We start from the raw sequence: 144,179 nt of genomic DNA, 5'->3' as shown, positions 1-144,179 counted from the left end.
TCTTTTAGGAAAGACTAGGCTACTACCACGACTAGAGTGTTATCTGGCCCTCTGGTAAGAAATGCCTCATAAAAGAAAAGTCATCTTGTGGTATTCCAGCAACACATGAGCTGCATGAAATGATGTTCAAGATGTTAAAAATGAACAGTGAAAGCAGTCTTACATGTTTGAGAGAGAGAGAGAGAGAGAGAGAGAGAGAAGTAATGGCTCAACCACACACGTTGAAACCTATACACTGTAGGCAGTTTTTACAATTGAATTTCTCACTGCTGGACCATTCTTGGGGACTCCTCAGAGCCCACCATTTACTTGACAGACCCAATTAGCAAGTTACAAGGTGTGAATGATAATGTGTATGTGCTTGTGTGTGTGCGTGTGGAAAGAGAGAGAAAGAGAGAGAGAGAGAGAGAGAGAGAGAGAGAGAGAGAGAGAGAGAGAGAGAGAGAGAGAGAGAGGCATCCAATCTGCTGACTGCTCAAGTTTTCCCCAAACGTCTACTGTGAACTTGGATAAAATGTGTGTGGCCTGTGAAATGCACTGAAATTTTATATCTTCATATATTTCTGTATGTGGCTATTTCACAATGCATGTTGCAAAACACCCGAAGGTCTTACATGTTGCTGGTGACCATAGGAATGATGATAATGATGTCAAAATTGATGTGATGCACATGAACTGGCACAGCTCATACTGATTTGACCTTTGATCTGCCTGTCAGTTCAAATGAGCTCCCAGCTTTGGACAGTTAATTCTTCTTACGCTTGAATCTCTGCATCGCCAAAGAAACGGCCTGCAAGCGGTGATGTCACACCCCTCTTGCCAAGAGAGCACTACGGGGACAATGAATAAATTACAGCACTTGAGCCGGAATCAGGTGTATGGATTAAACGTCGTTGTTGAAGAGTTGCTCCGAAAACCACGTCTGATGGCTGCGGGGAAGTTTGAGGTGAGGACCGTTCTGCATTCAGACCTCCATTTTGCGAGCGTGGGATAAAATGATAATCTTGAAAAAATAAATTTAATAAGAGCAATGCATTAATGTCCCAGCGAGGCTGTTCCCATCGCTGAAGATGAATGGAGAGGCAGATAGGACTTATCTTCGCCCCAGCCGGCCCAGCTCCCCCGCTGATTGGCTCGATTCGGGTCTCATCTCATCGCTATAAATACACCTCCGCCGATCCTCTCTGCTCTCGACCTCGCGCTTGTTTATGGTTTTTTTACACAGTGTTTTTGCTGCGCTTCTCTTTTTCCGCAGAACATTTTTCATTATCGCAGTTACCACTGCGGTGTTCATAAAATTATTATGCCCATGTTTGGATACTGTAATTTTGCATGACAAGGCAGATCTAACTGTACGCTCAGGTCCATGAAAATATTTATATTTTCTTGGTACCCATGCAAAGACATTCTATTCTTCTGTGTAGAATAATGTCTGGGAAACCCATTTTTCCCCACTTAGATGGGAAATTACGCAATTTTCTACACCCTTATGGTAAAACACCTAAAACTAAGGCAAAATACATAAAATATATTTCCTTTGGTTTTTTAATATTCTCTAACCATATGTGATATAGCCTACTGCAAATTTACTGTATGCTGATAAATACATTTTTACAAATGTGCATGAGGTATACTGATGTAAAGAATATATTTAGATTAAATATATTAAATCAAATCTTATATTTTTCCAAGATGTCTGATGCAGTCCGTAGGGCGGATGACTTTCAAACCATGTACAAATCCCCCTGTGATGTTGGGGGTTTTGATTCCCCCACTAGGCTTTTTCTGCACTGTGATTCACCCTCCCTCTGTAACCCTCCCTGCTTTCCCCTGTCTGCATAAAGTAAAAAAAAAAAAATGAAAGGAGAAGGAAGGACTGTCCACTTTCCTATAAACAAATTCCTATTTATTACTTTTTCCACCCTTTTGCATTCTCACATATGTTTCCATCTTGGCGATGGAAGTTTACTTTTCACAGTGACACCCTTGGACACCATCTCACGTAGGCCTTAAGGCCCTGCCAGCTTCATCATAATTTGCAGTGGAACACAGCTGCCAAAACTTCCTGAACCGTGACACAAAATGGATGCTTTCACACGTGCAGAGGGATCGCCGCATCCTGAGGGGACGGAAGTGGGGAGTCATTTGGGGAAAGTGGCGTCGCGTGACAGTCGTTGCCCATGTGCTGTGGGGTTCCAGAGGAGAGGGATGGCAGTCCCTAACAGGCAGCTGGTCTCTTAATTGACAGCTCTTCTGATGTAGCAGGTCTTCCCTGCAGTCAGCCAGCCTCCACACTCATGGGCGGCATCATTAGCCACAGTGGTGTTCACTGTGCAAAGCTTTCGTTTGTTATTTTCAAACATATGGTCTCTGAAATCACGTTACCCTTACAGCCATCCACATGCAATAAAGATTATAATTACTACATACAATATAAATGAAATAAAATACATCTGTTTTCACCCTACCCTGATCAAAGATAAAGTACTACTGTGATGTGAAAATAATTTCAAAGATATACAATGTTTTTGTGTATCTTTGAAAATACAAAAATGCTTCTTTGTGAAGTATCATGATACAAATTACATTGGGGTCTTTCAAAGCACATAAAATAGAAATGATAAAACACTCAAATACATGTAACTGAGATACTGTCTTTCCTTGTCTCTGCATTGGCGTTCTCATTTTAAAAAACATATTGTTAATTATTTTGCTTGCTTCAGCCATTTCCTCCCTCTTATTAAAAAATACTGGTAACTTTTAAAAATTTCTTTAGCTAATATTGCAATGTATTTTATGTAAGATATATTTTACTCTGTAGGTAATTAACATAAATGATTACATTGTCTCTTCAGTGTAGAAATTATTTGTATAACTTTCGTTACGTTGGATCAGTCTTATTAGGAGTACGTGTTTTTAACTTTTATCGGGTTCATCTGAATGACCCTTGACCCTTAATGCCAACCCATGACCATGGCCCTTATCCTCTTCCAGTTCTGAAACCCCTGTAGTCCCAGATCTAACATGTATAATGTAATTACATTTCCTAAGAAATTATCATGACCAAATGATCCTAACTATGCTCTAGTTAAAAAAATATATGCATATTTCTTAAGGGATACAGTCATATTAGGAAAACGGTTTAACTTTTATCGGGTTCATCTGAATGACCCTTGACCCTTAATGCCAACCCATGACCATGGCCCTTATCCTCTTCCAGTTCTGAAACCCCTGTAGTCCCAGATCTAACATGTATAATGTAATTACATTTCCTAAGAAATTATCATGACCAAATGATCCTAACTATGCTATTTAAAAAAAGAATGCAGGTATCTTACAGGGCATCACAGCAAAATTTAGGGAAAAACACCAATTGGGAAGAGCCATAAAACATGACCTGATGGTGCAGACATTGTTGTTATTGACAACTAGAGAGGAATTGTGCACTGGTTCAGCTGTGTCCAGTGCACAAATCTAGGTGACATCACACCATCTGCACTGAGCTGACATATCTTTTTAATTAGAAGTCATTGACCCTTTCATAGATTCTCTCAGTAATTGACTTTGTTGATGAAAGGCCCGAGCGTACAGGCATGGGTGAAGATGAATGATCCAAAGGCTCTTTGTGCTGAAAAAGTAGAAAAGAAATTAGTTATCGTTTTCAAAAAATCGTAGTTCTTCAAAGCGGGTTCTATTGACTGAAGCAATTGATTTCACGAAAACAGGAATGATGGAATATTGGTGTTGCTGATGTGAATTTGTCGGGCATAAGATGAATAGTCATCTGTTCTCCTCCAGGCACTAGTGTTCAATAAAACAAAATATGAAGACTTTCATGTTGATGTAGGTTATTTTCATAATAGGCACACAGCCTCTTTGATGGAGTAGATATCTATGTTAGAGGGCATTCAATTCTGGATTACCATATTGTTGCAGACACATTAGCTTCAAACTAAATTAATTCTCTTGGACAGTTTGCAGTGTCTGTTATGCCCTGATGTGAACTATAGTTACCACAGTGTATATACAATGCCTGACATCAGCTCTGTCAAATTATTTTACATCAGAAGTTTGGAAAATGATGACTTGTTACCTCATAGTTTTTGACACTGGGATTTGAAGACACGATAGCATATCAATCAAAATGATTCACAGCCATTGCACTGGAGCACTGCGCTTCTGAGGGCAAACTGCAGGTAGTATCCAACCTATATTACCCGAAAACCTCCCTCCCTATGTGCCACCAAAGCCAATTAGTCATTGTACCCATAAGACTCCTGGCCACAACTGGCACTGACATCATCCGTAGGCATGTCACCCCATCAAGGGTGCTTAAGGGTGCTGGAAAGCTCAATGGGGACCTCACTGCATCAAGGGCGGTTCTTATACAACTATATACAACTATAACTATCTATATACCTCTAGTTTCCAGGTTACAGTTCATTATGATAAGCATGGACTAAAGATGTATAAAAACATACCGGAAAGCAACTTGGAGAAATGCTTTAGAGACAGAGGCTTTTTTTTTTGCTCAGACGCAACAGTGCATGTTTAAAGGGGAATACAACAAAATTAATGAGTGTAAATTTAGACAAGCTATTACCCCTGCTCTGAATGAGCTATTTATCGTTAGAGAGCAAGCTACAATACAAATGTGTTTGTGAGAGTGCCAAAAAGAGCCTGATCCTGTATACTGTTTTTATCCCAGGACTTGCTTATCGAGCTATGAGTTTTCAGTTATAAAACACCTCACTTTTTCTCCGTTTTCCTGGTTGGCAGATCATTTGGAAAGAATGCTACAGTACATCAGGCAAAATCACATGAATAATTAAATGACTGATTGGCCAATTGATTGTGCTGGAAATGAATGGAGGGATATTATTTCAAATTCCAGCCATCTGACTTTTAAAATGTCAAATGATTTTGACATTATCCACAGTGCACACATATCTAAAAGATGACCTTTAATGTAAGCTGGCTTCCCCCGTGGAATTTACTACAGAGATATGCTGTAATAGATATTTTTTAAAATGATTTGCTGACAAGGCTTACCTTCATGTATGGCAAAAGGTTTACTTGACATTGGACAGCTTCGAATGCATTTCATTTACTGAGTGCTTCTGTCAGCTATGATTTTTGATGAACAAAACACTTCTGTATTTCTTTTATTTTTAAACAGTTCAGCAATACTCAAAAATTATATATATATATATATATATATATATATTTATATATATATAAATATACACACACTGTAAATTATTTATTTTATCTTCATATGGGATCCTTGTTAAAAGGAACTTTTCTTCATTTTCTTTGTGCACAATAAACCACTATCAATAAGACCCGTTGCTAATATTGACTCTTGCGATATTTCAGTCCTGTATGAATATAAAAGCTATTTGGGCATGTGAGATTATGTGTGTACAAGTGAGTGTGTGCATCTTTGCATAAACATGAGTGGATGTACTGTATGCATGTCAAGGTATGGGGCCTTGGTGTCTGTGTAGATGTGTGGGTATCAGCGGGTGGGGTGTGTGTAACTAATCCGGTGATATGAATCATATCTTTCCACTCCAGTCCAGTCTAGCTCTGGCCTGGTCCTGGTAAACAGTACCATGGCCTACTATCTGGATATGGTTTCACTCAAGAGTCCCAGAGCAATAGGAGGCCTTATCAGGGTTTGAACACACCAGTCCTCCCCTCCCTCCTAGTGCACTCCAAAAAAAAAAAAAACCCAAAAAAAAAAACCCTAGTCTGTCTGTCTTCTCTCTGCCCTCAGTCCGAACCTCTCTGGTGAAAACACAGACTTTATTTTCAAGCTAAACAATGGCAGGCCCAAAACAACATTAAAAGATGTAACAAATAATGCAATCTCCCTGGCCTGCTCAGGGCTGCCATTTTCTTTAATGGAGAGAGGAAGGCCTCAGACTGTTCATTAGCCGTGTGTCGGAGGATCGAATGTCTGTCTTTTCCGAGAGATGTTCATTTTTTTAAAAACACACTTTCCCTATTCCGCGACAATGGAGTGGCCATTTTAAAAAGAGAACAAACAAAGCGAAGAGATAAAAAAACATGAAAAACCAGAAAAAAGCTTTAAACACTGAATGCATATGTTTTCCGAACGTGAATGTGCACTTCATATTCCGATACAGTCGCGATGATGGGCAATAACGATAGCCGTTTCTTCAACTCCCAGGATTGGCTCCCTCAGAACGGGAAACCCCGCGTGAACGTGCCACGAGAACAAACCGCCGTCGCCCGGCAGCCGCGGTGCTTTCGGTATCGCCGATTTGTTATGGAAGCCAGACGAAACGTCTTTGTGCAGCCATTTAAAAAAGGGAATTGCTTTCATTATTGTGAAAAATGGCTGCGCGACACGGTAAAGAGGAAAAGCTGGCATGTTAAATTAAACAGAGGGATTTAATTGCTTAGCATGATGACAAGTTGCATTCCATCGAGTTGGAAACGCAACAACAAAGGGGAGAAAAACAGCGCCCTTGACCCCATCATCCATCAGTGTTTCTTATGCCTTGGGGCATCATTTATCAGGCAGAAGGTAAAAACAGAACACTGACAGGCAGAAATGGAGGTTTGGGGGGGGGGGGGGTCTTGATACTTTGAAGTTATTTCTAGAAAATCCCACTTATATTATATTATTATAAGACTCAGGGTTTTAGACAACAGCCGACTGCAATGGTTTATTCAAAAGGAGAGCAGCGCGCTTTGATATTAACCAGGCTGTAGTACAGACAGACTTTGATTTCTTTTCTCGATTAAAAATGAATGGACATCTGAGAGGAGGTACTGCAGCACCGATTGAATTTGTATACAACTAAATAGGTATACTGCATTTATATATGTGGAAGTTTAACCCTGGATAACAGACGCAATATGACAGAATTACTGACTGCATAAAGGTGTCAGGCTTTTTATATTTACGTCCTGCATATAGGAATTTTAATGCACCTGAGCGGTAAAGAGGAATTCCATCAGTTAAGTTCTGAGGCAGTGTATGAATGCAGAATATGCACACACACACACACACACACAAATACACAAAAACACAAGCACACACACACCAACCCGCCCCCCCCCCCCCCACACACACACACACACATCCTCTGTCCATATTTATCCTTCTAATGGTTTGACTTGACCTTACTCCTTGGTCCCAGGGTGGTGCGGAGAGCAAACTTGCCAGCGGGCGTGGAAATGCGGTGTATTTCGAGGCTCTGCTGGGGCCGGCGTGATGGATGGGGCCCACATGGTGAGAAATCGTACGGGCGGGGGTCACGCACGCTAGCGCGTTCTGCTTAGCTCAGCCTTCAGCCACGAGCCGAGCGGCGCAGGCCAACGATCTGACAGCCCGGCTCAAACCGGAGGATACTCTACATATGCGAGGAGCCGATGGCCGAGGGGCCGAACAGAAACGCGTTTCAAATTCAGGCCAAACGTGTCTCTGAGCGACTGGCTCGGCTTGTTTACATTTCCCTTGCATGACTGTCATTTTGTGACACCAGCTTTTGAGGGTAGGACCTTTGTTGTGCTTCCTAAAGCTGAGTTTTTGTGTGAGTAAGTGCTAGCTGTGTGAGTGACACCAAACTGATCTTCATCTTCTACCGGGCACCTCTGCTGACATTCGGGGCCAGTGTTATTGTAAGTACGGATGACTCAGTGGTGGAAAATCGTTAAGGAAATGAAGTTTCTTCTTTTCATCTCATTTCGACGTTCTGTTTATGTAAGAAATCAAAATAGCAGTTTGCAGGAACTGAGGAAACTATTTTCAAAATCGTGCTGTGTTTTTCCCTGGAAAATAATCACCGTTTTTTTCCACGAAGGTGCAATTTTACTTGCCTATCCAGAGTGGCAGGCATTAGAGTAAGGAGCCCGTAGAGATTCTATTGAATAAGCCAGAGCCTCATGCTGTTTGTGTACATTTTCTTTCAGAAATGCAAAACCCTGTTGGCCTAGTTGGTGCCAACCACCAAATTGCAATGGCCCTTTCAACGGGGGGTGAGTTGATTCGATACCCAGCGGTAGCACAGGCACGCTTCTATCACTTGTCGTCATTAAAAGTGAACAGTTGTCTGAAAGAGGTGCTGTGCCGCCCATTATCGCGCGGAGTCGTCGTCTGCGAAGTCGTAAAAAGTCGCTGTTGAAACGGGCGCGCTCCCTCTCGCCCGCAGATGACTTTGACACAGTTTCCGAGACGGCTTCCGTGCCTCCTGTCAGTCGACTTTGCTGCCGGGATAAATATCAATGGGGAGCCCGTATAAGGGGCTTCACGCTAGTGTGCTCCTGTCTGTCCTCGCCGGCGCAAGATGAACAGGCTTTTGCGCGCGCTGCCTTGAATGACACGCACACTCCCGGCGAGCTCTTCATCCGTCCTTGCGTCGGTGTCAGCAGTTTGCTCTTTCACACCCGGCTCCGCGGAATCAATCGCTCTTCCCTGCCACTCCGCTCTCGCTGTCCCACTGTCAGCAACTTGTGCCGGGACCTGGGTTATTCTGGCTCTGGGATTGATCATGTTCCCTCATGGAGGTTTGGACCACAAGGTGTGTCTAGCCTACAGTCCAGACAGGCTTAGAACCCTTCATAGCAAAATACAGTGTCTGTGGTGCAGTGATCCTGAGTTTCATGAAAGAAAACATATTCCCTCTTATACACACACTCATTCTTTCACGTCTTTCTGAGAAGCTATCCCCCCATCAGGACACCCATATTGTGCAGTGCAGACTCCCATAATCCTCTCTTGCTATCTTTTTTAATTTGATGTTTTATTTGACGGATACGCAATCTAATTCTTTGTAATCATTGTGTGTTGCCTGTTCTTCCCGTTTGTGTGTCTATATATGCAGAAAAATGTAAACGAAAACATCTCAGAGAAAACAATGTGATGCCATCGAGAACTGAAGTTCAGTCAAAGACTTTGTGTAAAATATCGAAACAAGAAGGAAACGGTGCACCAGACATGTCAAAGATGCTAATGTGTCACTTGTGGACAAAGAAAATAAATCACACCCTGTTACAGCCTGATTAGAGTTTGTGCAAGTGACAGAGACAAGACACTTGTCAATATGAAAAAACATCACTGCAGGCCTGTGGGGTGGAACAGACTTAGAGTGACAATTACCTATATTGGTGGGTGAATAAGCAGAGTTACAGTATAAAATGAAACATTCCCAGAAGGGAGCTTTCTTTTTTTTGTTTAGGGAAAACTAGGTCATCCGGATTCAAAGCGGCAGCATGAATAGCAATGCATTGCTTTTAGTAACCTGGGAGTACAGGTTTAGCTGTTCTTATGGCTGAGATTTCTTTCAGTGGTTCCGCTTCAGTGGAAAACTGTTTAAAATGGGCTTCCAGACGATGGTGCACTCCAACGTACCGTAGCTTTGAAGTGGTTTACACGTACAGTACCTGCAAGTATGCCACCTTCCCTTCCTAATACTAAATTAAACTGAAGTTATTCTACACAAGTCAGAATTTCAAAGATTTGCAAGAAAGGATCTGTTAAATCGCATAAATCTTTGGACGCTTATCTGATCACTCCTTTGCTCTTAGTGCTACTTTGTGCTTTTTAAAACCTTTTTAAAACTTTTATATATTTATATATTGTATATTTTATATTGTCTGGTTGTGTCAGTGTTGTCTTTTACAGTGATCTGTGTTGCTCAAAAAAAAAATCTAAATGTTACGTGGTTAACAGTGTATCAGTCACTCTGATGACTAATATTTCCTTAAAAAGTTGATTAGAAAAAAATAGACTGAAAAAAGATTTTCTGTGACCTGCAAAATATACATATGAAGACATAAAGTGGTTCGAAACTCAAACAAAAAGGATCTGTTTTCATATGATTATAACAGTTCTTTATTGTGTAGAGTAATAATTGTAATGCTTTTTGTCTGGGAGTTTTGGACAGCTATACATCTTCATATGAGTATACCCCAAGACCAGCACCCCAACCCACCACTTGAGGTAGGGCTAGTAGTGGTGCCAGAAGTCCACTTCAAACTGGAAAATACACATCTTTTTCTGTGCTACAGAAGAAAGAAATTTACCACTGAAAGAGCCCTCAATCCAACTGTCAAAATAATAATAGGGATACACCACTTTTTCTCCAAATCGAACTTCCATGGATTTATTTAGCATTACAACACCAAAGCAATGGATTGGGCCTTCTGCTTGGGGTTCTAGGGTTGAACTATTGGCTGCTGAAGTACCTGTGTTTGCTGAGTGAATTTTATCTTCTGCAACTACCTGTGAGCCAGTGGCTGTTTTACAACAGTAGAGAACTATGACAGTAATGCCTGTAATGTAGTGGCAGTTTGAGGAGAGATGCATTTTCTCTCTCATTAGCCTGGTGGTGGCTGGTGGCTTGTGTGGGCCCTTTTTGAGGAACTAATGTAGCAGTAACCATCTTAAACCAACTTTGGGATGAAACCCCTGCTACTATGTACAGTATGCCCAATCATTGTCAGCCAATGACATAGCCAGAAATGAGGCTCAGGCCAAACCTATGCTCGTGCAGAGTGGTTTGATCACCTGGAACCAAACCTGGGTCAAATACATATTTGTTTTGGATTCAAATACTTTTCTGTGCTCTATCGATTTTGCCTGGTGTAATTGATGCTGCCAATACAACCAGAAGGCAGGGTTTGCACTTTTTGAGAGTATTTCATTGGTTCCAATACACCAGACAAGATCAGTAAAATATAAAAAAGTATTTGAATTCAAAACAAATTTGTATTTGACCCAGGTCTGCCTGGAACACCAAGAGCATTCTCTCCTTCTTTCCTACAGGATCATACCGCTATCGTGAGCGTACTCTATGAAAGAGCACTATTACTTCAGGTAAAACGGCACATTACATATGTAGTACAACTCAATTAAAATGCTTTGTTTCCATTGAACTGTGAGAAGAAGAGCTTGTGCACTTTGTCTGAAGCCAAAACCAGGCCACCTTTCTTGGTGGCATGTATCTGAAATTCACTGCAACTGCACTGCATGCAATGTTTACACTTGAATGAGAATTACCCTGAAAAGAGAGTATACGAATGTACTGTAAATGAGTTGGACTGAAATAGAAGCCCAGTAGACAAGTTGCTTTTGTAATAAAGAAACAATGAAATTTCTCTGGTTGACCCTGGCCTTTGTACACACCTATCTCTGCTACTGCAGCAACTAATGCAATTAATTCTAAGCATCAGCAGAGCACTTAAAAAAAAAAAAAACTAATCAAAAATCAAGGCACACTTGCATTAGATCTGTGAATTATTTACTTCCTGGCTTTCTCTAGAGGGTGCTCCATCATGACCTGGTGTTCCAAAACAACCAGCTCAGAATGAAAACAAACAAAAGAACCCTTGCAATGTTGTTGATTAGGCTTCAGGTGATGTGTGATGGTTGGTAATTAACTGTCTGGAAGAACCCTTCTCTCTGTTGACTGAGAAAATGGAAACTGAATATGCATGTTAATTTTGTTTTCTGACCAGGAAGTACATACCTCAGCGTCCCTTTTGTAGTTTTGTAACAGGTACTCGGGTAAGCAGATATGTGTCTGTAGCACTGCAAAATTTCACCCTCCAGAAGCTGACACTGCAAATACTCTTGATGGGGAGGTTAAAAGCCTACTTGCAAGGTACTGTAGTGGTAAGAGTAATGTATCCAGTATACACCTAGCTAGGCTAGTCCAGAACTAGAGCCACAAAAACAGCTGGGAATCTGTAATAAAACAATGCTGAGTGGCATTTGTGGCCGCAGTCATTCTGTTTGTGAGCTTCAGACGAGCCAGTTACACTCAGAGGTGAGATGCTAAAATGGGCTCATTCCCGACATACACATTTTCTAAAGCACAAAGTACTGTGTTTGGTGTGATTCACAAACTTTGTGAAGTACATTCTTTTTTATTTCTTGCTCAGGGTGACAGAGGTCAGAATAAAAAAGAAAAAAAGAAGGAAAATAGTTCAGAATTGTAATACTTTTAGAGTGAACAAATACCTCTTATTATAGTTCCTCCTCTTTTATGAAAACTTTATGACCACTGGTTGTTCTATTATACATTACAACACTGCAGTTTTTTTTATTAAGTGTGAAAATGACAGGAGTTGTTAATGATGTTACTATTGCTGTATGCTTTGTGCTGCTCTTTGCTCTGTGTTTATGAATGTTCTGTACGTTGTCCTAGTTAAGAAAGTGTGTCTGCTGAAGAAATGATACCATTTTTTGAAGACAGTTTTGACAGTCAAGCCCCACGTTGATGTGGAATAATTGCTCTCTGCATGCCGCTAATGTTCTGGATGACATTTTCTGAATTTAATGAAATTTATTTTCAATTATAACTAGAATTCCAACTGCACTAATTTAGTGTAAATGGACCTCTAACAGAAAGCACAATCTGTCCAAAGCAATTAATGAATGCACAGACCTCTTTAGGTTGTTACTACAGTTTGTTGGCTATTCATGTATAAGGCTGGTTGATTTGTCTAGTAGAGGGACACATGGTAAAACAGTGGTCCCGAACCTTCTAAGCTCATGACCCACTTAATAAGTAAATGAATTTAATGTGACCCCTCCCCTTGTTACAATTCCATTGACATACGTTCAAATATGGCATTAAAACAAATAAATAATGCCAAAACAAATATATATGTGAATTACAACTATTGAGGTGCATGTAACAAGTCTTGTTTTCAATTTGAGTGACTGACAGAGGACTTCCATGTCACTCAAATTACATGCAATGTTTTTTCATGTGTATCCCATGATGCACCTCAACCCCTCCCACAACTCACCAACTGGAAGATCCCTGGAGCTCTGCTGCTGGCTCCATGTTAGGCCAGGTACTATATTCCTGTCATAGGGGACACTTTTTGAACATGGCATGTTTAGGAATGTTTAAGGATGCGAGAACTCTGCTTAGATTGATCAAATTTATCAAATTAAAATCCTTTTTTCTACTAAGTTCTGAGCTTAGTCAGTAAAATATGAAGACGGAATTATTGTATGAAACTCTGTGTCATACCCAGACTGATCATGGTTTGGCAACAATCATCACATTTCTGAATCACATTTCTGTAGCCTGTGGATATGGCCATTGTTGAAGGGCAGCGATTTTACTCTTTCTCTTTAGACTTGGTGAGGTTCCCCCGGCAACAGCAATGTTGAAATATTCAAGAAGTTCAAATGCAGGTTTCTAAGCAGCCCTCCCTCCTACCCCTGGGTCCCTAAAATTTGCAACAGATGTGCCAAATGGAAAAAAAACAAAAAAGACAGTTGCAAAAATAAATAATTTAAAGTAAGCGTTTCAAATGCAGGCATGTAGTTTGACTGAGAACATTTTAGTTAAATTCAGCTCAAAGGATTTCAGGTACATTCATTCATTCTTCTTTTGATCAATATTTCACTGACATTAAAACCTTAAATAAAAAACAGCACTTACTCCCCCCTCACTGGCATCTGGTCCCAGTGCCTTAACCTTGGCTCCTAACACTTTGGCCGGATTCCTTAACTCCCACCAGGAGTTTCCTTCAGCGTGGCCCCCCTGACCTCTCCTGCTGTTCCTGGATGTCCCCCTCATCTTCTTTTACCTCCAGACCAACTTCTGGGCCAACATCTGCGGTTGGGTTTTTACATGCATACTGACCCCCTTATCTGAATGGGTTTGTATCCTTTCTTCATTCCCATTATAATAACTCTTTAATGCAGTATGTACATTTTCAAACTGATGATGTCACCCACGGAGTGTGCACTTCATATTCTGCTGTCTATTACTATATACTAAATAATGGACTAAATGGTCACTACGATGTCATAGACATGCAACTCCCGATAACAGAGAGTTTCCCAGTCCAGAAAAACAGCACCTGTGTTGGAAGTGGTTAGGAGTCGCGAAACACTGTTCTATTATGGGGTGATGATGATGGGGGCAAAAAATTCTACATGCAACATTGTTAGTTTTCTACAGTGGAGAGATAACCATTTCCCTTGGCCTTCATACGTTTGGCACAGGATTATCAAGGCTACAACAAATTGCTTGAAGACACATGTATCCTGAAAAAAAAAAAAAAAACCTTCACACCTCTACTGCTCCCAGGCCAAACTACCAAGCCTTGGCGCTGGTGTTACAATGGTAAATGGTAAATGGACTGCATTTATATAGCGCTTTTATCCAAAGCGCTTTACAATTGATGCCTCTCATTCGCCAGAGCAGTTAGGGGTTAGGGGTTAGGTGTCTTGCTCAAGGACACTTCGACATGCCCAGGGCGGGGTTTGAACCGGCAACCCTCCGACTGCCAGACAATCGGTCATACCTCCTGAGCTATGTCGCCCCTACAATGAGTAAGAAGTAATTCAAATATTTTTCAGAAAGCCATGGGGACTTACAGCTCAGCTCAAATCCAGACTTGCAGCACTGCCTTTAAGTTTAAGCATAGCATCGTGATCAAGTTTTTAGCATCAAGTCCCTGTGATGCCCACAATAACATCCATTAATGGGAAGGACATAGGGAGCTGTAAATGATTGATTTCCTTTCCCTGCACCACTCATATAGTTGATGTTTATAGCTTTTTGTGTTTGTGGCACAGCCCTGAGATCCCACCACTCCGAGTGTGGCTTTCAGTCAAAGTGAAATGGCTGAGAGAAGGGTGGTAAGGTTATATGGTTTTTACAGATTAGAGATGGCAACCTGAATATCAAGCCGAATGAAAGCCTATAAAATATCAATACGAATGCTTATTTGTGCGGAATAAGCTTTTATAATTAATCTCTATCCTTCTCCTATGCTCATCAAAACCATGATGTGTCAGCACTCTTGATGGAGATATTGTTACATTGATATTCCAGCATAATAAAGTAACTTTCTTGAATAATAATTAGAATATTCTTTCAAGATCATGGCCTTAAATGAGTGTGAGTGGATCAGAGTGATGCAAATGTATGTATCATTTCTCTGCTTCCCATGAAATTGTCTGTGTTGCTGCAGCCCAAAATATTTGCAAACAATTATCTATATTCAGTATGAAAGATAAATTAACACATTTCTTTTGACAAATGTTTCAGAAAGACATGTATAATTTAAGAAGCCACGGGGAAGTTAATTTATTTTTTGTATAATTCATTCGATAGTGGGGTTGGAGCGTAATTTAATTTAATCATAATTTGAATCAGGCAGTCATGAATTCAGAAACTGTAATACAATCTGGGTAACATAGCAATGACAGCCACAACAAATTACCTAGGAAATGTCTTCTGTCTTCATCAAACTGCCATTAGCATGTAACAGTAGCCATTTTCTTGGTTACGTGCGTGCACTGTATAAAGCGTTCTATATATTATGATAAAATGATAGACAGGGTATGTATTAACTTGAGAATGAGAACTTGTTTGAGAAAAATAAGTCAGTGCTTTTTCATTATTTATAAGGCTTTGTGTAAGTACAGCAGTTTTACCAATAGTGGAATGAAGTTACAACAGTTACTTGCATTATATGTCAAAATTTACCTTCCTTTGATAATTTTTTTTCCCCAGCAATGGACTTCATTAACCATCATCCCCCCAACCAATCCACCCTCCCCCTCCCACGCACACAAACACACAAAATGGGCCAGTCCCAGGGTTTCAGTATTTTCATTCTGAAATGAGGTTAGCCTCTCCTTCCACAAGATGTTTGTGTTTGTGCACACGTGAATGTGTGTGTGTGCAAGTAGATATTTACAATACAATACAATACAATACTTTATTGTTCCCTCAGGGGAAGTTTGTTTTCACAATTTTTGCCTTGCATAAATACATAGATAATACAGTACAGTATATACATATAACACACATATAATGAATATATAGATACATACAGTAATAAATACCTAGATACATACATATAATACACCTGACAGAGTGCAACACTGTGTCGTCGCAGCAGAGCATGAGCCGTAGCCTTCCTCACCTCTGTGTGGCGGCATATATTTGCGTATATTTGTGGATGTGTGTAAGTTTGCGTGTGTATGAGTGAACATTTGTGTGCATGCGTGTGTGTGTGCATGCGTGTGTACATGCTTGTGTGTGCACATCTGTGTGTGTGCGTGTGTACGTGTGTGTGCGCGCATATGTGTGTGTGCGTGTGTGTGTGCGTGTGGACGGTGGCTCCATCTGTCAAAGTCGATAGGATTTTAGGCATCCCCTGCCTCTGTGGGGAGCCATTTCTGTTATTAACTGTGCCGCCTCAGTAGCCCCATGAAAGAGGCTGTCTGCTTTTTTAGGCCTCATCAAGTGGCCAGCAACCCGCAGACAGGTGACAGTAGCACAGGGAGGTCAGGCACTCTCTGTGGGGTGGAAGGAGGGGGCGGAGAATTGTTGGGGGCGAAGAAAGTGAGTGTGTGTGTGTGTGTGTGTGTGTGTGTGTGCTTGTGCGTGTATGTGTGTGTACGCACACACAATGTAGGCTATCCACATTAGTTTAAACAGAGAGAGAAATGTTTCTGGGTTAGCACCCTTCAGCCAGCTTGCATGGTGATTGGTGGAGGAAAAAAGCCTTTGGCAACAGTTGTCACAGTGGAATAAAATCCAATGTATTACAGTAATGGTGGAAACTGAAAAGAGGGAAACAGAGGTGCATTAGCAGGGGTGGCTGTGTGGTGTATCCACCCGCATAACACCATCATTTCAGTTTTAGTCTAATGTACTGGAGGTGCCAGGGGAAGTAGTGCTCTTTCTCGACATGACGATGCCCCTTTGGAGCAGAAAGCCACCGCTATATTTCCACAGGCAGATTATGCTGCGGCACCATGGGTATGAATGCTGATGCATTGGCATGGAATAGCCTTTGCGGGCACTCCGCTAAATGATTGCTTGTGACTCCTTGGGAAACCTTGCCCTAGAAGTGATTTATGGGTTTGGGGTTGGGGGTGAGGGAGAGAGAAAGGGATTGACAAACCCATAATGGGGATGTTGCTGTGACTGTGTGATGATGCTAATGAGGTATCAGAAGTACAGAGTGGGGCGATGAGCACTCAGCGGTGGCTGGGTAGCTGCTCTGCTGGGCTGAGCTGAGTAAAAAAAATATGAAAATTATTTATTGATTTCTGGGAACAGCACATTCTGTAAGAGAGGTGAAGTGGCACTAAAGGAGAATTCTGCCAAATATGGACTTAATTTTAAGTGGGGGGGGGGGGGCATTTTGTGACATTTTGTTCTAGGACATATCGTTGTGCTTTCACAACTCATTTGGACTGGCCATGTGCTCCTTTCCCAAGGAAATTCAATCAAAATCTGAAGGAAGATTAAGCCTGCCAATTAAATCTGATTGGCTGACAAGCCTTTACCTCAGTCCGGTGCTGTATTAGGACACATGGGTAGATGAGATCTCATAGCACCGCTGATTATGTAAAGTTCAGGTGAAACTTTGACAACTTTGTTAAGGCAAAATGTCTAAAAATTTTGATGAGTTCGTAATTCTTTCATCTCCTCCTCGTTAAAGCACAGAGGTGTCCAATTTTTATATTGCGAGAGAGATTTGACCGAAATCTTTTCTCTTGTCTTCTCTTGGTTATTGACACCGAAGAATATCATGTGTGGCATAACTGCTAGCTGGATGTCTATGTATGTGTGCCTGCATGCGTGTATTTATGCACATGTTACCAATCTTGTGTGTGTATAGTATATGCTTAAGTAGTTGTGTGCCTCCAGATATTATTCTTTCTTTTTAAAAATACACCCTATATTCACTAGATCAACCATACTAGAGATGTCTAAGGCTCCTGCTGTAACAATGTCAGGTAAAGGTATGATCAGGAAGGCTTTAGGAAGCCTAGGTACTTCTAAGCTATCACTCAACTGCCATCCAAAATAAATGTTTAAAATAAATCTAACAAAGAAGTAAAATAAACAATGACATCTGCCTCCTGTTTAGCACCATGTCTGACCCTTAATTATGAACCAGTCTGCATTTTTCCAACTGTACAAATATTTAATTCGCATGTCCGACCATGCATGAACAAAGAATAAATTAGCGGTTAAAGTGAGCATGTTTGGGAATTAGCAAAGAAATGGATCAGGATCCATTCATGTTAACACAAGATAGGACAGTGTACAAATGTCCTTGTTATGATATTAGAGCATTCAGCACAATGCTACAACAATGACAAGCCTTATACAGGAATAGATTGCTGAAGGCGTTGCTCACCGAGACCCATAAATCCCTTTGAATGACTAATGACTCGTTTAATCATGGTGAATGATGATGCCCTGGTCAAATTCTGAAAAAGGACTCTCTAAATCTGGCTCACTAATCATTTCTAATTCATTTAATACCCACATTGATGCCCCAGGTTGTAAATGTATATCACTGATAAATACACTGTAAGATTTGAATTTCAGTACATGGGCGCACACTGTAAACCCTAATCCACCCACATCATAAATACTCAGTGTGTACTCTGCACAAATATTCGACTGTCAAATTAACATGAAAACGTTACGTTCAATTGAAATACTCATCCCTTGTCAGGTTAGCATTGTTTTCAAGTCAACAAATTTAGATTTTTGAGTTAATGCCACTTAAACTCTTAATATCAATGTAACATAATTTTAATGTTCAATGAACAAAACACACATCATGCACTTAACACATATTTTGTACTCGGATATAAGATAATACATATACAAATTTTTTCATGTTCAAATGACTGCTTCCCCATTACTAGTTATAGATTATATGTAGTTATATATACATATGTTATGTTCAGTTAACATAATTAAAGAGCATAATTACAACTAGAGATGTAGGTATGTTGAACATAAAACATTTATCCTGAAATTTGTAATATTTTCATTGTCTTTATTGACTCATTATTTTTGTGTACACATGATTTTGAAGGTTTAAAATTCATTATGAATTACAGTGAATTTTCCTATATCACTGAAACTATTCATTTTTCAGACAGTAAGGCTGGCATACAGGCACTCACTCTTATTCCAATAAACCAACAAATCCCAATACACTTTTACATGCCAAAAGCTGCCACCCCCCCTCCCAACTTACACTCTCCAATTAACCTAACCTGCATGTCTTCGGACTATAGGAGGAAACCAGAGGAAACCCACGCAGATGAGGGAAGAACATGCAAACTCCACACAGAAAGACCCTGGTCAGGATTTAAACCCGGGTCCTTTTTGCTGTGAAGCAGCAGCAGTGCTACCCACAGCACCACCCACACAAGGCAGATATGACAAAAAGAAAAAAGAAATGCTTGCCTTATTGTACTTATATTGTCCAACTTACACACCCGAGACAAAAGGCATGAAAAATATAGTTTTTAAACACAGAATGATGCATTGTTAGAGAATGTTTTTAAAGGCAAACCACTTGTAACTTTTAAAAAGGCTTATTAGAAATATTATAAATAGTCAAAGCCTGTGCCTCAACAATGAGCAAATCAAATACTCTCACTGGTTACACTCATGTAAGTAATTTTAATTGTGGTAATTGTGTTAATTGTCCATTAACACAATTAACACAATACCACATCTACATTTAGACCGTTAATTTGTATTTGTAAACTTGTAAACTGAGCCTATGAAGCCCTGCATACCTAGGGAACCTAGGTAACCTAGGTATGCAAAGCTGCATAAGCTCAAAAGCCATGCGCTGTGGCGAGATTGCCTATAATGGATAACAAAATGGCTCAAATTTAAGACAGGGAATTTTTTTAAAAATTTGCTTGTTTATGAATAAACACAAATAAGCATGAAAACTACCATTATTTCAGTATGTGAATAATATGCATGAATGAATTTATTAAACCATAATAAAAAGGAGGTTTCTATTACGAACAAATTTGATTTCAGATGTTATAGAGGGAAATCATTATTTTTTAATATAAGCACTGACGTTTGGGAAACAGTAACTCGGATAATATGATATATAAATTCATTTCACTAATCTACAAAAATGTTTCTGAATTAGTCTATTTCAGAGGCAATGAACTGGCAATAGAATGAAGGCTATCACAGTATAGTTATAGTATATGAGATTAATTAGTGCTCTGTATGTTCAGACATCAGCAAATTGGGATTCTTATCAGTCTTACTGGAGCACAGATGGGTCTGCGATTGGTCACGTGGCTTGTTCTTCCGAGGAAACTCTGATCTCTGGATCTCCGATGCACTGTGTGTATAAAAACCGATCTCCATCCTGGGTTTTCTCGTTGAGCCCTCTACCCTTTTGGGAAGTCGTTGCTGGAACTGCGCTGGCTCACTGAAGCAAAGAAAGAAATCCTGCATAGCATGCCTTTAAATGAGCGGACTAAGTGTAATATCTGCGATTGGTTATAAGGGTATTTGTGGGCTAAAATAGTGAAATCAGCTGGCTGTGTTCATGGGTGGAAGAAACACAGGCTTTTATTTTCTGACACCTGGACGTTCCATCACTGAGATACTGCCTGGGTGGCCCTTTTACTTCCACGCATAGGCCATTTCCTATGTCTATATAGAATATTTACATGTATGGATGTACTGTATGAAACCAATGCAACTGGCTGTACTGGTGACCACAGCAGCTGTACCTGATGCAATACCATGGCACTGACAAGCTATTCTCTCAGTAACTGTGAGTTACTGTTGCTTACAGATTTCTGTTGTCGGTTTTACAGGAATATGCATAAATATCATGTCACTGAGAAAATGAAAATTGTTTTTTGAATTGTAGAAATTCTTTTTAAAAAGGCTAGTCCATTATCTGAAACTGTGGACAGAAAAGACAAGGAGGAACAATCTGTCATGGTCCTGTTTTCCTGTCTGTGTTTCCCCTGTTGGGCCGCCAGATGGCGGCACTTCTGTTTGTGTCGCTCCCCTGTTAATTGTATATGTTCATTGTCTCGTTCCTCATGTTCCCACCTGTTCTTTTCCTCCTTCTGGTTGATTGTTTTTGAGTTCACTGTGTCTTGTTATCCTCTTTTGGTTTGATTGTTTTGATTCACCCGTTCTGTTACCTGTCTATTTAAGTTCTCTGTTCCTTGACCGGATGTGGTTCCTGTGTTGTTCCGATGTTGCTGACCGTATTATACTGCTGTTTTGACTGCCTGTGCTCTATTTGACCTGCCTTGTCCTCTACTGCTGTTTCTGCCTGCCATGTTGTGAGTTCTCTGTTTTCTGTTTATTAGATATTTTGAGTTGTGTTTTTGCCTCGTGTCCTTCTGTTCCCTGTTTGTTGCCTATTTAATTTTTGAGTTGTTTGCCCTTCGGTCCTTCTGTTCCGTTGTTTGCCTCTGTAGTAAGTCTTGTAATTTCTCCTTTGAGTTCGTTTTTTTTTTTCCACTTGCGCCTGGGTCCCAGACCCGTACGTCAACAATCTACTGATTAGTGCCACTCATGCCATTCTGTTCCTGAGCATTTAACTATGATACTGTACTTTTCCTGGTGTTTCCAAATTCTGTCATATTCTGAGCATCTTCAGATATGGATTAGACTGTTAATAATGAATTAATGACCCCAATTTTTTTGTTCCAATGATGGATGGCTTTCCGCATTTCTATTCATTATTTTTTGGTTGAAATCATGCATTGTGGAAATAATGCTCGGTACCAAGCTCCGCTAACATTGTGTACTTGTGAATGACAAAGAACAGTTTCCTCTTTCAAAAATTTTTTTTGTTAAAATTCTACCTATCTGAGCAGTGTCATTTCCATAAAAGACTGTCCTTAATCCAAATGTACATAGCTCTCTTTTATTGAATTACAGAGGGCTCTCCCCATTGTTATCTCCCTCTCTAGCGGCAGAACAAACACAATTTCTTCATAGAAGTCTGCACAAGCGATTATTCATGCCCGAGCAGCACTCCACAGGTCATGAATACCAATGGGTATTCATGGCTGGGGAGTTGTGACTTGTCCCCCAACGGTAGAACTTTCTACACTGTTACAGATGGCTAGCTGAGAGACTGTGCAACCACAAATAACCCCCCACCCCCACACATTCCCTCCGATGCACTGCCCTCCTGTGTGGCAATTTAATTTAATCTTGCCCTTGTGTCATAATCATTAACAAGAAAACCATCTGTCTGTCTCTGTTTGTCTGTCACGTATGCTTGGAATATTTTTTTTTTTAAATGACAGAACCTCGTAGTAGAATGTTTCTGCTTAAGGAATCCAACAGTACATTCTGTTCAGTCACATTTATGGATGTTATAGATAACAGTATATATATTCAGCGCAACTTCTCAGTTGCGCAGTATTTGCTTTTGTCACATACACAAAAATTGGTCACCAAACACCCAAACACAGCAGTACATCCCGCTTTAGCACGGTTCAGGCTGGTTTCTGGTCAACACATATCCGTGAGTCTATGGTTATTGGCATGTCTTACGCACATTAAATGCAGGCCGTTACTGAAATGCTAAGAAGGGTTACTGCCACTGCCCTCCCTCCTGGAAAGGGCAAATCGTCTTCCCTTTGAGTGCTCGCAGCAGCACCGACCACCCATCGACCACGCCTCAGCAGGCGAATAAGAAGACGTTGTGAATTTAAGCAATGACACCAGGGCAGAGGTCAGGCGGTTCGGTACCTGTCTCCTTCTGATGATGCTGGTTTGGGTTTTAAACGAAACCAGAATCAACAGCGGTTCATGACATTTACTGTGGAATAAATACACACCCTTATTTCCTCAATGTCAGGAAAGCTGGGAAAAACTCACCTCAAACTAAAGCTACGTAGCAACTTTAGTATCGACCGAAACGTCAATTTGTTGATTTGATTTGCCTTTATAATGAAGAAGTACCATCAATGCTGTGCTACTTATACAAAACTGCAGCCAAGATACAAAGTAAGTTTTCATATTGGCAGCTGAGAAATTTCCCTGGCCTTCATGGCAGTGTTAGGTAAGACTATATTAGATTTAGTACTGTCCTATAATAATTACAGAACCTCCTGCTAAAAATGCTGTTCCAAATTTGTGGAGATTTTTGGGGATGGTAGTCTGGAATTAGGACTGTGAATAGTACAGATGGTATCAATAACATACACGACATGAAGGCAGTCTGTCTAACTTGTGACAGTTAATTATGAATGGAAGTTTTTAACTGACAGGTACCATATACTGTATCTAGTATCTCCGGTAAATACTTCGGATAAATATTTCAAAATATTTTGGTTAATGATTAAAGAAATAAACTTCAAAGAACCAAAAATAGGTGGAGCTACAACAAGCTACCAGAGATCTCACTTATTGAAACTGTGGTCATGGTGGTTTACTGCAGAGAGCAAAACTTTTGATTGGCTAGAATAAGCTAGTGATTGACAGCTCATTGTAACTTTACCCATTATAAGATTCAAGAAACCCAAGTACTGCCATCACAATACGTCCTCCTTATCAAAGCATAGGATGACATGAATGCCATTTTTAGCAAATGTGTAGACATGATGATAATGAGAGAAATGTCATGGTATTATTTGGGCTGAATGTAAAAAGAGCGGCGGATGCAGTGTATTGATACAGCTCTTATTATGTATGACTGAGTCTGAGGAAGAAATGGAAACTGAGGCGATTCAATTGGAGGTTGTCAGAGGTATTTAACAATAAAATATAAATTATTGACTCAGTTATTGCATTTTTTATATGTATTCCTGTTATTGTGTACTACTTCAAAGTGACAGTAATAAATGGCTTGCAAGCTTTTAAGTTTAAAGTAAGACATTTTGTGGATTTATAAGAGGTAAAAGAATTAATAAATGTGGATGGCAAAAGTTAAAAGCATCAGTTAAAAAAAGAAAATAGCTACAACAACACAAAATTAGCTGAAAGTGAACAATTACACATTACAAGAAGCAGAATCCAGCAAATATTAACACTATGATAAATAATAAAAAGCTATGATAAAGCTCAGTAATAGAGAACTATTTAAACACTGAAAAAAGCAAAAACTGACACTGACCCCGAAGTTCTAATGTTTCGAGGAAGGCTGCATCAGAGTCTAGGGACCTTTACTTGATTTGGAAAAAACCAATAAAGCTTCCTTAGAAGAGGTGATAGCCTGAGATACCTTGAGCCCTGTCCTGTTTACTAAGAGTTAGAGTTTTCTTAAGGCAAATGCCAATGAATTCAGCATCAAAGTGGCCTCAGTTACAAATTACAGACCTTTGTTTTTCCTTCTGTCAAGTGTGTTCAATTTCTTTGCTGAAAAAAAAAAATCAATAAAATGCTATTCTGAATCACTTTAGAACAAACAACTTACTTTTAATAACATTATATTACATTCCGTGTCCTGGAAAAGGAAACCTGCCATTTAATAGGCCCTTTTATCCAATGGCACAATTGTTTGGAGGTGATTTAGAGAAAGTAAATGTGAAAATGGTAAGTACATACATTTGTACAGCCGTGGAGTATGTCGTGCAGTCAGGCACTGGAGCGAATAGGGCTGTTTGAATGCTGCAGTCGCTGCTGCCGTCTGTTCAGTTCAGCACCTCAGATGCCCTATCAGAGGACAGGAGTTCTGCAGGACCATGGACAGCGTCCGCTTCATCGCCATGGCAGCCACCGTAGCTCCTCACTAATTACTGCTGCTTGTTGCCTTATCTCTGGTTCGGCATAAAGAGAGGTTGCCAGTTCTGGCTTTTTCAAACAAATCGGCAGTATTTTCTTTTAATGGGATTAAAAAACACACACGCATTTTGGCTTTTTGTTTTTTTTAAATCACATTAACTTAAAATAAACGCACACTATTTGAATCGCACCAGCAGGCTGGACTGACTCCTGAGCTGAATTGTCCATATTTGTTTAGTTTTTTTGTTGTTGTTGGGGAACAGTTTTCCGAAGGACGCCAGTTGGCAGTTTTACCTCTTTGCTTTCAGCAGGATGAACAGTGTTGTGGGCATTGGCTTATACTAAGCATGCAGCATTGGGGCTTCTTTGGCAGGCAAATTTCACTTTGCCTCAGGATTGAAATTAGCCTGGACGTTCTGGCAGAAGAACACAGCTACAGCATTTCACCTCTCCAGAATTGAAGGCAGCCTTTTTTATTTTGATGTCACCTCCATTTTTGTAGTTAACACCACACATAGACACACACATTTCTCTATGTGGTGCTTTTAGGCTGGAACAGTCTGGCCGGACCCCTGTGACGATCTTACAGAAAAGGACAATCTGTTTAGTTAATGAAACGAAAGATTAGAAGAAAATTAGAAGAATGTGAAATGCTCTCATTACTTGCTTTTTGAGACCCATTCATGGGGGTTTTGATTTTCTACTTTTTCGGCTAATTACAGCGTCCGTATCCCTCAGCAGAAGCTTATGAAGGTCAGATCATGACGGCATTTCAATGGGCAAGAAGTTCTGTAATTTAACTTCACTGGCTGCTCGCCCGTGAGTAATCTTCACGGGGAGGGTCACATGACCACGCTCGAGGCGGGGGAATTGCTCTGTATCCGATCATCGTAATGTCAAGCTGAAGGAGGAATGTTCGCTGCATGGCTAATAGAGCTATGATCGCTGTTGTGAGGGCATGATTAGTAGGTGCAGGCACCTCTCTGAATGGTGCACAGGCTTAATATTTCAAAGGCCATTACATGCCGGTACCGGAATGTATGAACTTCAGCCAGACTAATAACAGCACCCCTGCGAAATCACCAGATGACCCCTTTATTCAGTGTAAACTATTCAGTGTAAATACAGTGTAAATACATTTACTGCAGTGTTTTTCATGGGAAAAAATCAAGACAGAGATGTCTTTATGATCAGAGTTGGTCATCACAGTAAATATTTTCAGTAATCATTTTGGAAACATTTTGACATTACATTTACAGCTTCTGGTAACGTTAGGAGACTGGGGAATAAAAACAAACAAAACACAAAACAATAATTGGCCCACGGCTTTGGAATGAAATGCCAATTGAATGTTTTGTAAATCTGTTTCCCTGATGATGACCCTCTTGCTTTGGCCCATCTGATTCAAATGAAAAAGCGAATTGTTTTCCCTCATGAAACAAATGTTTAAGGCTTAAGCCAATGCACTGTAATTAGGTGAGGCAACCACAAGATGGACAGACTGCAAGGTAATTAGTGCAGCACCTGTGCTGAATTGTGGGAGTTGCACCTTGCAATTTTTATGTATTAATATATTTGTTATCCACATATTCGTATACCTGTGCTGATGTTGCCAGCATTGTATACTGAATACATGTTTTTTCAGTCTTGTGCAACACCAGGACACACTTCTGTCTACTAGGCTGAATGACATTTTGGGTTTCTGATTCTGTTAATAATGTCCTGTACACATTTTCTGTGATTTCTTGATTGAAGTTTCTTATGTCCATTTCTAAATGGCCCTTTTGTAGTCCAGGCTCTGGAATAGTCTGTGCCATTCTGAAGTCCTACAGTAAACTCTTTCCCTTTGCTATGCTCTTGCTCATTTGTAGTAGATTGGCTTATTGGGTGATGGAGCCACTGAGAGATTCCTTGCTCTGTGAAACCCAGAAAAATAGAGGAGTTCTCTGAACCACGCGAATTACATTTATATGCATATGCTTCTTGCTGTATCAAAGAAAAATAATGGATTTAATTGTATACAGCTCTGCAGGTATATGAAAATGTGCATGGGTTGAATACAGTCTGTAACAAACTGCATCAAGAGGTTTGGGTGCGTTAAAAGTCTCACCAAGGACAATATCCCCACAGGGTAAAACTGTGGTAATCTCTAAGCGTACATTTGGACTGACTGTCTCTCTGTATCTGGAAAGGCTTCACCCTTTCCAGTGACACACTGCTGTCATAAACATTTTGTCATAACAGATGACATAATATACAGATGTCAAAAAATACGTGAACAAAAGAGATCAACTCCCCCACCCCCCACCTTATAACAGAATGCAGAGAGATCAACTGACATGGATGACAGGGCGTCGCTGCAAAAGAAAATGTGTGCTCAGTCAACCTACCCTGTATAAATAAAGGTTATATGACATAATAATTCTCTCCATACTAATGCTCTATTGTACGCTATGGTTATAATGTATTCTCTAAATTACAGAAATGTGTGGTCATGTAAACAAGTAATTTGACAGAATGAACAAAACTGGGAAGACTGGAACCTGTACACATTTAGTTGTCAATCACTAATAAATACTTAATCAATCAAACAGCTTCAGCCATCAGCACAATGTGAACTTCCATTTAACAACATTAATAGTAAATTGATGTTGGCACTTTGTCCTTTCTCATAAGACATCATCACAAAGACGGGCACAGTTTGAAACGTCTTTTTTTTTGGATTCTTAGCAATGGAGCAATTAATATAACTTAGGATAATGAGCTGGCTGACAACGTACTATTGACGATGTTACATCCTGAGTGCTTTGATGCACAAAAATAAACATATTAACAGATCGATGATGGACACAGATAGATAGATAGTTAGATAGATAGGTAGGTGTATAAAAGAGGAAATATATTCAGGAAATGATAGAATGCATGTGTCATTCCTCAGTACCTCCAAGTCCATGGGGATTATATGCAGGGAATTAGCAGCCACAGGGAAATGAAGCAGACAGATGAAGAACAAACAAGTTGAAATAGAGAAAGAAAGGAAAAGAAAGATAAAGAAAGACAGAACTTTAATTTCCAGTCGGAATGAGAATGGATGGGAGGGACGGAAGGGTGCAGAGGAGAATTAAATTGCCACTGACAAGAGAACGCACCCCTGAGGTGATGTGTGAATATTCCCCAATCCGTTTCAAATAAGCCCTGTCCGTCAAAGAGTGCAACCTGCACAGCTCACCAACACCCCCACACATGTAGCGTCTCAATTGTCTCTGGGCTCCCTGTCTTGGGAGTGATGGCTGGAAGAGTGAAGTGCAAAGCCTGCTGGGATAGCGGGGACCTCCTTTCCCCCTACACCACAGGGCAACTTCATTACCAGGTGACAGGAACCTGCAGCAGCTGCAGCCTTTATCAGCACAGGACTGATGGAAAACAGAGAGAGAGAGAGAGAGAGAGAGAGAGAGAAAACAGCAAACCTACTTCCCCGACAAACTCAACCACCAGTCACAAATGCAAAAAGTTACTTTTTAAAAATATGTTTTGTCTTCTGCCAAATTTGACTGCGACTGTTTTATATTATTATTTTGGAGTTTTGAGAGAAACAAAAGGAAATGTCCTGGCTTGGGGGCTTTTCCAGGCACACTGTGTCTCAGACCAAAGCAAGCTTTTTCTTCTTTCTTGGCAATTATGCTACTGCTCAAAATTTAATGAGCTACATCTGAGAGGATAGGTCAAAAGGGGAGTCTATCAGCATGTTGCATCAGGTTCCTTTCGCAAAATGGTGCCTAATAGCGGATTTCTCTTAATTGGTACATTTGCTCAATTTGTATTGCTGAAAATCTGTTTGTGCAGGATGGTCCCATGTGCCCTGAAGCTTTTAGAGTTCACCAAGTTGAAAAATGGCCTGTATGGATTTAAATACACAAAACAAGAGATTATAATCAGAATAGATTTTTTAATGTAATATGAAATTCATTAAGGACAAAAAGACTATGCACAATCATGCTTCTCTGTGAGAATAAACAAATCTGATGAATGGAAAAGTAAAACTATTTTGCATGTAGAAAGTCTGGTTTGAGCTTCCCATTGTCATCTACACAATGCTAATTTTTTTGATACACTTTCTGCCAGATGAGGAAATATAATTTTGGCTCAGTGCTACATGCTTTATGGCCATTAGTGACTGATAAAAGCTCTTGCATCAGACAAACATTTCTATGGCACGGCTGTAATACATTACCTATGTAAAATCAACAAGAAAGACGACTGATGGCTTCAGCTTCCATGAAAGTTAATCATCAGTAAGATCTCTGCCCTCACCTCACAAAATCTTGCGGTCTCCATTTAGCCGGAATACAAATGTTCAGTGTGAGTTCTGTGAGCTACAACACGATACAGTCCCCTGAAGGATAGTACCTGATTCAGTGTGGTTATTTGCAGTGTGGTTATTTGCAATTGAGGCCTGAGCCCTTTTTCGGAGGTACCATTACAAATAACCAAGATAAAACAATCCTCAATCAGTCATAGAAAGGGTACACTCTGGCTTGGCACTCATTAAAAGAGAAAGACAGGGTAATGTCCCAGAAGTAGACATGCGTACCTTCCAGGAGCAGGTACTTTCAGCTCTGCTCATACTGTATGAGCCACTCAGTCTTTGTTAAGATTCTTATTTACCATTTCAAGCAAAAGCCTTCAACTGAGAATGGCTTGTGCCCAGAAGCAGGCATGCCACTCAACTGCCTGCTTGCCTTTGGTCTCCACCTGGAAGCTGCAGTCAGGATGTATTCCAGCCATCCACAAAAACAGCTGCCTCAACCGTTCAACATTGACAGAACAATGCCTTTCACAGACCTAAATACTGATGTTTTCCACAATTTCTGACCAATAATTGCAAACACATCATGCGGATAGCTGCTGGACAGCCTTTTAACATTTTTCAATAGCTTGAAATGAATAAAAAGAGAATTGCAGTGTTGTACTACAAAGCAATAAAAAACAGATTTTGACTTTTAAAATATCCCTTTCCTTTCTTTTTCATTTCCTCCCTTTATGGAAATTTCTCTTTGTGCAACTAGGTCCATCCTGTTTCTGTGGCACCCTCTTTTGTAAGGGAATTTTAAAAATTGATGGTGTGTCTGGGTCACGTTGCTTTGAGAGGACTAATTGTTCACCCATGGCACATTGTGTAGCCAGTGTTTACATAGTCCATACACCTTGGTGTGGAGCAGTATACTCATGCCTCAGAGCCTTCTGGCTACCTTCCCTTGGGCCCTGGTGTCAGTGGTTGGGGACTTGCTTTTAACTTGCGAGAAACTCAGAGGTCTAAAACGTGCTATGTGTACAGATGGCGTTGGTCTGAGGACCCAGTTCCAGTATCTCAGAAGACCTATTTCATGATAAGTTGTGCCAGTCTCGGAGGTTTACACATGGGTTCCTCATGTAGCAGATCCCAGACGGACTCTGGCCTTTTTGCAACCTGTGGCTGCACTCTCAGAGAGCTGGAGAATTGTATCTGCTGTGGAACCCATGGATCCTGTCACATTACAACAGGATCATTATTCAGAGGTCTAGTGACCACTGGTACTGGCCACAGTCTCTGAAATTTATAGGCGTGGCTCCCCAAGAGCAGTTTATTAAGACTGTCTGCACTCTCAGTGGACTTGAGACTTGTATCTGCTGTGGAACACAGGAATCTGGTGACCTGCACCAGGTACAGTATCAGCAGTCATGAGACATCTGACTCCATGCTCAGATGTTAAATGACTCGGATTCTACTGCTCACAGCTCAGAGATCTGGAGATCTTACTTAACTCAGTACTCAGAGGTCTCTCATGAACTCTTATGACTCTTTATGAATCTAATACTAGGAGGCTTGCACCCTGCTCTGGGTGAGCAGGGGGGGCTCTGAATCCAAGCATACATACCACAGTGCGCAGTACACTGCAGCTAAGTCTTTATGCACTGGCTCTAGCAGGTTTCATTCAGGGGCCGCAATAGATTGTGGTGCTGTGGACATACTGGGGTTATCAAGCAAGCATTGGGACATGTTAAAATAGTAATGATTTATTATTACATTCTATATAGGTATAGGCATAAACAAAGAAGTGAAATCATACTAGAAGGCTCTAACAAGTTCTAACACCCATAAGTCCTAACACGCAAATGAGTCACAGAGCAACAGAATGATAGACATGCCCAGAAGATTCTGTACGGAAGTGATAATGGCTGCCAGGAGATCTGTTAAGCAGATTGTCCCCAATTGGCCTTTTGAGCTCCCCAGAAACGTCATCCTGACCAAATCTCCCGCATTACAAGTTTCCCTTAATTTGCTCAAATAAGGTCTGGTTAGAAATAGTGCTATAGCACCCCACCACCACCCAGAGACTACCCCCCTCCCATCTCCTGCCTAGTATAATCCCATCATGTAGACTCAGGAGAACCATCAAAATCCAGTGACAGTAATAAGATACTTTGTATGGTGGCATGGGATCTTATGATTTTACTTATAATTTATTAGGTACTTTTATAAGGAGGCCCAAGCTGGTGGTCCTTCTATGATCCAAACACTTGTGTAGGCAACCATGCCTTAGATAATGTAAAAACCTCCTTCTGCACCCATTCCCACATTTATCCCTATCCATATAACTAGTTCACCCCCTCCTATACACTCAGTCCCACATTCATTCACCTTTCTTCATTTCCTTTCCCCACATTCATTATATTTGCCCCCAAGTACAGGGCACATGTTTAAAATCTATTCATTTGATTACAGTCAATGTTATGTCTCTGGGTCATCTGTCTTGAAATGACCTGACCCAGGGATGCCATGTGGAGGTGCTGTGGCACTGTCAATATGGGCAGAGTGGTTTCCTGTCCTTCTGAACCCTCCTCCTCGCAGGTACATTGTAGTTCTCGACAGGCCAGAAAATGCTAGCCCGACCCTACCTGGCCCGAGTGAGTTGAAGCCCGAGCTCGGGCCAGCCTGAGATCACATGCATTTTAGTAAGCCTGAGCCTGGCCTCACCTGAAAAAAAAAAAACACAGTTGGAAATTGCCAGGAAATGGCAACGCAACTTAGATAGGCGGCTCAGACCGCGTGCACACATACAGCATAGCGCAATGGGGAGAGAAAGAGAGCAGAGCAGGAATGCCACAAGATTGACTAAAAACACATACCCATGAACAAAAACTCTTAGTAAAATAAGATGTGTTATATTAAAACATCCACATGGCCTATATTAAATATATTGTGATCTATCTGTTTTGCGGTCATTTAAAACTGATAACTTTTGTTTTTGTTTAACAGATTTGAGCAATCTCAGCCAAGTAAACCCATTTTGTCAAAAGAAAGCAATTGGATTTTAGTTTTAATGTTCCTAAAGTTTGCCATGATGTAATAAAATATTTCAGATGTATATTTTGTTAGAACAGGATTAAAATTGTTTATTGTTGTGGAAGTTGCTTGTTCTTGGTTAATATTTGTATGCATATGGTTATTAATGATATGTTCTCATTATTCATCACAAAACTTATGATGCTTGGCCTGAAACTGACCCAAGGGTCAGGTCTGGTTAGATTTGGGTCCTAATGGGTTCAAGCTGACTTTCAGAACTCAGATGTCCATGGCCTGGTCCTACAAGAGGGTAATCTGTTTGAAAGATTGTTTCACCCCCAGTAAACAGATTCGAAAAACAGTCCCATGCAGGTTTAATGGCCCAATGTCCGGTGGGATTCTTCTTCCAGCCACCCTTCCGACCGCTCATGTCTTGTGGCATTGCCTTTCCAGCTGACGTTTACAACCTGTGGCATTTTACGGCTCCACCCATGTACAGCCGTGGAATTTGAGTGGAGAAAAGGAAAAATTCAACTCGGTGGATTTGTCAGCCACCTTGCATGCCAATTCACTCTGGTTCAGACTAATGTCTGTCAAACACATGTAAACATATGTGAACTACAATCACCAGTGGAGATTCGCTGTCACTGCTCCAGAAGGCCAAGCTACAGTGCATATGCAGCTGTCGCCGGCAGACTGTGGGTACCCGACTGACCGGAGGAGTTGCTCTTCCGTGCTGAGGTGGGGAGCAACATTCCGAATGGAACCTTCTGTTCCCGGGCAACGCTGCGGCCAATTATACACAGTCCTGTGGGGCTGATAGTCAACAGCAGGAGCACTCAACAACAGAATTTAATTCCAGACCTTCGGGTGCATCACAGTACTGAACAGAACTATTATTTCATGAATAATATCCACTTTGGGGACAATATGCTCCGAATATGTAATCCTCTTTACAAACAAGAGAAATACATACATGTGTAAATGATTAATAATGAATGAGAAGAGGAGAAAAGATTGGCTGTTATACTTTGCTTGACTTGTAAGCTTGCAATAATCATGGGACCATAGAACAGTGAACATTAGTTCTGTACAGCAATACTGTGGCCATTGCAATGTGCTATAAAGAGCTATAAAAAGCTATAAAGTGCTTTAAGATATGCTATAAAAATGCCTTTTTAATAATCTGTACCAATGTGGTATGCATTCTGTCTACAATGACAGTTTGCCCTTATCCTTAGGAGAAATGTACTAATTGAATGGAACTACATTTAATTCTTGCACGTTTTTGTAAGTATCATAATGGGTAAAAGAAAAAATTCAATATGAAAGTTTTGCCCTTTCAGTTGTTCAATCAAATGCAAGCAATTAGGGTCACCGTGGGTAGATTGTCCCATCCTGAGTGAATGGCCATCATTTCATATCACATGTGGAGAAGCACAAAAGGTCTGTACATCACCTGTCACTGGAAAACAGAAAGAAAGGCTGGAATGGCCCCCTGGTACCTTGCAAAGATAAAAATTTGCTTTTGGCACTCAAGATTTGTCAGTTGTCAGGTGCCATTTGCGAAGGAGGACTGCTAATCGCGATAACAACAGTAGCAGTTGTCCTGCTGGGAGGTGATCTGAAAACAGCTCGTATTGACACGGGTTGGCGCACACACTGAGCCTTCCTCCAGCCTCGGCCCCGAACAGGCAGGTGTCCAGCCTGTCGACAACGCACCTTGGTGCAGGTCTGTAATTGCTGCTGTTTCCTGAAAGAGCGCAGTGCCGTAATGGGTCCTCGTTTGCCCAGCAGCAGCTGGAGAGCCGCAAATAGGAGAGGCTGAGAAGGTTAATTGACGATTATCCTAAGCCTGTTTTTGATTGTCTTACAGGATTATGAGATTTTAGAATTATGGAGTACTCTCCGCAGATAGTGCAGTTTTGAAATATTGAGCGCAACAATTTTCATGTTCCGCATCATAGCATTGGTTTGCGTTACGTCCATTTTTTTGTTTTTATTGTTTAAAAAAGCAATTTTATCTGCTGTGCACTGGCGTAACACAGCAGAGAGCATTTCAATGTTAATTACTCATTAAAAAAGTCAGATAGAACTCTATTCCTAAGCTCTCAATTACAAACATGCAAACTGATGCAAACATGTACACAGTGTGTTATGTGTATACATTTCAGATTACAGTATGATTGCATAACACGTCTGACAGTGGACGGTGGGACATTTAGAACATCCCATCTGTATGCAAATTTCATCTGCTGACAGAATGAAAATCGTCTAGTATAATGCCCCATCATCCAGCGAACTGATAATTAAAAAACCTTTCAGTTCAAATTTCCACCCCCACTACAATGATAGGAGTCATTAGGAAAATATGGGCAAAATTCTCTGACTGTGGCAGGTTTATTACAACTCTCATCATGATTATGGTGTAGAGGTAAGACTATGGTGCATGTGGGGCCGGAGGATTATATTGATTTTTACTGTATTATCACTCCATCTCCACCTACCTGTTTGCAATTGGTAGTTAATTGAACTTGCAAGAGAAAGAAAGTCTTGTAAGTGAGGTTGACTCCTAAATTGATAAAGTTAGTTCAACATGTGCTTTTTTAAACATACTGTACTCTTTGAACCCTTGTTTTTTTTCAGCATCACAGCCAGCCTCAGTTGTAACCAATACTGGTGCAAAAAGTGAAAGTAAATATTTAAATTTCAAATATTTAAAAAGAAAAAAAGCTAAATCGTTTGTTTTGATATGACACACTGTCTTTGTTAACCCTTCGTCATCTAGGGGCGCTTAGAATGAAAGAGGATTAGTTCATGAGGAAGGGATCAAAGACCTTTGAGTGTCATTTGCAGACAGACTGATGAGGCAAATTACATTCTTTTATTTCTCTAAATCCTTTTTTCCCATGTTTCAGGGTAAGCTACGTTTTTTGTGTGTATTCAACTTCAGTTGCTTGGGAGACTGAGTCAAATATGGGACAAAGTACTTCAAATATAATTATGATCAAGATTACATTTTAAAGAGCTTTTTCTTACATTTAAATTGTTCATTAAGCCATGATAGAAAGATGTATTGGCTATTTTTTTCAAACTTATAAATGTGGAAATAAATTTCCTTATAATGTGGATGTAAAGTCCTTTTTAAATACGAGAGGACTGATGGCACTTGATTGTTCTGTAATGAGTACATTGATAAGTTTCATTACTGATTGGTGACCCACTGTACACATATAATACACACACATTTTAAATGACCTAACAAACTCAAATGACTCTGACAGCAACATAAAGGACAATGAAACCATCTGGCATGGCAGCAGAACTGGATAAATTAAGCCATATACAGTATGTATGAGCCCACTGTTTATTTGAGCTTGTGTCATAGTAATGGGAACCTTGCCACTACTGTTGTGACCGGGGTGAGACCTGAAGACCTGCGAATTGTGGCAAAATGATGAGTGCTGTTATCTTTCTGGCTGGACACTGTTTCATGAAGCAGGATTATTGAGTTAGCTGGATAACTGTGCTGAGTAAAACCCGGAATCCTACCAATTCTGAAACTTGGACTGAAATAAGAAAAGCAGTTCTAGGTTTTACTCAGCGCAGTTATCCAGCTAACTCAGTAATCCTGTTATGTAAAATAGCCCCCTGGCTAGTAAGCTAGATTGTTGTTTCAGGTGAATAATTAAGGTGAATAAACAGCTTTAATGCCAAAGTATTTGCTTTGTTTGGTTCTTTATGTATAAAAAAGGATGCGTTTGATTGCACAGGATCTTTAAAAATAGTGGCAACTTTGTGGTATCAAGGATTATGGAGCATAACTGAATATTTAGAAATGTAAGCTTTGAGCAGGGAAGCAAGCAGGGAAAAAAAGCACTATTCGCAAACCCCTTAATGTGTAAAGGGACCATATTATTTTTGCATCGGTGTTTACTGACGGCATGATTATAAGCGCAGATGGCCTCATTCGGACGTTATGATGCACACATAGTAAAATTGCTTTGAGGGATTTCTTTTTTAATCAAATGTGGGTTTTATGGAGGGTAATATATTTAGTGGAGTAATTTGTTCCCATCCTTCTCTACAAATCTGCGCATCTACTTTTCTTGGAAATCACATAAACTCCCACTCTGCACACGCAGTCAAATAATAAATGGCTCTAAAAAGCGACCCGCCTTGAAAAATTACGGCCTTCTTTGTCTCCAGATGTAATATGAACCCTTTACAGACATTGAGCTGCACTGCTGATGGTTGATACCTGTCTGAACCACCATCTTTGATCTCCAGTTCCTCTCATTCGCCATAAAGCTGCGGTCCCAGTTGGGGGTTTTTTTCCCTCCATAAAAAAAGGGACAAGTGACACCGTCATTTCAGTTATGATTAAGCCACGGGCTCGATCCCTCCGCTTATTCCTGACAGTTATCTCCTAGAGGCCAAAAATAAATCCAGCCAAAGTCTCATCAAAAGATAATGTATCTGCATCATGAAGAGCCAGTGAAATTATACTGCAGCAGCTCAGGGGCGTTTATAAAACCGCACATTTCAGTAAATCTAAAATTTCATTTTCTTAAGCCCACAAATATACTGTCAAGGAGGTTTACATTTAAGGTGCAGAACCTTGGCTTTGACCCTGGCCTCGGGGTAATGTAAACGAAACGTGCACGCCTGCATCTGGTAGCTCCAATGACAACTGACAGTAATGTGTGAAGCTGGAGAAAATGTCAGAAATGAAAGAGCGTCCGACATCTTATTTCATTCTGTAGAAATCCAAGGAATTTCCTTGGATTCCTTCCCTTGAGAAGAAAACTGTCTAGGAGGCCATTGTCCTATCCCCTGGCACTTCTGATAGTTGACGACGGGCCACAGTAGTGTTCCTGTGAGGGGAGACCAGAAGGCGATGGTAACCAGGATAGCGTGATTCACAACTTATTTGGGGATTAATTAGGGTTGTCTGCGACCTGAACCAACCTCCCACTCTTCTCCAGCAACAGCCTGTTAAATACAACTACCCACCAATGTTAAACTCCTCTAGCTTTTATCATTAGGCTTCATTTAGTCTTCAACGGGCCTCTTCTAATTATCTGCCAGCATCTTGTATTATCAGAAATCTGAACACGAGGAGTGAAGAATTGCCAGGCGCAAGCATTCATTCTGATACCTGTGTGGGAACATTTGTTTTTCTTAAGCTGTGTAAAATGCCTCCTTCTTGAAACTTGATAAATTAAATTCAAGGTCTTTGTTTTTATTAATTATGTTTCTCATTTTACATAGGAACATGGACCTTTAGCACATGCAAAGCCTTTTAGCACATGCAAAACCAGTGACACAACCAATGCTTAGTACAAAATAAAAACTGTACCATGACTAATGATTGGTCATGTTATTGGTTTTGCGTGTGCTAAAAGGTTTTGCATGTAGTAATAGATTAAAAAAATAGATATCAGTGCTTGTGAAACCCCACAGGATAACTTTTTACCTCTTAGTTTCTTTGTTTTAACACAAATTAGAATTGTAAACCAGTCCCACTGCTGCAGTGTCTGAATATAAATTTGGGAGAGTGCAGGCTGCCTCTTCTTGCATTTCTGAATGTTGGCAGCAAAGTTATCTGATCAACTCCTAAGTGTTACTCAAATGCGTGCTAACGTATACAAGGTGGGGGCTGTTATTGTGCAACGAGTATTGACAGTAGCCCAAGGATTCCCATCAATTTTAGTGTGGTAGTCAATGCTTTGATTGCAGCCAGGCCATTACAGTCAGTTTTATCCAAGAAAAACTTGATAAGCCACACTGGAGAAACTGTCAGATAGAGCTGTCTGTAAAGAGCATACTGAAATCCACTGAAACCCTGAACTGGCCTGTGATGTCGCAAAATGAGGAAAATCTGAATCGCAATATCTGAATCATGACACTTACACTCACTCTCGGCACGTACAGTACATACATTCTACTGGAGGCGATCACAAGATTAAAGAAATATTTAAATTTTCGTTTTCTGCTTTGACAGAATCATATCAAATGGAAATCACAAAACTATTGAAACCCAAGTGTTCATTTATAGCAAGTCATATTTTAATATTGAACATTGTAACCCAAAACATGTTTTGTCCATATTGTGCAGTCCTTCTCCTGTTGCTTGGCAATATGCTAGAGCAGATAAACTGACATTTTGAATAGTGCAGAAAGCACTCGGGTGCCGCTAAATAATTTGATAATCGAACAGTGACCGATGGAAGGAGAAAATGCCCGATAGAATCCTCTTGCCAAAGTCAGTGAGAGCACTTAGTTGACCTCTTTCATTAACATGACGCTGAAGATGTTGAGTCTTAACTGATAGCTGACCCCTCATGGCTTCCCTCTGGAGTGTGGAAACTCAGCGGGGAGCTTCTGCTCCAGTTTTCCGCTGTAGCTCTCCTCCTTTGATCAGCTGTATCCGCTGCCACCGCGATCGATCCCGCGCTGCCATTAATGTGAACCTCTCGAATAACAGGGAGCCCGGGCGTGAGCAAAATAATAAAGAACGTCTCTAACAGAGAGAAGCAGCGACTAAACTAATCCATAAGCGGACTTCAAAGGCACCGACGGACCGTGCTGAGGTAAAGTAAAACCCTGGGATAAATGTTTGTTTTTTCCCTCTGAGCATTTATAAATTGGCCCTTTATTAAGGGGGCCTTTGACTTAGTCCAGCTAAGCACTTTCATTGTGGTCTTGCATGGCTCATTGTGTTAAATAGTCACTGGATTATAGGGTGTGTACTAGATTGCACTATGAAAAGCAGTAGACGCAGGACAATATAATTTATGTTTTATGTGCGTAGTGGCTTTTGCCTCCTGATAATTGGCGATTTCAAAAAAATTAGAGGAAAAGGAAGGTCGGGTGGGGTGGTAATCCTGTCATTTCCTCATGGCATGACTCCTCATCCCTTATATATTTGTATATAACAAGATTAAGATAATTATGATAACCTTACAGAGAGAGAGAGAGAGAGAGAGCAAGCCTGCATTCCAGCTCTCAAAATAAGGAGGGAACTGGGGAACCTTGGACCTTGCTCATTAAAATTCAGCGGGCTCCCTCCAGTGAGATGTGAACTGAGAATTCATGAGAAACACTTTGGCTCACTGGCAAAAGACCCATGGATGTGATATTTTAGCTATGAAACTGTCAAATTAGCCCCTTGAACAGTACTACAACTTTGAGCCACTATGAGAAGTGTAATTTTTTACAGCACATTACCACAAAGGTGCTCATTGTTTTTCTTTTGTGTTCCTAATTTCACCATTAAGCCTTCCTGTGAGCAGGATGCTAAATGCCAAGCTCAGGTCTAAAGCACAGGATCTAACCACGAAATGTTCATGCATTTTGCCTCTAAAAGGACCAGAAGTGATGAAAACAGGCACTGGTGCATTGTGGGGTGCGGCAATGCAGCGGTAGTCTGAGAATCTACGGCCAATGAACTAACCCTACTCCTGACAGTGCGAAGACAAAATCCTCATAATGGTCAGCTAATGGTATAGCCCTGGCCTGGGCAGGGGTACTACCAAGGATTTTGGGAACCATGAATAGATCACACATTGGTGTCCACCACCCCGGAAAATCCTTCATTCAAATAGTTTTTTTTTTTTGAGGGTCCCTGTCAGTCAGGGGTCTTGGAACCATCCTAGCTTTCACTCCCCTCCTGGCCCTGGACTCAACCCTGTACTGTCTAGGCACTGCTAATGGTATCGCCTTAGACTCAACCCTGTACTGTCTGGGCACTGCTAATGGTATAGCCTTAGACTCAACCCTGTACTGTCTGGGCACTGCTAATGGTATAGCCTTAGACTCAACCCTGTACTGTCTGGGCATGGCACACCATTATGCAATATAAACATCATATTATTATGCAATTATTTTTTATATTGTCCTATATACACACTATATTTTGATATATGCATTTGTTTGCATAAGGGCTTTTGACCCTTTGTTCTCTTGAACAGAACTCTACATAGTGTATATAATGAGAAACTACGTCAAAGCATGCATTTTAATGAAAAGCACAGAACAGCACTAAGGAGAGGATGAAAGGATCAGGGTTATTTCAGGCTATATTCTGGGTAATAACGGAAAAGAAGAGCCTTAAAAGTACAGGATAAAAGGCTGCCAATTTTTAAAAAAAATCATACAGTAATACATAAATATTTAGTCAAAGTTGGATACCAAGCCAGTGTACTACCAAACTAGGTATAGATTTATATAAACTTTGTTTTATAATAATAATAATAATAATCGTAATAATAATACCAAAAGGTTTTTTAAAAGAAACATTTTTTAAAGTTGCAGTTGTTCATTATTGTCATAATCCCTGCTCGCAGTCAGGGGGCAGTCAAGGACTAATCCCTGCTTGTTCTGGATTCAATAATGTAATTATTGTTGTCACCTGTTCCTAGTTGGCTTGTATAATTAAGTTGCCATAGTTATCTCCTTTTTTGCTCTTTCTTAGAGTGTTCTGTCTAGTGGCTGATTGAGTGTCTTGATGCTTGGTATTTGTTTTTCTTGCTCCAATACGTTTGAGGTTTTCTTGTACCTTTGTTTATATTTGCCAAAAAGCCAAGCCTGATGCCACTGGGCACCCAAAGTGACTTAATTTCATGAATATTATGTTCCAGCCAGCAGGAAATCTAGCTGCATACTACATGTCCCATAAATCCTTGGAGGAAGCTGAGGCACTGTCCATGAAGGCACAGCCTGTGTATGTTTAGATTGGTTCAACTGAGTTATTTGTTTGAGGAGGCAAAAGCAAACGGCCTCGACGATAGCGGATCTTTTTGACTTATCTGAATTGTTGATGTCTTTGACATTTGCTTAGGCACCGGCAAGTCAGAGGGTGGCAAATATTTCTCTCGCGTTCAGATAAACACAGCGCTGCCTAAGCGGGTGGAGTAAACCATGTGGTGCCTGTGCCTCTGTCCCATGCCATTGCTTCGTCTTTCCTCCATCTCCTCCCTTTTTCTGTCCATCTCCCTTTCTCTGTATTCTTTCCTCCCTGCTTTTTTTTTATAACACTGCTTTCTTCTTCTCTCCTTGTGCTTCTTTGCGTCCTGGCCCCTTCTCTGTCATGTCGTCTTATCTCTGTCTTTGTTTTTTTCCATCATCCCTGCTCTGCCTCCTCTCTTCCTGGCACCACCTATTTTCTATCTTCCTGCACCCCTTCCTTCTCTCTTTTTTCCTTTCTTCCACCTTCCTCTCTCCATCCCCCTATTTTCCCCCTGCTCTGCCTCCTTTCCTCCTGGCACCATCCATTTCCTCTCACTGCATGAAACATGCCTACGATCACATTTGATTGTTAACTATGTGTAAGAACATTTCCAAGAACATTTCGGCATTCATCATTTTTTAAAAAACATTTTCTTTATTTGTTCATGGCTGTTTCCTTATGCTAATCACATGAACAGGATTGCACATAAAATTCAGCTTTTATCATCTCATGCACTTGGGATATGCTCAAAAACAAAGATCTGCGCATGTCATGAATCCAATATTGGTTTTTCATAGGAAGATTTTTCAGAACAAAAATAAGAATAATTTAAGAAAAGTTTTCTGATTGAGGCCCAAGGCATAGATCATGAAATACGAGTAGGTTTGCTCTTGGGTTTGGGGATTTTGAATTGATTGCCAATGTCTATCGCCCCTGGCTACGTTTGATGTAAAAAGTCAAGGTACTGAACCCGAACCGTCTGTGCACGTGACCGTCACGGTGGGCTGTTCTTATTTTTAAACACTTCAATTTGGTGTGCGCTGCTTGTCCATGAAGAGCCGAGCAAGGCCGAAAGAAGGAATCCTAACGACCGCTTCAATGCCCGCTCCGCACTTGTCCATCACGATATCGGCAAAATGCTTTCCTGAATTAATACCGACTCATTGATTCCCTCCCTGCCTTTTCCCTGTCGTGCCAGACAGACGGAAGCGCGCGGTGCGCTCCGGTGACCTCCCGGGATGGGCGTTCGGGCTGCGGCCGGGCGGGGCTTCGCGCGCGTTAGCTCGGGCGTCGGCGATGCGCTTGGCAGCTGGAGAAAGGACTAGGTTGTCAGCTGTCATATGAAATCATTCACTTTTTTGCCTGCGGAAAAAGAAACAGAAGGCAATAAGAGGAAAAACCGAGAGAGAACCAGTTCCTACACCTGCAAGGAGCCAGAGCACCAGTAACATCCCAACTGAGAATGGTTGGAAGACTGAAGAAATATATTTTTACTTTACATTACATTCGTTTAACAGACACTCTTATCCAGAGATGACACGCCATAACTTACAATGAGATGTAAGAGCTTCCACCGGAGTTCTGTGAGCAACAGTGCTGGAATTCCTGACATTCAGAGGTGTGTAACATCTTAAAAAAACACTGAGGGCTATATTTTAACGATTTAAGCGCACAGTCTAAAGCGCATGGCGCAAGTGCATTTAGGGCGTGTCCAAATCCACTTTTGCTTGGTTAACAGCGGATAATCTGAGCGCAGAGTAAGGCGCATGGTTCAAAGGGGTTGTACTTAGTCTCTTAATTAATCATAGGCGTGTTTTGGGTGTAACATGAAATAATCCAATCAGTGTCATTTCCCATTCCCTTTAAAAGACAGGTGCGCTTGCACCTTAGAGGATTGCTATTATAATGGAAGATTTGCCAAGTATTTATCAGCTAATTCTGATAAATATTATGACTAACCATTATGACATGTATTTTTTTTTAAATATTGCACGTTGTGCACCCGCCTATTACTATCTTAATAATGCGCCCTTAAAATAACAGTAAAATACTGTGCCATTGACTTAAGACCAGGTTTCTGTTGGTCAATCGCGCAATTGCAATCCGCTGCCTCAAGATAGCAATGCGCCAACAATGCGCCTGACCACACCTCATTTTAAGACCAACACCCATGGGCGCTCAGATGGGCGCAAGTACATTTGCTATTTAAACAATGTGGGCGCTGGACGGGAGAATGACAACTGCGTCGGTCTGAAACTAGCAAAGACACTTGAGTTGCGCTTGGCGCCGCTTTGCGCCGGGTGTAAGAGCCCTAAATGTATGAGCAACTAATGGCAATTTAAAACTATTGATGCACAACATAGAAACCAATTACCTGATAATTGTTTGGCCATACTGGTGGGTGCCAATACCTTACTATTTAATCAGAAATACAAACTGAAATTGCAACATGCATGGACTTATTTGATGAGCCTAGATGTAAATGTTTGATGGAAAAAAATGCAACATTTTGTTATTTGTAGAACAAATTATTTCACCTTGCCTTGTTATACATTTCATTTGTATAGAGAATGAGTCTAGAGACCAACTGAGTCTCTGTACAGCATTGCTTGTTCATTTGGCTGGTAAAAATGATGAATTGAAAACAGTGAAAGAGATTCAGATTAGACTACCTTTTGAGCATGACAGTGTGCCTTGATTTACTGCAAAAGTGGCCAATGCATTGCCTCTCTGGCACATGTATGTTGTGTCACCCTATTTTCAGGTCATAGAATCTTAGCATTGGGCCGACACAGACAAGTTTCATGCCACTGTGGTTAATTTTTGCATGGCGTGTCACTCTGTTGTGCATGGCATGTCACTTTGATTAAGTGATTGTTAAGTGTTAACACCTGTTGATCGTTGCAGTTTCTGTCTGGGACTCTAGGGAATCAGAGCCGGGAAGTTGCAGGTGGATGAGCCAATATTGTTGGGTTGGAGGTGTTTCTGTGTCCTTTGGAGAGGAGTAGAAGCCCTAAGGAAATTTTGGGGGTGCTTGGACTCACTCGGGACCATTTAGGGTTTGCCTGGCAATGAAGATGGATAGACAGCAAGGGGAACGTACACAGTAAGATAGCTTGGGGGGTTACTACAGAGGGCCTTTGGACATTTTCAGTGTTGCTCGCTAGTTACTGGCGTACCGGCTGTGTCTTGGGACTTGACGCCAAACTTCTACCTCTACCCCTACCCTGGAAGTGAACGGTGGGCTCTCGTCGGTGAACAGGGAAGTGGGATATTTTACATTATTTATGTAATGTGTTTAGCCTAATGTTTTGTGGGTGTGTGTTGTTTTAAGAAAGCTTTTAAATACGTTGCTGGCAGATAGGCAGTTTAAAGGGTTTCACTGAAAGGGATGGGGTGGGTCGGGTTCTTTTCTTCACATATGTTGCGTAATGAAGGAAAATGGATGTTGCCTGCCTCTGTGTGTTGGGATTGAGATTGTGTGCAGTGTTGTGGTGGTGCAGCTAGTGTGGTGTCTTATATGGCCCTTGTTGGTGTTAGGCACATGCGTTTTGTACCCCCCTCTTCTTAATCATTGTTTGCTCTAAACCCGGAATGACTTTGCCAGGACTGGTTTATGGCTGTAATGAATATACTATGCTGTGGTTGGGTGATTGTGTTCTCTGGGCCCTGATGCTGGACCCGACCAGTTGAAAATAAGGTGGTGGCAGCTTCACGTTTATTTAAAACAATCCAATATTGCTGGCGACGGCCTACGGGCGGTTCTAGGTCCATTACACTATTTTCGGCGAGTACCATCACAAACCTAATATTGTTGTGCATCCCTACCTAAAACTGCAATACAAATTATACAGCTAACATCCATAAAGAATGTTATAAAAATCCTGAAGTGCTTACACAAAGTATTAGGTTGTGGAAATGGGAAGAGGGTGCTTTTGGAGTTTTGTTAAAGATTCTTGTAAAAATATTCACTTCTCTTTGTTATTTAGTTTTCCCAACTGACATTTGCCTTCCTGTTAAGTGCGTGGCAAGCCGGTCATTTGCTTAGCTGAGTCAAGGGATCATGACCCCCATCTTACGATAGTATCCAGGCCACCCCTTCCCCTCCTACACTTGTGTAAATAGGATTTACAAAGAATTTGCCTTCCTCAAAACTGACCTTAAATGGATGGGAGCCCTTTTCAAGTGCAATCTCTGCCTCACTCTATCATGCCTGAATTTAGTGAGACAGTGAAAACACAGCATCTGTAGGAGGAAGAGGAGGAGGAGAAGGAGGCCAGTTTAATCCCGGTCAGACATCTGGCAATCCATCATATCGAAAGTCCTCATACTCTCATTTTGTTTACTCATAGTTTTTTGACACACACTTTCATGCAGAGAGGCTAGTGTGCCATGATATATTAAATGATAAATACGCATCACCGGAGCAACAGTATTGGTGCAAAACATCCCTTATTATAGTAAAGGGGCTTTACACTGAAATGCTGCTACAATGAAAAAAAAAAAACTATAGAATAGCTGTTCTGTTAGACGGAGTGTAGCACAGTGGGTAAGAAACTGGGCTTGTAACCGAAAGGTCGCAGGTTCGATTCCCGGGTAGGACGCTGCCGTTGTACCTTTGAACGAGGTACTTAACTGAAATTGCTTCAGTATATATCCAGCTGTATAAATGGATACAATGTTAAAAAAAAAAAAAAAAATGCTACGTAAGTCGTTCTGGATAAGAGCGTCTGCCAAATGCCTGTAATGTTAATGTAATGTTATCAAATGATGTTCTATATTTATTGATAATCATATAATTAGCAATTATTATGTTATGTTTACAAATTGATCTTATCCCCTAGCCTTTCTTTGACATGCTTCTAAGCAGCTGCAATAATAAGTCAATAACCCCAAAAATGCTAATGTCACAGCGAGAACATAGGCATGCTGGGACAAAGGCCCAGAGGGAATTGTAAAACAGGAGCCCCGGATGACTGATTATTCAAATGAGAGGCTTCACGAGCCTATCGTTAATTAATTTCCCCATCAAAAGTAAATATTATACTAGTATTTCAACCTATGTTGTGGGGGATGAATGTACATTGCACAATAATATATTCTGTGTTTATCAGGGGGCTTGGGTATTGAGCAAAAGAGAAATGCGTACAGGCAATTCAGTCATTACATGATATTACAAATGCAACTGGTGTTCCGTTCCCTATTACAGGAAATTGAGAAGTCTGTTGATATATGATGGTTTGATCAGGTATGCAAATATTTTATTAGATGTGCTTCATTGTATTATACATATGGAATTATCCAGGTCTGTGTGTTTAATAAGTCTAATGTGTACATTTAGAGTGCGGAATTGATTAGCAGATCATGTATATATTACTGTGGATTTCTGTACATGTTACACCGTCTTAACTGTCTTCCCAGCATGGTGTTCATTTAGCTAGTCATTGAATGGCTTCTAAACTTTGACCATTGGTTAGTGAGTCATCCGCCTAACAGTAATTCAATTCAATTTGCTTTATTGGCATGACAAAACACTACATTTTGTATTGCCAAAGCATACAATGTTAAAGAAAACATACATCTAACACTGAACAATACTTATGCGTGGAAGATTAGAAACACATGAACAGCAACTTCAAATGAAATTAAGAACAAAATAATAATGAAAAATAATGACAAATACAATACATACAGTTGACAAATACAGTACATAACAAATAAAAAGAAAAGCAGGGCCATATAATCACCAACAGTAAAGGTATTAAGTACTTTACTACTGAAATGACAGTCTACACGTAAGGTACAGCCAGAGTGTGTGTGTTTGAGTCAAGGAATCGTGTTCAATTTCCATTGGTCAGGTAACATGAAGAAGTGGTGTCTAATCACTATGACTGATCCCAGCTGCGATTAGCATTTGTGTATGTCATATCACCACAGTCCCTTTATGTCTGCGACACAACCAAGAAACATCGCAGTCGAATGTCTGGTGGAATATCTCGCATGACACAGCTTCCTCAATAGGCAACCAAAATCTGTGTGATACCCTCCTTTCACTTTTCTTCAAATGGCTGACCAGTAGGGCCATTTTCAGAGCTCGTGCATCAAACGGCGGAGCTCGAAAGAGAAATGATTAGGACAGTTTGCTTGTGGTGAGCCCCAGCCTCACTGACATCAATGGCCTCGCAGTGGAAATAACAGCAAGATAATATCAGAGCATGGCTCAATAAGCACTTCCTTTGCAATGGGTCATCAACCCCCGGAGCTGGACAGAATGATACTCCGGTCTTCCTGTTTCTGCAACAAAATACGCCCTAAGGTTGGCCCGAAAATTGTTCTTGATGTCGACGACATATGTGCTCCTAGCATCTGTGCAGCAGTGGAGATGAGTACTAATGAGCTTGTGCCAGACATGTCATTTTTGTCTTCCCACTGGTGAAAGGTAAAAAATACATAGAAATTTAGTGACCCATCCCTTCGGAATGAGCTGTTCTGCTAAATTGACTTGGCTCAGGTGAAGCATTGACTCTGGGTCTCAAGATTATAATTAAGGCCCAAGAAGTCTAGAGATCGCAAGAGGTGGCCCAAGCCTCTTTGGTAAGACAGATTTCTTTCCTCTCGAAAATGAAAAAGGGTTTTTTCCTGACCAGAGGGGTTTCGCTGTGGAGAATAATTGTAATTGTCTTTGAAAAAATAACAGATGAGAGCATCTTAAGCTAGTTTCACAAAAGATGCATGCAGCGTTTCTCTAAGAAATTACATTAACGCATTTGACAGTGTGAGCATAGTACTGGTGAGAGAAATCGGCTGCTCGGCAGTCATTTCTTCCCCCCTGCGTTGCTCTGATTCAATTGCAAGAAGTGGATGCTCATGTGGACACTCGCTATATCGTGTTCAAATAGAATAAGTCCCAGTGGATAAACATAGATTTCACTGTACTATAAAAGCAATGTAATTTTCGATATGCCAATACATATCCAGTAAAAGACGTTTTAGTGTTTTCTCTTGTACGTGTGATTGCTGAATTCTAGTAGATTAAATATGGAACATTGAAGAGAAGTCAATTTAGCACTCACTTAAGGGTAAATGTACACCTTGTAAATATTTTGCCATAATGCACTTAGCTTTGTGTGCAGTTACTGACAGATTACACACATAAAGACAACAGAACAACATGCATTAAAAGTGACCAATCAGGCTACTAACCATTTAATTGTCCTTCTTTCACATAACACAATATGAATGCCAATTGGAAGTAAATGTATTAAGAGGTATTAAAATGCAATTATTACCTTTACATCTTGCACTAGCTAAAGTAACTACACTATAATCACCAATTAATGTAAGGTGTAAACAATTTGTGTGTTGATAAGAGCATGCAAATGAAAAACTCTGGAAGGTAGAAAATACAATTATATAAACACATCATTTACATTGAATGGATTTGCTTGTCTGTGATATCACACAGTCATCCAATTTGAAAGCTATGAATACCAGAGGTCTGTCTAAGGCCGTGAAGAGAATGAATGTGAGTTTGCCAAGGTTTATGTATAATAGCATTAAAATGGTGTTATTACTTTAAGAAAATTAAATTTTTTATTATTCCAAATTTGAATTCGCATTCAATTTAAATTGGTACGTGTAAAATAATATCCATCTGTCTGTTTTAGCAACTGAAGCCACACAAGCACAAAACAAAATGAGGGCTGTTTCCTAGGGATGTGGAGGCAGCACATCCCAGCCCATAGGGGGCTCTGTCTTCATACAGAGCAATGTTTCAAATCATAACCTGCTCAGCACTCGATCTGTACAAACTGCATCAAAACCACCAAAAAACACATTTTTAATTGAGATGTTTGAGTCATTTGTTCCCTGCTTTGAGGATAATATTATGGGATAAAGCATCACATTGTGTGGTTTACCTCAATGTGTACCCCAAGATAAGCGTTTGAATGAAATAAATATAGCCATACAAATAAAGCTTCCAATACTGAAACCAATTGTTTTTTCCAGATCCCACAATACTGCTTTTTATGCATTGTGATACTGCTGGTGAGGAAGAATAGTCATACCGTACAATCTGCAGAGCACATGTACTCATAAAAGGAAATATGGAGCTGGTATTGCATCTACGCACGACACGCAGTGAATACATAACATCCAGGCAGTGTTGCTGCGGCACAACATTGTATGCCGATAGAGAGAGGGGGGACTTTCAACTCCTCCTTTCAGTATATCTCGCCACCGGGCGGGCGGAAGGGTACTGGCACGGCACAGCCAATGGGCCCTATCTTCTTTGCCTCGAGGGGGTGTCTCTAAACCGGAGCTTTAAAGGTCTTCTGTTTGAGGGACGCCCCCATCATTGCCTTTCTCCACACATTTATCCTGTCACAAATGGGCCTCACTGATAAAAAGGCTGGTCTGTGTTCAGCCCAAAGAGCCTGACGCTGCCTGCAGCAAAGCTTAAAGATTCTGACAGCGTTGCTAGCCACTGGAAGCCACCGGGGTGTATGCAAGCCACACTTGTTTTGTGCTGCTGCTCTGGAGGAAAAAATAGAGAGCAGTATGAAAACTATACCAACAGTTTTACAAATCATTATTTTTGTATTATATTTTTATTTATTATAATGTGTACTTTTTATATCCGGTCCCTCTGTAAATATCAGGTTAAATTCCCGATGGAACTGTCCTCTTGTGAAGTCCTCCCCCCCCCCCCCCCCCTTAGTTACTGTTGCTATCTCAGACAATCTTGCCGCTGGACCCATGCTGCAGTTGTAAACACGGACAAGTTAATGACCTCTGAGCAACCACAAGAGGGTTTAGACAACCTTTGGAAGAACAACTCACTAATGTCATCTAGAAGCCATCAAAGGGGTCTTCAATGTACAATGAAGGGTTACATCCGCGATGTAGGGTTATGTCAAACAAGCACAAATGGAAAAATTAGGTCCAAAACCTCATTCTCCCAATGTGAAAGAGAGAAGCCTCACCAAGATGCCAATCGATGTTCTTGAAGAAAAAAAATATCTTAGAACAATACTGTTCTTGCACTGCAGGGCAGGTTTAATTAACGTTATTGATATATGAAAATAAACCGACAGCAAGGTTAGACTGGTACAGAAAGACAAGACGTGATGCTCAGATGTATCGATAACAGGCATCATTAGCTAGCCCTGAGGTTATATGTAGACACTAATTGGTTTGCACCAATAACATATTTAGCTGACATTATTATTACTATTGGCAATTTTTATTTAAAAAAAAAAAAAAAAACTACATCCAATTCCAAATGTTGCTGAAATGTTTGCTGCTATAACTTCTAGGTCAAAAGTTATTATACCCTGACATTTTGTTAAAGTAAGCACGTTTCACAATCTTGAAAAAGAAGGGCTTTCTGATTTTTATTTGTGGCAAACTTTCAATTCTGCACATTCTCATGGTCATATGGTAATACTTTTGGTCACTTTTATATTTTATCTTCCGAGTGACAATGGGCAAGTATACATTTTCCTACAGACCTTATATGCCACTCCCAGTATGACATGTAAAACTAGTGCTGTATGTCATTTATGCATCTTGTCAAATGCATGTACCATTTAGATGACATGCCTAAGCAGTTGTTGACTGGAAGCCCAGTGTTTTGACATCTTAACTCACAGTATGATTGACAGATCCCTAAATAAAAAAAGTGTGAAATCCTGAGGACATTTGTTCATCAAAACAATTCACCCCCTCAACTTTTAAATACAACATGTATTACATTTAGAGTGAAAAGGTAAATAGACAACCTGCTGTTATTGTTCAGATTTATTATTTCATTTCTCAGTTTAATGCATAGAGATGAGCTTTTCTACAAATTTTCTCTTGGACACTTCTGTTCAAAATATTGTTTTGAAGAAAATCGCTACAACAACCCAATCGGTTAGTGGGGTTTTCAATGCATGCAATATTCACATCAGGTCTGCAATGACAACCGCTGTGCCTATGAGGATTTTTAAAAAAGACGTGTAGGAATTTTTTGGCGATATGTTAAGAAACATGGCCATTGACACTTACCCATTTGAATGATTATTATCAATGTTACACACAGAGCTTAAATGAATCTCCTTAAAAGCTGCTTGGTGTATTGAGATGTTTCACTCAGTTCTGCTTTGAATGTTCTTCTTAAATTTGTTAAAATCAATATTTTCAGTTATTTCATTTCTATTTTCTGAAACTGAGGTATTTTATATTGAAAAACGCTTTGGGTTATGAATGTGGTGGCCATAGTCCTCATGGCGTGGAATTGGTTTCTTCATGTAGGTTGGCCCCGATAATTACAGCTTCTAGCTATGTTTTATGTAATCTTACAATATATATTTTCTTCTATCAGTTAAGGTTTTCAGCTTGGCTCAATAAGTCCCTCCTGGCACATTTCTCAGGACTTCAGAGCATATAGTGTTTATTAATAGTTTTCAAATTGGCATCGCAGCATGAAATTTGGATGATGTCAATTAATTACTGGAGAGCTAACAAAGCCTAGCGCTATCCAGAAGCTGGCAGTCTTCTCTCTGGCTTCAGTCCTTCCAAATATCCCTTGATGATAATGCACTATTCAGTGAGTGGCACCCCTGATTTTATGAAGATAAAACAAGAAGGAAGCTATGCTTTCACAGCAGAAGATTCTACAATTGAATACGGCCCTAAGAGGGAGTTGCAGAATTGTTTGACAGTTCAAACACTTATTTCCTGTTTCTATCTTCCAGTGGTTTAGGAGAATCAGTCAGACATGGCAGAGAAAACGACATGTCCGTGGAGCGCGTTCCGACTCTAAATGTTGGCTCCCTAAGCCGTACAGAGACCCTTCAGCCCAGGTTCCTGCTCGCTGCAACAAAGTTGCCATGGAGATAATTGGCCAATTTAAACAAATTGTGAGAAGGTGGGGCGGGGGGGTTCAACCTTATGTGTGATTTGCTCCCTCTGTTATCCCTTCTCCTCCTCCCCATCATTTGACATTCAAGCTAATGAGGCAGAGAAAACAGCTGCTCTGCGTCGGTGCAAGGTTCCCCGCTCCGTGGTGGCGTACATCAGGAGAGGCAAGGGTGGGGGGGGGTCTCGTTTGTTCTCCACCTTAAATGCTGGTGCTTGCAAATGCAAACATGGCTGTGGATTACTAACGAGCGCTTGCCGTCCATATTAACAGGGAAGAAGCTCTGGAAAGCTCTGACAATGCTAGGGAGGGGTGATGCAATAATTTGAGGTGGATGAGAAGTTTCCATTGACCAGTCTCTCTCAGACTTCTAGACACTTTACACAGGCAACTTTTTTTCTTAAGCATGTGTTGAGGACCTTTGAATAAAAACAGCAATAAGCATTTAATTCTTTTAATTTCGTAAAAACCAACTAGCTGCTCTTTACCATAAGGCAGTAAGGCAATGTGTCGTTGTTACACTATATCAAATCATGCCTACCGTAGGGCCAATGACCATATAAAGAATGCTCTGTTTCAACACGGTAAATAAAGGTGCACTCAAAATCTCATCTATTTATACAGTTTCCCTCTAATATTTGGATTATTGAACATTATGATAAAATCACAGATGTGAAATTAACATTTTTAAGGTAGGTTTTGTGGGACAAATATTATTGTCTTGGAAAACAACAAAAGAAAATAGCATATTTAGTGAAAAATGCATTCAGTATTTCAGCCAAAAATGCTGTGTGGAATTCTCTTTATTTCAAATTGTTCTAGCGTAACTTGATGTCAAAGAAAGAGACATGTAAATGTGACAACTGGCGGAGAGGTACGCTGAGAGAGTGGCTTGGTGACCTGTGGTTTGATCCCACAATATGTCCTGACAACATCATGGTTGCGGGTTCAAACCCCTGTCATCTTACAACAAAGACCTATTCTTTCTGCCTCTCCCATCTCTGTATGTACAATAGGCTGTTGAAATGACTATAGAATGATAATCAATACTATGAGCATTTTGTATCAAATTGAACTAGCTGATTGTGTCTGCTTGCTTGTTATTTTGCTTATTCGTGTCGAAACACACAGCACAGATCAATCTGATGTCTTTATTGTTCCTCTTATGTAGAAGCAGTGAATCTCTTCTCCAAACACACCCAGAAGACCCTTACAATCAGTGGTAAAAATACTCATGATGTATTCCCTCTCAACCAAATGTTTACCAGTTGCTGCCTCATTAATTTTTCACATATAAGTCACATGATCTCACAGATTTCCCTAGGATAGGACACATTTGTATAATGCATATTGGTAATAAATGTGATATGAGGTATAATTAATTAAAGCATGATGGCACTCATATAATGCTGGTATCTTAAAAAAAAGATTTTTTTCTTCCCTTTTCTATCTTTCAAGTTCACAGCCTCCCTCTGACAGAATATGATACCATTTCATATATGAGTGGCCACAAAATTTCTTGCCTCAATAGCATTATCCAAGTTTATTGCTGCTCTGTCCTGCAATTTGATGTAGCCCATTCACTACATCTGTAATTTTGCTGTTGAATAAATGGTTAACAGCAAGTGAAACCGCCTATTTGCCCATTACAGAGATGGATTGTGGGTAATTGCCTTGTGATAGACCAGTGTCCTGTTCAAAGGTGTGCTTTTAGCGGTAAAGAGTGGTGAGTGGTCTGCTGGAACAGAAATAGGGCTGAACTCATGAGCTGCTCTGACACAGTGTGGTAGCAGGGACATTATCCTCCTCAAAGATGCTTCTCTTCTTCATTAGGCACCCACACATGGATTTATCATTCTTGCTGATGACAGTGATGATACTCTTATGTTTAACATTAAAGAGAAGCCAGAAGGAAGAGCCCTGGCTTAATGGTATTTTTTCACTCCAGTGACATTAATTTGCTCTGTGGATCTCAGAGGGCAAGCCGTGGCCCGCGTATCTATCAATGCCTACAGTTCCGTGCGTGCGGTTACCGAGCCTGGACCTCCAGGAGCTCCCGGCATCCTCCGAGCTGCCCTTCGGCCTCGCGCCACCACCCCCCCCCCCCCCCCACACCCCCCCGATGGCACCGCGTGCCCGTCGCAGACCTCCCTCCCGGGGGGGGGCCAGGCGTAATTTACGGCCGTCCTCACACGGGCGCGGTCCTGTCGAGGGCGGCCGTCCCTCGCGGAGCGCGGATGACGGAGGGCCCCGTCGGCCCCTCTAATGATCCGGGGGACGCGCGGTACGGTCTCCTCCAGCCTGGCCCCACGCGTGTCGAATGGGAGCGATTCGTAATTAGAGTGGTGGTGTGCGCAGGAGTGTGGGAATCTCTGAAGGGATTAATGTTCCAGTGCGGCTCCACCATTTCCCCCCATAAACTGTACAGTAATGACCATCCATTAATGTACATATAACATTTTGGCACTCGGCGCCAATTACATATCAAGGGCACTGGGCAGTTCAACAGTGAAGGAAATGGTAGTGATGTTAGAGATGCTATCGTTGTGAGTTTTTAAAAATTATTTTTTAAATCTAAATAAGAATTTACATTTGTGTTGAATCCAACTAATCTGTTCTCTCTATAAAAAGCAGAAAAAGATTTGGAGGGCAGTTTGTCATTATCTATTCTGAAAGATATGGTGACACTGCCAGCAAGTGAGATACATTGACTCACAAGCTTTGTTTACACAGTGCATGATCATTCATCACAACGCAGAAAATCATTCTGTCCCAAAAAATTTAACACACAGTTCCATTTTATTTCAGTCATTTCAGGAAATGTCCATAATGTTTATTGAGGATTTTACAATTGAACAACTGAATTTCAGCTCAGTTCATGAATATAGACATATATATGTGGGCATTGTTCTATTGTCAAATCATTTGCTCATTCCCCTACCTGCAGATATCCTGGGGTATCTCAAGCGAGGGTTTAATTGAAATAATCCACTGCAGTGCTGAAACATTCAAACGCTCCATTGGTGCTGCTGTCTAATGGCCTGCAGTTTGAGATGTCAAGATGCAGGAATGGGGCAGCATAATTCTGTGTCTAGGTGATCATAGAGTCTTTGGAGAGAAGGTTCCTATTCTCTATGCTGTAGACTTGCATGGAAAATCTAGTTCTGAACCATTTCCAAGAAATCGCTGAAACAGGCAACTGTTCTTAACTCTTGGGTAGGCAGTATTAATTGGAGCCTCCATGCTTGTCAGCAAACCCTGAAATCTAATTTAAAACTAGAGCTATTAATAGGCTAATAAGTAAAGCGTGCCTTTCCTATCCACACAAACACACATTTGGCCACTGACTCACTATATATTACAAATGGTTGAACTTCAATTAAGAAAGAATTGGCAATGGATTAGATGTGGTGCCATTGTTTACAATTATAAACTAAGTTATTGTTTATTGTTTCTCAAGGTCTGGGAAATCTGCAACCTCCCTGCTTCTTTTCAAGCAAGTACATTGTTTATGAGACCTAAAAAAATCTTTTAAAAAACCTTGAAATAGTTTTTTAGGAAGCAAACTGAACTCTCCCCTCATTACATGAAATGGACAGAATGGATATTGTGGCAAACGTACGTATTCTTAGGAAACGAAGTTAATCTAATGAAATCTTTATCACGATTGCAGCTTCCCTCATGTTAAAGTTAGCTGGCAGTTCCCTGCATGTCTGTTCTCGAGTCATCCAGCTGTGCAAGTGCCAATTAATTCACTTGGAAAAGAGACAATTTTGCTTATTCCCTAGAGCCATTTCTCCTACAGGCTAGAATTATTTTCAACAGAAAAGCATACCATTTTGTGATTCAAAAAATATTCTGAATATTAACTCTGGAAAAATGTGCCCCTTGAAGAAATTATAAGCCTACAGTATGTCTGTACTGTAATTATTCATAACCAAATAATATTCCATCAAACAGAAGCAAGGTGTATGGCTCCAAAACTGTGCTTTATCTGAGTTTTCTCATCGGCATTTATAAATGCATTGGGCACATGCAATATAGTTTTCTATTTCAAGGGGAAAAGCAAAGCGCCGTTTAACGATTTATCCTGACGGAGCTTCACAAATATTACCCTATACTGACATACCTCTCAGGTTGGCTAATTGCTGAATCAAAATAAATTTATTAATATCGAGCCAGACCAGCAACTTAATTTCGCTGTTTGTCAGATGAAATAGCGTGCCTCCGGGCTCAATTCAAACCAAATAATTATTGTATCACACCATTTATTTTCCCATAACGGGACAAAAAAAAAACATTCATTCATACATGAAACTAAATATGAAGATGAACTTTTTAATGTATTTATCCCATGGCACTGCACTGCAATGACAGAAAGGAAAAAGAATATTGGAAAATTACTTGACAGCGAGCCGTCAGACGCTCATCAGGGTAGCGCCACGTGGCACCTCCCTCTTTGGGTAGGCCTTGAACGCTAACCTTGCCCACGCAGGTTCTGTGCTGCTCGCTGAGTTTCAGTCAGCGGGTCATTCCTGTCATGTGACACCTGTGGTTGATGCACACTAGCTACTTCACTGCGCATCTGTAAAAATGTACCGCTCTAATGTAACTGCTGCACAGCTCAGCGGGTGGGTGGCTGCGTGAAAAGAAGCGACGGGTGGCTGCACAGTTGCCTGATTCAATAAAATCTAGTGAGACATAAATATTAATATACAGACTGCATTATGTGGCACAACACAGTGCGTATCAGTCTGTGTTCGACGCCTTATATTGACTTGTTAAAAAAGTCATCATAGTCCCCTTTAACAAGTTGCTCAAGATATATTTATAGTTGCTGAAACAGGCGTCGCGGATGGCATTGACGGTTTAATTTCATACTTGTAAAATATAAAAGATCTGAGACTGAATTAATTAAACAGATGGTATTTAAACTTAATGTACATTGACATGCAAAGACGGCGGGTGAGAGAAATTCACTTTTAAAAAATAAAATGCAATCATGCTGTGTTCAGCCTACCAGCTATTATTTCACAGTGCCATTTTCACAGGATGATCGGTGGTAGAGATTAAGTCTGAACGCAGATCTGACCCAAGTTGTGCAGTAAGGTCCACCCACGACAACGCTATTAATGTGATGAAAGTGGCGAGATTTATGTAAAGTTTTTATTTTCCATTATACATACAGTACAAAGACTTGTAGCGATAGAATCAGGCACACTATATTTCATTTGTTTGCTTCTACCTTTTACACACATCTGTCTATGGTGAGTAGGAGGGGTGTAAAGGTACACACATCCATTTGGCATGTGCTGCCAAACGACCTTACTTTAACACATGGGCAGAACTTCAAAACATTCAAAACTCAGAGTTCCCCTGATGACTTAGTATTAACGTGCTCTATTTTGTTCGACAAGAAATAATGCCCAGTTAGCCAATATACATTTTCATAATAAATAAGCAATTTTATATTTTGCTTTTTATATATTTTCTTTTTCTGTTGTACTGAAAATGTACCAAACCAAGTACATAGAGAACTGAGATTTACCAGTAATGTACCATTACACAGTGTGTAGTGATGATCGAGGTGCCTCAGACATAACCTCTCATCCATGTTATGGCAGAAAATGAACCCAAAATTTTCATGATAGCTCTTGTCATAGTATACTTCATAAGAGCATCATAAAATGATGGGATCAGTTGTTGCTCAGTGCTTCACTGATAAATTAAAGCAGTTTAGGAGTTTAGTCACCTCACCTGGTTCCTTGACTCCACACCGGTTGCTGTGAAATTGAAAATGAGCAGAGCCTGTGGCTCACCAGCACCTGGTGACACCCTGTCATGACATAAAGCGCTCATATGAGAGAAAAAAGAGAAGGGGGGGGGGGGGGGTGCTCGTGTTTGCATTGCATTGATTTCATGTGTTCACAGACATGACGGAGAGAGAGAGAGGGAGAGAGACATGTTCATTGAAAACCTTGTTTGGATGAATAACTCCAATCACTGGACCCAGTGACCCAGGCAGAGGCACATCTTTTCCCATGAAAGAAAACATGATTAGGCCTTTCAGGAGGCTGTGTGTCAGTCATCTGTGTCATTTTCAACCTGTAAAGACTAAAGGTTTCCGCTTGCCAGCTAAGGATTTAACGCAGACTTGCTGTCTTGACATATTTATCGCTTGCCAAACCGTTGTATCTATAAGAGACTTCTCAAAACAGCTGTATCTGTAAGAGCCTCTAAATGAAAGCTTAAAGCTTTTTTTGCAGAATGACAGCTCTGTGAAAGTAATCTTTTCACAGACCTATCAATCATAAGAATTCATATGCGAGGAAAGGCAAATGTTGCTTCTCTATCAATAGTGCAGCTGCTGAGATAGTAGGGATTGGAGACGCACGAGAAATGGTCTCGGACACTTCTGCTGCTGCAGCGCTGGTGGCAGGATGGGGAAAATTACCCTCATCCACTGAAAATTGAGTAGTTCATTGGCTTTCACCCCAGGCCCTAGCTGACTCGTACCAAAGACGGAATTGATAGATTCGATGTCCGCTGCCTCTCTGCTGGACAATCAACAGAAAATAGAGGGATTACTGGTAAATAATGACCATGTGACAGCCTGGTTTCCTGTTCAAGGGGAGGTACTTGTGCATCAAGCTGCATAATGTCAGAGAAATCAGGATAAGCACTCAGACCATGAGTTACCAAGGGTGCGAGACAATGGTTACTCACTAAACATTTCCGAGACCTTGAATCTAAATAATACCTCCCATTTGACAGTCTTTTTTGGACAAACACTGCTGAATATCAGAAACATCTTATCAAAGCCTCACATTCAAATAACATGCTTTCTTTTCTCCTTTCCATGACAAATAACTGGGGAAAACAGTTGGATGCACACAAATAATATATTTGTTAAATTTGTATATATTAAAAAATTATTATCATTATCAGCTTTGTATGTCCCTACTGTAATTAAAAAGGCACGTTACAGCTCTTAAAAAAGGCACTTCCTTAAGCTGGTTTGTGGTACCTGGCTCTAATGTGTAGATGAGTCAAATATACATTTTTAAAATTAGTTTTAAGCAAAGAAATCTGTTTCTGCAGTGAAGTCATCCTTAGTGACCCCCTTTCCACAACAGAAATGCTATTATAGTACAGAGGTAGGCAACGAGGGCCGTATCTGTTTCTGGTTTGCATGCCAACTTCTGGCCTTAATTACTTAATCAGTCCAAACAATTATACCATCTGGCACTTTAGCTACATATCTTGGTAAGTGTATGAATGACAGCCTAATACTGTTCTTGTGTCCCTATATGAAGTTTTTCTGTGATCTAATCCATGAGTGAACCAGTGTTGGTGTATACAGCCGGTTAGCTCAACGTAGCCAAGGTAATCGGTGGAGACAAAAACCTGCATGCACAGGACAAGCCCTCTAGGACAAGAATTGCCCTCCCCTGTTGTTGTATGTAGCGCCCTGCCAGGACCTTGTGACTTTCCTCTAGAGATGGCGGAAATGGTTTGTGACTTGTCCACCTGTTAATGTGACTCATTCGCTATTCCTCCCACTCCGTTTCTGTGTAGTAATTTACATTTCACTGATATGCGCACTGCTTATCAAAGATGGCAATCTTTTCCATAGAATTAAAACTATAAGGAATGCTTATAGGAATGTAAGCCAGTAAACATTTGCTCGGTTTAAAAAAAAAAATGATGGACAGCTTGTCTATCCACAGCAAAAAATACTGCTGTCTGACAAAGGTAAAGTGGCCATAGAAAACCCTCTTTTCCACTGGCAGTGATTTAAAAAAAAAAAAAAAAAAAAATGAAATAAACCAATAGACAACATATTTTTAAAGTGACCAAAAAAGGGAAACTGGGTTGAACATTGCTTCACCTTGTTGCTATGACCGAATACAAATTATTGTTGGTGAAAGAATATTCTTGCGGACTTCCAGATGGACCCTGTTGTTCAGTGTATCATGCTTGGAGAGTATAGTTGCAGATTAGCTTGCGGGGAGGGCGGTGCTTGTTAAATGGATGAGCTACGCCACAATGGTGGCTCTTTAAAACTCTGTATTCAACATTGATGTCGTGGATCATGTACTAATAAGGATAAAATGCAGTTTGTTATTTCCACTCATAGTTGCAGGAGCAATGAATGTCTGAGCTGAGCAATCTCTGCACAGCCGGCAACTAGGGGGCTTGTGCAAAGGGGTTGAAACCACAGGTAGCCTAACACCTTTGGCTTGTAGTGTGAGTATAATAGGCACTAAGGTTGCAAGAAATATGGCAATGAAGGAGTTAGGCTTAGATGTGTGGGTCTGTTATTCAAAACATGCACTTAATTTAACAGAATTTGTCTATACCATTTTTTTTTTAAACCACAGGTTTACTTTTGTTAGTAAACTGTGCCTGAGTACTGGTCTAGGATCAGTTCCCCTCTGTTCATGGCCAAACCTTATCCATTATGAGCGAAAGAGATGAAACTGATCAAATAACTTCTACTCTGAGGCACTTTCTGTTTTTGTTGAAGATAAGCTGATCTCCAATAAGAGGTTGTCTTATGTTGAAGCCAGGGACGCTTGTGCTCCAAGCTCTGAATTGAGGATGCATAGGGCGATTCGGATGGTTGGTCTCTCCACAACAAATTTTGGTATTTGGAACAAACACCCTATGAGTTGGAATCAATTCCATTTGAGTGTACATACATGACCATCAAATAGACTCTAGTCCAGAGTTAAATGAACTCTTTTCTGGGAGTTGTTTTTAAAATTCTTTCCAAGAGTTGAACCTGAACTCTTGTGGAAGTTAAAATATTATATTTTAGAATCCATTCCATCCTTCCATCTAAACTGCTTATTCCTGGTCAGGGTCGCAGGGGAGCTGGAGCCTATCCCAGCCTACCCCATTGGGCAAGAGGCAGGAATACACCCTGGACAAGCTGCCAGTCCATCGCAGTGCACACACTCCATTCACTCGCACCTACGGCTTAGCCTAACCTGCATGTCTTTGGACTGTGGGAGTATCTGGAGGAAACTTGACTTTCCTTAACTTTCAACTGGTCCTCATGGTGACAGACATCAATAACAGACTCCAAAGGCAATCAAAAGGCTAAAACAAAACTAGACTCAGGCTCCATAATATTTAGAACAAAGGCATTTATTCTTGATTTTGCTCTGTACAATTTTAGATTTGTAATCAAACAATTCACACGTGGTTAAAGTGGTTAAAGGTTAAAGGGTCTCATAACTGCATTAAAGAAGCAATTGAACATACCTGAATAATCTGAAAAAACTGTGACGCCATTTGTCCTAAACATTATAATGCCCGGAAATGGGGAGACTATTTATAAAATGTACTTCAATTTGTACATGGTGAAACCAGTTGTATGAAAAATACCCCCTGTTAAAAGCTGAGCACTTTAACCACACGTGAATTGTTTGATTACAAATCTAAAATTGTACAGAGTCAAATCAAGAAAAAATATGTCTGTCATAAATATCATGGAGTTCACTGTATATGTATGAAAACCAGGGTCAGCCTACTGAGTAATACAGGGTTAATTGTTATGCAAATCATGGAGAAGAAAATGCGAGATCAAAGTGTCTGCTAGCAAACATGACACTCAAAGTGTAAATTTGGCACAATTGTGTGCCTGATGTTACAAAGTAGATGGCTAATTGCTCAATGAAAAAAAAAAAAAAAAAAAAGTTATATTAGCATGAAAGAAGTCAACATAAGCAGTACAAAAATATGAATTTTCACTTTTACTTGCCTCACAACATGAAGACCACTTGACATTCAATGGACGCAGCACAGCATGACGTGTGTAATGGAGTTGAATCAGGCTTACATATGGCTAATAAACGGGCACAAAGATAATACACTGCAAAGGATGACCCCTGAGCAAAAGCTGACGTACAGATTTTGTCAACCTCCAGATTCCTTATATTTACTGTGCACCCTCATTATAGTTGGCTCCTGAAATGCAGAGATATCATAATGCTCTTCTAGCACTGGAGTTCCATTCCCCAGCATGATCAAATGGAGGTTTCTCCACACAACCTGGCAGAGAGTAAATCATGGGCAGCAAAGTCTCATAGCTTTTCTGTACCAAAAAGAAACCTAAACACATTTATTTAGTATTTCATATAAAGTATACAGAGAAGGACCATACAAGTACCTAAAAGACAACACATTTCCTGAAGTGAAATATAACATAAATGCATTGTTGCAATGGATATATGTAATTTCATTTTACTGGTTATAAGGTTTTTGTTTTTGTATGGGCTATCCCCAACACACATGGTCCCGTTTCCTTACAAAACTTCTCTGCACTGCTGGACAGTCAGACAGTCAGTTTCCACTAAGCCACCTCTGCAGTGGTGCAGGTGCACCAGATTAGTGCAATCACATTGGCAGAACAGTGTTTATATTAAAATTGCTAAATAATCTAATAGACTCAAAGGGCAAGGCTCCTGGATTCAGGAAGAACTGGGCACATGGTTTTTGCTCTGTCCACTGTTGTCCTTTTTGTTGCCATTTTGTATTTTTTGCCCGTTTCTCGTCTTTGTGACTTCCTGAAACCATCTCTTTCCAGGCAATGCTTCGGCCAATTATGCGCTGCCCCGCAGCCGGTAGCGAAGCGGTTTGCTTCTGGCCCGCGAGGTACGCCGCTGCACAGGAAATTAGCGCTACAGCTGGACGCGGAACCTCTCCGGTCCCCCAGCCTCCGCTCCTAATTTCCTAATTAGCCTAATCAGTCATTTATTTGGTTTCCCATTTTTCTTTGACAAAGTGATGTATTGTTACAGTTGCCGATCGCACGTGCCCCATGGTTGAGCATTCCACCGCAGTGCATTTTGGGGAAGTGCCTCAGCTTATGCAGAGTTAGCGAACTAATTGGATCTAATTTCAGCAAGTGTACAGATTATTAACTAATTGAACCAAGGTAATTGCTTGGAACGAAAACCTGTTCTGCCCTGGGGTTATTTTCCCATAATGCCACCCCATTCGCAGGGGAAAACTGCTTTAGCAGTGGAGCTGCAATACTACGGGAAGGCAAACTTGCTCTCATCCCTGCGTATCTCCTCATTCCCCAGTCACTGAATAGTTTGACACAATATATTTATTACAATATACATATACTGTATGTACTTTGTATGTTCTCTTAGCTGTAATTACACCCTATTTATTCTGTATGATGGGCTATTTAACTAGGAATGGCCATTCTGTTATTCTGATGGGCTATTATTCATCTTGTTCTCCCCTGTTTGTGCAAACAACATTGTGACATCACTCATAATTGAATAGCTGAATAACACAAGTACAAATCCAGGAACTTAATGTTCAGTCCCATTATGAGAGTACTGAGACAGCAAATGAGAGACTGGCTGTTCATAATATGGACAAGTGCTATTCAACTAATCAGCTTGCTTGTTTGGTGTCCTGACATGGAATCTTCTCCACAGAGGGTCTGTATGGAAAACAGACCCCAGACAGGTTGTTCAGCTGGCCAACCCCCTTTCATTTTGTTAAAGTGAAAGTTTTCCAGCCAACTAAGATGTAGCCAGGCTATATCTGGGTAAAACATGAGCTATATTGGGGTTAACCCAGTCTGTTTATGTCAAAACTGCAATTCCCAAAAAGCTCACGCATGTACGCACGTGTGCACACACACATACCCACACACACACGTGCACACACACATTCACACCCGCACACGCACACACACACACACACACACACACACACACACACAGGCCTCCCTCTCTTGTGTATTGACTCATTTACAGTTTTCTGTAACCTAATGTGCAATTTAAAACAAGTAGCTCAAATGAGGTCACACCACCAAGGCCCTCATTTGTCTTTGCATTGTATGTGCGCAGCACTAACGTTAATTATAGCTGCAAGGAAAAAAAGAGAGATAAATACTTCTCCACCCACTAATAAAACATCTTTTTTGTTGTTTAATTCATGGAGCGCAAATGAGTTTATTCAATATTAAATTTTCAAATGCACGCACAGCGTTCTTATGAGAGAGGAGACATTATGCTCTGTGTTCAACAAGGTATTGCCTGTTACTGTACTACCGCTCCCTTGTCCCACTTTCTAGCATAACAGAGTGTGATAATCATGCATCGTCATGTTATAACATACAATTCCTACCCACATGGTGAGATCTGAACTAAGAGAGTTTATGCAAAGTTTCATGGGAGTTAAAGACCAAGGCTAGGTTAAACAGAATTTCTGTGAACTTGCTTGTGTCTGATTGTAAGTTGCACCTTTACCACTGACCATTATACTCAGGAGGACATTCAGTTTTATGTTTCCAAATATATTTCAATAATATTTTCTCCCTTCATTTTTAAAGTTCAGGTTTATAGACACTATGAGAATTGCACATTCTCAAAGTACACGTAATGGAATATGGACTTGAACTATGGAATATGGACTATAGTCTTTGAATACAGTTGTATTGAATTATTATAATATGATTAATATTATAGGATTATGGGACAAGCCTGTCTCTCAGTGAATACTGGTTCCTAGTTGGGTTTAACGTGAACCTCCAGCATTTCACGGAAAGTTTATGGCGGAGGTGGGTACTGGGGGGGGGGGGGGGCTTAGCTAGAATTGGCAAAAAAATGTTCTCTCCCTTCAGTGGAGCTGCTCAGTGGCCAACAATAGAGGATTGTGGTTGTACTGGGCAGCTCTCAGGTGTGAATGTGTATGAGTGTGAAGCAGGGTTTTCCTGCAAAAGATCATCCGTGCTCAGTGAGCCTACCCTGGATTAATAAAAGGTTAAATAAAGTTATCAGTCACCTTTTCCCTCTTTCGTTCTTCACGCCCTAGAATAAGCTTCTAAAACGCTTCAGAAACACTCTAATGTCTAATGGAATGAAGTAATGCATAGTTATGCATTGTTTATGTGCCATTTACTTCAGCTTTTAGGTCTATCAACTTTATGGATTTTTATGATAGCATGAATATTGCTAAAGGCTACAAATTCACCTTGAATTTTCTTATTTGTTGTGAAGTTTAAGCTATTACATTTATTTGCAGTGTTGTACTGCAGGGTTTAGACAGTGACTATGCAATATGTAAACATTACCTTTCCAGTAAGTGTATGCTATTTTCAATAACACAGGCAGAGAGAAACACTGTATTTGATTGTGCGTTGGAGTACAGATACGTTGTTGTTAATGAGAGTCGGCGAAGCCTGGAGGACCCAGCCAAGATTGTTGAGAGCTGGCAAACCGATATGCCGGTGGGACAGTGTCACGAGGAGTGGGGATAATCCTGTTACATTCTGTTTGCATTGTTAGCAGATATCTGATTCTACCGATCCATTGAGAACTGTTTTTTTTTTTTTTTTTTGGTACAGTGCCATTCTGCAGAACTGGACTTTTGCACCAAGTGATATATTGACTGGAGCAGGCTGTTTTCCCGGACACTTGCCAGATGCTGTCATATTTGTCATGATTACATTTTTTCTGTAGGCTAGAGGGCGTTATTGTCATTACAGTCGAGAGTTTATAAATTCGTTTTTTATTGCTTTATTTTATTGTAGGTGCTTGAAAGAGAAAGGTGTGTACAGATAGTGACCGCTGTCTGATCCACTGCATACACTCCCCTGCTTGCTTTAATTTCACGCGTTTTCTCTTGAGAATTATCAAAAAAGAAATTCAGAACCTGTCTAAAAATATTATTATAAATCTGGAGGCAAGTTGAGGTAACAGCTCTGCAATGGCTACTTGAAAAATGTATTACAAACTCAAAACGTTGTGCAATTACGTAAATAAAACCATGCAATGCACTTATATTGAGTGATGTGTTATATTACTTATTCAAAAAAGAGGTCTGTGGTGAGTCTAAAACAAGAGCAAAGCTTGCAATCCCGTCAATATTTTTGGATTGACTGGTGCACTTGGCAATTAATGCATTGTGTCCTGAAACCTTGACTTTTAATCATTGATAGTTAAAGACTGATCACGAAACGCTATTTCTTTTTCTGACTAATTGCATGAATCATTTATAGCAAGACAACTTGAAAACTGTGGGCCACATTTGGCAAATAACGCTGCTGTCATCCTTCTAGCAGACAAAAAAGTCTTGATTCTCAGGCAAAAGTACTGAATATGATATAAAAATTGGATCAGATGAACACTGTAAACCTGCAGTGGAGGATGAACTTCTCAGAGATTTCCGTGCTGCTGCTTTTAGCACAGTGGAGCAAGAGCCCAGCTACAGTAGCTACACAGGCAGTGAACCTGTAAACTTCTGGAAAGCGAGAGACAAAAAGCAGCTATCTGGGTGTGCCAATGTTCAGCTAGCCAATGAAAAGTAAAAGTAGTCAGAAAGTGAAAGCCTATCACATTTATTTCAGCTAATTTAATCAAACATTAAGTGGAGATGATGCTCACTGAAGACACATTTGCAGCATGTGCCTTGCGTATCTACACTGGTTCCTTTTGCTTCAAGTCGTATTTTGCTTCAATCATGAGGAAGACATCATTTCTGTTCATAAATCCCGAAATATGTAATGATTTTGTTGTTGATACTGCTTATTGGACTTACATTTTGTTGCAAAATGACTTACAAGATGCAAGGATGCCATTTAAAAACTGTCCTTATTGAATAGTTTTTGTGGATGTTTCAGCTCCTTGCATCTCTTCCCTCCTCACCATTTTTGTCACACTCAATTCCCCTGCACAGTGGTGTTCGGGCTATTTTCAGAGTTGGCTCTCTCTCTCCCCTCTCCCAGGTAGGCCCACTTTAGCCCCCTCTGTTCTTTGAGAATTATCAATAACCTCCATAACACAGTTTCTTTTTGTGCAACCATGTGGTAAAATGGCCCTCACCACAAACGTATTATTGCTTTGGAAAACAAATTACTGGCTTTAAACATTATTCTGCAAAACACTGTGCTCAGGGAACTATTTACACAGCTCTTGTTAATGTTTACGGTAGCTTGTGAACTTGAAATTGCTAGGGTAGAACAAATCGTTGCAGCCAATATTAACTATTGGAAATTCCCCTTTGTCTCTGGAAGTTCTGTCTTTATTTTTATTTTTCATAATTTAGCATATTAGCTCAGAGTCAGATTTAGTAAAACCAGTTTAATCATCATAAAGACAGAGATGATATTGTGAAGGGGTAAATTAACATCCCTCAGCATTTATTCTGTGTATTTTCAAAATCACCCTGCTCCCTCCACCCCACCCTTTTCTCGAGGATTTAGGGCTCTATTTTAACAATCTCAGCGCGTGGTATAAAGTGGCAAACACAGGAACATTTAGGGTGTGGCCAGACCCACTTTTGCTAGTTTAACAACGCAAAGCGCAAGATTAAAAAGGGCTGGACATAATGGCTTAATTAATTAATAAGCGTGTCTTGGGTGTAACATGGAATAAAACAGAGTGTCCTCTTCCATATTTCTTTTTTAGTATTTTTTATAGACACAATAATAATCTTTTTGCATCCCCCTGTGTGTGTAACAGACAGGAGGGTGTACGCAAGTTGTGCACCTGCCTGAGCTGGTGCAAATTTCCATCTGAATGATGCACCTTTAAAATAGCAATGATTAAATATGATTTAAGACCAGGTTTTGGTTGGTCATAACAGAAACGCTTTCAGCTGCTTCAAAATAGCAATACGCCAATAATTACCATGGCCACACCTCATTTTAAGACCAACCTGCTCACATGGGCACAAGGTGATTTGCTATTGGTCGATGGACGGGAAAATGACAACTGTTTCAAATTCTAGGTTACCTCATGCCAAACAATAAGCCGTGATTTAAAAAAAAAAAATCTTTTTCATTTTGAAAGCCATGTGTTTTCAAGGAGGGGCTGTCTGCGATCGGCCTTTACGGACTCTGGAGAATACCTAGTAAAATATTGTGAATGCCTTCACAATGCTGAAAACTGAAGAACGGTCAGGGTGAGGCACCATTTTCTGGGCATTGAAAACGGCATTCTGAGAGGGAGAGGAGAGCGGGAACAGGCAGACACGTGAGATGGTTTCATTGGCAGGGTGACGAGGAGCCCACTTGGAAGTCTGAAATGACACTTTGCATTTGGGTTGCCGCCATATTGTGCCAGGTGTAAGACAACCATTAATTTTATTGATTTTCTGCCAGGTCAGTATGAAAATAAAATGGTATGTACTCATAACAGTATTTTAGCTGTTTATTGAAATGTTTTCTCCACTGGCACGCAAGGGAACAAGGGAGGCACATAGAACAATTCAATTTACATTGGACAGTATGTACTGTATGCAGCATTTTTATGTATGTAAACATTTTGCTATGTCCTGCAGCAAGCTGAAAATGTAGCAAAAATTTAACTTCAAAGCTGTTCTGCAGCAGGTCTGCACCTCGTTTGCACCATGGTCACTGCTGGTGTTGACCACCCCACCTACTGCCATTACTTTAAGTACTCATCTTTGATGGACACAGCATTAGTAGCTTTGCTATGTGTGTGGTGGTGATGAGAACTGAGAATGAGACTAAGTGCTACTGATAAGAAACTGTTGACACTTTTCTTTTAGCAAAAGTGGACATTAGACTGGAAACCTATGGACTGGCAGCTAAAATGAACCCCAATAAAGGGCCTGATTGAATGTGGTAACTTTGCATATTTCCAGAACGGGGAAAAAATTAAATCCTGTTTTTTTTGTGCACTGTTGTCTGCAGTGTGGTCAGAGAGCAGACACTCTTGCAAGAGTTTGCCTGTGTTTTTCTTCCATTAGTGACTGTGACAGGTCAGTCAAATGCAGCAGCGAGTGGCTGTCATTTCTGACAAAAAGCAGAGCTTCTTAATTTGCCTCCAAATTCTCCCTGCCTTCCTCACTTTGAATGATTGAGTAATTGGTGTCTTTTAATGCGACTGCATTGTTCCTGGATTGTGAGCAATCTGCCATTTTCTCTGGCTAGTGTGAATGCTAGGTTACCTCATGCCAAACAATATGCCTTGATTTTTAAAAATCTTTTTCATTTTGAAAGCCATGTGTTTTCAAGGAGGGACTGTCTGCGATCAGCCTTTACAGACTCTGGAGAATACCTAGTAAAATATTGTGAATGCCTTCACAATGCTGAAAACTGAAGGATGAACGGTCAGGGTGAGGCACCGTTTTCTGGGCATTGAAAACGCCATTCTGAGAGGGAGAAGAGAGCGGGAACAGGCAGACACGTGAGATGGTTTTATTGGCAGGGAGACGAGGAGCCCACTTGGATGGGATTCCTCTGTGTGCTATGCTCAGCTTGTCCAGACAGAGCGCTGGCACACAATAAGTTATGGTCCCCATCAGACCTGATGGCTTGTGATAGCTGCAGGTGCTAACACATATACACACACACACACAAACACACCTAAGAATTTATTGCTATACCTGAGGACTTCCCATTGACTACATTCATTCCGTGAGCTCTAACCCTAACCACTAGATGCCTAACCCTAACCCTAACCTTAACCCAATTCTAACCCTAACCCTCCGTCTTAACCCTAAAACAGCCTCTTGAACTTGTGGGAACCAGCAAAAGGTGGTAAAAAGGTTGCGTAATTTTCCTCATCTTACTATCCTTGTGGGGACATTTGGTTCTCACAAAGATAGTAATACATGTCCACCCACACACACACACACACACACACACACACACAAACAAATGAAACATCCAAAACACACAATTCACAACATTTACAATATTTGAAGCAGTCATGCATGATTATAGAGTTAATGGAATTATGAGGTTATCAGAATCACTTTGGATACACTACGCAAGATCATTAAATAGTCACGCGCGACATTTATTCACACTGGAGTTTATTCAGATCAGATATGCTGTGCATACATGCGAAGCCAACTTAATTCCCAAAACTGTGCCCCTCAGCAGTTTAATCAATTCAGAGTTGCGTGCTTAACTAGAGCATACATGCTTGGGGTGGAGTTTGAGGGTGTTTTTCCTGTTATGACTGCCATCCATCCATCCATCTATTTTCTCTTTTCTTTCCTGCATTGTTTACTTTCTAATTATGGGATGATTACACATTTACAGGAGATGGTTGGTAGCCATAGCTGTAGACATACTCATTGCATGTTGCTAGATTTATTTGAACATTTTTGAACAAGTGGCAGATATACATTTTCAATCCATATCCAATGACAAAATGGCAGAGAGAACATGATGGCGAAATTAAAATGTAGTTGTGCTGGGGTGTGTACGCTGTAGCTGGTTTCTTGCTGTAGTAACAGGGGCGCATTTGTTTCTAGCAATAATTAGCCAGTTATTTGTTAGCGGCCTAGAGGTTTGCATTTCTGGCGCATATAAATTAGGAATAATCCACAATGAGGTGTGCATTAAAGGGTTTTTATGCATAACGATGAGCGTGTTCAAACCCTTTAATGCGCACCTCGGTGTAGATTATTCAGTTTATACCATGCTCATTTACCAAAGATTTAAATATAAGGAGGGGCATTTTGTAATCAGAATGTAAGCTTTTTTTCTGGCACTAACTGCTTGAAGCCTAGTGTGTACTATCTACAGTGTACATGGTGGTATCTGCCTTTCAGTAGTCCCTGAGGGAAAGAGTGTACCTGCCTGCATTATAACATTAGCTCAAGCAATGTAGTATGTGGCTAGCTAACCTCAGAAATAAGAGCATTCACTTACTTTGTTGAACATTTTGGACTCAAATTTAAACGAAATTCCTATGATATAATCAAGTATATATATATATATATATTTTATATAATTTTTTTTTTATATAAAAAAGATTAAATATTGTACATATACACACCAGTCCCCAACTCCCTTAATCTCTGTCCATGTCTCAATGTTATACTTTGCATCCTCTATCACAATCCGTGCTTTGGCGGCTGTTTATTCAGCTTTCAGGGAAATGCACTCAATATAAAAAGAACAGCAATGGTTGCAATGTGCTTTCAGAGCAACTTGTGACTTAGTGTCATGAATGATATTTGCGTGGTGACATTGTAAAGGGCATGAAGTGAAAAGTGCTGTAATATCCTGGTGATGTGTTGTTTTTCTATTGGGTGCACTTCCTCTATACTTACTGATGTCTATTTGTGCATTTTATAAGGACTTGTGCGATATTTCATTGTCTTGTTTGCAGTTTCACTTGTAATCACTTGGGGTAACAAACCAATTTGTATAGGGACATAATTTGATTAATTGCAAACTGATAGGGGAAAGCTAATACCTGAATCCTGATGAATATTTCTTGCAGGTGCCATGCTCTATAAAACTGTTGTGTTCTCTACCAGAAGAGCACAGTTGGGTCTTGGCACAGGGGAAGAACCTGATTGCAAATGTGGTTTCTCGTTATATCTCAAGTTTCAAGTTAAATGCTAAAGTTAAAGTTCTCCGCTTAATTTGTGTAGATCATTGAGATTATTGATAAGACCTTTCTGTCTTCTGTTCTTGTAAATTTGGCAGCCGCAGGATGGAGTTAGCTGTAAAGAGAAACGCATAAATTTTAGATTCTGTAACTGCTAGTACCTGAGCTGCTCCAAAGTAAGTTTAGTAACTTTAACCCTCTGATGTTTTATTTGGCTTTTACTGGCTTGTATTTTACTCTGAGATGCATCTCTTAAATTTTATTGTTGAGCCACAACTGTTTTATACCAGTATTTAAGGATATAAAGGATACTGATCCGTTTAATAGCATCCCTGTTTTATGTGTTTTGGCTGGTTATCTTGTCCAATGGCAATGCTATATTTTCCTTTTTTCTCACCTATTTTAATTCCTGCAGAAGAACCTTGTGTAAAACCTCCTTTAGTATTTAGAGGGATCTCGCCTCGGACTGGGAATGGCACCCCCTATGGCCCAGGAGGTTATCTACCCCAGTATCCAGGGGTTACATATACACCTAATGCATTTATTCTAATAGCACAGATGTGCCTTCCGGAATCAAATCTATACTGTGTTAGTGCTGACTATGGCTGTGGGTCCCATGGGACTGTGCATGATTGGCCACCCAAAGATGGAGGGTTCAGCGGGGTATTCCTAGGGGGGGTATTTTGAAGACGCAGCATTCCATGGGCTAGCGTGATGACTGCATCAGAGATATAAATGCCTTGCATCTATGAAAAATGGCTTGGAAGACATTCAAATATACAAAACATAAATTGGCGCAAATATTGCACATAGGGCAAAGACCATTTATGAGAAATTATGACGTTTATATTTGATGATGTATTATAATTAAAATTATATGCAAAAGCTGCATTCTTAATGTTGTCACTGAACTTTTGCCATGGAATGTAATGTTTATATCTAAAGAATAACAGTACAAACGAATATTTCTTTATGGCACAAACCAGCATAAACAAACGAGACCATTTGAAGCAATTCTGTGAAGGTTGGGGGCTGGGTGACAGAAATAGAATGTTGATCTAACATCCAGGCCATAAAATGTAATTTGTTATAGCTAAGAAACCATAGCAGTACAAACAAAAAAATAATAATGGCACAAACTGGCCACAAACAGTATACACTAACAGGAATAGAATTGGTGGAGATATGAACCTCATTAAGGTGGACATAATTAATCAGTTGATACAACGGTTATTTGCATTTAAATTGATGCATACAAGTGTTTCCTGTAGTCTGGGTAAGATCCACTGCCCAGTATACCATCACAGAAAACCAGTTCATTGTCCTTTGGTATTAAAACTCTGCCAGCAAGAAAAGGTCACTTTCATCAATTTTCTACAAAACTGCATTTACAGTGAATTCCTGTCTGGCACAAACCTTTCGACTGGGGCTTAAGTAAAAAAAAAAAAATAAAAAACTGTTATTCATCATCCTAATAACTGTGAAATCATGATTTGTGAAATCCTGGTGGAGTTGAACATAACACCCCTGAGCCCTCTGACATCCACTGATTTCCTTTCTTAGACCTTCTGAAGATCCCCCCTCATTAGCCAATTGCAGCTCATTTTGTGTACGTATAATCCTGTCACATTGAATGGAATGGGAATGGGAACAGAATAGAACAGACTTTGGGCCTATCTGTGCAAGACTGCTTTTCAGACAATTTGTTCTGTCATGTTTAGTGGAGAGTGTGTATGCAGAAATGATGAAGGGCTAATGATGGGCTTAGAAGTGTATGGGTGGTGGGGGGGAGGGGGGTGGTGTGCGTGTGGAGGAGGGGTATAATGAGTGCCTTCTATGAAAGCTGTGGCCATTAGTGGATTATTTTAAATGGGTGGGTTAGATTATTATTGGTTTGTATAGTTTTTTTTTTTTGTGGTTTGTAGTTGGCTTGGAGTGAGTTTTATTTTTTTGTGAGCACATTTTTAAACTTTTTGTTTTTCTTTGGGTGTGTGTTTTTATTTTTTAGGTGTTGCGGGCTTTTAATTGTGTTTCTGTTTTCTTATTTTGCTACTCTTGGTTTTCTTATGTTTTAAATCAGGGAGAGCAAGGGCCTGTAATTGCTTGTGTGGTACTTGTTCTAATCTGGTTAAGCAAGAGGCCAGACGAGGGCAGAGTTGGTAAGAGGCTCTGATATACAACAAAATTAAAGTGCGAGTTGCTGATGTCAGCACAGGCCTTTCCCTGAGTTCATAGCAACACGGCTGTTGTGAACACCGTGCTCGAGGAGGTCACTGAGAGGACACAAGTTCAAACAAAAACTGTGGCTAGCCTCAGATCATGGCCTATTTAGATCCCATAAAATATTTAGCAGCTCTTGTCTGGGTTAACCTTGAGGGAATGGTTGCGTATTCCAGGGCCAAACCCCCATGAAAACTGTCCCCCTTGCCTCCAAAGCATAAAACGCTGCCATTTTCTTCACTGAAGTACTGTATCCTACCATCTAAGATCCTGATTCCTTTTAACACCACGTGGAATGCAGGCCTTAAGTGCTCTGTTTCTGTCTCATTTTAGCCCACCGAAAAGGTCAGGGGGACTTGCTTTGAATAATGAGAAGATTTATGAACCAGGGTGATTTCGATAGACCCAGCAGCCAGGACCCTGGAAGGAAATGGTCGCGTGGTGGAGCGGTAACATCCACAATGGGGATAAATCATTAACAGTACTGACGCCCGGTAAATAACATGGGAACCCTGGCTAAAAATGCAAAGCAGGAAATAGAGCCTGTCACCGTCAGTCATCATTACCTGTCAAATATTTCATTAGAGGCTTGCACTCGTGAAAGTAAATTATGGCCACTACCGCGCATGTAATCTAGTGTGGTTTTAAAGAGTCCTTTTAAATAAGAGCAAGCCTCTGCTTCTGGATATTTTCTGTTGTATGCTTTCACTTTCAGAAAATAATGAGGGTACAGTGGCGTGTGTGTGTGTGTGTGTGTGTATGCATGCGCATGTATGTGTGGGAAGGTGTGGGGGTGGATAGTCAGCAGCAGTACTATTGCTAATTTTCTTTGTTTATACAAAACTTCGATATCTGGGTTGTTGTGCCGTGCTGAAGAAAATATTCTAAATCCTGTTGCGCACATATTGTGGTGGGACACACAACCTATGTATGATATGTTTTTTTAAGGAGAGGTACCACAGGTGAATAGGTAAAAATAATTTGGTTAGGAAGTTAAACAGCTAGCTATATCTGCTTCTGATATGTGGCGCAAGCCAGCTTGCTACACTGGGTAAAAAAGCTATGTAAAACTGGAAGAGCCTAATGGATATTTACCAGGGAGTACTGTATAGCACACATGCAATTTGTATAGGCAATGATGACTGTTTTGCAATGGTGTTTTTACAATAGACAAAGCCATGTGTAAAGTCCCATATTTGAGCAAGAATTAGAAGTATTCATTAAAGAAATTGTGGCAGAAACAAAAGGCCTTATGAAAAAATGTCATGACCTTTTGTGCTTCTTCCAGGAATGTTGCTGCTTTTGTTCGCACTAGAGTTGTGAAAGCTTTTGGTCACACGAGTTGTGGAAGATTTCCATAAATCTTACTAGATTCTTACCCAGCAAATTATAGGAATGTCATACACAGAAAATCAATGACACCAGCACAGAAGATTGCTGGAACATTTACAGGTTGGGATGTATTTGTGAAAGGGGCTATAGTTATTACAGGCACACACTAAAACTAGCTTGTTTTGTGCCTTATGAAAACAGTCCATATTAATCGTCCCAAAATGTTCCCATGACCTAATTTTCCTGGAATCAAAAGTGTCGCCATAGCATCAGTCTCCATCAGACATCTACTCCTGACCTTGATGCTAATCCCTCAGTTTTAAAGGCTGATCCTGCGAGGCAGGTCATCATGTTGACATCTCCACACTCTTACTGCAGAACATTCCTCTGTACAGGGATGATCAATTGCCAGCACAGGTCATAAGAGCCAGTGGCCACCCCTGCACTTGCATGATTATGAATCATCCTGCCTCTTCATACAGAACCAAAACTGCCCATGCAGCAGTGTCTGTGTAATGTTACAAAGACATCATGGTCGAAAGAATGTGACCTTGACTTTAAAGGAAGGGGGGTTTTATTTTTAATATTGAGGAATGAGGAAGGAATTGGAAATAGAAAATTGCAGTTGGGACTGAGTGAGGCCCAGGCAGGATTCAGAGCTCCTGCTCCCACCAGTGTAGCTCCACGTGGCAGCACAGCACAAATGGGGGCGACTGAGCCGGAGGTGAGGGCGAGGGACTTTAAGATGTTTCTGTCTTTTTGTGGAAAACATGATGAATTACATTTATGTGGGTGTTCTTCAAGGACCTGGTTATAGCGGGGGTGTTGGTAATTTACCAGTTCTGCCATTTTGCACAGCTGAGATGGATAGACAGGGATTATTTAGCCAGCAAAGCTGGGTGTGATTAGATAAGCATATTGTGCATTCTTGAGGAATTTGCATTTATACCTAACTGACCTTTTTGATGTCATTTAAGTTGTCAACTTTGACCTTTTGACTTTGAGACCAGCTTTGTTTCTTTTGACAATATTTGTTGTTGAAAATAGCTTAGATTGAAACATGTCTGTTTTTCACTGTGGTAAAAAGAATGCGAAAATGCAGAAAGTGTAATTTTGCAAAATTGTTTGCGATTTAAACCATTTTAGAGTCCAGGCTTCCAGCTTTCCTTTTCTTTTGAAATTATTTCAAGAAGCCGATGCACAAATCTGCTTATATTTTTTTAGTGCCAGGGTTAACGAAGTTTAAGGTCATGAACCAGTAAAAATTAAGCTAAATATTTAGATTTTAATATATTGTCACAGTAACATTAGCAACAAACACACTTTCTGCTACAGATCAGATCAAGAATACACCTTGCATTGTGTGTGGAGTCCTCTTCTTCACTGCATAAATTAAAAGAAGCCTTGTGAATTCTCTCTCATCACTCACCCCCCCAGGCTGACAGAGGTGCTAACCCTTCAGGGAGCTTTCACATTACAGAGCAGTGGCAGAAGCATTGACGCCGGTAATTAAACTTTATTATCTGTGGCTTGACAAATAGAAATGACTACTTTGATGCACAGCAATCTTCTTTCATAATATATTCAGAGCTTCTCCTTTTCTTTCCGATGTACTTTTCTGTTTCACTCCATCACATAGGAGGTATTGTGACACATTTCTGTGTCACAATACCCCCATAACCACCCACTCCCCCCAAAAATAATAATAAAAAAATAAATAAATAAAATAAAACGCATCGCCCAACTTTTGCCCATGCAACCAATAAGGTGAATGAGGAAGCTGCTCCACTGCACCCCCACTGCACCCCCCCCCCCCCCCCACCACCACACACACACACACACACACACACACTGGAGAAGCCATCCCATGTTGTGAGCCCTGCTTATACTGTTCCCACCCCCAGCCCCCCTAAGAAGTAATCAGTTTGTAGAATTATAATGAGACAAAGTCACCTTTCATATCAAGCGAGTATTTTTGGAGGAATTAACATGCTGCAGTGACTCTCTGGAATTCATTCGTATGCAGCTCGACGGCACAGTTGCCCAAGCTGGTAATGACATAATGAATAATGGATGCTACAGCTCAATAAAACATTTGGCTGGATTTAAACCAGATGCATTTTTAGTGCACACTGCTTTGATCTGATGATATATGGCATCAGCTCCCAAAGAACCAGCCATTCGATAGGATTTAACAAATTTTCTCTTTTTGTAGCATGTGGTCAAAACTGGAGATTCGCGATGCTGCTCCGTTTCAAAGCTGAAAGATAAAATATGGAGAAACTGGGGTCTGTTTTGGGTCAAAGTATATCCGCAGAGTAAACTGTCATCCCCACAGAAAATAACAGGTCTATTACTTAGTAATTCAGCCTCAGTAAGGCTATGGCAGTTCTTTAGTTGTGTTTAGTAAAACTATTTCCGGAATACCCTTCCTTGGCCCAAAGAAGATACTGTTAATTGTGTATCACATATAGGGCTATCTGAAGTCACCGTGTGCCATTTTAAGTTGTCAGTAAGTTGTCTCTGACTGGTTAATTCAATTAGCATTGAACAGAGATGACACGATGCATGGTTAGTCAACACATTTTGACATCACGGTCTTACTGTCACACTGAAGCAACGTTATCACTTTGCTACACCGTTGCTACCGGCTTTGTGTAAATGCCATGCTGTGTGTGCGAAGGGCAGTTGCAGACATTTATGGCAAACATCAAATGGTGCTATGCTCTGATTATGAGCCAATGTCAGTGTCGCATGTTGATTTTTCAAATATTCCCACTGAAGGCAAATATTGAAAGTAATAAGCCTACATATCACGCCCACCGCTGCCATCTTCTGTCTTGTGGGATTTATATTTCAGCTCGCCTTCAGCATATTAATTGAAAATGGAACACAACATAATAAAACCCTGTTGAAACGAAATTGAGTAGTGGTAACTTTGACTCACTTGTTTATTAACCATTGCTTAACCAAGTAACTCAAAGATTTTAATACAGTATGATTTGCTTCTTGTCAGTCACCATGACTGCTTTCACCTTGAGTTCCCTGGGTATCTCATCCAGCTAAAATCAAAGGCATGGGGTATGACCCAAAACAGGAGGTAGTCCAATACAGAGCCTTTACCCTGTAACAAACCCTCCTATCCCCCCTCCACCCCACCAGCTGATTAAATTCCTGGTTGCAGATGAGGGGGAGGGGGGGGAGCGTGTAGTTCATTGCGGGGTCAGTTTGAGTCAAACCGTTAGAATTAAAATTTCAGAGGAGACTGATGTATATTTAATGTTTCCTGTTCCCTCTAGTCCCAGGGATTACGCACACTTCGGCTTTCTCCTCTTTGCGGCCCCCTGGTCTCACATTTAAAGCAAACATGCCAGCCGCTGACTTCTGTTACAACTAAAGCCTTATGACAGAACAGCGCTCAGGAGATATATGGGTCAAGTCTAACTTCTGTCGAAGCTCCAGATGAATGCAACGCGTCTCCTGAATGCACGGAATCCGCTCTGTCTCAAAGCACTGCGAATGGAGATCGCACAGCTGCTTCAGAAAGCTGAGTCTCCCTCACGCCGGACCAGAGATCCCAGGTAGTCTTAAGATTTCATGTGCAACGCCATGTGCTCTTCAAATTGAAAATTCCCCTCTTGCTACCAAACTTTCAACCCAGTCTTTAATCAACGGAACTCTTCTCTATCTCTAGGTCGACTACAACTTCAACAGCAGCCCTAAGCCAATCCACGGTAGAAAACTGAACAGTAGGGATCAACTCTATCTAACAGTCACAAAATACCTCACAACTCCTGCAGTCCTTCACTTCTCTCTGCGTCTTAGGTCATTGATGTGGTCCAGTTTCTCTTGGAGTCATGTGTACAGTATATAGAGGTTGAGGGTAGGGCTTTGCCAAGACCTTTTGAGGGGCACGTGCTCAAAGTGAGAAAAGGGCAGACCAAGAAAAACTGTTTTATGACACCCAGTTAATTGTACAGAATCTACATACCCTAAAATGAATGAAAATAAATGACACCTACAATAATATAAAATTAGTGTTTCCCCACAAGGTTTTTGGAAACTGTGGCGGGGGGACCCCAAACCCTCTGGGAAGGTCCAGGGCATGTCCCCCTCCCCCCAAGGAAAATATTTTGCACATTTGAGCCTACACTGGAGCCATCAAACAAATTAAGTGAAAGCTGTCAAGTGTTGTCCTGGTTTATTTAAAGTGCTTGGAATCACACTCCAATGCTGGAGTAAAAATATGGCACTGTGTGCTACATCAGATTTACAGATAAACTAAACATTCAACAACTAAAATTTTGATGATGAAAGTTAACATATCAAGGAAAAAAAAAAAGAATTATTTGAAATCACTTTGCCGACTTGCTGGTTGTTGTTTTAACTTGAAATACCTTTGGGACCACTTTGTTCATGCTGATGTAAATGCAGTGAGAGTTGCCTCAGGGAATAGGCTGCTATATCAAACTAGGCTAGCCGATAATTATTCATATCGTAGTGCCAATACCCACAGTATCACTCCCTCATGTAATCAACATAAAGTTAGGCTTCACAGTTGGGATACAGATAGCTTTGCTAACTTGATGATAGAAATGTTTTAAACCGTTGTAACCACATTCATGCCGATGTAGCTGGTAAGTAGATGTTGTCTCCTCAAAATGTGTTCTGGACTGATGGCTTGCGGAAGAGACTGCAGTCAGAGCCCGAACGCCCATTCTCATCTTGTCCGCATGTACAGCAAATGCAGGCGAGTAGGGAGCTGACCAATCGCAAGTGAGAGGTACTTTGCTGAAATGACAATGAAAAGCAAATGACGATCTGTTTCATTTATGATGCAAGTAAAGTAAAATATTTTGGCTTCATTCACTGAAACTGATGGGACAGATGAAACTGTGGTAGGCCACCACAGTTCAGTTCAAGGGAAACGATGCAAATATAGATTTTTAAAAATAAAAAAAAAATAAACGTTGGGCAATTGTGCCAAAAGGCACTGCACATGCCTGGTGAGAGGTAATGGCCACGCTACATAACCAGGTCTCACGATACTGTCAAAGTTCAAATCAAATCAGTTTTCATGAATCAAAGTTTCATGATACTAATAAGAAACGTGTTCACTTTGTGAACATTTTGGCCCAAGACTCCAAGTATTACTTTAAAATGGCAAAATCTCTGAAACCAGAATTTCTGAAACCAGAAACAGATTAACGGATTGTGGAATGAACTAATGTTGAATGCCTCATTTTAATTCCTCCCTTTGGCCCTTCCTCTTTATTTTAACAGATCTGGTTTTATTAATCTTCTTCCTGCTTGCTCTTATTTTCATTTGTTTGATAGCTCCTCTTAGGACAGAAGATGGATATAGAACTAATGTAGGGATCAACTCTATCTATCTTAATTGATCTTTCCTCTTCTGTTCCAAATAGAGCTATTTCTCCCTTGACAACTACTCCCACTACAGCGAAAGCTTCAAAACAATACACATGAACTGTTACATTAACTGTGAATGACACTTTTGTATCAAAAGGAAAGTATTGCCATCAACTGAAAAGCCATGTTATAGTCTTAGTTCTGAAACAAATGTCAAACAATGTCAACAATTCAAAATAATCAGTATTTATTAAATATAGCTACATTGCAGGTTCCATGAAACACAGGTTATGGAACAGATGGAAGAACATGATTTAATTATACAGGCTATGCAATATAACACTTTTTATGACTTGCTTCTTGATTTGTTACCATGGGATTTGGGGATTTAATGTACAAAGTGTAGGTAGCTGGTTATCTGCCAGTTCATATTTATGTATGCAAGATTACCATTGGCTTGAAATTGCAATTAATGTAAAATGAATGCCATGTAAAATCTAATCTTATCAACAAAGAAATGCTCAGCAGTTTCCAGAATTTGCTTACATCTGGTGCTTCAGGGCAGCAAAAGCTATATATTGCTACAGTATGTGAACAGCTGCTATTTTCTCCCTCACACAATAGTAGGGTCACTGTTACAGCTGGTCAGCTACATGTTCTGTGCCCAATTTGTCCGAAAGAGAAGATGCTTTTGCAAATGTAATTGTAACAAATTTTAAGCTGATCCTTGGAGTGTGTGTGTTTGTATATGAAATGCCAGGAAGATTACAGATGTGTTGCTCCCTGCCTCCCAGTCATGTCTGTCATGTTTTGCATAATCAAGGTCAAGAGGTTTGACTGCTGACTATTGAATTTCTAATCAGTCGAATGGCAAAGTCTTCTGGCCTGTGTTGTGAACAGATTTAGCTGGTTACATTCTGCTATGTATTGCAGGGTAGTTTTTGTAGAAGCATTGGGCAGATTTTTGGCTGCGTGAAAGACAGAAGAAGATGAGTACTCGCTTAAAATTATTACTTGACCCAGATCATTCTTGAATACCGCTTATTTGATTTGATGTATTGTTCATTAATATTTGGCCCTCAAATTGCAATTATTAACTTGTAATTGGCCACCTTTGTGATGTTTGGGGGGTGGGGGGTTGGGTGTGGCTACAGAGCCTGTGGGGTGGGATCAGGCTTCAGCAGGGCGTTTGTAGCTAGCTACTGCAATGGAAGAGGAAGCACAAGTATAGTTGAAGTCGGAGTGAGGACGGAGTGTGGCACAGTGGGTAAGGAACTGCGCTTGTAACCGAAAGGTCGTAGGTTCGAATCCCGGGTAAGGACACTGCCGTTGTACCCTTGAGCAAGGTACTTAACCTGCATTGCTTCAGTATATATCCAGCTGTATAAATGGATACAATGTAAAGTGCTAAGTAAAAGTTGTGTAAGTCGCTCTGGATAAGAGCGTCTGCTAAATGCCTGTAATGTAATGTAAAGTCAGGTACTCGGGGTGAGTGGGTGGGGTTGATGATCGAGGAGGTGACTTAGATTGTAAACACAGGACTACAGCAAAGCTAAAAAGTCGAGCATAGTATGCTTTTAAGTGTAGAGGATACGCGTTTGAACTGTGTTTTATTTGCAGTTGAAGCTTCCACATTTACCACCACTTCTGGAGGTAATAAAAACGTTCAGTCTATGTTTAGTCTGTGTATACCTATGTGTTTATGTTTGATGTTCAAAGAGGGTAACAGAGGGCATTCTGTCAGGAGTGCTTTTTTAGTAGGCACTGATTAGTTTTATTTTAGATTGCTTTGTGATTGTTAGTATTAAACAGTTCTGGTGGCATAAACCGCATTGAAACCCAATCCATTGAGTTTTGGTACTATTTATTTGTACTGTACATGTAGTAGTGTGTGGCAAAGCATAGCCAGTCTTGGTGGGTATAGAGAGAAAAATCTGAAGATTAGTCTCACTGATTAGATTCTTGTGAATTTTGGGGGCCACACTTGGAAGTGGTGGGAACATTTACCTGGCCCTTTGTTTTATTTTGAGGTTGTATCATATTTAATAATTGGTTCCTCAGTCTCCATACAACCATAACCATTGTTTCTGTGATATGCAGCATTTTTAAAGTGCTAACCCATTTGTTGTGAGGTGGTCTTGCATTGAGCTGCTTGGTCTCCGGTGTCATTGTTTATCTGCATGCATAAAAGCTTGATTTGTGTCCTTTATGCTATTCAACCGTGTATAGTGAACATGTTGGAAGCATTCTTTTATGTGATCAGTGTATTCACTTGTGTTCAGACATAATTGACCATTCTGAAGTCAACACAGTTTGATGGTGGTAATCAGGAACTGCCAAGATAAAAAATAACAGCAGTCCACTGACTTTGTATCTACGTTTTTTTTATGCTGTTTGTTTGTTTGTCATTACTGTACCAATACAATTTTGCCAGAAGGCTTGGGAAACTGCACCGGTTCATTATTTAATTTAATTTAAAAGCTTGCACACAGACCCCTTACCTATACGTGTCCATTGTACAAAACTGATCATTGGTTGAGGTCCCCGTCCTCAGGTTAAATGGTGGTGTAATTGGTGTAATAGTGCCCCTAGTGGCAGATGCCACATATTGTACAATTAAAGTAGTGCATTTAGTGTTTTGACCAAATTTTCAACATGTACTGAGGGAGAATGTATGTTTCCTTCTAAGGTGTAAAATTAAACCTTTCAAATGGTACAAAAAGAAGACATTTCTGTGGCATTGAACATTCAAAATAAAGACACTGGCATATTAACAATGACTGCGATGTTGTCATTGGCAGCATGCCATAGAGTTTCCTTCATCTGTGTGACAGAGGGACAGATGGTAAGTTAGGTTTCTGCCACAACTCTCTGGAAGGCATCAGCCACGCGTGCATGATGTTTACAATAATCTGTTTTTCAAGCGGTGCTTACAACGTACCAGCAGTTTCTGAAAGTTAATGGGAAATGGGTTCCACAAAATGAATGTGGTACTGCTCAAACTCTCAGCTGTTGGTCTGTGTCTGTGTCTGTATGTACATACACACACACACACACACATGCATGCACACGCACCTAATTAAAAAAAAATATAAATGGTATGATATATTAGTAACTATAGACATAGTAACTTACAATGATTAAATTATGTCTCATATCTATAAACTGTCTGGATAGTTATCTAATAATTTTTGCAATCAAAGTATTCTTGTATAAAGTCTACAGTGAATCAAGTCAATATAAAAGGTTAAAAAGACAGAATGAAATTATTCAGAAGTTTTAATAATTCAGTAAATGCAAATTGGTTCTAGGTTTCTTCTTTCGGTAAGGACCAATTAGAATGATAGCCAAAGATCTGACAGGGTCATGTGAAGGGCACCCACATTGTCATAGAATTGTTGAAGTCTAAAGCCAAGCCATGAGACAATGTTTACAAAAACATACTTAACATATTTCATTATCTCATTCTTAATATGCATTTACTCTACAGCTTATAATGTAATAGTAGTTTGTAGATACAGAGTAGGGCAAGGACTCTGTATCTACAGAATTTCAAATTAGGAAAGGTGGGCTCTACCAACCTTGTAATAATTCCTCAAAAATAAAATTAAACTGTGTATTACTGTTTACTATCTTCTTCTTTCACAGTATATCTTACCCAGTAATTCTTCAGGAAATGCCTAAGTATTAGCCATTATAAAATTCTCAGGTTGCCAGAAACTTTAAATATCGAAAACATCCTTCATTGCTTACAAAAACTGTTTGGGTCAATCAATTAACATACGCAAAAGCTATCACTTTATAAAACTTGACAAAGTGTGTACGCTCATGGAGTCAGAATCAGTTCTGCACAACATATCCTTGAATAGCTATCATCTTCAAAAACTGGCCAGGTCTCTCATACTTGGTTATTTTGGATGCCTTTGATTTTCAAGGTTAGCCAAATGCATTGTAGAGAGAACCTCAATTTCTCTCAACACTCCAACGTTTGACTAGATGCAACAAACGATGCTTAAATGAAGATGTTTTTCTTTTTGGTCTGAATGGGTGGATGGGAGATTTGATGCCTAGAAAGTAGAGTACTGCCACAATGACTTTGAAGGATGAGCTATGCCATGCAATATTTTATGATCTCACAAACATGACACTTTGTGATGAAAGTGTCATGTTTTATTCACTATGACGAGAAATCCACGGTTGCTTTAATAATTAACAAGTAATATGTTATTTTTTGCTAACCAAAAAGTTATCGCTGTCTAGCAGGCTAGTTCTAATTTGTAATCAATGCATAATGGCTCTCTTGTATTAAAAGCAACACTGACTGGTCATAACATACATTGATAGCTCTTCCAAATTAGAGCAAATGCAACAACTCCAAAATACATATTTGTCAAGATGCTATCAGCCCTAAGAGCACAACAGGGATTAGTGTCACAGAGACTGTCTTGAAGTAAGTCTGCCTGTCATCATAGGTAAGGTGTTTGGACAGTAAGTTGTTTAGATTTCCATACAAGCTTTTGGGTTAACACCACCATTGTAACGTTGGTATTTTCCCATTTAAAAATTGAAGGGGCAAGCCAAACAAGTGTTTATACATCAACCTTTTTTAATAGCTAGAATTATTTGAGTACTATCTTTTTTGTATTTGTCCAACACATTTATCCTCACAGTCATCTTCAAAATATAGTTAAAGTATCTGAACTCTACCCCCATCTCCTTGATCCATACCCAATATAAATCTCTATCCCTTTCTTCAGCTACACAATATCCAGATCACTCTATTCAAAATTTGACAAAAAAGTCATGAGGTCCATGCTTTCTGTTTTTCTTTTTTGGTTTTATCTTTACAATTTTCAGAAGCAAATTATTCATTCTTTCATAGAATACCACCCCTCACAGCCTTGGTTAGTGGGTGGCCCTCACACTCCAAATTCACATCCGCCAATTTCAGTCCAGATATAATGTTTTCCAGGAATAATTCCGACGTGACATTATCAAAGCCAGCAAAAGAGGTGCTCTTTACACTTACACTGCAATGATCACTTGTCCCTAATGCTAATTCTGTCAGGATTATTGCACAAAGACAGATTTAAATGGATTTACCTAAAAAAAAAAAAAAAATCTTTTACACCCAAATGTCATATTTTCTCAGTCTTGATGCTGTAGGTAGTATATTATGATGATTATATTTTGAAAAAATTTGCCATTTTCTTTTTTTAGAATAGACAGGATGTGTTGCTTGGAATAATCTCCAGTGTTCTGCATATGCTGTTTTGTGTGTTATATTTGATAAGACGTTGTTGAACAGGAATTATTCCCTATGGGAAACTCTACAATATGGCAGTGTCCCACAGCATTTGGATAATGTCATATTTATTTGTTCATTTTTTTTGCTTGTGGCTTTATCTTAATGGATACGCTCTACTATGTTTCCCCTGTTCACAAGCCTTTCCTATCAATGTCCACTGACAAAATTATGTTCTCTAAGGCTTATAAATAGCTAATGCATGTGTGCTCTATTTCCTATCTGGAATAGATATATTTTAGTAAACATTTTTTAGTAAACAAGCTAGAAATGTGTACAGATTTGTGTGCAGTGCACAGTCCAACAGCATGCACTGCGATTGGATATTTTTTAGTGCAGATATAAACTAATCCATAATCATTTTACAAAAGATACAAAATGATTCCTGGACATTTGTGACACTTTATCATAGATTAGTACTCTGCACTCCCATTTTAAGTAGAGCCCTACCTTTCTGATGATGTTTTGTAGCCTGTTAGTTGCAGCAACATGGTAACACAGCTTTACAGTCCCTGAATATGCAATTCGATTTTTACAAATTAAATACAATTGCCTTTTGATTAACGGAGCAGTAATAATGGCTACCTGCTCAAATTTGTCCAAATGTATTTCATTTTGACTCGTTATAAACGTTCCTCCCCCCCAACTGCGCCACCTCCAGTCGAGCCTCAAGCTTAAGAACCTGATTGGCTAAAGTATACGGATCACACAATATATTTGCTTTTTTGTTTTATTTAGTATATTTACTTTCTTATCTACTTTTTTATTTAAAAAGATTTTGTTTAAAAAAATGAAACTTGTATTGACATAACAGAATATAGTGCTACCATTTTGAGTATAGCTCATTACCTGTATTGTTTATTTTATACAGCCTTTAACAAGGTCATTAATGATTCCACTGCATGTATATAAAACTTCTGACGTGAGACCTAACTGCATTGTGGTGGAGCACCATATTACGTGCCACATCTCGCCTTCAAAACAAATGTTGGAATATTGGTCAGGGAACCACACTTAACCTCAAGGTCTTATGTTAAGATAGTCATAACCCAAAATATGGCATTTAACCTGAACAGCTGCTGTGGCCTGGATTTACAAACTTAAAATATGTCAGGTCTTCTTCTTTATCCTCTTGCACAGAATGCATTATCTTACCTTCAGATTTAGTACTCCAGATAATAGGTGTGAACTAACTCCCTGTATACATTTTTATGTATGAAATCAAATCAAGTTAAGCATGAGAGAAGCAAGCAAGATTTCATGAATGTTAAGTTTTATTTTTTATTCAAATGGAAACATGCAATGTGCTTTATATGTATATAAACAATGTGTAGTAATAAATAATTTCTCCCATTAAATCAATGGAACATTATTTTTTGTATATAGCCTAGTTTTTTACTTTTCAAAACGGTTTTTGGTTTTGGCATGTTAAATGGACTATTGATACAAACCTTTGGCATGTTGGAAATTTGACCGAGTGGACCATCACAAATCATAAGTGAGTCCTCCTATGCTTGATGGTTTAAATCTTATATCAAACTGAAATAAACTGTGTGGAAATATAGAACATTTTTTAAAAGTGTCTTTCTTATAGCTGAGTTTTGAACCAGACCATAGAGCAGAAAGAAGGGCTCCTGAGTGCCTTATCAAAGCTGGAGGAGGAAACAAGATGGACATGGTATAATTTAAGCCAACAATTTGGTGTCTGCAATCTGTTGGGTGATTTTAGTATATCAGGGAACCTTCTTGAGGTCAAACAATCTTAAAATCAGAATATTTACATGAGCATTCAAGCAGCACACAGACATTATCAAAAACAAGGATCATTTTTTCTACATGGATATTTAGAAACTCTGAACATATAAACAAATTAATTAAGTTTTTAAATCTGGCAAGGTAACGTCCAGAAAAAATGTCAAGGCTGCTTTATAAATATGTACAAGAACACCAGGTAAAACAGTGGTAGTGTCAAAATGATTATTATTATTTTTCACAAAATTATAATACTTTTTTCATTTTCATTTTCATCAAAGTTCTACAGAATGTGACAGGAAGTCCCATAGGGCAACAAATAAATGGTCTAAGGAGGGCTTCAATCAGGGGGTGGGTTCCCCTGCCTCAAGGAAGAGAACCTGCTGCGGTCAATTAAGTGCCAGCCGTCTACCCGTGCTGCCGCAGTGCAGACTCTGCCGTTCTCTGTTTCCAAGACCACGTAGCTCAGCTGATTTCACATGGACGGATGCATTCAGTATTGATGAAGTTTGATGTAGCGGATGTTGTTGCAATCATGACTGGCCATTCCAGACTTGGGGAATGAAAGAAAAACAGTTTTAAAATAACACAAGGGGAGGTACTGTTTTATATTCATAAGGAGGTCAAACAAGTCAATGACAGTCCTTAATTCAAATGCAGATCAGAGATCAGCAGCTCCTGGGGGATTTCAGAAAAGTGAAACAAATTAAATACAGCCCGTCAGAGACAATCCTTTTTTAGACATAATATTCCCAAGTCATTATACAGTATGTTAAAGTTCATATCATGCACTTCTTTGCTTTTGTATTAGTTAAACTTTATTTTCCAATTATTCTAAATGTAATTACACTGAGCACTGTATGTTTGCATTGCATCATCGACTCTCCTATGAAAAACAGTGATTTTTGAACCTTGATATCTCTGTCGTTTAAAAATCGATCTCAACGGCATTTCACAACTGGACTACAATCACCATTGGCTTACCAAATACAGATCTTGGTATAGCTATGTTACACCATTATTGTGTTGTGGATGCCCATAAAAATTAGCATAAAATTAAGAAATTTTTGCGCATGCATAACTCAATTTAAACCCAACGGATCCTGACACAATGACCTCACAATGACCCTCACTCTATAGCTATGAGGTGGTTTGCAGGTGGGAAATGGTTTGTTCTGGGGTATGAAAGTTGAAATGGCATTTTCTTCACCTGAGAATGAGGGAGCCTCTACTGCCAGTCCCTGTGCATCAGTCAGATGAAAATAAATTCTATTTTATCCGTTCTTACACCAAACAAATGTGGAGTGGAGGTGGCAATAATTTATGGGGGCTGAACCATGGAGTCTAGTCTACTCACAGGTTAGCAAGAGGTAGTCCTGAAATCATCGATGATTACATAAGGTGTTTGTGGTACAAAAAGCAGCGTCTTACAGATGTCTGAAACAGCAGAAAGAGAGGAAGAACTGTCAAAACATCAGTACCAGACCAAGAGCCTGTACAGTACTACAGCCATCAGAGACTGCCTGAGTGTTATACTGTAACTCCACTGATAAACCGCTTCTCTCAGCCAACCCACTGTCTGTACCTGACATGTACTTGCAGAGTACATCTTCAAATGGTGCGCTGAACATGTCTTCCACAGTGTCTTTAGACTGTTTGACATTTGTGTAAAGTTTGAGTTCTGGCAAGTTTGAAGGGAAAGATGTTTCAAACTGTCATACTCCAATGATTCCTTGTGAGATTTTCAATGTTACCAACCAGCAGTGTTGGGGAGTAGTTTAACTACATATAGTTAAACTAGCAGTTTAATTACATTTTGCCGCAGTTTGCTGGTAGTTCAACTACTCTTAAATTTGTGTAGTGGTTATAGTAGTTAATTACTTATTTTGTTTTTGCCATTTTGAGGTGTAGTTATCTACATGAAGTACTACTAGTACTACTGCTCTAGGCCTAAAATATTTTTTCCAGCCCCTTTGAGCAGATACCTTTTGTCTCTCTTTCCCCTGTTGGTTGGTGAGAAGCACTCTGCTCCACTATAGTGGCCAACGGTCAACTGCCTACTGCCACACATTACTGGTTCTCCCGATTGAATGTTTCTTCCCGTGTGCTAAAAGAAGACGTTGCTCATATGTGCATCATGTCTGGGGAACATCATAATTATATTACACAACACAAACATTATAATAACACAAACCCTTTTCAAAATAGTTGAAAATGTAAGACGTGTGAGCATACAGATTTTTGCTTGCTTTCCCTGATGATGATTAATGTACAGTTTACCTTAAGTCAACTGGAGTTGGTTGGCCCAATTGATAATTGATCATTGTTGTGATCAGAAAGTCCCCCTTGTAAAGTATGCATCATGTTTCAGTTCTTTCTTGTATGACTTACTATTGTAGGCTGACATTCTGCTCTTTCAGGAATCAGTGCTCTGAATCTCCCTGTGGATTTCCTGGCACTGGTTCATTTCTTCTCTATTGATAAAATGGAATTTCTGTCAGCTGGGCATATATGCCAGACTGCCCCTGGGGTATAGTAGTACCACTGTGCACACCCCTTGACAGTGACATTCAAAAGTTGTGATGTAAAAATATGGGATTTGGACACTCCTTTAAAAGGCCCTACTGTTTTAGCCTCAAGAGAAAGTGGTAATCAAGGTTTGACCCCTCCTACCTCTGGCCAACCTTTGACCCCTTTGACCTCCCCCTCAAACTGTAATGAATGCTCACATACATTACTTTACAGTAACTGAATCTTAATTTTAATTTAGGTGTGTGTATGTAAGGGTGCCTGGAATAGATAATTTAACAAATTGTAAATAGATTACCTTTCGCAGGTAATTAAAGTTGCATATATTGGGGGAATTTACTAATAGTTGCTAGAAGCTACAAATTACTGAAGTTAAAAAAAAAAAAAAAAAAACGTTATCTTAGCTATTTATGAAAGCAGACAGACAGACAATCACTGTAAGTATGTATGGCAGCAATTAATGGCTCCTTCACCAATGAGCCTGGGTTCTAAATATTGCATGGACACATTGCATGAGAAAAATGAATGAAACTATCAACAATATAGACAATATTTATAAGAACACACACAACTATTTTCCATTCAGCTCTAACCTACTGCAGCCACCAATCTTATCTATTTCCCCAGTCTCTCAACTTTGCAAATAATGGTTGTTATAGATGACACAGCTATGGAACAGCCTTACATTAGAACCACAGGGACATTGCACATGTAACATTTATTAGACTGAACGCACCTCAGCCTTTCCCAAAATATCTGCCATCCTTCATATGCAGTGTGAGGCATTCATTCTTACCAATATTTCGCATGTTAGCAATAAAACTCTGGAAATACATGCATCCAGTTTCAAAGCTATTCTCAAAAATAATTTACCCCACCCTTTATCACATTTGTTACAAAGCATTCTCAGTGAGACAGTGTAGTAAATGCATTATTTATAACTTTGTATTCCCTCTAGTGCCTACTATGGCACTTAATGTGTTGTAGGTTTGCATAATGGCACTATAAGTTGTGACCTTAATAACGGTATTGTTCCTACTCTCTGGCAAATCTTTTATGCACTTAAGCACATCTGTTAGCAAATGAGTACATGTACAGTACATGCAATTAATGTGAATAATGGTTATACTTGTTACTCATAAATTATTAATGGATAAATAGTGCTGCAAAGTATTTAAACATTAAGACCATTGTAAATCCTATGTGTATGCGTTTTTCATGCATTTTTATATTTTAATACAATACCATTTCTGCGGGCCCATAGCTTATTCTTTTTTTAAAGAGAGCTGACAGACCACCATCCTATTTTATTTTTTCTTCATACAAACAAGAGGAAAGTAGAGAGGGCTTTCCCACAATCCCCTGGGTTAAAGCTTCCTCCATGTGAAAGGTTGCCACCAGACAACTTTCCAAGTTGCATTGTTTTATACATTAAGCTTCATTTATCTGTGAATTCTCATTAAGATTAACTTTACCTTGGAAAAGAGACCTGGGAAATTTGGATGTGCAAAAATAGTGGCTAAAACTGAAATGTTGAATTGTAAACCACAAATAAACTCAAAATATTAACATAAAAATGTTCTACAATGCATGAATACCACTATATATATGTGTGTGTGTGTGTGTGTGTGTGTGTGTGAATATAGGATGTACGTGAATTAAATTATAGTCAAAATGGAAATCCTGGAATCGAAATCTGAACACAAATTGACAAATCAGACAAGGCCCAGTAATTGGCAGAGGTAAAATCAGAGAGGCACATAAAAATGACTCAAAAATCAATTTCACAATCAGACGTTGAGATAAAAGGCAGGAAGCAAGTGATAAAACAGAATGAAAAGACAGGCCAGAGGAGGCCAGCTTGAAAATGAAAGAAAAAGAAAACAAAATGAAAACCATTAAATGTGCCTCTGGTCTCACCTTCAGACAGCTGAGATCAATAATTCTGGGGCATTACAAGAGTTGAAATGTGGGGGGTTGCCAGTTTCACATGGTGGAATGACTTCTTTCCAACGTACAACGTACATAGAAGTATTAATGACAGCTCCCCGCTGATGGGCAAGATTGTATATTAAGAGTTATAAAAATCTTACACAAGCACAGTACAGAATTCTTAAGCCTAAAAGAGGTAGGCAGGAGTTTGTCTTTAAGATAAGTGAAGCTTTAACAGATCCATCTTAACAACAATAAAGAGTGCGTACCATGCATTATAAGCATATAAGCATCTTATCTTTGTGACCCTCTTTGTTATCAGTACGTCTTCACACCCTTGTTGATCCCCAACATATTTAATATCACATCTGTCACAGGATTAGTATTTCCCTTCTGAATCTATGAGGACTTATATGTTTCTTAATGCAACAAAAATAGTTGCTTTGTCCTCGTGAAGTCAATATTAGATGCTTCATTTGACATTATTTTTGAAGGGCAGCATGCAGTAGTTATATTTCATGAGGTGAGAAATATTTTAGGAAGCTTTAACTGGCTTCTTTAACAGTCTGTTGGTCTTATGGTTCAAAAAGTCCCGTCTTCACAGATGGGCAGTGAATAAATTGGGTGAAGAATGGAGCAATGGCAAAGAAACTGGACCTGGGCTTTTGGGTTGCAGGTGAACATGGTGTGAAATACTACTCTTTGCACACGACCCCTATCCAATGTGCTCAGACGGCCTGTGTTAACATCTGGCCTGAAATTCAGCGCTAAGTAAGCTAGCCTAGCTATAGTCATCTGCTGATCAAACATTAATGGTTTCAGTAATCTGGCACAGGCGGGGACATGAATAATATGATTTGCGCTCTTGGCTTACTCAAGGGTTTGATTGCCTGCCCGCCAGCCAAGTTCATTCCTTGCACGCACGCTTTTCGAGAAGACAGCTTGGCTCTTTGTTGCCGCCTCAGATTACTTTGTGTCTGGTTTTCCCTCAGATCTTGGAGGACCCGGCGGCAACAATGGATGTGCTGCGAGCTGTGACTGCGCGTGTGGGAGCGCTTGTGCGTGCAAGCGTGCTAGTGTGTTAGCGTGAATGAATGCGCGCATGTCTGGGTAAATATGTGTGTGTGTGTGTATGTGTGAACATGTGCCTGTGTGCGTACGAGTGTGAATGTGTGTGGGTATAGGTGGGAACGGGCAAAGGAAGGGGGGTATTGCTGCCTGCCTGCCTGCTCCACATTGTTAGCCACCGCTGCTGCAGGCGGCCACATGAAGGGACTGAGCACAAATCATTTGTCTCTGCCTTTTTTTCTTTTTCTTTCCCCCCGATGGTTCAATGTCCTCCTTTGTAGGTTGGCTGAAACAGAAGCTGGATACAGCAGAATTGCTTTTTATAACCACGGGTTTGATTGAGGCCTGACTCACCAGATCTATCCAAGCCCTGTTTTTTTTTTTTTTTTTTGTACAGAAATTCCATTTATTGTGCTTCAGACACCAGACTCCCACGATGTTATCGACTCTGAAGTGAAAGCGCGCCAGATGGACTGATTTAGGATTTCGTAGCGTAGGGGCTGGGGAACAGAAAATCTTTTTATCGCCGGACAGTAAGCAGAGCATCCAGAACGCGCTCGGTGTTCACAGCCATTTCCACGGTCGGCTTGTAATTAAGATACTGTGTTCAATGACATTTAAAATTATTAATGGACGTTTAGGAACCGCCGTTCTTCACCCCCCAACTCGAATGCGAATGTTCACGCACCGCATGAGTTACAGGGCAGAACGCATGCTGCCAAAGATCCTTCTGAAATATCTCGCATGCTACCCCCACCTCTTTAAACTCCAACAGGAGTGAGTAAAGTATTTGCCATATTTCAGTGATGGTGCAGTGAGCTTGATGCAGAAATGGTGGTCAGGGCAGGATTTACAGCCCTTCAGTTTCCCAGTTTGGGGTAGTGGGGTGTTTGGTTGTTCCCTTGAGTAAGATATTTAACCTGGATTGCTTTGGTATATATATCCTGTGCCTCTTAATTGTTTCCCCACTACAGTAAATAATGTGAAATATAGACTGCTAAGTACTGGAGTGTCCAAGCCCGGAGAAGCACATGGTCTACTGGCTTTTGTTTTTACTTGGCACTTGTCATTGCTCCCCTTGTTTCAATAACGTCTGCAACTTATTTTCAAGCCATTATGTCAGGAAGTGGACATGATTGCATTCTAGGGAACTGAAAATTTGTATTTTTAAGGGGAAGACTGGTACTAATCAGATCGAGCTGTAATTGTACACAGGTGAGTTGTCTGGTATTTTGTGTCTTATTGCAAACAACCCTATCATTTTGTGATATTTTATAGAGCACATTCCATCTTCTCTCTCTGAATGATAAAACCTTTCTGCCGGTGCAGGCACAGAAACTTATAGGAATGAAAGTTTTGCACTCATAATCACAAAAGTTCACAATGTTTGCACTTCTCACATCTGAGAATTACTGCTGCACTCTTTACAACAGTAACAACTTGCATAATTTACATATATGCATTTTTTTAATGTATTGTGGTAATTATTTATGTATGTTTTCTGGTAACATATCTTTGTGGTGATCCCTGGGCCGACTAATGGTGGGGTGGGGGCTATCACGTAACAGGAGCCCCTGAGGAAGAGCAAGAATCATCTCCTCTACTTCGAGTTTCAGTTGGGTGGCCTCCATTTGCCGAGCTCCGTCTTCAATCTAGATGGCGCTCGGCTCGGTTCCGCCGTCTTGGTCTGGCTTTTGGGCGTCTGTGTCACTTACTCTGTGGACACGGCTTTCGGGTCTCACGGACTTGCCAACTTGCATCCTCCATTGTGCTGCACCCGCCATCATGCCCCACGTTGCCCCCCCCCCCCAGTATTCCAAGTAGTTTTCCAGCCAAATAGCTTATCTTGTTTATCTGATTCAGACTTTACCCTTGTCTGCACAAGTGGGGCCCCAGCTGCCTAACAGATAAAATCTGAAGAATTCTGATACTGTAAAAAAAAAAAAAAAACTGAGAGTAGGCCTTGGATTGATCCTTTAATGGCCACTACAAGATGTGGGAATACCGTTTGGTGCATCAAGGGTGAAATGTGATCTTGTGTTCACATTAAAAACAAGGGCCAGCATAGTTGGTTACAGCCAAAATGCCTTGAGAATCAATGGCAAGGGCGGCTCAATTACGGAAGCGAGGCTAAAAACAATGTAGAGGCCGTGGCACAGATGGATCCTTTTTCCCGTCTGAAAGCCTTCGCTAAATTGGAAGGACAGTAGCCCCTCCCCCTGGGGAGCAGCAAATCAAATTACTCGCTCACGGAGGAGACAAAGAAAGATGTTCTCTCAAACGTCATCATATCACATCTTTTAATGTGTTTGGCTGAGTGGCTCTGGGCTCATCCTTAGCCTTGTTTGCAGTGAAGGCCTAATATCATTTAATGGAGACATGTTTGCTTTACTGCTGTAGCAGGTGTTTCTGTGTTGGCAGTATTTCTTTTATAACATAAAGAAGGTTAATGCATCCATTTTAAAATGCTGAGCATTTAACGTTTGCATGAAAAGACACGCGTGAAAAGGTGCACACATTAAGTAACCAGGCATGCATTAAGCGAAATTGAATAGTCCTTTTAAGAAAACGTCTTCTTTGTGCATTTGCTATAATGTTCATTTGTGGAGATGTTGCAATAGTTGCAGGGGTAAAAAACCTCCATTCCTAAAAATGTAAATAGTCCTGGGTCGGTTTTCCCCAGATGGACTGAATGATTCCACTTTATTTATTCCTGTTCAGAATTTAGCAGCATCTATTTTAATCTCTATTCCTTTCAAATACAAATTCAAAGCATATGCCACTCCATTAAATAAAATGGCCTTCCTTGCAGATCTGTTTTGGACCGATTTGACTTCAGCGAAAGAAACACACTGCAGTCAGAAACCAGCTAACAATCTATCTTTATAAATTTTTTCTTCCAAATTTTTCATAATTATGGCACTGCAAAAAAACGAAATTTTTTATTCCCCAACCTTTAAGTTAAACTATTAGCTTGTGATTTAAAAAGTAGCCTTTTGTGTACAATGTTCGAGAAAGATATCATAATATTCACAAATGAGTAAAGACACATGCAACTGAATGTAATGCTGAATAGTGCAGTCCTGAGAAGTGCAAAGGCTCTGTGCTCTGTTGTGTAATTAAACAGACCATAACACAAAAACTGTAAGCAATTCCATTGTGATTAAAATGAGACATGAAATTCATGGAGGATAGAGGATTCATGTATGCATGTATGCAATATATTGTAAAATATTGTAGGTAGTGCTCCCCTTGGTAAGACAAATACTGTATCCCTTTGGTAACACTGAGCTGATCCTTGCAAACCCATAGCAGTTATTGTGCTCGAATGTGCATTAGTGGAAATGAATGTTTGATTTTCCAATCCCTTCAGCAGTAATGCAAAATGGTGAGCTGAAATACAACAGCATTGACCACAGAAGACCACAGGCCCCAACGGCATGCCGCAATTCTTATGTATGTATGGTCTGTGGCACACATACAGTACTTGCATACACACAGACATGGCAGCTGCAGCCATGATTGAAAAAGTGATCTGTTGGGATTTTGTCATTTTCTCATCAATAGACCAACGCCATTTCTTGAGGAACCTAAATGAACTGGAAAAAAACACAGACAGGCAGGATCAAATTCAATACAGATTTCAGGGGATTCCCCTCGTTGATTCCTGAAAATGGATCTTCTACCTTTTCCATTTAGCATCTGGATTGTTCTGTCAACACATAATACAGTTTTGAACTCTGTTTCTGCGCATTGCAAAAAGTAGTATAAACAAGTTTAAGCATATAAAGTTCATTTTCAAGTGTATTTTTAACTAAACTGACCCATTTTATGTATACTTGAAGTATACAGTACTTCCAGGAAATACTTTAAGTATACCATTTACGAACTACATCTAAACTTGGTAGAATTTATGTATTTGTAACCGTGATGTAAGTTTACGTCTGCGAAGTAAAATGAAAGTGCACTTTAAGTACACTACCTATGATTTGATTCAGAAAAAGTACGTACGTAAGGCATAATTTTATGAATGTCTTTTTTGTAAGGGAGATCAACTCTTCCTTTGTTTTTGAGGGACAATAAACTAAATACACATATTGGTTCAAGCTTATATTGCTTCTCCCAATAGATTTTTAATCACTGTGCAACTCTACATTGCATTAATCTGCTGTCCATACATAGAGAGTGTGTCATAGAGGGCACTATTGTATCATACTTGATACCAGGGACGTCTCTTAAAGCTAATGTCCTATACATTTTTCCATACAAACATGCAATGGTTTGCAATATCTCTGGAGTGAGGGTGTGGTCAGGAGAGAAGACTAGTTTGTGTGTCATTGGATCCTGCTGAACTTCCACAGATGTACAGAAACTAACTACAATGATACTGCTCTTGCCGTATGTCAGACGACACTGACTGTGATAGCATGTCAATGATCCCCTGCAAAGAGGACACACATGATTAATAGAGAACAACCAGAGTGAGCACTCATGTAGAACATTAACTTGTGAAGGTGAAACTTGGAACAAATTAACATCTTTTTCTCTCCTCCTCATTTTTACTTGATTTCAAGGTGTTAATGAAATTTTCCCACTTTCTTTCTCCCTCACTCTCTCGCCCTGTGGTGAGATATCACCATGGAGATTTGTCTGCATCTAACAATATTCATCGATTCATCACTGTGGAGATTTCTGTCTGCATCTTAGAGTATTGATTAGTGAGGAGAGAAAAAATGTCATTGCCAAAACCAATCAGGGCTGGGCCTCTGAGAGCAATAACAGTGCCAGAGAGGCCTATTTCTGATTGGAGGAATAATTGGACCATCGGGAGATTACTCCTCCCCCTTAAACCTTGAGTGATTAATGTCCACATTGCAATACAGAAAGGCTGAAAGAAAGTTGTCGCATATATAAATGGATTCTGAGAATTGTGTCATTTGGTAGTCCATCATCTGCAGAAAAAATGAGGCTAAGCACAACTTCCTGCTGGACTTAATGGAGAAACATTTTTGCCATCTGTTCCTGGTTTTGGTCATACACTTTGTTGTACGTCGCTCTGGATAAGAGCATCTGCCAAATGCTTGTAATGTAATGTAATGCCATCAACATATGAACAACTTTGAACACTGGCAAAATTCATGCCAGGGAAAATGCTCAGTTCCTCAGCTGTACACAGCCTATAGATATTCCATCAGGAGTTACCAATTCTTGGTTCTGGAGGGTCACAGGGTCTGTTAGCTGTTTTACATCAGGTTTCTTGGGTTTTAATAAGTTGCAGACCCTGTGACTCTTCAAACCAGGGTTGAAGATATGTCTATCACAGCTGGTTAGTCTTAAGTTTAATCAAAATACTTATATAGTAAACTCCCACATAACAGTAATCCAATATGTAACCTTGTGGATTATCCAAGCCCTAATTCAAATGTGAACGTAAATTTACAATTGAGATTGACAGCCTGCCGAAGTGCCAACTTTTATGAGAGTACAGTACACGGTATCTCCATACCAGACCTGGGTCAAATACGTATTTGTTTTGGATTCAAATACTTTTCTATGCTTTACTGATCTTGTCTGGTGTATTGGAACCAATGAAATACTCTCAAAAAGTGCAAACCCTACATTCTGGTCATATTGGCAAGCTCAGTTACACTAGGCAAGATCAATTGAGCGCAGAAAAGTATTTGAATCCAAAACAAATACGTATTTGACCCAGATCTGCTCCATACCTGGGCTTTTAGTACAAGCTAGGACTACTGGTCCTCCCCTGCCATTAGTGATTTGTTGTATATATGTTTACGGCAAATTAAAAAAAAGAAACAGAATTATTTGTCAAATGAATTCATTTTAGCATATTCATATTTATAATTTGCATCAGATCAGAATTTTATCCAGACCACACCTTTCATGTGTCTACCTCCCTTGTGGACCCATTGAGGCCAATTAGGTGGGAGATTGCTGTACAGATATTGCACTTTTGCTGTGGCAAATCCGATCCAGAAATTCCTACAGGAACTGGCCCTTTGCCACTCTGCTTTTTGAGTTCAGAAGCTTTCACTGCGAGACCCTGATGCAATAGCCATTTGGCTGGCAGCGCACCAAGAAGGGAAAATAATCTGTTGCTTTCAAAGTATTCAGCACAGCAAGAATGAAGTAAAAAGGCTTTCATGTGGCATTTCAACATACTTATGTACAGAGTCATGTTGGAACCACGTGATCAAAGACCACAGTCAGATCTTTTTAATAATGTGCATGGACTGTTATAATCCTGATAAATTGTCCTCTTGTCATCTGCTCTTATGGAAGGAGTCTTGCTATGTTTTTTATGCTGACGTTCAGAGCCCACATCCAATTTATCGATGGGGATATCCTCTTACTGTTGTGGTGATTCGTGCCAATTCATATCCACTGATCCAGCTGGCCAGAATCTTCACTTTCACTTGGCAGAGAGGGTCCTCAGAAGCAGTAGTATTGCATATTTTAAGTCCATACCAGCATTGCTGCATGTTTTTTGAACTTGTTGGAGCTCATGCAGTATTTCATACTTTTCCCACAATTCCTGTGGAGTGTTAATTAGGTGTGCTTTCAGAAGAGATGGCAAATGTATATTTATAGTAACTAATGTTCCTTCCATGGACAGGTTTAACCTTTCCTGAGACTGACAAAGTTTACAAGTGTCATTTATCTAACCAGAGTCTCAAAATCGTCCTCCATGCTGAGTGTGATTAAAGAGTATAATTACTAGTGAAAAAATAAAAAAGATGTTCTATCCTCTCCTAATCAAATTAGCAAATAATCAAATAGAATGCTATTAGCCATTGAACTTGCTTTTAAATTAATCTAGGCATTTATTCCATCTTATTTCATTTAAATAAAGATAAATGATGTCATTAAAAAGCTCTTTCCAATTTGGTGGACAGTTTATTCACTTCAGTTCATTCATCAGGAGCTTTGTAGGTATTTCAAAACTTTGCTTGAATGAAACCTTTAATGAAGTGAGGATTCGGAACGATAATTGGAATAATCATACAATGTTTATTTTTAATCAAAAATTTTATTTCTACAATTTTGCATCTGCTCATAATGACATAAGGAACGAGCCTGTTGATAAGAATTTTTCATGGAAACAGGCTTGTCGGCCCATAATGAACCAATTAAATAACCCCCCCCCCCACTCCTACAAAACATAATGTTTGAACGATTGAATAACAACTCCCCACTACCCCCCCTAAATGTTCCCTGACTCCAGCCTCCCTTTACTACCACTCTCACAAACCATGAATTAAAAAAATCGAACCACCCATGGTCCTAGCGTCCCTAAATGGCTTCAAGCTGCAGTATTTGCAAATGAAATGTATGGATACCATATTCTGTTATATTTGTCAAAGGACCCTTTAATGGAGTATGTATATTGCATGGCTGAAAGTATGTGGACACCTGAAATCCAACATCTCATCCAAATTTATGGGCATTAATATTGAGTTGGTCAACCCTTTGCAGCTATAACAGCCTCCGCTCTTTTAGAAAGGCTTTATACTACTACTTACTTTCAATCAGCCAGAAGCGCATTAGTGAGGTTGGGTACTGATTGGGAAATTAGTCCAGGGTGTAGCTTTGTCAATGTTCATGTTGATGAAATTAATGGCAGCTAAGTGACATTCCTAAGGTGGAGGCTCAGATCATGAGCAGGACCAGCTGGTGAGGGTGGGGAGCAGCAGGGGGCGACAAAAGTGGACAGGGGGAATGTGACAACCGCAGCGGCAGGAGACAACAACATTCTCGAGATTTGGGGCAAAAGCCCTGTAGGCAGCATGGGGAAGAAAATGGAAAAGGCCATTAGGGAATGTGCAGTAGAACAATAGTATTATAAGCCTGAGAATAAAGGTGCGTTTTTAAATCTAGATTTAAATATTGAGACTGTGTCTGATTCCCTTATAAATTTTGGACAGGTGTTCCACAGTAGTGGGGCTCTGTAGGAGAAAGCTCTACCACCCTACAGGTTTTTAGATATTCTTGGGACTACCAAGTAGCCTGCATCTTGAGAACAGAGTGACCTTGTGGGATAATAAGTTAAAAGCAGGTTAGCTTTGCACACTGGTGCAAGTCAATGCAGAGCTTTACAAGTCAGGAGCAAGACTTTGAAATCTTTCCTATACTTAATGGGTAGCCAGTGAAGTGATGCTAACACCGGGGTAATATACTCATACTTCGTAGTTGTAGTTAAGTCAATGTTGCCAAATGTTGGATGCACTTCCAAGTGCACTCTGTGAACTCTATGGATTCCCACAATTCAAATGGAAGTGCCATTTTATGGTCTTGCGCCAATGCAATTCTTGCAGCAGACAAGGCTGGACAATCCATATTAGAAATACAATTATACAGCCTAGATATTGCACCTGCCACTTCTACATCAGCCCTGAGAAACGCATTGACAGGATTGTTGAGAAGTAGCTGAGGGGATTGTGGTATTTGACGACACGTTTAGTGTATAACTTGTAAGAACCTGAAGAAATAAAATAAAGAAAAACATTCTCTTATCTGACATCCTTGACTTGTGTGACCTTGCTTGAATCAAATATCGACTGAAAGAAATCAATGGAGATGAACAATTTTCAGAAGAGGCAACACAGTTGTTTGCAGACAATAAGGCCAAGAGAATACACTGGGAAATATGGGAAATGTACAGACATTGCAAGGCCGGACCAAAGAGGCACATAATTCATCAGTCACTCAATGGCAGCCATTCCTATTGCAACACCAAAATAAAAGTCTCAACTGAAACAGGATGTGGAAGGGATAACTGGAAGTCCCAATGTGATTTATACTGAACAAATTTATTCTGAAGTGACAGTGTAATGCTCACTGCTGTCACTGGAGCCACAGGCTGAGTTACAGTCAACATTTGTCCCAAAGTTTTGGCCTTCACCAACACAGTTTGGCAAGTTCAGAAATTAAACTGTTCGATATTGAAAATAAAATATTGAACAGTTTAACATAATGTAGAATAAAGTAATCGTTTTTAATATTTGGTTGCATATCCTTTGCATGCAATGACTGCTTGAAGTTTGTGACGCATAGACATCACCAGACACTGGATATCTTCCCTGGTGATGCTCTGCCCCATATAAATGGTTTTTCTCTCGCCCTGTTCTATGCAAGCTTAGCTGTAGTATGCGGTGTGGAAAGAAGCAGATTGGCGATACCTCTGTATCAGAGGAGAACCGTGGATATCTATACTTTCCTGAATCGAGAGTGAATCCGTTTCAGGAGAGTGTAGGTATCCACAATTCATGGTTGTGGCTGCAGACAATTGGCCATTCCAAATTAAGGTAGGAATAAAATAAACTGTGACATGAGAGTTCTATCCACAATGTTATATAGTATATGTAGCAGGCACATTGTAATCAAGAGTACATATTAATATTACTCCCGTGTGCAAAGTCTTATAGAACATGGTTCTTCACCAGTGCTGCTTTATGCTGGAATGGTACATGCATTTAAATTACCATGTTATTTGCACTTTAAGTTCTGTATCATATTAGTTGTGTCATATTAAAATATCCTTGGGTCATTTAGAAGCATTTTTTTAAACACTTTTCCTTGTCTTTGACTTGATTTCGATAAGTTTTGACTTTTGCCATTCTTTCAAGCGTGTATTAGTTGAGTGCAGCTCTTTCATATTTTTAATTTACGAGCGTGACTTTCTCATTAATAATGTATGGATATTCTAATTAAAATCTGCCTCGGTCCTTTTACAGTGTAAACACAATTGATCTTCTGTTAATTAAGTTTTAAGCAACATCGATAGAATACAAAATTAGTAGTGAATAAAATGTTTTTTAAACCTTGTCAATGCCTTCCAAAGCAATCAGAAATACAAACAAAACATTTTGTGAATTAAATGCCTGTTCAATTTCACAGTTTCAGTTTCCATCAGTCCACACATTTTTCTGACACCACTGCAATTATCTGCATTTTACAGGCAGCTTGGGCAAAGTGAGACGTGGGAGTCTTCACATTCGTTAGTCACTCGAAACCCCTAAAGGAAGCCTTTATTATTCAAATGTACAGTTTTCATAGGACTACTGGCGAGGTGAATGATGTATGTGCTTCATCTCTTAAGCATACAGGTGGGCTTATGGATGGCAACAAAGCTTGACAATAAAGCCGTCATGCAATTTGAAGGGGCAGTTCATCCAAAAATGGAATTATGGTATGTTTCCACTTAACCGGAGTAGCGCTTTGAGGCCACATGAAAATAGGCCCATGAGGCACGTTTTATCAGATTGAGCTGTGGCGGATATCCAGAAAACTTGTCACATAATTTCAGCGAATCCAAACTCTGGATTGGCTGATACTGCTCCGAGTAAGTGGAAACATACATTCATTTCATTTTTGGGTGAACTGCCCCTTTAACACAAAGAGATTAAAGATTGGACTCAATCAATCAGCATTTATTTTGGTGATTATTGACCTTGCCAAGCTTTTAAGGAAAAAAAAATAACTTTGTCATTTATTCAGTCATATATCAAAGACAGTTACTGATTCCGTCTCGGCCTCAACCAATAGCACTGTTTTTAGCGTGAATATTTACTTTGCTATTTATCTAGTAGTCTAGTAGTATCAGAAAACTAGTAAAGGAGAAATTTTTCTCCCTGTTGCCATGATTACGGTGTGACTTGAAATGCAGGCACCTTCACCCTCAACCACTGGAAGGCAGACCCACAACTCATCCCTCTGACACCATCTTCACAGGCCTGTTTCATATTCATTCGAAGCCTACACACAGGGCACCATCTCTGTCTCCCAGCTCACCATAACCTGTCATTTGTTGTGATGGCAACCTCCCTGCTCTCCTCTTGATGTGAAAGGCCAGCACTGTTGCCAAGGGGAGTGGGTCCCTCTATCGCTCTCTACATTTCTCTGTATTTCTGCATCCCTCTTCTTGTCTGTTTGTACTCTCCCAAAGGATTCAAACTGGCTTTTGATATCGCATGGCAGGAGCTGTGCAGTGTTGCCAAATAACTTTGTGACATGAACATATACTGTAATACAAATAGAAAGGAAGAGGAAGGAAGTGTATAGTAGAGGTAGTAGAGGAAAAGTGTGTATAAAATAAAAATTTGTAAAATAGTTTTTTTTTTTACAAAGTTAAATATTCTATATCAAAATATATCAAAACAACCATATGGGCAACATATTATTTTTCTTTGCATCAGTTTTCATTTGAAGTACTGTACTCACCCTTTACCCCTTAAGAGTGGGAGAGCAGTAAATGCACCTCCACGTTAACTTGGCTGAGCTCACAGTGGTGGTTTTGCCCATTTTCCCAGGTAAACTGACTGCTACTACATACCATCATATTGTGCTTGGGTTTAGATTTGGTTTTGTATGGGTAGTCTAAGCAGCAAGTGGATCACCCCAACAGCACCCTCACATACCTTCCCTCTGGATTTCCACAAGCCTTCATTGGCTAAAACGTGAGAAGTCTTATTCAGCATTGGCTTTCCCATTGTGCCCTCATAAAATGGATTACTTACAATTCCATTAAATGAGACTGAGGGTATGAATGCCCTTTAAAGGAAAACTGAAGGAATTAACTGGAAGTTAACATGGATTGCAGCTAATTACATTTTAAATGAGCCCAATCTAGTTATACTCAAGAAACACGCCGATATTTCAGCTCTCTTGTCAAAAAGGGAGGTCTTTGTTCTGCGGTAATGCTGGTCTCAAGGTCGGGTATAGACCAGCGAACGTGCCATTCAATTACTCTCTCTGACAACGCGCACTGAGTTTGGCTCTGCCAGCCGACGCTGCTGATGCTGATGCCTGCTGCATTCCAAGAGAGGCCGACAGTGCCGTTATGGTAATGAGACCGTGCCGTGCGCTACACCGAATGTAGCTTTCCAGTCCCTGTGACAGAAAAGAAAATGACAAAGACAAGAAAACCACTACACTTAAAAAAAGAGAATTGGTGAATTAAACCATAGATACGAAAGTAAGAAATGGTGTACGTTTCTTATTGAAAATTTATTTTCATCACATTGTATTCTTTATTAATGTACTACAGCAGACACAAAATGGGAATTATGGTATTTGGGTCAATGTCAAATGAAAAAAAAAGTTGTCATGTTTTCAGCTTTGCTTTACAGGTAAGGCTGCACAAAATCAATCACTAATCAAAACACAATATTGTGATGATGATGATGATGATAATAATAATATAAAATATATTGCACAATTTTCATTGAGTTGAAGTGCTACATAAATGAATTTAAAAGGATTTAAAAAAAGATGATCAGAAAGATAAAGAGAATAAAAGGAAAAAAGGATAAAAAAATAAGATAGAAGGATAAAAACATAAATTGGAGCAATAAAATACTTTGGCAGACAGAAATAAAACTGTTCAAATAAAACACATTCCTAAAAAGATGCATATTATGTCCATACTTGAGTCTGAAGGGCTCTCATATGGTCAGGGAGAACATTCCACAGACTGGGGGCAGCTGATCCCCCATTGAGGAGAGCTTAGTCTTTGGGGTAAAAACCAAACAGACTTGTTGGTTGGACCGGAGATGGAAAGAGGAGTTTTGTGGTGTAAGAAGTTCTTGAAGCTATGTAGGAACACTGCCATGGAGACACTTGAGGGTGAGGAGAAGGGTTTTTAATTCAACAGGGAGTCAGTGCCGGGAAGCCAGAATGGGAGTGATGCGTTGGTATTTCCACACTCTCAACAGGAACCTGGCAGCACTGTTCTGAATGTACTGGAGCCAGACCTGGGTCAAATACGTATTTGTTTTGGATTCAAATACTTTTCTGTGCTCTATTGATCTTGCCTGGTGTCAGAAGGTGGGGTTTGCACTTTGAGAGTATTTCATTGGTTCCAATACACCAGACAAGATCAGTAAAGCGTAGAAAAGTATTTGAATCCAAAACAAATATGTATTTGACCCAGGTCTGACTGGAGCCTGTGGAGGCTCTTAACAGGAATCCCATAGAAGAGCACGGCAAAGGCATGGACAAGCTTCTGGACATCTGACAGGGTTAGGGTGGGACGGAGCTTGGCAGCATTTTTAAGGTGGAAAAAGTGATGGCTTTTGAATATAGTTGATGTGAGAATTGAAAGACGGAGATGAATAAAATTTCAGTTGGTGACTGATGTGTCGAGCGGCGTGACTTGGCCTGCGGTGGTGAGGTGGGTTATGGGAGAGTGCTGGACCTGATGCGGCGTGCCAATGAGGAGAGAGCCTCAGTTTTTCTGAGCGTTCGTAGAGGTAGTTACGGTTGAGATGTTTCTGGAGCTGAGAAGCGGCCACTTTTTCAAACCATCTGCACAGGCCTGTTTCATATTCATTCGAAGCCGGAGGAGAAGAGGAATGGCAGCCAGTGTGCCCTATTATGAAGATCAATATTACATTGTTCTTTTTATGTTGTGATAGGCATCATATACTGTACAGCATATAACATACTGTATGATGTGTCATATTCAGTGTCTGCTTCCCCATTATAACCACAGAAAAGGTCACAATACAATCTATTTCACTGTCATGAAAAGAAGCAATGGATTCAGTCAATATAATATTATCATAAACTACGTTTTAACTTCACTAACTGAGGTCTGTGGATGAGTGTTCTCTTATATTAAGAGAAGAAAGCTTCAGTCTTCAAACTAAATAAAGTGACACTTGGATTTAAGTACAGGCCAAAAATAAGTATTAATTCTTTTCTATGAAAAAGCATGGTTTAATGATTTAATATGCTTGGAAAAAAGCAGCTCTGATGACTGTTAATATAACGGAAGCTCTTACTGGAGTCAGTGGTCCTCTGTGTTTCATATATTTGGCTTCTGGATGGTACTATTCCTTTTTCTGTTTTCTGTTACCATCACCATTTAGACTGCCAGGGTAATGGATTAGCAGCAAGAGATGCAGGGGAACTGGTAAGCCAGCTTCAGCACTTCTGCTTTATGTGCGTGCGCATGCTGTGTGTGTTTGCGCCTACATACGAGCCTGTGTTTGCGTGTTTATGCACACGTGCATGTGTCTGGCTGTCCGTGTCTATCTGCATACGTGGAACGTACCTGCGCGAGTATTTACGTGCGTGCACATTTTGTGTATACGTGTGCGTTCGTGTCTGTGTGCACGTTTACGTGAGCAAGTGATGACCAGAGAACGAGGGAACTCAGGACGTACAGAAGGGAGAGATTACTTGTGATGTGTTTATGAGCATTACGGTACACCGTGCAATCCCCATTTCAGCTGTGGGATGTTGTACAGTAAAGTGCATAATTAGAATAAATGTTTGCTTTAAGGGAGATGAAGTGCTATATGTACTTGGTGACCATCCATGAGGTTTCATCCACTCTGGAATTACTGACTTGTCATTTTGAAAGCTTTCAGAGCTTCCCAGGCAATTATCCATGTTCCGTAACTCTGTACAGACATTAACCAGCAGAAAATAACAGGCGGTAGAAAATGTCAAAGATGCTCGTAGGCAAATGAATCAACAAAAACGGGAGAGAGCTTTGTCATGGGAAATATGATTTTATTGATTTTTTTTGGAGGTGCAAAACACTTTCTTGAAAATCACGAAATAAATAAATATATGTGACAGCATATTGCAGTGACTTGTCTTCAACCTGCATTCAACTGTGTGATGAATTTGGACTTTTCAGACTACATTGTTGGAGTCTGTATTATAGCCATGATTGACATGGATTTCAGCCAATGATGGTTATAATGGCCAATAAACAAAGATAAACCAGAAAATATCCTTTACTTGAAATAAAGATAAAAATGCTTCTGAATTAACAGGGAAATATTAGTTTAGATGAATTAGCATCATCCAATCATAGCCATTCTTCCATCCACTTCATTTGAAATCAGTCCAATCAATATTGTCAATCATCACAAGAGACATTCCTTCTGAAACCCAGTTATTGATACAAATTGATATGGGTTATTCTACTAAGTAGTTCATGCCTTGACCTCATATGTGAATAAATAAGGACGGACACGGAGAAGGCTGTGACATCAACAGTTCATTGACTGGACCCGTAACTACAAGGTGGCAAGTTCAAACCCCAGATGGCATACCACTGAATTTCCATTCTGCATGGTAATTGACCTGACTTGCTTCAATCAATATCCAGCTGTGAGTTTACAAATAGAACGGTACACATGTGCGTTGTTTATAAGTGGATTTCAACATACGGATTCTATTTCTAAGGTCGGGCAATGTCTGGGATTCATTGACACAGGGTGGAGGGATGTTGTGGAGACAGATGGAGTGAAGGCTCATCTGCTACCCTTGTTAAAGAAAGAAGGGCAGTTGAGGGTCTCTGTCATTTCTGTCAGAGTATCTGACCACAGCTGTGGTCCTCTCTCAATCTTGTACATTTATCAAACAAATGGAGCCAGTCATGTTGAAATACGGAATTAAAATTAAGATGTTCTGCATACGAATATACACGTTCACTGTACACTTTATGCATGTAACAGGTCCTTCATTTTGCTCCTTATAATCCTTAACTTTGCTGTAATGGTGTAGTGAATACTTTGTTTTATTTTGTCAGTGTCAACTGTATCATAGTTATTTCTTTCATGTGTCATCTGGTGACCCATCACTTGGGTCTTGACCCATGTGTTGAGGAAAAGTGGCTTGGATCTGGAAGTCTCCATGTTCAGCTCCCAGGTGTTTTGCAGTTGCAGCCCTGAGCGATGTGCTTAATTTGTACTGTAAGTTTCAGTAAGAATCCACCGCTATAAATGTACATTGTGAGAGAAGCGTGGGCTGCAGTACGTGTCACGTTCCGCTATGCAAATAAATAATGCTGTCAAGCGCTGGGTCCTTTATCAAACGTGCCCTCTCGCTATCACATTTTGTTTTGCCTGCTGTCGCATTAAATTGCATTCATCTCAAAGGAACGGAATAATTAAATGTCATTTTAATAACCGAGCTCCCCCCTTCCTGTCTCACTTTTATCTTTGTATTGTTATTCTCATTCCTTTTCTTCTGGATGATGCGCAATTTCCGAGTAAGAGCATTTAGCAGCGTGGCTACAGTGCGTCCATTACGGTCGTGAGCCGAATGAATAAACGGAGGTCGCGTCGGCGGTTTAATGTATTTTAAAAAGTCCTCAGCTCCACGCTGCGCTTCAATTAATCAACTTGCCAGGAGCCCCGGCTCGGCCTGGTGGTATCTGTGGCCAGATGCGGGCAAAGAGAGTGACCTGATTAATTTCCTCCCTAATTTCCCCCGTAATTAACACCCTGCTTTTTGATTCCGTTTTAAATGCCCTCTCACTGGGAGGCTGATTGGACTTTAAACAGCCATACTGGGGTACACAGACCTTTCTGAAAAAAAAAAAAAGTACAGCCTTGTGAGTCATCAAGGATTGGCAGTTTGAAAAAGTGCATTTTTAAACTCCATTGGAGTCCCACTGGGATATTAAACAACTGAGGCATAGGATCCAGCACCTGTTATTAACCTGGAAATGTTCAAAATCAAAGCAAAAATAAATCAATAAATACATTTTAAAAAACATAAAATAACCACCCCATCACATCTAGAAGGAAATGTTCAGTAGTAATCTGATGTAATATTCTATTACAGTTTTACTCAAGACAAGCTGAAAAATATTCCACAATACTTTTTGTGATTATCATCTTGGTTTGATTTCACGCCAGAACTATTGTGGGTCTATTTCATATTTTACTTCAAAGCCTGCATTGCATGTTTATTTGAAGTCATGCAGCTACCTCCTGACCACCAGGGGCCGCTATTGCAGTGTTCAGCATTGCAGAAGCCAAAATGAGCCTATACTGTATTTCTGCAGTTATCAAAGCCTACCTGAGGAAACCCAGGATGGTTTAGACTTGGAATCATCTTCTGTCAATTGCTACTCAGTACCTCAGCCTTTAGGTGTTAGATATCAGACTTTTCATTTTACATTACATTACATTAATTTGGCAGACACTTTTATCTAAAGCGACGTACAAAAAGTGCATTCCATGGTCATAGACAACTGCTAAACACAGGTTCAGTAAGGTACAATACTTATTTTGTACAGCTATTTCTAGCCAAGAACACAGTTTAGTTCACACAGTGAACACTATTCAGACCTAATAGTTGACTGTTGATAGCTGAATAGTTGAATAATTGTTGACTTAAAGTACCATCTGACATTTTTACCTTATTACAGCTAATATATCTATGTTTTAGGTATTTTTAGGTAGGTCTTATATCGCGATGTATGACATATATACAGTCCATGATATTAAGGCATCAGATATTGTATGGAACTGTCAGAAACAACAAGTCGTGTGTAACTGATTAAAAGTGATCAGATGAATCTAGGTAAATCCTGTGATGGTTAAACAAAATCTGTTTAATGCTTGGTCAAGCAGTACCACGAAACAGATCCTGACAACAATGTTTGTAAATAACTGTCAAAGTGAAAGCATAAAATATTGGTCCTCAACCAGGGATTGGCTTGACAGATTTCCACCAACATTAATGTAGTCATTCTAGCAATGGGTGATGGAAATTCACTTTGGGTTGATTTAAATAGGCTGTGTAAAGTTGTCCATGTGCGGATGCAAAGGGTATTTGATCTGGCTGACTAGTCAAATAAAAAGCCATCTAATTTAATGGTACAAATGCAATGGATTAGCCCAGGTCCAGTACTTGCTGCGTGCCTGAAATGTGAATTATATGATTTTTTTTCTTAAAAATTATATAATGTAAACATACTATATTATAATATAGCTGCAAGTGGCAATACTTGGTATATTTGCCCATTGGTTGTGATGTGCTACTATACTTTATTGTATTAAAATTTATATATAAATTTATTTTCAGTATATTCCATTCCATAATGGCTAATGGGTGGAGCTATATTGAGCTGTCAGGCACTGACCAATCAAAAGAATTTGCTCTCCAAATCAAATCCCTGATTGGATTTTGCTCTCCAAATCAAATCCATGATTGGAATTTGCTCTCCAAATCAAAACAATGATTGGTTCACATTAGTGAGCACATGACAGCTCCACCCATTTTGGGCTTCTTCACTCTGCAATCACTGCCTGTAATTCATCATTGTTTTGTATGGCATGTCACTCAGTAAAGAAGAGCGATGGCAGAAGTGAGCCTCCCCCACGTCGCAGAAATTCTTCAGTGTAGTCTTTTTTGAAGGAAGTGCCAGACCAGCCTTCAGTCAGGAAGTGCCTCTGCGCCAACCGCGCGGTCCAGACAACGGCCCTCTCGGGTGCAGAGATGGCAGCCGCCGCTTAAAAGAACGCCGGGGGAGTGATTCCCGGAGTGTGTCGCTCCGGTCAATGAGACAGAGGGGACGGGAACATTCGTCCCCGCCGGTGTCCTTCCGACCGGCTCCCACGCCGACCGCCGTGCTACTGATCCGGAGTGTCCGATAGCGCCATACGTCAATAAGGCGGCAGATCGAATGCTGACATGCTTGCGACTGCTGCTTGGGTTAGCATATCCTGCCTGTTGTACCACAGCAGACAGTCCCTATTATAGCCGCCTTCTCTTTTGTCAGATGCAATATCGATGCTAACGGCTCCACCGCACCATGCAGTATGGTATTGACTCGGGTTGTGTCACATTGACCGCCATCACACAAAATATTTTCTATCCGAAGCCATGTCACGCATTAAGAATGTCTTCAGGTCAATGTCACAGAGTTCCCGTTGAGACATTTGAGCTTTTAGAGGAGGGGGAAATGTACCCTTATGCCATTAATTGTCTTGGGCCTACTCTGATTATTTTAAGTACCTTTCATTTCACCTTTACTGCAACCACTAAGTGTATTTTGTAGAGAAACCTCTGGTCTATAATCATCCTATACTTTTCCCATCCGATGTGTTCAGTATAGGCTTTCAAAAATTGTGATTGGGTAGATAACAATTGGGATTGGGAAGAGGGTAAGAAGAATTGACCAGATATAATTGTTTTGTCCACTCAATCGGCATGGATGGCACAACTACTGTGTGGAGCTGCAAGAACACCAGTCCAATGCAAATCTTTGGCAGCTCCACGTAATAGTACCAATTGACGCAGAAACTGAGGATTGCAAATTTGGGTTTGCATAGAGTCTGTTGCACCTCACCCAGCAATAAAAAAACAGCCACATGGAGGACAGTCCCAGTGTTTGTGGGTTTGAGGTGACTGACTAAGCAGCTGAGCAAATGACCTCAAAAATCCTCACAGGATGATTACTGGAGGAATATTATCTATGAAATATTACCCTTGTCTGAAATTCACCCTTTTCCTTTTGCTATCAAGGGCACCTGATTTTTTTTGTGTCAGTACTTCCTCTCATTGTCATCGGTTATCTCGAAGAAGCCGTAAGCCTTTTGAGCATGAAATCAAAGAAACGTTTGGTTGGGCAAACCACTTGCAGAGTGAACGGACTCCCATTACCAAACTGACGAACAAATCCTTGGCACGTGCGCCGAAATGCTGTACACCCGCGTTCATTTATTCCATTCAAAGAACAAGCTGAAGCCATCTCGAAACATCTAAAAAAAAAAAAAAAAATTAAAAAAGGAAGCGAAGCTGCAAAAACGTCATTTCACACATCCAGGATACTTCTTTGTTAATTGAAAAACAACAGAAGGTGTTTACTTTTCTACCATTGCAAGTTGAGACCCTTCTTGTCAGAACAGGTGGTAAATAAAACACTAGGCTTCGACGCTTTGCGAGTAAGCGCACATTCCCGACCGAGTGAGAGGGAGACTGCAGGGAGGGTATTGTCAGGGAAATGTGCGTCTCTCGGCTGTTTCTATATTTATCAGGACCTGCGCTTCCTCCTCCCTCCCGTGTCACGTGTCTGTCACATCCTTGCCCCGCCGGCGTTTCGGAGCAAACCGGAGAAGACAAGCTCGCGTCCGGTAATTGTCTACCAGAAGGCGCGGCCCTTCCCCATCTGTCTCTAAGTTGGCAGCGGCTGTTTTTTTTTTTTGTTTTTTTTTGGTCGACGACGAGCTGCAAGTTGTCGTCCCACTTTCACAAAAGAAAAACCCTCTCCAAACCCCAAACAACCCATCTGTAACCCCCTCACCTCACCCCAGACGCCCCTCTCTGTGACCACAACCCCCCCCTAACACACACACACACATACTCACCCTCACGGTTGACGTCCACTGGGCGACATCGCCACCACCAATAACAACACGGTCTGGCTCCGCGCCGGCTGTGTGTTGATACGGAAAAACAGCTTGCGCAGAGGGCTTGCGTGTAATCCTCTGTACAAACAGCCGCTTTTGGCAGGTGGCTGTTTGCAGTTTTTGCAATCTGCTGAGTGCTTGAGATGTGCGGGGCTTTGTTTATGCGGGGGGACGTTTCTGCCAGCTCAGGAGAGCGAGGGCGCGATGCGTTCTGACAGGGGGTGATCACAGACACAAAACGCCCGGCTCAGGCCTTTCCCCGGGCTCCCAGAGCCCAGAGGCTCGCTAGCACGCACAGCAGCAGTTAGCTTTCTCAAATGCAAAAGGCACATTTTCTGAATCTTTTATCGTCATTGCTGCTTCTTCATAGTAGAAAGTTAAGCATGTTAACCCTCCTGAAATAAAATATGCTAACTGAATTATATTTACACAAAATAAATAAAAGAAAGGTCACTTGTACTTGTTTTTTCAGTCGTTGTCCAACTATTAGAGTTCACGAAGAGGCTGGTATCTTTAAACATTTTTGTCATGGATTAAGAACAAAATCAAAGTGTTTCCCATTTTTCTTTTAAAACTACAGGAAATTGAGAATGCTGATTCTGAACAGGGCAGGAGAGATAATGGCTGGGGCCAATGTAGTTTTTCCGAATTTTCACACTCCCTACAACAAACAAGGTCCCCTAAGTCCAAAGTTTACTTCTTTCTTTTTATTTTTGAAAAAGTTTGTTGATATCCCCCTGCCTCTCATACCACCGGCTCATAAATGGCTCGGTTATGAATATGAAGGAGGTCAGCAGCGGGAATGTTGAGCGACCGGCTCTAATAAGAATGAAGAATGACACTTAGGATTCAGAGATTAATGGATCATTTTGGAGGTGCTGTCATGCAGCCACAGCCAATGACCTTTTCAGATTGACGGATGGTTCCATTTTGGCTCTAAAGGCGGAAAAACAAAGGGCGGGTCCCCTTTATCCAAAAAAATAAAAAAAACTATGAAAAAAGCAGGTGTAGTGTATGGACAGCGGTCCCTTTGCTCAGTAATGCGGAGGTGGAGGTGGAGGAGGGGGCGTAACCCGGCAATCTGCAGTCTCGCAGCCAGCATCGCAGGACATCATCTCAACAAGCCCACTGTGCGCATCTGTGCCCGTGAGCTAAAGGACGAAGCGAGCAAACCCCCCGCCAGGCTGTGGGCTCGGGCCTACACTTCCATTAGCATTGCCCTCGTAAGTCCTAGGGAACAGAGAACAGAAACAGTACTGTCCATCCGTCTGTCTCTGTATTTTCAACTGTCTGTTTATTCATTTGTCTGTTCTATCTGTCTGTTCATCTGTCTATTCAACTGTTTTTAAAGTCATCTGTCGCTACAGTTGATATGTTCGAATGCCTTTCTATTCAGCTATCTGTCAGTTGGTATAAGAGATGTTTTGGCGGTAAAACGACCATAATGGCGCCTTTTCCTCTGGCGGGTGATCGGGCACCAGCACTGATTTGGCAGGATCCAAGAAGGAGCAAATGGGTAAAAATGGCAGCGTGTCCATAAACCCACACAGTTTTCACACAGCAGCCGAACATAACACACGTGGGCAAACCCTTGCTCACATACCAGTCAAGCACACTGCCATGGCAACGCCTGAATCTGGAGTGATAACCTTGGATCAGGCGGCTGTCAGCCCTCACCCGTACTCACGCTCCTATAGGGAACGCGCTGATCGGGCTGGAATAGATTTTCACTAGTTTCTACAATGAGCAGGTCGAAAGACAAGGGGCCATGTTTTCCCAGTCAAAGCACGGCTGTTAAGCTCGTAATGGTAACGCTGGCATATCAACTTGTGACTAGAAGTGGTAGCAGACATGCAGCGGTTTAAAAGAGATTATTTAAAAAAGAATGAATTACCTGTGGGTGTGGTGGAGATTTTGTTTTCACCGAGGCCAATCAGATTGGCCGCTTTCTCAGAAATACCTCTGTGTTACGGCCGCATGTGAGCTGGCAGTTTCATCACGCATGACAACTCGTCACATGCATTTACGGCACTTCAAAAACAATGTTCTCAAACTGGGAGGCTTTTTGATCTTAGCTGGATATAAACCTAAATTAATGATTTATTATTTGTCATTTGTCCTTTATTATAATTTGTAGTAGTAAAACCTATTTCTAGGCCACAGTTGGGGCTGGAATGATCAGAATTTGATATCGGACCAGCATCCATGGTCCTTGCTTCGAGCAACCTTTATGTCTTGCAGGTATATTCAGAATTTCTGCTCGTAATTTCGGTGCACTGTACACACACAGTGAAGGATTTCTCATTCCCCGCAGACTTGTCTGTGTGTGTACTGGCAGCCAGTAATCTGTGCCCTACAGCGCATAAATACATAGAGAATTAGTTTTTATCATCCTGTCCCCCAGAATGATATTTGTCTCCCGCGCAGCCTGTCTTTGATAATGCCTTCCAGTGATACTCTAAATGCAGGCCGCATTAGCATACCCCTTTTCCTGGCCAATCTTGACTCACAGTGTATTAATTTCTAGTCCGCGAGTCCCCTCAAGGTTAATGGTTAATTGAAAGCCTTAATTTACCTGATGGTGGGGACCTGCTGTCCGCAGAGCAGATGGAAAACCTGTGTGTGTGTGTGTTTGTGTGTGTACGTGTGTGTGTGAGTGAGAAAGTGAAAATGTTGACGCGTGTGTGAACGAACCACCGTCTGTATACATCCACACAAATGTAAGGCATAAAAAATGCATACCTTAAACAGGAACCCTTTCTCTTTACCGCAGCGATGCTATCGCCGGTTTCGTTTGCGGCCTGGGGCTTCGCCGCCGTTTCCTGTTGCCGTTCGGCATGTTTTATTCACCAAGCCCTTTGAAGCTCAGGCGACAGGGACGAGAGCATTGGCGGAGTCGCGGAGAGTGGTATGCGGGGATTTATTTCCCGCAAAAAAAAACGACAAGGACTGATGAAAAAATCCCGAGCAATTTGGAAGAGCTATGGAAATGCAAATGCGGCGGGCTTCATCTCTCAGCGGTGTCAACTGAAATTTGCCCCGTAACACGCGTGCATCTCCTCTCCATGATGGAGTGGAGCTATGACAGCATGACATCAAGAACTAATTCTAAATGCAAACGGCACAACTTCTAATATATCATTCTTCCTGATAGCTCATTTGTCGGGGGTGGAGGTGTGGTTTCTGGTTCGAAGTGTGAAATTATCATTAAAATATCATAGGGGAGGATGTATTGTTTGAACCAAGATTTTCATAAATATTTGCTTAATGTGTAAAGTAATGTCCTCATTCTCAAGCGGTTAAACCTACGTCGGAAGTTAAGTTATGCTGCAATTGATGCCTTTCCATAAAGCAGCCTGAAATGACCTTGAAGTGCTAAAGGGAGACATTTGCAGTAGGTGTACTGAAGAGAATGAAAATGGTGTACAGTAGGGTTTTCTTCAAACTGTTGTTAATCGCCCAACGAAGGCCTGAGAACCGGCAGCCTTCTCCGTGTGCTTCCTTCATGAGATGGGCTCAGAAAGCGACTGGACTGTGCTTTCCATAAGCGGTGAATTTAGTTAACCTCTTAGCTCTTCTTCATACAACTCCTATGACAAATACACTGTCCAGCTGCAATGCTTTCTGGGGGCAAGTATGAGAGTACGGCTGCTGTTCTATAGCTTCAGTGCAAAGGTTGGTGTGTTCCTCCAGTCATATTCCTCATTCCCACCGAGGCTGGAGTGGACCTTGACCCTGTTCACAATTCATGTGCAGCTCCAAAGTCATTCTAGATAGATCCCTGAGGGATAGGCATTATGGAGTAGTGGTTAGGCCTTGTGTGATGAAATTTGCTGGTTGAATTCTCAGATGACCCACTACTGTCCTGGCCTTGAACAAGGAGACTTTCCTTTTCACTTGCTTTAATTGGAACGTATCCATCTCTGTGAATGGCTGAGATGTAGCATGTAAGCTATATAGCTCACCCTGTACAAGCACAACATTGAGGAAATAAATAATGCAATGCAACATTGCCAAGGCTGAATAAAGAGCCAGCATGAGCCGTAAGTACCAGAAGGAAGCCTTGGCTGAGCCAGGGTCGCTAACGTGCATTCTTCGGTCTTGTGGTTACAGAGCCTGCCCTAATCCCAGAGGGTTGCGAGTTTGTTTCCTAGCCTGAGCACGGCCATGCCCCGTACAGGCAGATGCTTGTACATCGAGCTGCTTGGGTTACACCACAGAAATGGGCGACCCGGAGAGGAAAAACCAATAGATTTATTTCTGAAGGTCCAGGCCGAGGTGGAGGAATGTGACTCGGAGGCCTCCTGAGGGAAGAACATTACAGGCAATAAAAGGCGACCACAATCACAAAAGATTTCTCAACCGGCGCTCTCCACTGACCTTAAATGCGGTCTGCCCTTATCAGAAATGTGCTGAACCTGATGGCTCCTATTGGAATTGCTAAACCTGACCTTCAGAAGACATTCAAAACACAGAGAGAGATTTCCTAGTTGTGCATTGGTTCTGAATAAGTAACACAGGGAAGCTGGTGCTCATCAAATTTAGGATAATAATACCAGAGAGCTACATTTAAGTACCTTATTTTGGAGATGATGTTATTATTGGGCTAACTGGTATCCACCTTGTCCACAGCATGAATCAAAATAAGTTATTCTGCCACATGCTTGTGTTTAAACACCAGGACTGTAGTAAAGAACTCCTCAATCGAGTCCAAGTGAAAATAGTTGTTGTTGGTAAATTGAGTCAGATTCAAGACCAAGACCGCAGGTCGAGACTATCACAGCATGTTTCCCCAAGGCAGCCAATCATATTTATTGCCCAAATGTAAATGATTATTTTTCTAAAGGCATTTTTTTATAGCAAAACTAGAACGTTTTGAGGATAAACTTAATCATATTAATACTACTATATACTACTTTGCCAGAGCCAAAACTAAAGATACATGACTGTAAATATTTTTATGATAAGTGTTTATAATCTAACTTATCAACAATTCCAAACAAACACCCATTCTAACCCTTCACCATAGAGGTAGCCAAGGACAGGTGTCACTATAAATATTGATATGTAATAAACCAATAATTCATAAATTATTGATCAATTATTATGACAACAGTGCTTGCATTTTCACAGGTTTCCTTTTCTTTCAGGTTCAAACTGTGTGAAAAAGAAAATTCAACACTACAGACACACAATTGAAAAGTAATGTCACATATACAAAATTAAATAAAATACCTGTAAAGAGTCATCACACAAGACAACGACAACACAACCTGTACATGTGCATTTAGCCTACATGACCATACCATGACTGATTTGGAAAACAATGAAATGTGATGTCTCACAACCTGTCATTTCCACCTCTGCAGGGCATTCAGGTTACAGAGCACCATCTGGTCTGAGCTTTAGCATGACAGTGATAACTGTTATTGTGATAGGGGAGTAATTGAGTTACTATGGGTGGACCATTACAGATGGTCCTGCAAAATATAAAAACACACATTGTAACAAATTCTTGGTATTTGCCCTGACTTGCTTTTCCCATAATCATCATTCACTATTAATGACATTTGCATGGATCGTTTCTTACAAACACCACTTAAGTAAGATTATCCCTTGTATCTTTAAACTAATTTTATAACTACCAAGTAGATTCTAGATAATATTATATTAGAGCTAGATTATAACTGATAATAAAGATCTCCTTCTGTAATGTTACCACAGCTGATGTGTTGACATACTGTTTGTGTAATGTTGCACGTTCTGTAACAGTTCTCAATTTTTGCACATTTAGCATCGTCAAGTGTAAAAAAAAAAAAAATGCAGTACAATTTTCAAATATAACTTTTAAAAAAGGAATTTGTCCGAAACATTGCTTTTCCTCGAGAAATGTTACAGAATGCATTAAAGCAAGATTGAAAAAAGTATATTATTCTGTATATAAATGTAAATGTTTAATGTGAATGTTAAAGGAGGTTCAAAAGGCCTGGACATAGTGCCTTAATTATTTAATATGTGTTTCTCGCGATAAAACAATCAGTGTCTTCCATTTCCTGTAAAGCCACCCGCATCTGCCTTAAAGTGCTGTAATGTGTCTTCGTTTATGTATGAGACACCCCTGACTTTTGGCAATGTTATGCAACACACAAGACAACATGCCACAAAGAGTATTCAGGCCATCTGAGGGCTGTATTGTACTCTTCGACCTTACTTATTCAAACATCTAAAGTGCATTTTCAGTACTCCAAACACCTCTCTATTAGGCTACAGTGTGTGTTTTTGTGAGTTTTCCACTGAATGACAATTCACACTCTATATATACGTCATCGGATGCTTCTTTAACACATAGCCATTGTCCCAAAAAACTGGCCATTCGCCAATTTTATTTGTCATTACTGCGACTGTCTAAATCAATCATAACGCAAACGCTTTTTGTTGCGTCACATTGGCAATACGCCGACAATTTCCATGACCACACCTCATTTTAACTGCGTCAGTCTGAAACCAGCAAAGAGACTTGCGTTTGGGTTACTGCTGCGTTGTGCCAAGTTCAAGACGGAGCCCTAACACTGGATGCGCAAGAAATCTTGTCAGTATAACAGCTCAATAGGTAAGGCTGCTGCCTACAGCCTACAAAGTCCAAAGTCTCAGTTAATGTCTTTATAGAGACATATGTTCTACAATGTTTTATGCACATTTGTCTTCCCATTGGGTTGGTTTGCTTGCTTAGAAATATTAATATATTCCTGAAATTTTTTTCTATCTGCAAGAAAATTCCCCAAAATTGGTACCGTACAAAGAATTATGATTATTTTTTTTGGTGATCTCACGCAAGCCCTCAAAGCAATTGCTTTTGTTTTCCCTATCCTCTGAATGGAGGCTTTGGCTGTGGAAAGTTAAGTCTACATTGTAGTGTCAGTAAAGAAGATTACTCTGATGGCAGCAAATTAACTCTACTGAAACCTGAGCTTTTCTTATGCGTGGGTAAAAAAGAAAAAATAGAATACGGTCTGAACCCTTTTCCATGTGACAATGCTCATTAAGATGCTAGAATAAAGCATGAACCCTTTTCCATGTGACAGTGCCTGTTAAGAGGCTTCTACGTGCTTTCTCGAGATTGGAAGGATGTGGATTATGTATAAGTGCTGAAGTCAAATGGCATGCGCATCATTCTAAGCCATCATGGGTTAAGGTCAAAACTGAAATATCACAACATGCACTGAGCCCCTCATCATAAATATATGATGATCTGCAGAAGACGAGAAGTGGATTGCCTCTGCGCGTGGTATTGAGGCCTTTCCCAGGCACGTGTCCGCATTGACATGTGGAGCAATAAGGAGTTAACATTTCCCTCATCAGGAACGAAGCAAGACACAAACACGGGTTAGCACAGGTCAGCAATATGTTTGTTATGTGTACGTGAACGTGTGCATGCATGCATGTGTAGTTTTCTGCTGAGGCCATGTTTTTCACAGTGGGCTTACAAAAAGTTTATCTGACTAATCGTAGTTGGACAGTTCCTGTTGAACAGTACTGACTATTGAATTAAGATGAAAGTGACTGATTTGTATCTCTGTGAGAAGATGTACTCTACTGATTAATCTGTTATTCTAGACTTTGGTCATGCTATGAGTCCTGTGGTAAATGTGCCCCACAGTGTGATGACTGATTCATAGCTTTGTGTTAGGCATCTGTTACACTTATGGTTACGTTTGGGCACATCATGGCACAGAATTAAAGAAACAAAGGTTCAGTGATCTTCACAGCTTGACGATGGCCTAATATTTTGTCAAAATGTTAAAAGGGACGGGCTTTTAGATCCAGGATCTGTGAAGCCCCCAGACCTGTCCTGTGAAAGAATTGGCAGTTTAGCCTGGGTCCTTAATTTAGAGGGAAGGTAATCAGGTAATATGCCATCTCTCTTGCTTAAGTGCAAGATATTCTTCAGAGTTTAACAGCAGATTTGTAAGGCAATTGATAGCCAAAAATCAATTGGCTAATGCATCCATATACAGATGGATTTTTGTGTAATGAAACAAAAGCCACAATGTTCTGACATCACATGACAAATGCAGACGTTCTGTGCACTTGCTTATTGTTCCTGTTTCTTGAATCAGCAAATTTACTATCTTCCTGTCTTCACACAACATCACCCTTGGGGTGAAAAGTAAGAATTCTGTCCCCAAATAATGTTTTCAAAGAGCTTCTCCTGAAGTTATTACAAAGACCTCATTACACACTAAACCACCATTTACTTTAATTAATTGGATGTCTATTTTTGCTATACACTTGTTGGTGCTGCCTACGTCCAATTAAACACAGGTTAATATAGCGATGTTTTGATGAACACATTCTGAAGTAGTTTCCACCAGATTAGTTGTGTGTGCAACATCAAATGATCAATGCAACAGAAAAATACATTGGTCAAATTTTCTGGCAACTGATTGATCTTGTTGTGGAGATTATGGGTGGAAAATGAACATTTTCATAGAGAGGAAATGGAATTTTCTACTGAGAACTGTTCCTAGTGGGGGAAAAAACATTAGTTACCATATGCACCCTGTACCCTGCACTTTTATAAAATATTCATTGTGGAAAAATAATAAAAAATAAATGAAACATACTATGTGTGATCACATTATAGATTGACTTACTGGATCAAGTTTAAGTCATAAGCGAAAACTTCAACAGCAATTTGTCATAATACTTTTTTCTTGTTATGTACTTCCCCTCTATACTTCTCCACTCCCCATTCCTCTCTTCACATCTTCTCCCTGCTTCTTTCCTCTGTTTGTGAACCTTGACATTTCATACACTAAAATCAACTGCCAGAGAATGGGACACCTGTTCAATTACACATGTAAATGTAAATGCCTGCTTCCTTTTTTGCAATTTATTTCATTAAATGAATTGTTAATTAATCCCATATCTCTAAAAACATTTTTTGGAGAATTATCTTTACCATTAGGCTTGATATAGTTTCTTCATCTCCTGAAATGTGAGAGAGAAACTAAGGGCGCTGTTTTTGCAGTCAAGGTGTAATTGTCAAACTCTAGTGGTAACTTGTAGTGGTGGTAAATGAAGGCATGTCAATCAATCAATGTGCATCTTGTTGTTAGAGCACAGTTGTTAAAGAGGCTAGTTTAAGAGGAAAAAATGACATAGGTTTGGTGGATGTTTGAATATTACGTGCCAGCACGTGTGTGTTGTAGATGTTACAAGTAGTGATGGGACGTTCGATTCTTTTTCCTGACTTGTTTGTGAAAAATTTGTTCAGTGAAAAGAACTATTCTTTCAATTTGTTCACTGGATTCAGTGATTCCCACATCCCCAGAGCGCATAGGAACCCCCCAACCAGTGAACAAAGACTTGAAAATGTAGTGATTGTTGTTCAGAGCCGGCTTTACCATTTGCAAACGATTCATTCAGACACGTCTAATTTGTTCAGTGGAGTGGAGTTCAATGGAGTTGGTTCTGTGCTAAACCATTTCAATGCTTCGGTCTGATAGCAAACACAACTAGATAAATGTACCTGATTCGAAAAACTGAAAAGAGTTGTTATTCTCGAGCACCGAAAGAGTTGTGATTATTATTCATTTCGTAGCCTAGGATAATGCCCAAAAGAGTCGTTCAATTTGCATACCACTAGTTGCAGGTGCAGAATGAAACACACAGTCCAATCTGGTGCAACACATTTGATTTGGAAGAATCTGATGAAATATCAAAACATACAAGTCAGGAGCATGTTTCTGCTTCCTCAAAATTATTCAGTCACATACGCTATTGATATTTCCATCTACCTTATCTCATGTAACAATCCCCCACCATGGATAAGGCAGTGAGCAACCCCCTGCTGACCAAGCTGAGCAGGAATAAATTAGACAATACATCCCTACATGTACTGTATATACTAACAAAGAAATAAAATGAGAAAAATTCTTCGGTCTTCTGTTTAGGAGAGGAAATTCACTACATGTGCCAAACAGATGTTTAGCCACACCACTGAACTACATTATTGAATTAATATTGACAGATCACTTGCAACACACACACGCCCACTTTGCCAGCAGGGGATTGGTAACTAACGTTAGTTTAGTGCATTGTATAGTACATATCTGTTGTCAGCTACATATGTGCCTTCTTGGGTAATATACATACTAATATACCAACTAATATCCAAACTCTGACTGGGACATATTGCACAAATATATGTAAAATACATACATTTACATGATCACACAGGTACACAAAAGTTGCTTGACTAGCTAGCTAAGAAGCTGAACACTATTGTAGCTACAAGGCAAAGGTTGATGTAGCCAGCTAGCAGATAGAACTAGCTTGCTAGAAAGTAATCATTTCACACAAACATTTGATGAATATGAAAAATGAAATATTTTAAGGAAGCTGATGGACTATCTAGCTAATTGACTCAGTGACTCTGTTTAACTACATTAAAATAGCTTAAGGCATTGAATGCATGGTACTGTACATGCTATACTATGTACTATGAATGTACATACTGACACAATACTTTTTTAATCTTAGGTGGAAAGTCCATTCATATTGCTCTATTCATCACCCCTGCAAATCTCAAAATTGAGTGCTGGCAGGAAATTAATTTTTACTGTAAATGCAAGCCATTGACTAATATGTGACCGGTATGACACTGAAGCAATGACTCACCCCTAACTTTTTGGTCACCATGGGTTTTGCTTGATTCCCTGGGACTATGCGATGTGTTATGGAAACAGAAACTGTAACAGCTGCACATATGATGGAAAAATAATAATAATTTAAAAAATGAAAAAAAATGTCATTCCTCACACGTTAGCTGAAAAAATATCCTCCCTCAATCTTCAAAGCATCAATCATGCACTGTAATCCAGTTCAGCCTTCATCCTTAAAACAAAGAGGCTTTATGCCTCACTTGTCAGACAGGACAACATCAGTGCTCTGTTTACAGCTGAGATTTTGATACTGTACATTTCAGGACACTGTCTCCTCCACGGGAGTCAGTGAAACGTGATCAGTTCTTTGTCATCAGACCAACTTTGACTAAGATTTGTCAACGACCTAAAATGGATTCCGTTGTTATGCCCTTCTCAATCATCAAGATAGATAAACAATAATTCTTGAAAATGTACAGCAATTGTAAGAGTTTGGTATGTAATTCGGTTGTTCACAGTCAAAATATAACTAACATGTAAATATAAATGTGAGTATATTATTATTATTATTATTATTATTATTAATAATAATAATAATAATAATAATTACATTTATATAACACTTTTCCAGATTCTCAAAGTGCTTTACAGTGAAGGGGAACTCACCTCACCCACCACCAATGTGTAGTACCCACCTGGGTGATGCACGGCAGCCATTTTGCGCCAGAATGCTCACCACACATTAGCAAAGGTAGAGAGGGAGAGAACATTTATTTAGCCAATTAAATCTGGGGATGATTTTTAGTGGCAAGTTTGCGAAAGCCAGATCTGGGATTTGACCAGGACACCGGGGAACCCCCTACTCTTAGCGATAAGTGTCATGGGATCTTTAATGACCACAGGACCTCTGTTTAACGTCTCATCCGAAAGATGGCATCTCCTACAGCGCAGTGTCCCCGTCACTGCACTGGGGCATTGGGGTTTATTTGTACCAGAGGGAAGATTGCCCCCTGCTGGCCCACCTTACTGCATGTGTAAGCTAATAAATGGTATGCTAGTATTTTACCAACAGCAGATTGATTTTAAAGATGCACCACAATTAAAATGCACGACAGGCATTGCCGGCAGGCAAACAAGCACAGATGTGTTTTTGCATCCCCAACCTCTTTACCGTTTCAGTGGAAAACAAATTAGTGCCAATGAAATAAAATGTAAAAAAAAAAAAATTATAATAATGAAGAAAGAAAATGTGCAGGAGGATTGGTACCATTTATACATTCAGAAAGCTTCGTCCAATTACAAACTGCCCCGGGGAGGAAGGCATTCTGGGATGCTCACTGTAACAGCCAACTAATGGGCTGTAGCATTTAGAGTGATTGAATGATCGCGTTGTTTATTGGGGGTTGATTGCGCTGTGGTAACTGGGATGGCAGACTTGCCACGCTTGCTGCCAGACTTCGCCCGCTCCCCGAATGCTCGGTCTGTTGCCTTCCTTCTTCATTTCCTTGATTTCCCCTGGAATCGAGAGAACTCGCAGCCATCCAAGGCCCCTGCTTCACTGCCTGTGAAATCCCATCATTTTCACAGGCGAGACTGAGACATTTGGATGCGGGAAAGCCCTAATATGGTAATTGGGATATTTGCCCATCCAACGCTTTGAGATTCACCTCAAAACTTATCATTGGATGTTTATAAAGACACTTCATGGTCCCACAAGTACTTCAGCACTTCAGTTCATCTGTGCAATTTCAGCTTTCACAAAATTAATAGAGAAGTGAGCATATTCTAATATTTTCCGCTCTCTTCCGTCCATTATATGTATATCGATTGGCCGTGGATCAGAACCCGACTAGTTTTCACTCCATATCACGCAATCGGTGACCAGCAGGTTTATTTTTATTTTGGCTGATCTGTCTGGAAACAATACAAAGTGTGTGAAGCAGACATTAACGGTCTGTTTTTTTCAACCTGGGTCATATTTTCCTAATATTTTTCATCAATCCTATTAGCAACTGCTTCAATGTCAAGCTTTGGCTTTTTAGACATTTTTTTCTCTATGCCAGTAGCTTCACCAAGGTGTCTAAGAGACAAGGCAGGCTACAGATTCACTGTACCTTCAAGCAAGTCCAGTTTATCTAAACCTGTTATTGGGAAGTGAAATTGAATATGGATGTTGAAATTTTTGGTCAAAATGAAAAATAATTCCATCTGAACTTGCACAACTGACCATAAGCTACACTATCCTGTGTGCACACAAATTTAAGTTTGTCTGTGTATTCTGTTTCAAATAAATGTAGTGAAGTATAGCCATGAAAGTGAAGAGTCACAACGACGTCCTCAGAATAGTCAGATGAATAATTAGCTAGTGCACAAATGTTCAGGATTTTTATTTTCAACATTATCTTATGAAGGTAATGTACGTTAATGCAAGGTAAAACATGTGAACTCTACTCGCACCTTTTGAGGAGCTTACTAGAGAAATCAACTCTTCCGCAGTTCAGAAAAGATTCAGCCACATTGAATCAGAACTCCTTCACTGTGTCGCTAGGACAACAGTATAACAATAATGCTGTTAATAGTAATAATTATAATAATAATAATGAAAAGTATCAGAATGTATTGGTAACCTATTGAGCAAATAAACAATCTTATGTTTTCTCTTAAAAAAAAAAAAACTTTAAAAAACGCCTATCGGAAGTGGAATCAGCTGATTTAGCATAAAAATTCATGATCGCTGCACCCCTAATAATTATATATATGGTGAGCTGGTATGAGGCGGGCAGAGAAGGTGGAGGACACAATTGTGGGGGGGAGGTGTGGGTTCGGAGGGGCGTATTTACATAGCGAAGTCCTCAGAAGCTGGGGGTGGGCTTGGAGCTGAAAGGTGAAAGAGACGGTGTCACCATTTCTAGCTGTTTTCAAAGCGGCTGTGCAGCAGAAAGTGACCGCGTGTGCAGCCTCACTGTCTGAGCGTTTCAGAGGGGTCAAACAGCACACGGAGGGGAAAGGCTCAGAGGAACAGGACTCAGGGGTCTGCCATTGTGAACGTTTCTCTCTTTACCTCCCTCTCTCTTTACTTTTTCCTTTTTTTTTACCACTCTCTGATCCAAAGACCACCTGTTCGTATTGATGAACAGCTGCAGTTACACGCTGTGTTTGCATGGTGTTTAATATTGCACCATCAAACCACGCTGAGTTCTGCCAAGGCAAATGCCTTCTCCTACACACCAGCGCAAGCGGCTTCTCTGAACCATAGTGGGTTTCCTTGATTTTCATTTGCAGTTCTGCGGCGTGTCAAATTAATGGCATTAGAACACGCAACCCTCAGGTTCATTGGTGGTTCAGCGCTCAAAATATGTCTGCACACTGCTTGCTACCGGTACCACCGAGACCACGGGCAGTTTCCCCCAGGTGCTTGGTTAACAAGGTTTCCGTGTTACAGGACAAGGCTGTTTGTTTGTCACCATTTTTGTCACTGACAGTCACAGAACGCTACGTGTGTGTAGCTTGTAAAATCAAATCTCAACAGACATTCATAGGTCTATATATGAGAACCCGCTCACTAGGTTCAGCAAAATTAATGAATTTACCTCCATCGTATTTACTGAATGTTGCTACCTAGTTAAATAAACCAATTAAATATGTGACCTCCTTAAAATTGCTTCAGTTGACCATTTTCTTTTCACACAAACGCCTCTGCAGTGGAAGTTTGGATAGAATTGAATTCTCTCCTATGAAACGTTGTGGCACAGTATGTGTTGTGTTTCCCAGATGAGACGGCTCACACAGTGATATCACCTTGCCGGCACTCGTGGCCCAGACTGCATCAGGAGCAACGCGGCGGCTGACATTGGTGGTGATGGCGCCCGAGAGGTCAGCCTGACCGTCCAGCTGGCTCCCCCCCCGGAGGAAAGCGCTGGAATTCATTGTCCTTCTGATACCTCTTAGACGAAACCCATCCGAAGTTCCCTTCTCTCGACCTTTCACAGGGTTCCCAAATGTCTGAACCTGTCTGTCCAGTGCATGCTTAGCTCTGCCCCATTCCTGGAAGGTCACTGCTCTTTCTTTATTTTTACCCAATCCTTTTTTTTTTCTTTTGTGTGCCTGCTCAATTTGATGTCTTTATCTGCAAAAATCTTGCCATCAGTGAACTGTCAGAACATCACAGTTAGCTCTGTTGCTTGCGAAAGTTGCGGTGACGCTCCTGGTTGGATGCGCAAAACGAATACTGGACGTTTCTGTCTCTTTGCAGTAATGCAGCATGTCTGTCATGTTGGCCGAGATCACAATTCATTCCAAAGGGCAGGTAGGCAGAAAAGAATCCATTTTTATTAACTCATAAGCAGAGCTTTAGAAAAGCAATTTCATGCTTGAGGGAATGGACCTGGAATCTGGCATTGTCCCGGTGATTAATTCCGCTTTTTCAAGAACAAAAGAGGAACAGGTAAGGAAATTAATTATCCAGCCAAAATGTAAATGCAGCAATGTCTGCTGGGCAGCGGTTAGCATGGATAGTAGGTCTGCCCGAGATAGCTTTGGCTTTTGTGAGAAAAGGCCATTTGGCTGTGGAGAGTGAGAGAGAGAGATTCAGACAGAGAGAGAGAGAGAGAGAGGGAGTGAGAGAGAGATACAAAGAGACAGATACAGATACAGAGAGAGGGAGGCAGTACAAAGGCATCTGCTGGTCCAAAGTAATGAAGAAATTATTATTCTCTCTCTGGCCATGATGAATTTTTCACAAAAATCCTGAAATGAAATATGGATCCTGTGCATCTTAGCCAAAACAGTTTTATTTGCTTTTATCTTGTCACTTGTACATTTATAAAGATGTACTAGTATTTATAAATGAATACATTTGCTCTTCATTTCATCAATCTAGATATTCAACCTCGTGTCTAACTCTAGTGAATTAATGTTCTTTGTTATCAAACCACCATATGCTTGTCTCCATACCACTGAGTACAATGCATGCAAAACTTATTTTGTTTTGTACACTTCATGACTTCATTGAATGTTGAAATTAAGGGAAAAGATGCATGAGCAGCAGATAAATATCTTTAACTTGAAGACTGTAAAGTACTCTAAAGTACATTGCAAGCACTCCAGCGAGCTCTTTGTCAGCAGTGGAGTATGGGGTGGAATACATGCATCTGCACTATAAGTGGGGTAAATGCTTGTTGAATTATTTTTAATGCCATGACATGATGAGAAAACGGCCACATAAGGACATACTAAAATACATTTTCAATTTTTTCTCTAATTTATGTGTGTTGACAGTATCATACAGTATTTTGTCAATATACTATTCAAAATGTGTTATGTTTGTGGAAATGTAATTTTTTTCTAAAAGGTTTTGTTAAATATTTTATATTTGTCATTTACCAGAGGAACTGGGTAGATGGCTTTGCAAATTAGATTTTTGTTCAAGTCCAATCTTCTTATGTTCTTCTGGTGTTCTCTAAAACAGCTGTCGTAGTGCAGCTTTGTCTTTTTGCTGTGGAAAAAGGTGTGTTTGAGGATGATTAAAGTAAATCATGAAAATGATAAAATAAATAATCTGATTGCCATTCTCGCGATGAAACTATTGTCACTGGCTCTGTAATTAGTGGTAGGAATTAGTTTGGATTTCTTGTCTATGTCAATGTTATCAATATCTTATCATCAATCATCTCACAAGCTGATTGATAATAAATTACTTTAAAGGGATAGTTCAAAAAGTTGAGGTTCAGTGTATGTTTTTAATTGGACCAGATCATTTTTATGTGTATCGAAGGATAATTTGCATACGAACAGAGGTTTCTGATAACCTGCTGGCTTTACAATGTCCGGTATATTGGACTTCAGGAGTTTATGGTTTTAACTCCAGATCAGCTTGTATAGTGATACTGTTTCCATGTGCATATGAACAGATTCATTTTATAGTGTTTATTCACAATTACTAACAAAATATCTTTCGGTGGCAGTTTTAGGTTATATTTGCCATGGGAAAATTTCCAACTGAAAATACGATTAAATATAATTTTGTGAAGAATAATTAGCTAATATACAGTACACACATACAGACTCTGGAGGCCTAAATTTGCTGTACAAGCTACTCTGGAATTACTTGACTGTCTTCTTGCTTTAGACTGCAAACCCCAGAATGGCCCAATACCAGCCATTCTGAAGCCAGCAGATCATCACAAACGTATATAAACGTGTCAGCTATACTTAATTTAACACAAACACTGGGCCAAACAGAAACATACACCAAAACTGAAATGATAAAATTTACCATTTTCACAAACTCACAAAACTGAATCAGATCATACATCGTTTTTTTTTGTTGTTTTTTTTCCTATTGCCTGTGCGGCATAAAGTAACAACTGGAGGAAATTTCAGGGAGTTAAAGCCTTGATCAGTGTGGTATAATTACTTTGTACTCTCATCGTCAAGCATGGAACTCAAGAGTACGCTGCAAACTTGTTATGAGGAAACCTCTCCTAGGAACATGAAGGACTTTCAGTGCAACATTCGTAAATGAAAATACAATGAAAGTCTGTGAGAACACAGCCTATTCTGCAGATTGAAAATATAATAAATGATGTCCTGCTTGTACAAAATAATGGATTTGTCAAAGTTAATAATGTAATGCGCACAAAAAAAATCTAAAACTACAATTAAAAATAATCTGAGTAATTGGCTGCAATGCTATAAGTGGTATTGTTCCCTTGATGCGTGATTTGAGTCTTCCAGCTTGGACAATTCATTGACCAAGTCACTTTCATTAAGATATCAAAATGGTCCAGGCTATTAAAAGCTCAATTAAGGAAGACTTCTGTAATCCGTTCCACTGAAAATCATTGATAAGTTTTGAATGAACTGAAATTGACTCGGCCTTTTAGCAGAAATAATTATTACAGCATTACTGTTCAGCCTATAACGTGCAAAACTCCTATTTGATGTCAGTTTAATAATACTGACTCCACTCTGCCCCCTTGGAACTTTGCCAGTGTCTGTCATTTTTGTACTCGATTCTCCTTTGAAATTTGACCATACCCAATCACTCATAATTATCTTTTGACTTCAATGAAAAGTACTTTCATGGGGGATAGTGCAAATATTCTGAAAGCCACTCTCAAATTCAAGTTCAGATGTTTTTTGTACTTTAATTTACTCCACGGTATATATTTTTCAGTCAAACACGGCCAGATCAATGAGGACAAATGAATGGTTGTCAAGTGAAGGGAATGGTATTGTGACAGACCCAGAGGTGTGGTACAGGGTTCTGAAATAAAATGATCAAAAACAAGAAGATATGCCATTTAAAAAAAAAAAAAAAAAAAGAAAGAAAGAAATAAAGAAATATATATATTTTGACGGTCCAAGCAGGAATTCTGGTTTTAAAAAACTGGGAAAGGAAAACAACCATACTAGTTCCTTTGGGGAGCCTACTTGCATGGTAAATTCACTCCCTAAACTGGCCAGTTAAACTGGTTCCCAGTGCCGGCAAATAAACCAATTCAAGGCCAAAATGTAGTTCATGAGCCAAAAATTAAGTGCAGATCACAGCAGTTATCAGGGCCCCGTTTGATGAAGCAGGATTACTGAGTTAGCTGTATAACTGCATTAATTAAAACCCAGATCCCTCCTGAATCTGAAACATGGACTTAAGTAAAAACAACTGTTCTGGATTTAAACTCAGTAATCCTGCTTTGAGAAATACCCCCCAGGTCCTCATCCAAAAATAGGTTGGTATGCATGCAAAGTTAGTCCTCCAAACCAGGTCAAGTTCACCAGAAATCAATGCAACACTGCTCTTAGTCGCTCCACATTCACCCTCCACACTTTTCTCACATGGCGACCCTAACCTTACTTCACCCCAGCTGGGGGGGGGGCTTAAGTTCTCTCTCTACTACTGATATCATGCAGGTGTTTTACTTTGGGCTTTATCAAAACTGGACAAGCTCTGGACTTCCAGGGAATGGAGCCATACCTTGACAAACACACACACTGCAGACACACACACACACACACACCCCTTTGATAACCTCAATAACTTTGGTATTGTACTAGAAAAGTTGTAAAATGAATGACATTTCAAGCTCGAGAAGACATAGCGCTCCACTGGGTGTCCCCACTGAGGGTCATTGCTTGATGTTATCAAGAGTGAAAGGAAATAAAATGGCTCCCTTTTCACCTCCCAGATCCTTCTCACCCCCCTGTGCCCTGTCACCACGGTAATTCAGACAATCCAGTCTGTTGTTTTCACCTCTTTAAGGAACTCGGCAGCAATAAGCCTACATTATTTCACGTGCTTTCGAGAACTTTATATTTCCTGTAATACATTTTTTTATTTTATTTCTACTGGCAATTTATTCTTATTAAGTAGGCGTATTCAACTGACTACCTCCTCTGTCAATATAAAAATACATTGCTTGACATTTCAAATTCGTCATGCATGGAGTATTGCGCTAATGGAAATTTTCGAGTCTTTGTAGCAATACTTTATGGAACAGTAGACTTTGTGAGTGAGCTCCTCGCAATGTCATGTCAACCAAAATTTTATGCCAACTACTCCATTAGTCAGTTAATTTACAGAATTTCTTGTTATGACATCAATCATAAACACTAGACGCCCAACCATCAGCCTAGCAGTCAAGGTCTGGTCTGATCTGAGACCAAACAGTATATTGTAGGATGTTCTGCCAAATGCACTGAACTGAACTACAGTGCCGGCAATGGACTGTCTCCCTTGCAAACATACAATACAATTACTGCACAGACGCGCACACGTAAAGCGTTTTCTCTCAAACATAAAACATACATATGCTTGTGTACCTACAGCACTGTAAACAGGAACATGCACACATGCACGCTCTCCCCCTCCCCACTCACACAAATGCACCTGTGCCCAAACAAATGCAGACACACACACACACACGCACGCATACAAACCCACACATGCACATACACACACACACACTAACACACACACACAGGCACACACATCCCATGCGCAAGCTCTCATTAGACTGGATCCCGAGGTTTCCTCTGTGCGTTGCAGATATGACTCCAGAGTGCCAGATGGCCCTTATTTGTGCAGAAAACAGCTTTTCCCCTCATCTCAGTGTGACTTGATTTTAAAGGAGCTGATGGCCATCGATCACCAGCAGAACTCCTGACGCCAGCATCTTTAGCCCTAGCAGGAATTCTGCAGGGCTCTGCCACTTCTGCACAGTGTCTCTCTGTCCCTTCAAACTCAGTTTATCGCCACACCTTGTACATTTACTCTTTTCTTCTCTGTCCCAATTTGACTCTAATTCAAGCAAACAAAATAAATTTGGCCTGTTTTTTTTAGTTGGTTGACTTGCACATGGCAGTGGCTGTGACAGCACTGTTTGACATTGTGTTACCGTTATGATACGGTTTTAAAAAAATTGCCTTTGAGTGGAGAGAAATATATTTTATATAACATTTACAGTAATGCAAATTTAATGCTATATTACATCACTTTGCATCCCATATTTTGGGGAATCAGAGCTATAATACAAGTACACTCTGTAGATCCACTTCAACATAATTTGCACAGCTTTCAGTTTTATTTTTTAATGTAAAATGTCAGTTGGGTCCTGGTAAACGGCGGCAGCCTGTCATTGAGATAAAAGTCCATGAATTATATAATTGTCCCAAAAAACTTAAACTCTTCTGAGCTATTACACTCTAGTTTTATGTACTGTGTATGGTAAAAGTTTCACCAGAGGGGAATGACATCATCGGATTATAATTTGTGTGCTCTGGTGCTCTTCAAGAACAAATGCTCTTTTACTATAGTGTGCTAAACCCATCTGTGTGGCCTCTTGGCAATAAATTAAGTACTGACAGGCTGCTTATTGATGAGATCTGACAGCCCCCAAGGCTCACCCTTCAGATTCTTCAGATTCAGCTCTCATAATCGTTCTGGTCTGGACTTCAATGTATTTTTAAGCTTCTTTGAATTCTCTGGCTCTCCGTTCAAAAGATCATTGAAGAATGCACTGCGTCTTATAACCAGTGCAGCAGAGTCACCAATTAACATACGCGTGGTCTCAAAAGTCAATGGTGACGTTTGGTGAAGAATGACACTTTTCCACTCTTTTGGTTGGAGGAAGACAGTGGAGAGGCACTCCAGCTCATTATCTGTAGTTGGTCTGAAGTGTTACAGAGAGTCCCTTTGTTTTACGCGAAGTCCCCTTATTACGGGAAGCAAGTCCCCTTGTTTTACTGGAATACAGTAGTACCGATGTCTTGTTTGGATGGCATACCTAGCACGAAGAAGTCACAGCAAGTATACAGATGAAAAATAAGCCCTTTAATGTTGCAAAATGAAACGCATTCTGGCGCTACTGGGTCTTCATCAGAGTCATATTTTTAGGTGACTCTGATTACGATGCAGCGGCATCGAAACGCATCTGTTTTATTTTGCACCATCAAAGGGCTTATTTTGCTTATTTGCCTTACATTGCTTATTTTGTGTGCTCCATACTTTTTCCTTTTGCAATCTTATATTGCCCTTTATCTGAGAAGCACCGAATTGGCCTTTTGACTGGCCGATTCACGATGACCTCCTTTCAGGTCATCATGAAAGTCACAAAGTATTTTACTTCAAAATAAAGAATGCATAACTTTGTATCACAGAGGTTTTGGCTGTCTAGCGTATGAACTGTAATAAGTCCCTATCAGGAACACACAAATAAGCACACACTCATACACACAACTGCTCACAAACCAGAATACACACACGTACACACACAATTTCTCTGGAACACGTGCAAACACAGCTACTGAAATAAGTGAACACGCACACACACAGTTTTATGAGTTTTATTATTTCCCTTTTCCGGCTCAGAGTACCTCCACATAACCTTGCGAACAGCAAACTGTGTAAAGTAGATGCAGATACACACAGGAGCAGTTTTTCTCTTATCCATTTCCTCATTTTAAGACTCCCCAACACACACACACACACACACTCACAAACACACAGGAACACATACAGGCAATTGCATGCATGCATACATACTCTCTACTGTATACACTCAGTCTCCATCATCCAACCAGTTAGATAAGCTGTGTCACAACTGTGACTCCTTAACATTTGAAGGTGAGAAAATATGAACTAATTTACATTATTAGCTTCTTATTATAGACTATGTTGCAACATGATTTAGAAACCTCAGTTTTAAGAAACATTCTGCAACAAGTTAGAGAAGGAGCGCTACACAGACAAAGAGAATGTCCAAAAAGGTGCTCTTTGGAACAAGGAGGAAATATTTGACCACTTGTACTTTTTTTCACAATTTCGACTGCCAAACTAAACCCCTTTTTGATGCATTTAAGGTGCATTGTTGGGTGGAATTACAGCACGGATTTTCATTTACCTTAGCTCGAACAAACACATCTTTAAGCAGAAATGCCTGCTGTCGGCTCCTGGGGAGTGAAGAGACACTATCTGTATCTGTTCACACAACAAAATGATCTGTGTTTGGAAAAGGGGGTGCTGTCCTAGATTAGGAGGGGGGGGGGGGGTAGTAGGGGGGCGGGAGCTGCCCTGGGAGGGTTTCTGTGTCGTCTTGAACTTTTGTTTAATAAGTGCATCTGTCAATGTGTTGATAACTGCACTGCGATTTGTGTTTTATTGAGCGCGACCATTGTTTCATTTTCCATTTAATGCTCACTTTAGCTGTGAAGATGGTTTGAAGGGTAGAAGTGTGCCCATATATGGAAATAAAAATAAAAAAGCTGGAGAGCTGAGTCCTGAAGAGGAAGAGTGAAATACAGCATAGTGCCATCCGAGGGGGGGGGGGGGGGGTCTGGGTTGGGGATTGAGTGAGGCATGATGGGAGACATTAATTAAAGCCAGGGGCTACTTAAAGGGGAGCTGTTTTAAGGAAGAACCCAACCCCTCCAGACACGTAGGTAAAAGAGAGAGGGACTTCCGAACGCGTGGCCAGCCTCAGGAGCCTTACGCTGTACAAGACCCCTTTTCTCCCTTCCCTTCTTTGGGTTTTTCTGCCCCCCCAGGCAAGATGGGGGGTCCTGCCCCTGGCGCCCCCTGGCTGTTTGGTGCAACGGGCCCCTTGATTGCGTTTCCCCTCCGATGTTTTCGTAGGGGGCTCCGTTAAATCAGCCGTGCTCCCCTCCGCCGCCCCTCTCGCCCGCCCAGGTCTCGGCTTCGGGGGAAAATGCAATCTATCATCCACATGACAAACAGCACATGCTTCCTCAGTGGAACCTGTGATTCGGGAGCAGGGGGGTGGTGATGTATTTCACTGCTGATTTTGAGCTCCAAATGAAAAAAGTGTGTGTGTGTGTGTGTGTGGTGGGGGAAGGGGGTGTCCAAAGAAAAGGCCTGAAAAAGGAATTAAGGTTTTTTTTTTTTTTTAAATGGCCACACCACCTTTCCTTATGTTCTGTGTTCTTTTACCAGATGGATAATTGCATCAGCAGTGGTTGCTGCACCGTGTTAATGCCATACGACTGGTACATCTCAGTTGATGGAAAATGACAGCGAAGGCTATTTTTGCTTATTTATATGCTCTTGTGGATTGGTCAGAGCACTGCGCCACAAGGTTGCTGGGTCAAATCCCCAGTGCCACACTGCTGTACTCTTGAGTAAATTTGCTAAATTGCTCCTGAAGAAACCACTGCTGTTAAATAGATTGGGAGACTAGGGGCTCTATTTTTCTGAATCAATGTCACACAGAGCATGTGCGCAGTCAATGACGCATTTAGTGGGTGGGGCGTGGCTATTGAATGTTGGTATTTTTGTGACCGGGGAGCGCAGAGCTCAAAGCGTGTGGTGCAGGTGGAAAATCGCCTGGATTATGCTGAATCAGTGGGTGTGTTGCTACTGGCTTCATTCATAGCCAATCAAATGACCTGTTTCCTCTCAGGGCTGTGCACATTGTACAGGATGTACTGTCAATTTCCATAGTCTACCACTGCAATGAAGCATAAGGATAAGGATGTACTAATCAGGAATTTCTCCCGAGATGATCATTTGAGGGAGTTAGGCTGTCACATGAGTTTAAATGACTCTCATGAATGAAATAAATTCATTCAAATTTTCTTCCATCAGAATTTCAAGTAAAAATTTCCAAAATGTTTATGATGGCCCAGTTTAATTTCCCATTAAACCTGTAGATAAATAATGTAAATGTGCTATACCACAACTAAGAAATAATTTAAACAAAATCAAACCAGGGAAGATCATAACAATTCCAGAGATGTCATTCACAGCTGTTAAATGACTTGGTATGAACTGTTGCTCAAACGAAAAAAAAAAATGAGGCATAATTCCATCATTAATTCACAACGATGGCATGACTTACTTATACTAAACTGAACTGATAAATTAACTTTAGAGGGGGAGAAGTATGACTTTGGGGAGGGCAGCTACAACGCGCATACCTTGCAGACTTTCTCCTTGGTTATAATTTTGTCTCCATGGATACCATAACCCGCATATGAGCTTTACATTTAGGCTACCGAAATGATATACCCTCTGGACAAAACAATAACATGACTTGTAATTTATTGGTCTCTTTGATATTGAGCACTACCTGAAGATGTTAAATTAGCTTGGGACGAGATGACTAATGCATGTAGCTTGCATATACAGTACTGGCACCAGTTATGGAAACATTGCAGTTTAGTTTTGTAAAATGTATTTGAAGCTGTTATCTTCTTGACCATGAGTGGTAATGCCATTTGTGATCATCAGTGGTTTTAAATAAAGTATACAAGCCAAAAAATGGTTTTCTTTCTTTGCATGAATATTATCATCTTATGTAGAATAATATTGGATGAAGAAATACGTGTTCAAGTTGATTATAAAATTTCCTACAGTAAAATGCATTAGAATGCTCTGTTATGCTGGTATGAACTAATACAAATAGAAAGGTGTAATGATTATTATTTTTCTTAACACAAATGGTTATTTTTTATTTTAGTTTGACAGTATATTGATATAAAATTTCTTACATATTACATTTATTATGCCAAAAAGGTAAATTGTTGTTAAATATTGCATTAATCATCAAACTCTGTTTATGAATGCAGTCTATCCATAATTTGTGCCAGTACTGTAGCTGTCATTCTAACTACAATTCTAGCATTTTAACTTAATTAAAACGTAATTAAAAAGAAAAGATTGTTCCAGTATTGTCATACTTCTCATTGCAGATGAGAAGAAAAAGAATGAAATATAATACCCCAAGTACGACAGTGCAATATAAGAACAGCCATAAACACGTAAACAATTAATGACAGTAATAAATAGAGCAATTAGAATTATAAAAAAGAAAAAAGACAACGAGCACTAAAAGTAAAGCATGCAAAGAAAATTGCAACATCAGATGATCCACAAAAACCATTGATTGGCTTCTGAATAAGAGATGATGATGCATGTAACGGAGGAAAAGCCCCAAAAATTAGCAAGCCGCCATACGCTGGGCTGCGTCTTGGGGTGTGGGCATTGTGTGAGCTGGCAGATAGCAAGGGTGTAGATTGCAGACTAGACTGACACCAATATTGCAATGAGCCGCATCAAAATTGAAGTGCACTGCTCGATCTTGACCGACACGCCCTCAGCAGTGGCTCTCCTCCCACTTCTCCTCACTTGATGAGTCACAAAATTGCAGAATGGCTCTGGTTCTTCAAAATCCGTGACAAAAATACCATTTGCCAGTGTGACAACTCACAACATGCCATACGCCAGCTGGAAAGTATAGCCCTACAGCTATGTTTAACCAACTCTAAACATTTGTCAGGCACCGCTTGGTCACTAAGCAAATGCTCAGTAGTAATCTCGGGTCAACAGTGAAAATGGCTACTTTGATCTGATTTGTTTTTTTACATGTAGACCTTGAATGAAAACTAATTTATTATTCTGAAAAGCATCAGTTGATTAGAGAAAAGGCCAGCCTTGAATGTGATCCATAGATTCATTATTTATCTGAGGTTAGATGAACAGATGGGACTGATCTCACCAAAGATTATTGCAGAGAAACAATCAGAAAAACACAAAACAATTAACATTTCCATATCACAGTGATGTTCCTTTTCCAAATTGTATGCTTGCATTAACAAAATAAGTGTGCAAGGTAATTTAACTAAAAGGCAGTGTGGCACAGCCTGAATACCTTTCATTAAACACTGCCGTTCAGGGATGCTACTGATGATAACAAGCTAACATTGATAATCAGCTAACGCAAAATGTTGCGGCAGCACCTTACAACAATGCAGTACAATAACAGGATTGCAAAAACACCATGGTCCTGATCACACATCGCTTTTCTTCCTGCAGAGAACAGGTTTAAGTATGTGTTTCTGAGAGCACACAATATTTGCGACTTACCGCAACGTTACAAAAAAAAGTTCTCGAAATATTGTTTGGCCAGCTGGGTGGATGTCGACGTGCACCAATGCGTTCCTGAGCCTCGGCCATCTGGTTGTCCCGGCCACGCCTATAACACCAGGTGCAGGATAATGTGGGGTTTCCCAAAGGTGTGTAAGCGCAGATGAAACAATTTAGATGTTGGCTGGAAAGGAATTTCAGTACTGCAGTTATGGGAACCATCTGCATAGAAACACAGAGAGAAAGGGAGAAAGAAAGAGACAGAATGGAGAAGGGAACAGAAATGAGTGTAATCATAGAAAGAGAGAAAGGGGGAAGAGTGATAGAGAACGAAGAAAGCATGGGAGGGAGATAAAAAACTAGGAGAACAGAGAGGAAAAGATCACAGAAAAAAGAACGAGAAGTTTTTCTTTACAAACAGAGACAGATTATTAAAGAGCCCTCCAATTAAGGGCTCTTTAATATTCTTATTGTGTTGTGTGCCATTCAGAAAAAGGAGTGCCCAGTGATGAAGAAGTGACAAGAGGAAGAGGCTGATGCAATTTCCCCCCAGAGGGAAGACTAGCCTTTACTGAGAACTCCAGAGCACATTACACTTGACGGCCCACCTGCCTAGGGTCACATGACTCTAAAGAGGGTCCACACCCCCAGATCTTATTACATTTCATTGCGAGGGCTGGAAGGCCTGCTGGGACTCTCATGAGTTATTTTATCGAACACTCGCACAAGAAAATGGCGGCCAGAGAAGGAAACTGAGGCTTGTTCATTGCAATCTGCCAAAAGCATTTTCTTTTTTTTATTCTGAGTTTATCCCAGATTTTTCCAAACCCAGACACAACCAAACTTCTTGGTCTCCTGCTGCAACCCTTCCTGCCAACTTCACTCCTCCAAGTCTATGCCTATTCTTGCACCTTTTTCCACACTGAAGACGCACCACAAATTATATACTGCCAATGTCATATTTTTTGTGTGTGCGTCCGCAGGCACCTAGCCTGACCAAGAGTGGATGTTAGAGAGTGATGAGACTAATAAAACTAGCTGGGCTGGGCTAATTGTTGCCTTGCCAATGCTGACCGCTGGCCATAACCGGCAATGAGGCAACTGAGAATCGAACACCCAGTCACAGGGCACACACTTTGCTTTCAGAAAGAGCCACCGGAGTCAAGCCTAAAAGCATCCATCCATTCATTATCTATACCCACTGATCCTGGAGGTGCTGGAGCCTATCCCAGCATGCATTGGGCGAGAGGCCGGAAAACACTCTGGACAGGTCACCAATCTATTATAGGGCACACACCATTCACTCTCACACTCATATCTATGGGCATGATGACCTATGACCTAATTTAGAGTCTCGAATTAGCCTCCCTGTAGGTCTTTGGACTGGGAGAACATGCAACCTCCACACAGAAAGGCCCAGGCCAGGACTTGAACCCAGGACCTTCTTGCTGTGAAGCGACAGTACAACCCACTGCACTACCGTGCCACCCACCTGAAAGCATTTTTCATTCATTCATAACAGCTTTCTCCATCTTTACACCTTTCATGGAAGAAACAGCCTCGGAGTCTGTAGATTTACATCACGTACACTTACACTGTTTGTGTGTTCACACTGTACCTAGCTGAAATGGCGCTTGCTTTGGTGTGAAAAAGGTTTTCATGGGGCTGGTGCTTAGACAAGACGATCGAATTCTATGAATCATACAGGATGTGCAATCTTTCCACCCACTACTGATGGAGACATATCATCTCTGTGTTGAAGAAATTGTATTTACTATGCTACACTTTCTGCTTTTAGCTTATAGTTCAATATGTAGCTTTCAGCTCAAAGTCTATCCACTACTTAAAAAGCCTACCCTCCAGGTAAACAGTATAACCTCAGAGTTTAAATCATATCAAATAGTAGTAGCATGCCCAACTACTCCTCAATATCAAGCAAATTTTTTGTTTACTGACACAAAAAACATTGTATGGAAAAGAGTGATATTTTCAATAAAATATATATATTGTCAAATTAGAAAAAAGGGGATTCATACTATTGCTAAAGAGAACCATGTAAGATTTGAACAATGTTTAATTCAAAAACAGGACGAGACAAAGCCAAACAAGTGGCAAAGGTAACAGGTCTTTGAAAAAGGAGATGCATCATTTGAAAAGCCTTTTTTTCAGAAAAGATAACTATGTTCAAATGAGATTATGATTACTGATTCATATAAACTAAGGTTTATAGTTACAAAATAAAAGTATATTCAATAAAATAATGCTATATGTAAGTAATGAGCCCCACTACGAAGGATTCACATTGTTAAAAAGAGTATTTTGATGTCACATTCAGTTCCGAACTTTCATTCTGAAGTATTTTTGTCTCAGAATCTGCTGTAAATGAGAATCTGATGCATCAGGTAGTGCTGTACTCTACATTTTACAAACAAGCATTATCATCCTAAAAATCAACATCATCACCCCCATCATAGCTGACATCTGCACCCCATCATCGTTATCATAATTATCATCGCCAACATCATTGTTACCTTCAATACGATTGCTGCCCATTGTGCCCTTAGAAAGATTGACCCCCTGGCTGTGATGTGCTGGACTGATCAAATGTGTTTAGCTGCAGTATCTTTGCAAGAGGCACAGCTCATTTACACGTGAACAACACTAGCAAATTTTCAAATAACTACCTATTTACACAGTCTGACTGGTGGTACACATTCTTGTGACATTGTGTATTCAGCTTTTTCAGATTTTTGTGGCATCCTCACAGCACAAGGGAATGTTTACCCCCAGAATTTCCAGCACAAAGGTACGACTGCTTTCACAGCAGATTATATCAGTACTCACCTGTCTGAGCCCTGCTTTCCCTCGCAGGTGTGTTTGCTTACTCGGCAAGGAAAGTTCCCCAGACAAGCGGGTAAGCGGGGAATTTAGCATTCCCATAAAATGTTACCCACAGTGAAAATACAATCTTCTGTAACAATCAGATTAGGCTATCAGTAAGACAGTGTAATATAACAGACTGCACAATCTGTTTTATTTCACAAATTCAGAGCACAATGCACTTTTCTCCAGTATTATAAACCTAGACGTAGCTGTGGTCATGGTTTGCAGCTTAAGTGTTGTAGGCCTATTATTACGGAACTTGACATGGTTTATTTCTACAGGGCAGAAAAATACTTCTGAGAATCCATTCAAAGGTATTCAACGCTACCAACCTCTCTCTTGCTGGTAAACTTAATGCTCTATTCTTTTATAAACCACTCTTGCATGCCTTTGGCGTGTTGTTGGAAAATAAAATTCTATTACTGGTATTCACATGTAGATACGCACAACATCTCTTTCTAGGAAATTTGTTTCAAAATTGCTTGAGTGTCCAAATGCCCTCACACGGTCAATTATAATTTTTTTTCATGTTTCTTGCCATATCTTGCAGTCGCACAATCAGTACCCCATCTGCTGTATTATCTATTTATCTGCAGATTAACAAAATTAAGACAGAAATGGTCAGATTCGGTTTGCCAATTGACAAGCAGTAGGCACTACAACCCTCTTCCAGTTCACCACTCATTCGAGTGACTGCACGATGACACCAACCCCTTTGCACACATCGCAGACGCTCCGCTCTGTCACCATTTGTGTAAATGCACAATCAGACCCTCTGGGGTCCCACCTTCTCTCTCTCTTTCTCATGCTGTAGGTGGTCCAAGTGGGCGGCTTAGCCTGTGAACACCAGATTCTCCCTCACACTCGCGTATTTTTAGCCCCCTGAGGGACTCGGCCAGCACGGATGGTGCTATGTTAACACCTTCAGCTCTCCGAGTTCACGGAGAGTAGCCCCTCCAATCTGGCTGTTCTTTTCCTCCGTTATATTTATACATTTACGTCACAGGCTGAAAAGACCTTTGGAATATTTTAGGAAGGTTTTTTTTCTTTTCTTCTTATATTATAAAAATACAAACTTAGACTCTGTAAGCAGACCCAGGTGTTCAGGAAAAGTGTCATTGCTATTCCAAATGGCCGAGCATTACTGTAAATCTAATCCAAAGAATTATTTTTGTGTGTTGCCACACTTTGCTCTCCCATTCTCCCTTGACAGAAACTCTCTGCCAACCCAAACTCTGACCTTTCTCCTCTGGCCACCATCCGCAGATCACTTTTCCTCCGAAACATTCTCCTCCTCGTGGGCTAATCCTCATCTTTCTCTCATGCCGCTTCCCAACATATAGTCTCAGCCTGTCGTAAAAAAATAATTTTAGTCAATCATCTTAGAATTTGAGTTAAGCAATATTTATTGAGATTAATATGAATGCAACTTTGGCATCAAGTCTCCACCTCTAATCACCCCCTGTTGCACAAGTCAGCCAAAATGATAACAGGGAGTGACCTCTACAAACCCCCCCGTGGAGACAATATGAGAAGCAGAGCCCACTGGAGGATGCTGGGTTGGTAGGAGCATGAAAACCTTTCTGAAAGGCATAAATTCTGAGGTAGCAGAGCGAGCCAAGCATGGATAGCAGCAGCACGGCAGAATGAGCAAAGGCATGAGCAGGTGAGGTTGGTGATTTAAATAGCCCTCCAATCAGGGAGTAAGCAACATGTCACCTGATGGTGATTTGGCACACATCTAGAGTTGTCTGCCTGAACTAGCTCTGCAAGCTTTCCATCATTCGCATCATTTGTGATGACTTATGATGTGTAAATGAATTCATTATTTTTTTTGTTATGATAAAATTCAGATTGTGATTATGGTAATAACTATTATGTGTCCTAAGAATATTTTCAAAACATTAAAGCCTTAGAAATGGCATGTACTGTATAGAACAAGAAAAGCATAAACAGAAACCAATTTTTGGCACGGTCAGATTCAATTTGTGAATTACTGAGTGCCAGACTCTGGACATCTCTCAATTTCAACAGCCATTCACATCACCACAGAACAATATGATGGCTCTACAAATGTCACACATGGTGACTGTTTTTTTAAATTACACCATTTGTGTTAAAAGATCCCCAGGTTCTATCCTCTCTCTCTTTCTTTCTCTCCCCTTGTCTGTAATTACATTATTATTATTATTATTATTATTATTATTATTATTATTATTATTATTGTTACTACTATTATTATTATTGGTATTATTATTATTATTCATCACACACAGGAACAGTAAATCTGGAAATGTACAGTATATGCGGCATATGCTGGATTTCTCCATCTCTTTCTCTCTCTCTCACTCTCTCTCTCTCTCTCACACACACTCAAACACTCACTGAAACTGTGAAACACTCCAGTAGGTGGCCTGAGTAGACAGCTTGCCCTGTGAATACTACCAGATTTTCCTGCACTCTTTTGTATTTTTAGCCCTCAGAAACTAACATTGCTGTTTCCATTTTCTGAATAACTCCCCTCCCTGAAATCTCAACCAGTAACCCACACCACAGTCCACGATTGTAATCTGCCGACCCCAACCCCCCCCCCCCCCCCCCCCCCCAAACTGGCCCAACCCCCTGCATCTGCAATGTTTAGGGCCACTGGGATGATAGCCATGGAAAGAAAAGGCCATTACTGTCAGTGATCTTTTTCCATTTA

The 144,179-nt window shown here is 40.2% G+C and overlaps 1 long non-coding RNA gene across 1 annotated transcript; it reads left to right on the top strand.

Annotated features, from left to right (window-relative positions):
• The first annotated feature begins 43,509 nt into the window (after window positions 1-43,509).
• LOC135256754 (uncharacterized) lies at window positions 43,510-128,794 on the top strand. Its single transcript, XR_010330516.1, has 2 exons — window positions 43,510-43,854; window positions 126,985-128,794. It is a non-coding gene; the product is annotated as an uncharacterized LOC135256754 (long non-coding RNA).
• Window positions 128,795-144,179: the final 15,385 nt, after the last annotated feature.

Source organism: Anguilla rostrata, chromosome 6 (assembly GCF_018555375.3).
Source record: "Anguilla rostrata isolate EN2019 chromosome 6, ASM1855537v3, whole genome shotgun sequence".
NCBI lineage: Eukaryota > Metazoa > Chordata > Actinopteri > Anguilliformes > Anguillidae > Anguilla > Anguilla rostrata.
The sequence above is the reverse complement of the archived record's forward strand: the minus strand, read 5'-3'. Positions and strand labels throughout refer to the sequence as shown.